Below are 121,896 nucleotides of genomic sequence, written 5' to 3'. Positions count from 1 at the left end.
CCCGGGACATTCAAACCGAGCTCATCGCCCCCACCCAGGGCCCTGCCTTCTCACATTCCCAGGGGCAACAGGGATGGGGGTGCTCAGAGAGGACGGACTTGGCCCTCTCTGTGCCCAGCATGGTGGTTGCTGAGCTGGGACCCCAGCCCAGCGGTCTTCCCGCCCGTGCGGCCCCCATGCTCTGCTCAGGGCTCAGCCAACTGGGGTCAGTCCTGGAGCTGCCTGCGGTTCTGAGTGTTAGATCCTCCCCTGTGAGAGGCAAGACGTGGACGGGATGACGACACGCATCCGCGTTCCTACCCGTGCAGACTTCAGGGCAACAGGACACCGCAGAGCCTTCCCCCTTCCTCCCAACCAGATCCTCAGCCGCCTCAGGGCGGGGCCCCGGCTGGGGCACACTGCTTCTCTTTGCTTTTCAGAGTGCCGGCCTGGCTTTGCCACTGGCCCCGGGGCCTCGTCAACGCTCCTAAAGGCGTGAGTGTTGGAGGTCGTTTCAGAAACGGGGGCTGAAGTCTGAGAAGTGGACCCACCTGGGTTGCCAAAGAACCTGGGCAGCTGACCAGGGGATGTGGGTGGAAGGATGGGAAACCCGAGGCTCAGAGCTCCCCCGCTGCAGTGCGGGCTGTCTCACGGGCTTTTACGGAGCAGCCTGGAGGGACGGACCTCCCCAACCCCTAGCAGCCAGTGGCGGGGCGTGCAGGTCCGGACTGCGTGCAGACTCAGACTGGGGCACTGTGGCCCCACTAACCGCCGGGAGCAGTCTGCACCAAGGTCCTTGCTGCCAGGGGACAGGAATGAACCCCCCCATCCTCCTGCCTATGGAGCAGGGGTGGTCTGAGGGGTTGGAAGGGAGCAGGGAGCAGGCAGGAGAGCTGGGTTGGAGAGTGAGGCGACGTCCTGGCCAGAGCTGACTGTGGTCTGTGGTGTCCGGTGACAGCTCAGTGGTGGTGGGAGGGACAGGTGCGCGAGGGTGAAGCCAGCTAAGAGGAAGGCACACTGGCAAACGGGGGCCCACCCGGGGCGGATGCCTCTTCCGGGGGTCGTTTCCTTCGCTTTCGGAAGGGGGGCCCCCCTCCCCAGCCAACCCCACTGGGGTGAGCAGCGTCGGAGCCCCAGGATCCGAGCCTCGGCAGCGCGCAGTCCCAGAGGGCAGGGCGCTCAGGTGGCCCCAGGTGCCGCGGGGGGCGCATCGCCCAGGCCGGGCGCGGGGGGGGGGGGGGCAGGATCGGCGGGCTGGCACCTCGGCCCCGCCCGCCGCGTGCGCCGCCCCGCCCGCCGCCCCGCCGGCCGGCGCACGGCGCTCGCGGAGCTATTTTGAAAGTGACCCTGGGCTGGGCGGCCCGCGGGGCGGCGGGGAGAGGCGCGGCGGGGCGCGGGGACCATGACAGAAGATGACCGAGGCGGCGCTGGTGGAGGGCCAGGTCAAGCTGCGGGACGGCAAGAAGGTCGGGGCCGCGGCGGGCGCGGGGCGGGGCGGGCGCGGGCGGCGGCTCACGCTCCCTCTGTCCCCGCAGTGGAAGACTAGGTGGCTGGTGCTGCGCAAGCCTTCGCCGGTGGCAGGTGAGCGGGCGCGGGGCGCCGGCGCGGGGTCGGGGGGGGCCCGCGCGCGCGCGCGATCGGCCGCCGGCGGCCTCCTGCGTGCGCCCGGTAGGCCCGGAGCGCCGGCCAGCTCGCCCGAAATAGCCGGCGGCGGGCGCCCCGGGGCGAGGGCTGTAACCGGAGAGCGCCCCGGCCTCGGCCTGCGGGGACCCTCCCGGCGCCCCGACTCGGCCCGGAGCCCCGACGTCGTCTCAGACCCCAGATCCCTCGGCCGACCCCGCCTTGGCAGGAGGGCTGACCAGACCTCAGAGGGGCCTGGTGGAGTTGAGGGGGTTGGGAGACCGGAGGGCTGAAAGGGCCTGAGCCTGTTCTGGCCCCCTCCCCCATCGCGACGCAGGGAGCATCCCAGAAAGTCCCCGCCCAGTGGGGACTGAGCTGTGTCACTGACCCCAAATCCAGATGGGGTGTCCGGCCGGATTGACCCCAGGCGCCACCCCCTCCCCTTGCCCAGGTGGAGCTGAGGCCGGACCGCCCTGGAACAGAGAGAGGGGAAAGAGACCTCCTCTGGGGATGTGTCCTGGAAACCCCCCCAGTCCCAGCTCCCGCCCAGGGCCAGCGTGCCCCCTGGGAGGAGGCTGGACGGGCACGTGGAGCTGGGCATCTCCAGCCTCGGTCCTCAGCGAGCGGCGGCGACCCGGAGGCTCTGGGCCGGTTGGCTGCAGCTGTTCCCGGAGACAGGTGCCCTGGAGCTGGCCCAGGCCCCCAGGGGTCTGTGTGCACTGCTGGGGGTGTGCGTGCACGCTGCCTCACACGTGCGAGGCTGTCGGTCTTCCGGCACGCCTGGGGGTGTCTGGCAGTTCCCAAGGAGCTCCCCTCCTCATCCGTTGGCCAAGCCGGCTCTGGGAGCTGCACGGTTGCGGTTGCGGGGCAATGGCCTGTGTTTGGCCTTGGACACACTCTCCTCCTACCTGGAACTCAGCGACCCCGCCAAGGGGCCTGAGCCCTGCACCCGCTTCACTGAGCTCACCTGTCTCGCAGGCCCAGCCCCGTGCCTGGTGCTGGGGGACCCTAGTCCCAGGGAGCTCAGGGAGGCCTGGCGGGGCTAGGGACCAGGAGGCAGTGGGGTCCCCACACTGGCCAGGCTGTGGATGGTCAAGGTGGGGCGCAGGTGGTGTTGACGGAGCGGGCAGGGGCTGGCTGGGGCCCGGGGCGGGGGCTGCTTGCATGGAGGCTGATGAGCTAGGGCCTGTGCGGGCCTCTGGGGAAGGTGACCCACCGGAGCACAGCCCCAGGCAGGCCTCGTCCCCCTTGCTGGGGCGGGTGGTGATGTGCAGCCCCTGGTGGTGGGTGTCGTGTCTGTATCCTAGAGAGCTGGGTGAGGGCTGTGCCCTGGCCGGGCCCGGCAGACACACCTGTACGCCGGGGCCCTCTGGCACCGGCTCCTCACCACCACAGATTTTGAGTCTATAAGTGGACTTGTGGCTGTCGAGCCTTTCTTGGGTCTTTCCACACGCAGCCCTGTGGGAGGGGAGCTTGCCACGGGCCTAAGCGGAGGGAAGAGCCGCCTCTCCAGGGCGCTAGGGCGGCGGGGCTGGAGGGGATGTGCCCAGAGAAGAGGGTTAGGCGCTCCAGGCAGGACCTGGCCTGGGGACTGGGCGGGAGGGGACTGGGCTGGAGGAGGGTCCATGTGCCCCTCTGGGTTGCTGTCCGTCGTGAGCCCTGCGCCCCACGTCCTGGTCCCCAGAGTCTCGGGACCCCCACTGTGGTCCCCCATCTGGTCCAAGGATCTGTCCCCACTCCCCTGTCTCTCCTCCCGTCCCTTAGCCGATGAGCCGGCCCCTCTCCGGCTCGCTGGGGGCCTGGCTGTGAGGGGTGCAGCTGCCTGGTCCCCCTTATCCTGAAGACCGGCTCCCTCGGTGGACCTGGGTGGGGGGCAGGCCCGTGCATATGGGGGTCTCATCGCGGAGACTCCGTAGATCCCAGCTGCAGCAGAGGGGAGCTTGGGAATGAGAGGAGGGGCCGCCCTGCCTGCTGTTCGTGAAGACCCCAGGGCTCTTGCTTTTAGAAATCATTTCCCTCCCAGGTGGGCCCAAGGGGAGCAGTAGAGGGTATTGGAGACTCTGGGCGGGTGGGGGACACGGAGTGCCCCTCTCCACTTGGCCCCTTCTCTGCTGCTCACACTTGGTTTTAATCAAGACCACGTATGCTCGTAATAAAGTTCAGGTAGTCAGAGGGAGGGAAACTACTCTGGGCAGAGGGGGCGGTCTTCACTGAAGCTTCAGTGAGAACTGCCCCCAGGGGTCCCCACCTCTGTCCTGGCCCGAGGATTCCTGTCCGGTCCTTTCCCCGGGCCAGGCCCCCGTGAGAGGAGGGTGGTGTGGCCCACCCCGGCTGACCCTGGGCAGCCTCTCTCTGCACCTCCCTGGGTCGAGGCTCAGGATGCTGGGAGATGCTCTCCTGTGGTTGAGCTCTGGAGGGTGGCCCACCCACGGGCGAGGCGTGCAAAGGGTTTCGAGCAGCAAGGCAGCTCCCCGGGCACTGGCTCCGAGGGCCCTGCTGCAGGGACTCCCGTGTGCACTGCCGGGGCCGCGTTATTCTGCCCAGAAAAGCCGGCAGGAGGGACCCTGAGTCCTGGAGCGGGCAGGGCCTTATAGACAGCGGGGCTGAGAGCTGGTGACCCAAGGGCTCTGGCCCTAGCTGAGTGGGTGTGGTCTCCTGACCCCTCCCCCTGCTCCCCACTGTGTGCTCCGCCCTTCGGCCAGCAGGGTGTCCACGCCGCTCCTGTCCTGGGGAGGACTGCTATCTACGCTCCCTCCTGGTGCTGAGTTCCTGGAGGGCAGGGGCCCTGACTCAGTCTCACAGGTGATGCTGGGGCTGGGGCCTGCCAGAGGACACAGGCTGGGAGCCCAGTTGCTCTCAGCAACACCTGGGTCCTGCGGACAAGCCCAGGAACGGGGTCCTTGGGGCACGTGCTCCCTAAGCCCCCTGAGCTTCCATCCCACCAGCCTCCACCCCACCCCATGCAGTGGCAGCCCCGCTGAGGCGGGCACATTTCAAGAGAGGGGGGTCGGGGGGTGAGGGGGGGTGGGGGAGGGAGGGAGAGGGTGCTCCCAGGTGGTGACGCCCAGGAGGGTCCTGCTCTGGTCCCACCTTCTGGCCTGGGACCAGCCATGTCCCCCGGAAATGGGTGTCCTATCTCAGTCCTGGGGTTGGGCCAGTCCCCAAGCATGGGCTGAGAGTAGAGACCAGCCCTCTGGTCCCCATGGACCCTTGACACAGAGGACCAGGCTTCCTGCAGCCCCTGGGTCCACCCAGGAGTCAGAGTACCCCGGGTCAGGTCTGGCTTCTGCTCTGACCAATTGCATGACGAGAGTGAGTCCTCACTGGGCTTGCAAGGTAATCCCTGCAGAGGGTGGGTGGGCAGCGGGTTTGCAGGGGGCCCAGGGCCCTGACCGCTCCTGCTGCTGCCTGTATGCTGAGCCCGCGAAGCCCCCTGGAGCCCACGAAGCCCCTTTGCACCCCACGAAGCCCCCTGGAGCCCCGTGAAGCCCCCTTGCACCCCACGAAGACCCCTGGAGCACTCGAAGCCCCCTGGAGCCCCTTGAAGCCCCCTGGAGCCCTGCGAAGCTCCCTGGAGCCCACGAAGTCCCCCAGAGTCCACAAAGCCCCCCAGAGCCTGCAAAGCCCCCTGAGCCCACAAAGTCCCCTGGAGCCCACGAAGCCCCCTGGAGCCCCGTGAAGCCCCTTTGCACTCTGTGAAGCCCCCTGGAGCCCCGTGAAGCCCCCTGGAGCCCCACAAAGCCCCTGGAGCCCCGTGAAGCCCTCTGATGCCCTGTGAAGCCCCCTGGAGCCCCCCCCCCCCCGGAGCCCCGCAAAGCCCCGTGGCACCCTGCACATGCACACGGTGGGCGCACTCTCCCCTGAATTGAATCAGCAGCAGGCCTGGGCCTGTATGTCCGGAGGCCCATGGGTCAGGCGGCCTGGGGCCCTGGCAGGCAGGCCTGGTCAGCAGCCCCCAGCCCCAGCCCTCGGGCGGCCCCTGGGTCTGTTGCCCAGCGGCTCTGCGGAAGGCACAGCCCAAGGTCACCATGACCGGCGAGGACTGAACCCCACAGCACTGCTCTGCCGTGTCCCCGTGGGTGGGCGCCCGCCTGTCTCCCCTGCCGGTTCCGTCCTCCCTGCAGGCCCCCCGCCCCCTCGAGGCCCGCAGCTTCCCGGCTGCCCCCCCAGGCGCTCAGCCCCGGGCCGTAAACGCCTCCGGGGGCCCATGACTCCCGTGGTTATTTTTACATCTTCAGGCGCCTGTGTCCAGCTGCCTGCATGCAGGCCGCCTGGCGTCCCTTGGGCCTCTTGGGCTCGTGTGTCTGCGACAGAAACCCCACCCGCCTTGCTGCCCCCTCTTCTCCCCAGGTACCCCCCTGCCCCCATCCAGAATCAGCCTCTTCTTTCCTTTCCCTCAACCCTGCCTCTGCCCACAAGGGGTCCCGTGAGCTGGCCAGCCTCTGGCAGGGGGAAGGCCCTGCCCACTGTCACCGTGGTTACTGCAGAGCCTGGGCCCCTTTCCTCTGCCCAGCCTAGCCGGCAGCTCCCCTGGCCGGGACAGCTTTGCTGTTGCACTGTGCCCATTCTCCGCACGCAGCCAGCCTGGACCTGTTTGGTGACAGCTCTCAGGCCCCCGTGAGCTGGGATGAGGCCTCGGCCTGGCTCAGCAGGCCCACCGGCTGGACCTCACCTGCGCCTCGGATGGCTCTTCCCCACCTGCATGCTGGCCTCGGGGCTTCTGCACTAGCTGTTCCCTCTGGCGCAATGCTGTTCCCTGCGTGCTGCCGGGCTGGCGCCTTCCGTCACTCGGGAGTCTGTGTCCCGTCCGGGAGGCCCCGTGAACAGCTGCTGGCATCAGGTGCCCGCTACGGGCCCCTGAACAGCACGTCCTCAGGGTTTGCTTTTTTGTCCACCTTTTCCATGCTCTGCCCATCTCCCCTCTTGGGTTTCGGCTGCACAGAAGCCAGGCCGTGTCCCCAGGTCCCTGGGCCACTCATGAGCAGAGTGAACCGGACTTAGTGCTGCGAGGGAGGCCACCGCAGGGGATGGAAAAGGAGGTGGGGTGGGCTCTGAGGGGCCCCAGTGGGCATCTTTCAGCGGCCCTTTCGGTGAGCAGGGCCGCTGGGCCTTTGCCTTTTCTGCACCAGGAACCTGCCTCCTGCCCCTGGCCGGGCTCAGCGCAGGCGGGTGTAGGAGGCCAGGGTGGGCTCGCATGGGCCACAGGCAGACCCTCCCCAGTGTTTTGCGGTGATGGGACGGTGCCTGGCTCCCAGCCGAGGTCCCTGCTGGCTGGCCTGTGGCTGAGGGCCTCTGCATGCCCAGCCGAGGCTGTGTTCGTGCCTCGACTCTGTGGAGTTCTCATTTGAAAGTAGAGGCTCTATGAGCTGGGGAGAGGGGGTTATCTCTGGTTACAGGCGAGGGGCTTGGACTGGTCAGGCAGTCCCCACCGTGGTGCCCACGCACAGAGTGTGTGTGCATGCGAGCAAGCAGGGGTGCGTGTGTGAGCACGCAGGTGCACGCGACCGAGTGTGTGTGTCTGTGTGTGGACCACCTCGTTTCATCTTCCCACTCTGGTGGCGGCCCCTCTCTGCCTCCCTTTAGCACCGCCACCCCGGCCCACTCCACCCCTGCCTGAGCCTCCCCTTCCAGGCCCTGTGGGCGGCTTCAGCTCCCGCCCCCAGGGTCCTGGTGGCTCCAGGCCCGGTGGCCGCCTGGCTGAGGCTGGCTGCTGTGAGCGGGGTCCTCGGGCCCACGGGGCCTGGCATGGAGATGAAGTGGGCACCTCGGGTGCAGGGTGGGAAGGCTGGCGGCACTCCCTCACTGGTGACCGGGAGACCTCGCTCGCTGGCCTGGTGTGAGGGGTGCGGCCCTGGGTGCTCATGGCGGGGGGCCCCGGCCGGGCTGGGCAGCCTGTGTGGGCCCCTGCACCCTCCACGCGTGTGTCCCGGGCCGTCGGGCCACTGCCCCCTGGAGGCTCGGGCGCTCTCGCCCGGGTGCAGAGCAGCTGAGACCCGCTTTGTCTCAGGTCCCAGACCTGAGAATTGCTGTTTCCCTGGCGCCTGTTCCTCCAGCAGCTTCTCACTAAGCAGCACTCTCTATAGGATGGGTTTTAAAGATAGGATCCCTTTATGGCTGGAGCGATGGGGGGGAGGAGGCGGGGCAGCTGCTGGGCCGGGGTCCCTCCCGGCCCCAAGCTTGCCGCCCTTCCCCTGGGCCGCGTCCTGCCCCAGCTCGTGGGAGACCACGGCGGGGTCCGGGGGTGACTCCTCTGCCGCCACCGTCACCAGGCTGTGACTTCGGGCGGCTTCCACTGGGGAGAAGGTGGGGCTCGGCACACAGCCATGTCCGCTCCCCCGCTGTTTACGTTCATATTGAAAAAGGATACGAGTGACCTGCCTGGTGTCTCAGCTTCCTGGGGCTGCGGTAACAAAGTGTCGCAAACCCAGGGGCTCGAAACAAGAGAGATGTGCTCTCTCCCTGTCCTGGAGCCTGGAAGCCCACACTCAGGTGTCGGCAGGGCCACGTGCTTCTGCAAAGGCGCTGGGGCGCGCTCTCCCGCCTGCTCGGGCTCCTGGGCTCATGGGCACGTCGCTCCGTGACTTGTCTTCTCGTGGCCTCTCCTCTGTGTCGGTGTCTCCCCTCCCGTCTCTTACGAGGACACTCATCTTTAGATTCGGGGCCCCCTTGGACAATCCATCAAGATCCTTAACCTGACTACATCTGCACAGACCCTTTCTCCAAACGAGGGCGTGTCTGCAGGTTCTGGGAGTCAGGACATGGACACGTTTTTTTGAGGGCGTCCCCATTTACCCCGCCGCAGACAGGTGAGGGCACGAGTCTATGCTCAAATCTCTGTAAGGAGTCTATTCTCAAATCTCTGTGAGCTGATTTTAGGCAGAGCCAGGATCCAGGGAGACTGGATAGGCCGGGGGAAAATGGTCTCGGGGACACATGTTGGCTCTGGCACACAGGTCCCCAAACCAGCCTTGCAAGGGCAGGCGACCTCCCCCTGTGACAGCAGGAGGCATCAGGGAGCCGTGGGGCAACCCAGGGGCCCTTGTGGCAAGCTGGACTCCAGACTGCGAATTGGCAAATCCGGGGCCTGAGCCAGATCCGCCCCGTCTCTTGCTTCTGTGATGAAGTGTTTTCAGAACACAGTCATACCCGTGCATGTGGTTTCTGGCTGCTTTTGCAGTTAAGAAGCTGTGACAGGGACCTCCAGGGGGGCCGAGCAGTGAAGACTCCACACTCCCAGCGCAGGAGGGGCAGGTTTGATCCCTGATGGGGGAGCTAGCTCCCACAGGCCGCAGTGAAAGATCCCGAAGATCCTGCCTGCCACTGCAAAGATCAGAAACCCCAGGGCTGCAGCTAAGACCCGGCACAGCCAAATAAATAACGAACAGAAAAAACTGTGACAGAGACTGCGTGGGCCACACAGCGGAATATGGTTACTGTCTGACCCCTCCCAGGAAGGTTTACGGACCCTGCTCTTGGCTACATCATAGGGAGCATAACTCCTGAAACAAAGGAGGTGACAGTCTTGCCCTGCCTTTGCTGGTCAGGCCACGACCGAAGCAAACAGTCTTTCCTGGGATAGAAGGGCCTCACCCTCATCGGTGCTGGGTGGCCGGACTGTCGCAGCAGAAGAGGACCGCCTTCGTGAGCTCGCCTTCCAGGGTGGGGAGCGTGATGGGAGACGGGACAGCCAGCCGCACGGCGACACCACCGGGAGAGGCCGGCCTTGCCAGGGGGGAGCAGCAGGAGGTGCTGGGCGTGTCTGGGGAGCAGCCTGGTGAGGGTGGCAGGGCTGTGCTCATGCTGGGCTCCTGTCCGCGGCTGCCCCGGTGTCCACGCTCTTCTTTTCTGGGAGTCTCTCTGTGCTCACGGCCTCCCCAGGCTTTCTCCTCTTGAGCCTCTGGTGACACTTGGGGGGCATTTCCATAACAACACGTGCCCTTTATGCCTCCCGAGTAACTCATTTCTCTCTGGGCTGGGCCACGTGTTTCCAGGGAAGCTTTGTTCTGGAGAGAACATGCCCGAACCCTCAGGTGGCAGGTGGGTTTCCGTGGGCTCTGGGGTTCTGTGTATTCTCCTGAGAATGAAAACAGCCTTGCTTTTTTTTTTTTTTTCCCCTCACATAAGCATTTCAAACGCTAGGGACAGGGTCACAGATAGGAAGCGGAGCCCCCATCCCAGGCCTTGGAGGTTTGTAAACAGGAGTTTGCCGGAGCCAGCCCGTCCCGCAGGCTGGTGTCCAGTCTGCCTGTGGCTGCGCCCCCACCTGACCGCAGCAGTGTGTGTCCAGGACACGCCGTCCGCCCTCTGTCTTCACGGGGCAGGGGTTGACGGCAGGCTCTCCGTCTGCTGGCCTAGCTGAGTGTGGAGTCAGGCTCTGGGGTCCGGGTGTCCCTCGGGTCTGCAGGGAGGCGTTTCCAGTGTTGGGCGGGGCAGGGAAGTGCTCCAACCCGAGAGGTCCTCCAGTGCCTGCCCCCAGCCCTCTCCTGCCCCGACGAGGGGGCTCGTTCACTGAGCTCGGGGCCACCTCACACTCTAGCGTCTAGGTGTTCACATCAGGCCCAGGACCCTCACCCTCAGCAGAAACCGGACCGTGGCCGGGCGGGGCGCGCCTGTGCTCAGGAGGGATGCAGGGGCCCTGGGCCGGGTGGCCGGGTCCCCGCCAGGGAGTGTCCTGAGCCCACTTCTGCCTGCGTGGCCCGTGGCCATGTGGGGTAGGGGTACCTTTTGCGCATGAGGGGCTGGAGGCTCAGGGTGCCCGGAGCTTGCTGGGGGCAGGCCGTGCCTGGAGCCTGGGTCTCTGGGGTGTGGCAGGGGTGGTGCCGGGCACTCAGGGTCGAGGCCGCACTGACCCCCACCCCTGCGCCCCCTGCAGACTGCCTGCTGATGCTGGCCTACAAGGACAAGTCAGAGCGTGCCAAGGGGCTTCGGGAGCGTAGCAGCCTGACACTGGAAGACATCTGCGGGCTGGAGCCCGGCCTGCCCTACGAGGGCCTGGCCCACACACTGGCCATCGTCTGTCTGTCGCAGGCCGTCATGCTGGGCTTCGACAGCCGCGAGGCCATGTGCGCCTGGGACGCCCGGATCCGCTACGCGCTGGGTGAGGGTGAGTGCACCCAGGGCCCACGGGGATGGCCTCTGCCTGCCTTCAGGGGTCCCAGGGGGTCTCACTGCTGGGCTGCAGAGGCCAGGTCACAACTCCCAGTGCCTGCTGAGCGCCCTCTGGTCGGCCGTGATTGGGACAATGGTAGGTTCATGGGGGAGATGCCTCTTGAGCTCCCGAACTTGGCCACATCCGTGTGACCTGGGGGCCTTTAGCCCTAGCGGGTGGCTGCCTGACCCCAGAGCCCCAGGGAGGAGGAGCCAGCCCCCCTGAGCCCCACAAGGGGAGTGCGGGGTGCAGGATAGGGTGCTCTCGGGAGAAGGGCAAGACCCAGCCCCCCCAGCTGCCCACTGGGGTGGTCGAGCAGAGGCGGGCCGGCCCCCAGCTGAGTCATCAGAACCCACGGCTGGCATCTTCTATCGAAGTGCAGCTAGCTCACAGGGCTGCGTCAGCTCCGGGCAGGCGGCAGGGTGGCTCGACTGTGTGCGTGTGTGCGTGTGTGCGTGTGTGCACACGTGTGTGTGCTTTCAGGTCCTCGTGCAGCACAGGCTACTGCAAGACCCCGAGCGTAGCTCCCTGTGCGTGTCCAGGTCCAGTAGGACCATGTTGCTTGCCTAACGCACACGTAGCGGTGTGCACGGTTTAATCCCAAAGCCCCGCGTTATCTCAAAAGCCACGATGTTTTAACACACTATTAAACAGTTAAAAATGAAAGCTCGAAGCCCATGATGAACAGAAATGTCAAAATCTTAAAGCGAAGCTGGTCTGTGAGCCGTCTTTAAACCTTCCCGTCCGCATCTGCCCCAATGCCACAGCCAGCCTGGGCTTTGTTTAAGCTGTTTCACTCACCATGGACTTTTTGCACTGATTTTGTTGTTGTTTAAATCATCGTTAAAATATCACTGATCTTGGCTCCTGTTTTGCACCCTGAGTAAGGGGCCTCGCTCACCTCAGCCCAGCCCAGCTAGGGGTCAGCGGCTTGTCCCTCCTCTGGGAGCCCCCGGACCAGGCATCTAGGGTGGGGGATGCGTGTGGACAGCCCAGTGAGGGGGACGCAGGGGCAGGAGGTAAGAGCCCTTTCCAGAAAGTTCTCCCGTTGGGGTTCCCGCCAGTTCAGCCTGGCTCAGCGCGTGACTCCTCTTCTGTGAGGGTTGGGGGTGGGGGAGTGGCCAGGGGCCTGGTGCAGAGGCAGCCGCTGCCCTGTCCTGGCACCTTAAATAGAAATCACCAGGACGCGGTGATGGGTTGTGGACCCCCAGCCCCCTGGGGCCAGGCTGTGAGGGTCCTTGCCCAGGGCCTGCTGCCCACCACGGGGGCTTGGGTGGGCTCAGGGAGGGAGGAGGAGGCGGGGCTGGGGCTGGCCCCTCGGCTTCAGGTGGACGCGAGTCTGGTGGGCACAGGCCGGGAGGCCGCCCTCCGCTCCTAGGCCTGGATGTTCTGGGATGCACCCCTCTTCCAAGGTCCTTCCAAGGCTGGGGCGGGGCTTGTGAGGCGAGAAGAGCTCACCACCGCCCTCCTGAGGGGCTTCAGGGGCAAAGGGCTGAGCTGAGGCAGAGAGGAGGTCTCGGGGAGCTAACTGTCATGCTCAGCGCCAGGGAGACCCTCTCACTGGAGCGGGGAGGGCCTGGGGTTTCCCGCGTGTCCCTGCAGCCGGGCTGGGACTCTCCAGAAGGGGCCGGAAGCTGGGCCTCCTAGGCCTCCGTGTTCCCATCTTTGGAATGGGGCCACAGCAGCTGCACTGGGTGGAGGTTTCTCAGAGGAGGCGCCCAAGGCCTCGGACTTGCCAGCCGGAGCCCGTGTGCTTCTCCCGGAGCTCGCTGGGGTTGGTCCAGCCTTGTTAGGGTGGGAGGTGGGGGCACTCAGGGCGGGCCCCCTTAGGACGGGACAGGGCGGGGCTCTGGCGACGGGTGGCCCTGCCCTCGGGAGCTGACACCTGGGCTCCTGCTTCCTGGCTGCCGTCTGCTCCCAGCAACACTCTGTCGCCCCCGCCCTGCCCCAGTGCACAGGTTCCCCGTGATCGTGGCTCCGGGCACCAAGCTGGAGAGCGGCCCTGCCACCCTGCACCTCTGCAACGACATCCTCGTGGTGGCCAGGGACGTCCCCCCAGCCGTGGCGGGGCAGTGGAAGCTGTCAGACCTCCGGCGCTACGGGGCCGTGCCCAACGGGTTCATCTTTGAAGGCGGGACCAGGTGTGGATTCTGTAAGTACGTGGGCCGCGGGCTTGCTGGCCAGGCTGTGGCCCCAGAGCCGGGCATCCCGCTTGCCCTGGCCTCTCTTGGGCCCACAGCTGCAGTCTCAAAGAGGCCGGCACTTAGCCCCCAGCCCTGGCCGGAGGCAGGGCCTTGGGGCTGCGAGCGTGCACCCTCCCACACGAAGTCAGTGCAGGGCCACCCGGGGGGCAGTTCAGGGCCCGGTCACAGGGATTCAGAGCTGCTCAGCTGGGAAAAAAAGAGAACAGATGTGTCCCCTGAGTCTATGCTTAGTGGACACTTCGGCTCCCTGAGCCCTGAGCCCCCCACCCAGGCCGACGTCAGCAATGAGGGCTGAATGCGGGGGCCCAGCAGTGAGCGGGGTGATGCCCAGGGCTGAGGTGGTGTCTGAGGCCGGGTGAACGCTGCAGGGAGCTAGCCTCCAGCTGGGAGAGGCTCGGCGGGGGGAATGCACAGGCCCTCGGGTGGAGAGTTCGGGGTGCAGGGCGGCGGGGCATATGTTCCAGTGCCCCAGCCCGCTGTTCTCCCAGTGAAGGGGGCCGCTGTGGGCCTGCACTTGCTGCTGGGGGCGGGGATAGTCCCTCCCTTCCTTTGTCCGGAGGGCCCGAGCCCGTCTGCAGCCCCAGGCTGTTTTCCGGCCGAGCGCCTGCTGCTGGGCCCTCTCATGACGAAGGTGCTGGGCTGGAGGGTGCGGCCTGGGTGGGGGCTGTGCATCCCAAATCTGGTCAGCCCGAGACCCCAGACGCAGGTGGGGGGTCACGGATCCCTCCCTCGTGTGAAGGGTGATCGGGGCTCAGAGCTGGAGGCTACCTCCCCATCCTCTTAGAGGAACACAGATCGCTCCCCAACCCACAGCCCCTGGAGAGGACAGAGCCAGCCAGGGGCGCCCACAGGGCCCAGCGCATCCCGCCCCCCTGCACTCCGGAGCTTGATCGCGCCTGGATTTCTCTGGGCACAGGGAACGCACTTGAGGACATGGTCATACTGGAGGCTGGGCCTGAGGCCCTCATTCCTCAAGGGGCGGGGGTGGTGCGAGGCAGGACAGGTCCGCGGGCCCTGGCTTTGACGGGACGAGACACAAACTGCTGAGGAGCTGGGCAGACAGGTGAACAAGCAGGTTGGGGCTGCAGCTGAGACAGCAGGCCGACTGCAGCCCCTGGATTTCATGGTGATGGCTCGTCCTGGGCGCCAGGGAGGTTAGAAGCTCTGAGATGCTGCAGAGAGAGGCGGGCAGGGGTGACGTAGCGGAGGTGCAGGCGGGCTGGGAGAGCGGGCGCTTCGGCCCCGGGGCTGGCAGGGGCGCCACAGCCGGAGTTTGCGCGAGGCTTGGCCTGTGCGTTTTCCTGCCCGGGGGGTTTCGAGCAGGAAGGAGAGGTGAGCGCAGGTGTTGGCCCGTCCGCCTGGGGCTGGCGGGGAAGGCCTGCCCGGGACGCCTTCCAGAGTCCTCTCCGCTGGACCTTAGAGGTGCCAGCAGCAGGTGGGTGGGGGGCCCCGGCCCTGCTCCGACCCGCTCCCTTGCATGGACGGTGGGGGGCAGCAGGCTGCAGCGTGCTTGGTATGTGTGGCCGCCCTTCCTTCCTGAGAACGGAGGGGCCCTGGAGCTGCTGGGGCGCTGGCGGGACAGAGACCAGCATCATGGATGGACTGGTGGGACTCCTGGGGCCGAGACTCGGGCAGGGTGGCCTGTGGCTGCCATGAGGACTGGGACGCAGGCCGCGGCTGGCACTGGTGTGTGCCCTCGAGCGGGGGCGGCCGGGAGGACCGGTTCCTTGGAGACTGTTCTATTTGCCCGGACGTAATGTAATAGAGTCCGCTGGATGTTTTCCCCCGGAGACCTCAGAGTTTAAAATTCCAGCTCTTGGTGTGGGTGGGCTCCTTCTCTGACCGTCAATGATTCCAGGCATCAGAAGTCGCATGGCTTCCTGGGAGGGCGAAAGCTGCAACTCAAGCTGCTGAGTCCTGTCCCGGGCAGGCAGGCCAACAGTGTGAACTGTGGCCGGCCGTGCTGGGGCTTCTGTGCAAGGCCCAAGTTTGGGCCTTGGGCTCTGGGTGGGCCTGGCGGGTCTGCCTGGACCCGAGGGCTCCAGGGCGGGTTCTCCCTCCCACAGAAAGTCCCTCTTGGGGGTCCTCCTCTCCCCTGCAGACTGTCTGGAGGCCCCTGGCCAGCACCAGCCGGTCAGCGGTGGCCAGAGAACTCGGTGGGCGCGGCGGGTGGCTGGGCCAGCCTTTCCCAACACCCTGCCACCCGGCGGGTCCCACGGGGCGCCGTTCTCCTCCAGGCCCTGGCAGGGGCCGCGGCTCTGCCGGTTTGTAGACTGTCACCAGCTCGGGTGACGCAGGGCGGGGTGAGCAGGGACCATGCAGCCCTGTGTGTGTGGTCAGAGCCAGCAGGCCACTCAGGACGCAGGCCTCCTAGGCGGAGGGTGGTTTGTTCAGCCCCGGGGCCACGCAGCGAATGAGCGCATCCCTGCCTGAGAACAGCAGCCTGCCTCTTCGCCGTTCTGCCCAAATCAAGGTCGGGCTGGGGCTGGGCGGGTCCTCCCCGCCTCTTCCAGTCCCCAGGGGTCCCAGGTGTTCCCAGGCTTGTGGCCACATCCCTGCTGTCGGTTCTGGCTTCACGAGGTCCCACTTCACGTGGGACACAGGTCAGTGGAGTCAAGGCCCCTCGGACTCAGGAGGGTCTGAGAGCCTTCACTTGGGCCCACCTGCAGAGAGCCTTTTCCAGATAAGGGCCCAGTCGCAGGCTCCAGGGTGTGAGCCTATCTTCTGGGGCCACCATCCAGCCCATGACAAGGTCATCCCAACTCTGAAGGTGTCAGAATTCAGATCTCAGGGAGTCTGTGGGCCCTGAGTTGGAGCAGAGGTTAGAGTCACCAGAAGGCTCTGGAAGGTTCTGGATGAAGGAATTAACATCTCCTGCCCAGGGCAGGCCCCAGCCTGGCCCCTGGGCCCTAGAGCCACACCCCCAGACCACTCCAGAGAGCAGCAACAGGACACTGGCCCCTTCACCCACACTGAGACACCAGCGACCGGCTGCCGAGAGGGCCCTGGGGAGTGTGGGGGCGGGGTCAGCGCCGTCTGGGTGTCAGGGAGGGGCTAGGGGAGGGGGCTCCGTGTGGCTCTGGGCACCCTATGGGTGGACATGTGCTCTCTGTGGCCTCCACATGGACGGCCAAGATCTCTGTCTCTGGGGTGATCGCAGCGGCATGTTTAGGGCTCCCGGGCAGGGGCAGGGCACGCAATTGGGGGTGGCGCAGAGATTTGGGGCACCCTTCACCCAGGACAGGCTCAGCCGCAGGGAGAGTGGTGGACCTGGGGCAGGGGGCGGGCGTCCTGCCGCAGCCGGGAAGGCTTTGGGGAGGTCCGGGGAGGCATTTGCACAGGGCCTAAGGGGGAATGGAAGCTTCTCGGACAGGGGCCAGGGGAAGTCCCCGTCTCTCACGTCGGCAGGTCCTGTCAAGGACACTTCCAAGGCGTTCCCCCGTGAGCCGGCTGCGGCCCCAAGGGTCAGGGTCCTTGACTGCGGAGGGACTCCACGGGTGGTGGACGGCGGAGTCCAAGGCTGGTGCCCACTGCGGCTCCGCCTCTCCTCCTCCCCAGCTCCTGGGGTCCAGCCCATCTCGTCAGCCCCTTGGGGAGCAGCGAGCATTGTAAGTCATTTTCACAAAGTGAGTGTTCAGTTCAGTTCAGTTCAGTCGTTCAGTCGTGTCCGATTTTTTGCGACCCCATGAACCGCAGCACGCCAGGCCTCCCTGTCCATCTCCAACTCCTGGAGCTTACTCAAACTCATGTCCATTGAGGTGGTGAAGCCATCCAACCATCTCATCCTCTATCGTCCCCTTCTCCTCCCGCCCTCAATCCTTCCCAGCATCAGGGCCTTTTCTAATGAGTCAGTTCTCCGCATCAGGTGGCCAAAGTATTGGAGTTTCAGCTTCAGCATCAGTCCTTCCAGTGAATATTCAGGACTGATCTCCTTTAGGATGGACTGGTTGGATCTCCTTGCAGTTCAAGGGACTCTCAAGAGTTTTCTCCAAAACCACAGCTCAAAAGCATCCATTCTTCACGGGTATATAAGTGAGTACAGTGAATATATATGTGTAACTGAGTATAGTGAAGCTCCAATACTCTGGCCCCTGATGTGAAGAGCTGACTCATTGGAAAAGACCCTGATGCTGGGAAAGATTGAAAGCAGGAGGAGAAGGGGACGACAGAGGATGAGATGGTTGGATGGCATCACCGACTCAATGGACATAAGTTTGGGTAAAGATGAAATGGTTGGATGGCATCTCTGACTCGATGGACATGAGTCTGAGCAAACTCCGGGAGATGGTGGAGGACAGTTTCATGGGGTCACAAACAGCTGAGCGTGACTTGGCCACTGAACCACAAGAACAAACAATTGAGCAAAGGGTGGTGCTCCGGAGCAGGAGAGACCACCGTGCCCACATGTCCAGCACTGAGAAGCCCTCGCCCGCCTCTTGTGGGCATTGTGGTCCAGATGCTGGTCTTGCTGGAGCTGCTAGAGCTGCTGGAGCCGTGGTCTCCAGCCCGGGAGTCTGGAGGAGGGGGGAATGTATTCAGGGGATTCTCCGTGTGCCGCCCTGGGCGCAGGGTTGGAGTGGAGAGCCCATGCTGCGCCGGGAAGACTCAGGCTCTGTGAGAAGACAAGGATGTTCAGAGTCCTCAGGGGTGTGAGGGAAGCCTGGAAGGGCCACAGGCTGGGGAGGCTGGGGAGGCCCTTGCAGGCTGAGCTTGAGTGGGGCCTCTGCAGGTTGAATAGGAGTTCAACTGAGCCTGGCTGCTGAAGGTAGGGTATAGTGGAGGGAAGAGAAAAGGGGTTCCAGACAGACATTAGCGTGGCTGGTGGCAGGAACAGTGTGTGTGGGGACCCGGTAGAGTGGCCGAGGTGAGGTCAAAGGCGGAAGCCGTGTCCCGGTTCCGGGAGGCCCCGGAGGCTGGACCAGAGCTGGGCTGTGTTCCCAGGGTAGCAGGGAGCCCTGGAAAGTGCTGGAGCGGGACGGTGCCACCAGCAGGCCTGTCGAGGGTGGTGGCTTTGGCCCCAGAGTGCGGGGGTAGGGGGGGTGGAGGTGGGGCGTGAGGAGGCTGGGGGCGGGGCCTGCAGGTTCCGGAGCGTTAGGAAGGGGGGTGGGGGGAGGGCCAGCTAGGGTGGGTGACGAGGACACCGAGCGGAGGGTCTGCGGAGGGCGGCGTGGGCTGAGCTCCCCACCTTGGTGGGGAAGGCCCCCAGGCAGGGTTCAGAGCCCGTCTAGAGCCGGATCAGGTTTACCCCTGGAGGTCTAGAGCCCCTGTCACACTTTGGACAGACTTGCGGTCGATTTCAGCCTTCTGCCCAGAGGTCTGTGCTCTCCCGGCCAGAGGCGGGGCGGGATCTGTCACCTTTCTGCAGCCCACGATGGCATGTGTAGGCAGGGATGGTTCTGGAGCCTCTGCGTGTCCAGGGAGGCCGAGGTCACTCAGGGTCAGGGAGAGAGGGCCCAAGGGTGGTAGTCAGCCTGTGAGGCCCCTGCAGGACACCCTACCTAGTGGGGGGGGCCAGATCCACACACCAACCCTCAGTGGTGTGTGCACACGCCCATTTACAGATGGGGACACCGAGGCACAGAGCAGCCCAAGACTTGCCCTAGTCTGTCTGTCTGAGCGAGGTGGCCCCCCTCGGTGCCCAGCCCAGCACCTCTTGGCACCAGGACTGAGTGGGGCGGGGCCCCTTCTGGCTCTCAGCGGCCTCCAGGACTCCTTCTTGGGGCATTTGGCTTCAGTCTGTCTCCTCCCAGGCCAAAAAGCGGGCCCACTGTGTCCTCGGGGATGGGCAGGGTGGCCTCGCGGGACCATCTAGACACGATGGCACGCGAGCCGCGTCCCACATCTTCACGTGGGAGAAAGGTGGTCCGTGGGCAGGAAGTGCGGCTCGCCCGAGGCTCCCAGGGACACGTCTGACTCATCTCAGCCTCTCCGAGCCTCAGGCCCCCATCTACACTGCCCCAGCTTCCTGTGCCCCTGCCTGGGAGGCGTGTGCCACGTGGTGACCTGGACCCCAGCTTCGCAGCCTCTGTGGGTCGGAACTGACCGCACCAGCGGGTCTCTGGCCGAGGAGTGTCCGCTGCTGGTGCAGCCAGGCGCCTGGGCAGTGGGTGACAGCATCCTCTAGAGAAGACCCCAAGTCTCACCCTCCCAGGGAGAGACTCTTCTGCTGGCCAGACTGCCCTGCAGGGACTGGGCGGGTGGCACCAGCCCCCACTCCCGTGATGGCTCCGGGCTGGCAGGCGTGCTTGGCAGAATTCTCCCAGTGGTGGGCACTCTGTCTGAGCAGTGTCCTTCCTACCTGGGCCTCCGAGTCTCACCATGGCAGGCCCCAGGGGGCGGCAGGCACCGTGCGGTGAGTGGGGCCTGGGTTTGGGTCTCCACCCGCTGTTTCCCAGCCTGCACCTCAGCTCCCTGTCCCCGTGCAGGGCTAGGGGCACCAGCTGACCCAGTCCGCTGCCCTCTTGCTCCGCTGGGGGGCAGGGTGGAGGTGGGGAGGGGCAGGCCTTCTCCGTGGCTGAGTCATTCAGGATGCCGTTTCAGAGCAGGACCCTCAGCCAGCACTTGGGGAGGCGCAGAGGAAAGCAAGGCCCTAGGCTTGCCCTGAGGGGCCCCTCGCCTGGGCAGGTGTCCAGTGCAGCCCTGTGGGGGCGGTGGGGGGAGCACTGGAGGGAGGTGGGTCACCAGCGAGTGGCCTTGGCTGGAGCAGGGTGTCAGTGGGTGACTGGGAGCTGGAGGCCAGCATCCAGCCAGGGACGGAGTCCAGGGTCAAGGCTGACGCCCCTGCTGTCTGCTCAGGGTGGGGTTGGGCGTCCCCCTTCCCATGTGCAGGGGGCATTGTCAGGGTGATTACGATGAGTTCCTGGCATTTAGCGGGAGCTGCTCCAAGGATGTGAGGGGCCTGGACCTCGTGGCTGCATCCTGCTGGGTGGTGGCAGGGTGGGGGTGGGCAGGTGGCTCGCTGGAGAGTGGGACAGAGCCGACTCTCCCGAGCGCTTGTTTGGTACCTGTCCTTGGTTTTGGTTCACTGTGGCCAAGCCCACATGATGCTCACTGCACTGTTTAAGCCACTTTTGTAGTTCAGCGGCAGTGAGCACGTTCGTTCACATGGTTGTGCTCCCATCACCACCGACGTCCCCAGAACCTCTTCATCGTCCTGAACTCTGTCCCCATCAAACACCAGCTCCATGCTCCCCTCCCCGCCCAGCCCCCACCCCTCATTCTGCTTTCTGCCTCTGATTTTGACAACTCTGGGGACCTCATCTGAGTGGAATCACTCAGGGTCTGTCCTTTTGTGGCTGGCCTGTCTCACTTGGCTCAGCAGGTGTTAGACGTTCCTTCCTTTTCCAGGCTGAATCAGATTCCGCTGTATGGATGGATTACGTTGTGGTCATCCATCCATCTGTCAATGGACACTTGGACTGCGTCCACATTTAGCTATTGTGAATGATGTCACAGGCAAATATCTCTTGGAGACCTTACTTTTAATTCTTCTGGGTGCATGCCCAGAAATACACTTGCTGGATCAGATGGTGGTTCTCGGCTGAATGATCTGCGGAACTGCCACGCTGCTTTCCACACGACTGTCCGATGTTGTGTTCCTACCAACAGTGTGCGAGGGTCCCATTTTCTCCAGACCCTCGCCAGCACTTGCTTTCTGTTTTGTTTCTGCGTGTTGTTTAAATAGCACCCCTGTTATTTTAAATACGTTTAAATACCCACCACTCCAGTACTCTTGCCTGAAAAATCCCATGGACGGAGGAGCCTGGAAGGCTGCAGTCCATGGGGTCGCTGAGGGTCGGACACGACTGAGCGACTTCACTTTCACTTTTCACTTTCATGCATTGGAGAAAGAAATGGCAACCCACTCCAGTGTTCTTGCCTGGAGAATCCCAGGGACGGGGGAGCCTCGTAGGCTGCCGTCTATGGGGTCTCACAGAGTCGGACACGACTGAAGCGACTTAGCAGCAGCAGCAGCAGCAGCAGTGGGTATGAAATGATCAGGTGAGATTTAAACTTCATTTCACATGAACTTATTTCATCACACTTTGCTTCTTTTTCCCAAAATAGAGGCAGAGACAAATGAAACTTTAATCAGTAGATGCTCCACTCTATTAGGAAACTGCAAAATAACATCCCAAGGCTCAGTTAGCTCTGCCAGCTTTCTGATTGATAGCCAGTGCTGTGTGGACGGAGCTTTCTAGAAACTTCTCAGCAGCAAAGTCCTTCAGAGTCTCTGTCCCTGACTGGCGTTTGCTGTGTGGTCTTTGCCAGCAGAGAGTGGAATTCTCTGAGGAGCTGGGGGTACCGAGATCCAGGGACAAAGGTCTGGACACTGGAGATTAAAGAAAGGGATCAGCCTGGATCTAACCGGGCTCATCGGACGTTTGAAGGAAGGCTTTTCTTTCTCACGGCTAGCGAATCTTCGAGTTGAACATGATGCTTCTCCCCTGGAGATATTCTTCCCCGGGAGCAATGGCATTTATAACAGGAGTGAGGTTTGCTGCACCCCTGGGACCCACAGCGTCTGTCTCCAGAGTGAAAGGCGGCCGTGAACCTGCAGGTAGCTGCTTCCTGCTGGCAGGACACTCTCCTCCAGATCTTCAGTTTCCATGTTACTTATTGCTGTGAGACAGATACCCCCAAACCTTAGCGACGTTTCCTGGCTGCGACTCTGTGGGTCGGCGGTCTGCACGGCTCCCTCTGCTCCGCGCGGTGGGCCAGAGTCACTTGGGCAGTGGCATTTGGTGGATGGCCTCAGGCATGGCCTGGGGCTCTGATGCTGGCTACTGGCTGGGACACCTCAGCTCTCCTCTGGGCCTTACCTTCCAACAGGACAACCCGGGTGCCTGGTTCCAAGACAGGGAACCTGAGGTTTGCCAGCCCCTCGTGCCTGGGCCCCAAACCCTGTAGAGTGTCCCTTCTGCCACTTCCTGTGGTCCAGAGCCCAGGAGAGGGGACTGGACCCGCTTCGGGGTGGAGTGGAGGCTTCAGGGACATGGATGAGAGGAGGCGGGTGGGAGAGGCATGGTGTCAGTGACCACACCTGCTCAGTTCAGCTCAGTCGCTCAGCTGTGTCTGACTCTTTGCAACCTCATGGACCGCAGCACACCAGGCCTCCCTGTGCATCACCAACTTCCGGAGTTTACCCAAACTTATGTCCATCCAGTCAGTGATGCCATCCAACCATCTCATCCTCTGTCGTCCCCTTCTCCTCCTGCCTTCAATCTTTCCCAGCATCAGGGTCTTTTCCAATGAGTCAGCTCTTCCCATCAGGTGGCCAAAGTACTGGAGCTTCAGCTTCAACATCAGTCCTTCCAATGAACATTCAGGACTGATCTCCTTTAGGATGGACTGGTTGGATCTCCTTGCAGTCCAAGGGACTCTCAAGAGTCTTCTCCAACACCATGGTTCAAAAGCATCAATTCTTCAGCGCTCAGCTTTCTTTATGGTCCAATTCTCACATCCATATATGACCACTGGAAAAACCACAGCCTTGACTAGATGGACCTTAGTTGGCAGAGTCAGGTCTCTGCTTTCTAATGTGCTGTCCAGGTTGGTCATGACCTTCCTTCCCAGGAGCAGGCGTCTTTCGGTCTCATGGCCGCGGTCGCCGTCCGCAGTGACTTTGGAGCCCAACCTGCACAACAAGGCAAGACAGGGCCAGGCTCTAGCTTTGTGCCCCTCCTCGCAGACAGGCAAGCAAACAGGAAGCGTGGAGACCCTTTCTTGGGGAGGGGCGTCTAAAGGCAGGGGCCTGGCTGCCTCTGCACCCCCCTCTTTCCATCCACGCTCAGTGGGGGCCCCTCCTGGGGCTTGGCCCTGAGTTAGATACTGGAATCCACAGAAGGTCCAGAAGTGGTCCTGCCTCGAGGTGCTGGGCCTGGCGGCCTGGACAGCATCCACACAAGGGAGGGAAAGGGTCCTGGGTCTGCCCCAGAGGAGGGGTCCCATGAAAGTGTCTCCAGGAGCACAGGGGTCGGGGCCAGGAAAGGCCATGTCACAAGGGCAGAGTCTCAACAGGAGAAGGGTGGTTACATGTGGCTGAGGGGTGTCCTAGGCAGAGGGGGCAGGGAGGGGGCTTGCGGATGTGGCCACCCCCGGGGAGTTGTGCCAGGGAGGCCAGGTGTGTTTGCTCCTCACAGCCTGGGATGGAGAGGGGAGCCCGGGTCAGTGAGCGGTCGGTGCTGGGTCTGGGCGGCCTCGTCTCTTGGTTGTGAGGCTTGGGTGGGCCCTCAGAGACTCACATCCCCTGCGGGAGGCCCTGGGGCCGTCAAGGAGGTGGGGTGGCGGCTGGTGCGGGAGCAGGAGCCCGCAGACGCCCGCGGAATGCCGCCGGCTCCGCTCCCTCCTGTAATGCAGTTTTTTATAGTCGGGGGACTGGCTGTGCCACAGCCGCTGCCAGCTGACCGTAAGCTCGGGATTAGAGGCCTGGCCCCAGCTGAGCGGGGCGGCTGGGACAGGGCCTCCTCCCTGTCCGCCCGCTGTCGGCCAAGGTCCCAGCTTGAGTTCTTGGTCAGCACCACCCCCCCTCCCCCGGGCCAGGAGAGAGAGACACCGCCCAGCCCTGCGGGCAGGGAGCCTCAGGGGGCCCTAGAGGGGGCCGGCGGGCGGGAGGGGGTGTCCTCACTCTGCTTAAGGTCGGGGTTCCTGGTGCCCAGGCGTGCCCCCCCCCCGCCCCGTCTCTGTTTCCTGTCTCTCAGGTGGGCATGTCACCAGCTAGGGCCCTGGGGGCCGCCCTGGGGCACAGCAGCACCGCCACGTGTGGGGCTGGCCCGGGGCCATGGAATCCGTCCTTCAGGGCAGGCGAGTGTGACTGCCGCTTCCCCACTTCCCTGGCCGCCCGCCCCACCCCGAGCGCCCTCCTCCTCCATGGGGGCCGGCCTTTCTTTGGGCAGAGGCCGAGAGGCACGAGGGATTCTTGGGCGGTGACAGCACGCTGGGCGCGCGGCCGCAGGACCCGGCGTCCCCATTCACGCGGCCGCGGGACTCCATTCACCCTGGCGGGCTCCCCCCGCTGCCGCTCTCCACCCAGGTCCCTGCGCCCAGGCGCCCCGTCCTCCTCCCTCGCCCCCCTCCCCGGGGCTAGGACCCTAGCCGGCCTCCCGCTCCAGTCAACAACAGTGATCGACAAAACTTCAGTCACAGGAGAAAGAAGACTTTTGTTTGAGCCCCACCCGAGGACTGACTTGTAAGCCTGCTGGCCAAACGGCTCTGCAGAAGCAGAGGTTTTCAGCGGCTTTATCAGAGTTCATCTCGTCAGAACAAAGAAGTCAGGGTTACCTGTTCTCATGGTTCTGCTTCCCACCCCAAAAGAACGGACCGGCCCGTGCCCCGTGAGTCAGCGTGGCCTTGGCACCTGGGGAGGGGTCTCACCCTGGACGGAGGGCCAGCACTGTCCTCTTTGACACCGACGTTCTTTACATCTGGTCAGGGTGCCCTTTTTTATGGTCGAAGCAGATGTACAGTGTCTGTTTGACAGGCTGCAAACGGGCGGCTTCAGTTAGCGTCAAATTCAAGTTAAGTCCTGTGTGAGCCACCGTGACCTTCCTGCATCTCAGGATGCGAGCGTTTCCTGGACCCTCTGTGGGTGGGAGTGCCGGGGTGGGGGTGCTCCAGGGGCCCCCACCTTGAGAACACGCCCGGGAAGAGGAGAGGCCGCTCAGCACGGCCCCAGATGAGGAAGCCGGGCCCCACAGCCGCCTCCTGGGGGGTGCACCCGCCCCCCCCAACGCCACCCCAGATGAGGAGCGCGGGCCGTGGGGAGGGGCTACTAGGCACTCTGTGCAGGCAGGACGCCCCTCAGCCTCCGGCCACCCTCCGCCGTGGCCCTCGTCCTTCAGAAGTCACCCGGCTCCTCACGCTGGCCTGGGAGATGGCTGACGGCCGGGGACCAGCGGGCAGGACTCCCTCCCCAACCCGGCCCAGGCTGCTCAGCCCGGCCTGGTGCCCGCAGGCCTGGGAGAGCTGCGTGTGCCGCAGCCTCCTGGGCGAGTTGTGCGTTTCCCTCAGGTGGGGAAGAGGCTCGCGTCGCCCTGGTGCAGGGGCTGGGGGGCCTCGCGGGTTTCCTTGCTTCTGTGGCAGCCTCCACCTGGCGACCCGCGCCCACCTCGCACGGGTCCCACACCACCGAAGCCCTGGGCGAGGCTGACAGCGGGGTCCATCCTCCCTGCGCAGGGGCTGGGGTCTTCTTCCTGTCTTCTGCCGAGGGAGACCAGATCAGCTTCCTGTTCGACTGCATCGTCCGAGGCATCTCCCCCACCAAGGGCCCCTTCGGGCTGCGGCCAGTTCTCCCAGGTGAGTGCGTGGTGGGCAGAGGGGGCGCCTTGCCTGGCCAGAGGGTTAGGGGGGCTGCTGCTGCGACCCCCCGCTGGGCTCCCGGGGTGGGGAGCGCTCACACCTGCACAGCCCCTCCTTCACAAGACGCTCAGAGGCTGCGGCTTCGAGGACCGCCCCCTCTGAGACCTGAGCGGGGCCTGCCTCCCAGACCTGGCTGGGAGCCTTGCCCCAGGTCGCTGGGGTCAGGTCTCTGGCCCCGATTGGGCTGGTGTTTGGGCTGGAGGCCGCCTTGTGAGGTGGGGTCTTGGTGTCCACACGTTGTGGTGGTGGGGCCGGGGGGCCACTGCATTGAGCTGGCCTGGCCTTCTCCCCGCTTCCCTGGCGTGGGCGGGGCGCCCCTCTTATTCAAGAGTCCTGGGCCGGGAATGCTGCCGGCCCCCGGATGGCATGCTAGCCAGACACTTCCTTGCACTGGGTGAGCTCTGTCCCCCCTGCTTGGGGACAGCCACCCTGGGAGGGACAAAGGTGGGCCCTGGGCATCGCCGCTCCCCGGGACCGAGGCCCTCTGGGCGCTGGTACCCGGGACTGCTGCTGCTGCCCTGGCCCCCGTGAGGTGGCACTCGTCCCCTGGTCCAGGTGGGAGAGCAAGGCCTGTGTCAGGCAGCAGCTGGTCACTGAGCTCCCAGCTGTGGCCTCCTTGCCTGAGCCCAGCAGCTGGACGGGGGTCAGGTGGGCCTTCTAGGGAGGCTGGGGCTGTGCTAGGTACCCCCTTTCCCTGCCTCGGCCCCTGGGCCCCCAACCCCTGCCGTGAGCCGGGGGGAGGTGGGGAGATGAGCTGCAGGGACAGGGCTCCTGGGACCAGAGCCCCGCTGCCCAGGCTCTGCTGGGTGGCATGGCTGTGCCCTCTGCTGGCACCTTCCTGCATTGCAGCCACAGGTGGGTGTGGGTGGCGTGGGTGGGGAGGGTGTGGGCAGGGCATGGGTGGACACGTGGGGTGTGGACGGAGCTGGTGGGGCTCTGCCCTCGGAGCCTGGCTTCCGTCCCACCAAGGCCCGTGATCGTCAGCGACTCTTGAGATGTGGGCTTCACTGGGTGTGCAGCCTTAACCCTCGGGGGTCTTGGACTGTCTCCTCCAGCTGACCGCGGCTCGGCTGGGGCCCACGCAGACACCAAGGCCTGGAGGCAGGGGCTGCCTCAGACAAACAGAGTTAGGAGGAGGAAGGGAGGAATTAGAGTTCCGAGATTCCCCCTGCCCTGAGCATGTGTCTTGTGCGTTCCCACCTGGGCCCCATTGTGACTGGGGTGCAGACCGGGACGCCAGGCTCAGGGAGGGCGAGGGGTGGGGCCTCGAGTTGTCCAGCACTAGCGTCTTGCAGACCCGCCAGCCGCGGGAGGGTGTCCTGGCGTCCTGACCACCCCCCTGCAGGGACTATCTGCTTCGGGCCAGGGCCATCGGCTGGTGGTTGAGGAGCTGGCCTTTCTTTGGGCCCAGGACATGGTGGCCGGGGGACCTGCATGGGGATGTTTGGGGTTCCCTGAGCTCGGGCTCCAGTGGCTTGTGTGCAGGCACGGTGGGGGTTCCCCTAGGGTCTCCGTCCTAACGTTGGGGCTGGACCAGGGTCCACGGGGCTTCGACAGCATTGGGGTCACAGGGAGGACGCTGCCAGTACAGGCCTGGGGCCACGTCCTCACTGACACCCCGCTCTGCTGCAGACCCGAGCCCCGGGGGCCCCGCCCTGGAGGAAAGGGTGGCGCAGGAGGCCCTGGAAGCCCTGCAGCTGGAGAAGCGGCTCAGCCTTCTCTCGCACTCCGGCCGCCCAGGCAGCGGAGGTAGGGCTGGGACCCGGCTGAGGTGGGGGGAGGTCCGGCGGCCCTGGGGCTGGGGCCGCTCCTTTAAGCCGCCCTCCCCGCCCCTCCGCCCCCGCCCCAGCTCCTGTCCACCCCTCTGCTCCTCTCACACAAGGGGCCACACTCACCCAGCTCCAGCCTGGATGCTGACCAGGGCGTGGTGCTGCCGCGGAGTCGGCTGGCGGGCTGGGCTTGAATTCTTTCCCGCCCGCACCCCGCCGCGAAATGGCCGGGAGAAGCGTGGCTGCACCATCTGCCCAGAGCAGGGGCCCGAGGTGTCAGCCCCCCTGCTGTGGTTCATGGGGACAGGGACAGAAGGGGCTGAGGGCCCTTGCAGGGTCCTTGCAGCTCGCTGGGGGGGGCGGCACCGGGGGCTCCTGGGCCAGAGCAGAGGAGCCCTGCAGGTCCTCCCGTCCTCTGGGGTGGTCGACAGCCCTACGGGTGTACGCTGGGGACGGCGGCCCGTCCAGGCCCCTTAGCAGGGGTCTCAGGTGTGCCCGGGGCTGCCATCTCCTTGGAGAAGGGGCTCACGTCTGGTTCCCAGGGCGACAGTCCGGAGGGCGTTGACGTGGGGAGGGGGCCGTCCTGGGGGGCGGGCCCTGGGGGCGGGGTCTGGGGAGGGGCTGTGTGAGCGGTCCCGGCGTGATGAGCGCGAGGCCTCCGCAGGCCGGGGGCCCCAGGGGCCAGGCGTCAGCCCCCCACCCAGGTTCCCCCGCCCCCCGCCCACCCGAGTGGCCGAGCCCCTCTGCAGCCTCAGCCCCGGGCTCTCCCACCCAGGAGACGACCGTAGCGTATCCAGCTCGTCGTCAGAGGCCAGCCACTCGGACGTCAGCGCCAGCAGCCGGCTCACGCCGTGGCCAGAGCCGTCCTCGTCCTCGGCCAGCACGTCGCAGGAGGGCCCCGGGCTGGCTGCCGCCCAGGCCCCTGGGGAAGCCGCGCCGGGCGCCGCCAGGCCCACCCCGAAGCCGCTGCGGCCACGGCAGCTGCAGGAGGTCGGCCGCCAGAGCTCCTCGGACAGCGGCATCGCCACAGGCAGCCACTCCTCCTACTCGGGCAGCTTCTCGTCGTGCGCGGGCAGCAGCCTGGACGTGTGGCGGGCTGGCGACGAGCTTGGCTCCCTGCTCAGCCTGCCGGCGGCCGGGGCCCCGGAGCCCAGCCTGTGCGCCTGCCCGCCGGGGGCGGCGGAGTACCAGGTGCCCGCCGCCCCGCGGCCGCACTACGACACGCCCCGCAGCCTGCGCCAGGCGCCCGGGGACCAGCCCCCGATCGCGCCGGGCTGGCCTGGCGAGAGACGGCGGGGACCGGCGCCAGAGGCGGCGGCAGGGGCCGGCGAGTCCTGGGAAGCGGGTGCCCCCCACGCCGGGCCCCCTCCCGCGCTCTTTTCCGCGTGTCCCGTCTGCGGAGGACTGAAGGTAAAGCCCCCTCCCTGAGGGTGGCGGTGGCCTGGGGTGGGGGTAGGGGCCCAGCCTGCAGGGAGGGCTGCGTCCTGGGCAGGTTCAGGGAGGCAGAACCTGAGGACCTCCCCGTGGCCCGTCGACGTGCGTGCCAGGGGCCTCCACCTGCCTGGCCCCTGCGCCTCCTGCTGAAGTTGCGCCCACAGGTGGCCCATCCTTTGAACAGGACCCCGAGGCTCAGGGGGCCTGCTGGCTGGCGGGGGTCTGCTCTCGGGACCGTGGCACTTCCGTGGCTCACTCACAGCGGCCTCTTGTGGGCGGGGAGCAGGGCAGGGTCAGGCTCACGTGTCAGGAGCCCCAGGACCACCCCCCGACCAGCTCCCAATCCTGGCCGAGCTGAAAAGGTCGGTGGTCAGGACCACAAGGTGCAGGGTGGGGACGTCCATTCCTGTTCTGGGGCCCCAGGCACCGCGTGCGCCCTCGGGGGTGGCCTGCTCACCTGCATGGACTTTGGCTGCGTGGCCTGCTGTGTCCCTTGGCGCCGCGGTTGGTTCCGGACGCCCCCGTGGAAGGCGAGGCCCGTGGCTGCCCATCTGGGCTCCGGCCGGCGGGGTCCTGCGCTCAGCTCACCTGTAAATGTTCCGCTTTGTGCCTTCCCTGTCGGCTGAAGACCTTTCGTTGCTCTTTTCACATTTTTAAAACCTGACACTGTTTGTAAGACCTTCTTAGACTGGAAATAAAATTGTTTTTTCTTACCGTCTTGTCCTTTTCCGTGTGGCCGGCTCTCTCCGCCTCCTGCCCCGGCCCTGCCGCTTGGGGCCTTCTGCTGTCTCTGAAATCCGGGGGCCTCCTTTGGCCCACGGGTCACAGCTGCACAAGGCCCTGCCTGTCTGGTTGGCCTTAAGCCTGAACACGCCGGAAGCATGAACCAGGAAAGTGGCCTCGGACAGCCCCCAGGGCCCGCGCATGCGTGTGTGGTATGTGTCCACGTGTGATGTGTGCATGCATGTGCACTGTGTGAGGCGTGTGCGCTCGTGTGGTGTGCGCGTGTGTGTACACACGTGCATGCACTTGCATGTGGCACGTGCGTGTCTTGTGCACGCGTGTTGCATGTCCGGTATGATGTATGTGTGATGCTTGTGTGCCAGGTGTGCGTGTGTGTGCCCATGTCTGCACGCGTTCACTGGAGACCACAGCGCAGTGCTCAGTGGTCCGCTTGGGCTCAGGCAGGTGGTTCCCTGTGTCCAGAGCGGGTGGACCCCCCGCCACCTTCTGGGTCAGCGAGAGTCCTGGCTCTGAGCCTGAAGCACCCCCGTCCCCAGTCTCCCCTGTGCGGGCGGCAGAGCTGCCGGGATGCCCCCATCACAGGCTCCCTGCACGTCCTGGGGGGCCACGTCTCACCCTTGTTCACTGCCTGGTGGGGACCCGGGTCTCAGGTTTCCTGGGGGTGCTGAGAGCAGCCTCTGACCCGGCCCCTGCAGCGCTGCAGTGCGAAAGGCAGGCTGGGGGGGTCTCTCCCATCGGAGCCCCCGCCCCATACATGGGACAGCAGTGCTGCCGGCCCGGGGGGCCAGGGACTGGCGAGACGACGCATCTAGTGGAAGCTTTTCCGCAGGAGTCGTCACCACGCACGCTGCTGCCGTTTCCCCCCAGAGGGCCTGCTGGCCTTGCTGCCAAAGAGCAAGGGGCTGGGAACGGCCAGAGCTGCGGGCGGGAGGTTTCCAGCCTTGGTCCCGCGGGGCCGCCCCTACAGCAGAGCCGGCGGAGGCCCTGGCGGCCCAGGGAACTGCCCCCAGGTGAAGCTGGGAGGGCTGGAAGCTGGGCCTCCCTTCTGCCGGCACCCCCCACCCCCACCCAGTGAGGGCGTCCTGGCTGTGAGCTCTGGCCTCCTCGTCTGAGGCTGATGGCTGGGACTTCAGGGAAGGGCCGTCTGGGGGCGAGGCAGGCGGGGTGGACTGTGGGCAGCGCTAGGCGGGGGGACCCGGGCCGGGGTGGAGCGGGCGGCCCAGGCCTTCTAGTGGGGGCCCTGGGCTGGGGGAGGCAGGGCCCTTTGTGGCAGTGGCCCCTGACTGCAGAGGCCCTTTGGGGAGGCTCCAGAGGAGGCTCGGCCCCCATGGCGGCTGCATCTCAGTCTCTCCTGAGCCCAGCGTGGCCCAGGGGACCGGTGATGGCGGGGGGCGTCTCACCTGGTGGGGCTGGGTGGGCCCTAGGACAGCGCCTCCCCACCACGAGGCCTCCCCCTTCCCAGAGGGGTCCAGCGTAAGGCCGTAGGGTGGGCCTGGGTCCCTGGGCCTCATGCTCCCCACCAGCGAGCCCTCCGCACCCCACGGGCCGCATGTGCCCGCCTGCCCTCACCTGGTCCCAGCCCCCAGGGAGGGCGGATGGGAGGGGCTGCGTTCGCTCCCCCCCAGCCCCTGGCTGCATCGTTGGGGCTGCAGGCCATGCCTGCAGGACAGGCCCCTGGAGTGGGCACTGCTGTGGGTGGGACTCCCGGTGACGGGGGCCCCCGAGGGCAGCCAGCTCTCGTCCCAGGTCTCAGGGGTCACACACACCCTCCCTGAGTCCCGGAGCCTGCCTGGGGGCCTCTTCACAGGTGACGGGTCGGGGCTCCCAACAGGAGCTGGGCTGGGGGCCTCTTCACAGGTGACGGGTCAGGGCTCCCAACAGGAGCTGGCCTGGGGCCGGGGCTGGGGTGCTGTGTCCTGAGTGTGGGCAGCACCTGTGCCCCCCTGAATAGTGGGTCAGCTTCTGCACCCGTTCCAGCTCACGGCCCCCCAGGAGGCCCCACTGCTAGGCTGCGCCCTCAGCCGCGCCGGGGTGCTGGGTCTAGCTCTGCCGGAGCCCGTCTCCTCCTGGGTGTGTGAAGCGGAGCCCCAGGCAGTGGTGACTGTGCCCATGGCGGGGTGCCCTCCCCCCGCCCGCTCAGCCCCCAGCTCTGAGGTCTCCAAACCGCCTTCCTCCTCCAGGCCCATCTGCACCTCCAATCAGATGTCCCAGAGTGGCTACCCTGCAGTCTGGGGGCCTTGACTTATCTCACGGGGCCCCCAGGAGTGGCTCACCCAGGGTGCCCTGCTGAGAGCAGGTGGGCAGTGCCCAGGGGTGGCTGACAAGCCCTTGAGCACCTCAGCTGGCTACAAACCTGCTGTGAACGTGTGGCACGTCTGGGGCCCCGAGGTGCCTCCGCCTCGCCCCACATGGGCTGTGTGCCTGTCAGGGTGGGCGGGGCCCTGAGAGGGGGCAGACCCAAGGAGCCCGACCTCTGCCCTTGGTGGGGCTGGGCGGACCACTGACATGTGTCTCCTCGGTCTAGGCAGCTGCTGCCGCGCCCCTGGGGCTCCTGGTGATGCACCCAGGTAGGCGTCAGCCTGGGCACCGGTGCCCACCAGCCTGGGGGAGGGGCATGTGGTCAGTGACCGTGGTCACGGCCCAGCCAGAGTGTCTGCCAGATGGGACATTGGGGGATAGCGGGAGAGGGGACGGCGGGAGAGGGGACGGCGGACAGTGAGGGGGACGGCGGGAGAGGGGACGGTGGACAGTGAGGGGGACGGCGGGAGAGGGGACGGTGGACAGTGGAGGTGGGTGGTGGACAGCCTGACAGCAGCCCATGGCTGGTTGGGCCCTGCTGGAGTTGGGGGGCGCCAGGCAGCGGTTGGGGTCAAGGTGGCCAAGTGTGTCCAGCCTGCCACGGAGGGTGTGTGGGCAGGTCCAGGGCTGGCCTGGAGCCCCAACCTTAAGGAGGGAGCCTGTCCCCTGGGGGATAGAGAATGGAGGTGATGATGGCCCAGGGGAGTGTGGTGGGAGGGGCCCAGGCAGGGAGTTAGGGGGACGCCCCAGGACACAGGGACAGCTGGGCAGAGCTGGCTCTGGGCTGGGAAGGCCTGGGCAGGCAGGAGGGGTGTGGGTGGGGGCGGTTGGCCTGGCATGGCAGTGGGGGGTCCACTCTTCACTTGGCCTTCTCGGTGCACAGAGGCCACCTCCAGCCTGGGGGTCCTTACAAGCTTAGGTCTTTCCCTCTCCTCTTCAGGGGGGCGTGCCCCCTATTTGGGGTTGGCCCCTGTGGGCCAAGCAGGGTGCAGGCCTGCCCACAGTGGAGGGGGCAGGAGGGGAGGGTCAAGGTCGTGGAGATGCAGGGTCAGACAGCGGCCATGGGGGAGCCCCATGCGGGGCGGCGTGGGGGTCCCCTGGTCGGGTGGGGCTCTCGGGACCATCCTCCAGTGACACGGGCAGGGTTCTGCATGCCGCCCCCCGCCCCTTACCCCCGGCACAGCGTGTGCTCCTGGGAGCGGCATCAGGATCTGCTGGGGGACAAGGAAGCTCTCCTCTGGGCAGGGGGCTGGGGGAGCAGGGGCTCTGGGTCTGGGGGGCAGCAGAGGAGAATCGGACCCAGGCCGGGGAGGAGACGCCAAGGGTGGTCTGGCCGGGCCTGCCGCGCGCCCAGGGAGAGGCCAGGGAAGCCCCGCTCCATCTCTGCTTGGCCCAGAGAGGACATGGAGCAGCCTCGGAGATGCTGGCGAGACGCTCGGAGGGAAGGCTCAGGGAGGGAGACAGGAGGCCAAGGGCAGTCTGGCAGAGCCAGGGCAGGGGGCGGCCTCCGGGGGGCACCCCCACCCCATGCAGGCGGCTGGGGAGAGGCAGACTGGCCTCTGGGCTGCCACAGCCCTCCCTTCCCACTCCCGCTCCCACTGTGGACCCAGCCCTAAGGCCAGCTGCTGAGTCACAGGGAGCTCATCCCCCAGGTCTCAGGTCAAACCCCAGCCCTCCCCTCGGCTTTCAGGAGCTGGGCCTCCTTCCCAGACTCCCCTCAGACCCCCGTCTCAGCCCCCAAGGGCTCTCCTCGCTCTAGCCAGGCCTTTGCCCCCGCCGCCCCCTGCAACTTCATCCCTTGGCACATGCCCCCTTCTCCAGGCAGCCTGCCCAGATTTCCCTTGGGCCCCTTGGTCTAAGAGCTTCCCCGCGGCGCCTCTGCCTGTTATCTCGGGTTACATGGCGAGGTTCTGCGCCTACCCCTCTGTGGGTCAGTGCCCACCCAAGCGTGGCCAGAGTGGGGTCCTGCCTTGCTGTTTGGGTGTATTGGATGCGAGCTTGGAGCCAGCGTGAACTTGGTGAGGCCAGGCTCTTCCTTGCCGCCCTGGGCGGGGGGGTTGCAGAGGGCCCTGCCCAGTGCCACCCACCAAGGCTCTTCCTCTGCCCGCTGGGCCTCGGGGAGGAGGTCTCCTTCTCAGGGGTGATGGGGTGATGGGCTCTGTGCTACAGACACAGTGAATTTACAGAGCCCTGAGCTCTGAGCCCTGCCTGAGAGCTGAGATGTCTGGGGCTTGGACTCACTCCCATCCTCTGCCTGACGAAGGCGCTCAGCCAGCTGCCCCGCAGAGCAGGGCCATCCCCTGACCTGGCCATGTCCCTGGTGGACGCCGCAGACAGCCAGGACCCGAACCCCAATGAGGGCCAGCTGGGAGCAGTTTCTGTGATGGGGGAAGGGACTTGAAGTGCCCGGGGGCCATCCTGGAGGAGGTGTCACTGTGACTGAAAGTGTGGGTGGGCCTGTGCTCAGGGAAGGACTCACTGGCCCAGAGAGGGTCCCTGACACAGGTGGGGTGACCCAGGAGGACAGCTGAGAGGAGGAGGGCTGGGGGTTGTCAGCAGGGCAAGGCGGTGGCCTGGGAGGGGACTGGGCACTGGGGAGCCCGGAAGGAAGTGGCGGGGAGAGACGCTGGTCGGTTGGGTGGCCAGGGGGTAAAGACAGAAGTGTGGTCGCTTGGGCCCAGTGGGGCCATCTGGGCCACCCCTGGGCAGCCCGCTGTGTGTGTGTAGGGGGGGAAGGTAGGCACCTGGGTGGGGTGGGCAAAGGTGGTCGGAAAGATGCAGGGAGTCGGAGAAGCCCTGGAGAGGTGGAGGTGAGGCGCCAGAGGGGTGGGCAGCGGTGGGGAGCTCTTTTCTGGACCGTCTAGGGAGTCACTGCCTGGGGACTGATGGCTGCTGTCCCTGCAGGAGCGCCGGGTCCTGGGAGGCCGCGTGGGGAGGCGCCCACCTACGTGAACGTGCCCACCAGCCCCTGCCCTGCCAAGCAGCTGCACTATCTGGGCCTGCAGCTGCCAGAGGCGGGTGCGGGCGTGCGAGGTGGGTGTGCAGGAGAGGGGCTGAGGCCCGGGGATCCAGGGGGTCCGGGGGGCAGGGGGTCTGAGGGGCCAGGGGCTCTGGGGGGCCGGTGATCCAGGGCTTTGGAGGTCTGGGGGGCCAGGGGTCCAGGAGTCCGGAGGTTCTGGGGTACCAGGGGTCTGGGGTTTGCGAGGCCTGGGGGTCCAGGGGTTCTGGGCGTCCAGGGGTCTGGGGGTCCGGGGTTTGGGAGGCCTGAGGGTCCAGGGGTCCAGAGATTCTGGGGTACCGGGGGTCTGGGGGTCCGGGGTTCGGGAGGCGTGGGGGTCCGGGGGTTCTGAGGGTCCGGGGTTCTGGAGGCTGGGGGCCAGGCGTCCAGGGTCTGGGACCTGGGGTCTAGGACGTCTGGGGTCTGCTCACCGCGCGTTACTTACAGGGGCCGGAGCCTCCCGCTACGCGCTGATTGACGTCGCGGCCACCGAGGCGGCGCACAGGGCGGGGGCCCAGCACGCGCAGGCCCGGGAGGAGCGGCTGCCCGCGCCCGAGCAGAGGCCAAAGGCGGCCCCGCGGTGAGGCGGCCGGACCACAGCGACGCGCCTGGACGGCGGAGGGAGCGGCCCCTGCGCCATCGCGGCGGTTGGGCTCGGAACCGAGGGTGGGCGCGCTTCCCCGGGCCCGGGGCGGGGGCGGCGGGTGGACGGACGGCTCCGGTTGCCCCTCTGACGCCTGCTCTGGCCCCCAGGCCGGCGGGAGGTGCCGCCTGGACAGGTGTCCGCAGCCGCTCTGGTGGACCCGAGGCAGCGTCTGGCCAGCAGTTTCCGGCCCTGGGATGTGACCTGCCCGCAACCTTCCCTGGAGGCGGCGGCCCAGTGATGAGGACCCTCGTCTCCAACCACGACGGGGTGGGGGGCGTCCATCTGCAGGGCGCCACCGTCCCGTCCCTGTCAGCACTGCCTTGCACCCAGAGGGCGTGGCCCTTGGGCCCTGCAGCGGACTGTCGGCCTCCTGGGACCCACTGAGTTAGTCCTGTAAACGGTTTCGATCTTTAAAATCACTTATGTTCCGTTGTCAACACGGCCAGTTATTCCCTGAGCGCTGGGGATCCTGCTTGTCCCTCTGGGGGCACAGGACGGAACCCTGGCCGGTGGGCGGGGTTTCCGGTGGCCTAGGGGGTTGACGGGCGTGTCCATGACTCAGTGGGCAGGAGGGGTGGTCCTGGCTCCCCTGGCCGGTGGGGGTGGTCTGGGTGCCGGAAAGTTCCTGGAGTTGGTGGTGGGCCTTTTGTCCTCCTTGCTGGGCTAGACCCGCCCACCCTGGTCTCAGAGGTGTGATGGGGCTCTTTTGCCTGGTGGGGGCTCCACCCTGGCCCCCCACCACTGCCCCCCTCAGACCCATGCCTACTGCTTCCTGCTGTGAACCCACCCAGGACCCAGCAAGCCTCGGTTAGTCTGACCATGGGAAGCCTGTGGGACACCCCACACGTCCTCTGCCTCTTGGGGGAGGGTCCCTCGGGTTGATGTGGCCAGGGTTGATGTAGCTCCTCTCCCCCACCAAGCCTGAGCCAGCAGACGAAGGCCCCAGGCCGCTCCACTCGCAGCCCGGAGTCTCACAGACCATGGACGGGACGCCAAGGGAAGCCAGCTCCTGCCTTTGCATGTGGGGGCAAAGTGTGGCCAGAGCAGCCCAGTCCAGAGCTCCTGCTGAGTTGGGGTCCCTCAGCTGAGGATCTGGGGTCTGGGCAGGCCGCACGCTGCAGCGCGGGGACAGGCAGTCGGGGTCCCAGGCGTTACCCGTGACCTCGGGTGGCTGGCGTCTGGGTTCTCCTGTTGTTGGCACAAGAGAAGCCCGCTGTGTCTTCGCGAGGCTGACCCAGGATGTGGGGGCACCCAGGAAGGGCTCCTGCACCCCCTTGGCCCTCTGCCCGTGGGTGGCCGGGGGTCTCCTGGGCAGCGCCTGCCTGGAGGCATGTGGCCATGGGAAGCTGAGCAGTTCCCTGCGGGGGTCTTCCAGGCCTGGCCAAGGGCACCTCGGAGGAGCAGTTGAAGAGCCAGGAATCAGAATACCAGGGGCAGGGGTTTGTCCTGACACGAGATGGCTGCCCTCTGGCCAGCGAGGCTCTGGGACGCGGGGGCTAAGCCACACGGAACCAAGAGGGGACCGGACAAACGCCTGCGCTTCCTGCAGAGCCGTGAAGGGTGGCTGGTGGTGGCCAAGTCCATTGGGGTCCCCTCGGCAAAACCGTAGCAGCCACCAGGGTTGAGGCACGTGGGCCACTGTGTGGTTGTGAAAGGTCTCGGGAACCCTGGACCCGAATGAGGCCTGAGAAAGGCGCCTCGACTTTGCTGAGAGAGGAGCACGGGCTTGGGCCCCCGGTGACGCCCCCATCACTGCCCGCCCCACTCCTGTCCTGTCGCGCCCCTGGCCCTCAGGTAGACCCCGCAGGGCGCTGGACACAGACCCGGCAGAAGGGTGCCCTGCAGTCTGGGGGCCTCCCGTGCCGGGTAGGGTTTAGCACACTAATTCTGGATTATCAGTGTCAGACCGGAAGGCTTATTTATTTTTTATTGAGGTATAATTGACAAATTATATTAGTTTTAGGTATACAGCATTATGATTCTATATTTGTATATATTGTCAAGTGACCACCACAATAAGTCTAGTTAACATCTGTCACCTTACAGAGTTGCAGGATTATTTTTTCTCGTGATGAGAACTCTGAAGACAGACTCTCCACCCGCTGTCATACACAGCACAGCATCACTGCCTAGAGTCCTGTGCTGGGCGCCGCCCCCGCGGCCTCGTTTGTAACCGGGAGCCTGTCCTTGACTCCCTCTGTGACATCGTCCACTTCCCGTCCTCCACCTCTGGCAACCAGGTTCATCTGTTCCACACGTTCAATTTTTTTTTTAAGATTGAACATATATATGAGACCATATGGCTTTCTCTCTGTCCTAATGCCCTCTTAGGTAGTCCAAGTTGTCACAAATGGCAGGGTTTCATTTCTTAATGGCAGAGTAATATTCCACTTAGGACTAAGCTTCCCTGGCGGCTCTGGTGAAGAATCCGCCTGCAATGCACGAAACCTGGGTTGGGCAGATCCCCTGGAGAAGGGAAAGGCTACCGGCTCCAGTGTTCTGGCCTGGAGAATCCCCTGGACTGCATAGTTGCAAGAGTCGGCCATGACTGAGCAACTTTCACTTAGGAGGCTGCACCCATTTACAGCAGTGCACAAGGGTGGTCTTTCTCCACACCCTTGCTGGCCTTTGGTATCTGTTGTCTTTTATACGATTTTATTTTTAAATTTTTGGCTGCGCGGGTCTTCTCTGCTACAGGGACTTCTCCCTGGAGGGGCTGCCCTCAGCTTCTGGTGCCTGGACTTCTCATTGCAGTGGCTTCCCTGTTGCTTAGCACGTCTCCTGGGAGCGCAGGTTTCCGTAGTTGCGGGGCTCAGGCGTTGTGGCCGCCGGGCTTAGTTGCTGCGTGGCACGTGGGATCTTCCCAGACCAGGGATGGAACCCGTCTCCTGCATTGGCAGGCCGATTCTTTGCCCCTGAGCTGGCAGGGAAACCCTGTCGTTTTTTTTTAGTAATAGTGCTTGTGATATGCGCCAGGTGACGTCTCATGGTCTTGTCTCGTTGCCTTTGGAGAAGGCAATGGCACCCCACTCCAGTACTCTTGCCTGGCAAATCCCATGGACGGAGGAGCCTGGTAAGCTGCAGTCCATGGGGTCGCTAGGAGTCAGACACGACTGAGCGACTTCACTTTCACTTTTCACTTTCATGCACTGGAGAAGGAAATGGCAACCCAGTCCAGTGTTCTTGCTTGGAGAATCCCAGGGACGGGGGAGCCTGGTGGGCTGCTGTCTCTGGGGTCGCAGAGTTGGACACGACTGAAGTGACTTAGCAGCAGCAGCAACGGTTAGCCTTAAATTGAAGAAAGTAGGGAAAACCACTAGACCATTCAGGTATAACCTAAGTCAAATCCCTTATGATTATACAGTGGAAGTGAGAAATAGATTTAAGGGCCTAGATCTGATAGACAGAGTGCCTGATGAATTATGGACGGAGGTTCGTGACATTGTACAGGAGACAGGGATCAAGACCATCCCCATGGAAAAGAAATGCAAAAAAGCAAAATGGCTGTCTGGGGAGGCCTTACAAATAGCTGTAAAAAGAAGAGAGGCAAAAAGCAAAGGAGAAAAGGAAAGATATAAGCATTTGAATACAGAGTTCCAGGGAATAGCAAGAAGAGATAAGAAAGCCTTCTTCAGCGACCAATGCAAAGAAATAGAGGAAAACAACAGAATGGGAAAGACTAGAGATCCCTTCAAGAAAATTAGAGATACCAAGGGAACATTTCATGCAAAGATGGGCTCGATAGAGGACAGAAATGCTATGGACCTAACAGAAGCAGAAGATATTAAGAAGAGGTGGCAAGAATACACAGGAGAACTATACAAAAAAGATCTTCATGACCAAGATAATCACGATGGTGTGATCACTCACCTAGAGCCAGACAACCTGGAATGTGAAGTGAGGTCGGCCTCAGAAAGCATCACTACAAACAAAGCTAGTGGCGGTGATGGAATTCCAGTTGAGCTGTTTCAAATCTTGAAAGATGATGCTGTGAGAGTGCTGCACTCAATATGCCAGCAAATTTGGAAAACTCAGCAGTGGCCACAGGACTGGAAAAGGTCAGTTTTCATCTCAATCCCAAAGAAAGGCAATGCCAAAGAATGCTCAAACTACCGCACAATTGCACTCATCTCAAACGCTAGTAAAGTAATGCTCAAAATTCTCCAAGCCAGGCTTCGGCAATATGTGAACTGTGAACTTCCAGATGTTCAAGCTGGTTTTAGAAAAGGCAGAGGAACCAGAGATCAAATTGCCAACATCCACTGGATCATCGAAAAAGCAAGAGAGTTCCAGAAAAATATCTATTTCTGCTTTATTGACTATGCCAAAGCCTTTGACTGTGTGGATCACAATAAACGGCAAAATTCTGAAAGAGATGGGAATACCAGACCACCTAACCTGCCTCTTGAGAAACCTGTATGCAGGTCAGGAAGCAACAGTTAAAACTGGACATGGAACAACAGACTGGTTCCAAATAGGAAAAGGAGTGCGTCAAGGCTGTATATTGTCACCCTGCTTATTTAACTTATATGCAGGGTATATCATGAGAAACGCTGGGCTGGAAGAAGCACAAGCTGGAATCAAGACTGCTGAGAGAAAATATCAATAACCTCAGATATGCAGATGACACCACTCTTATGGCAGAAAGTGAAGAGGAACTCAAAAGCCTCTTGATGAAAGTGAAAGAGGAGAGTGAAAAAGTTGGCTTAAAGCTCAACATTCAGAAAACGAAGATCATGGCATCTGGTCCCATCACTTCATGGCAAATAGATGGGGAAACAGTGGCTGACTTTATTTTTCTGGGCTCCAAAAATCACTGGATGGTGATTGCAGCCATGAAATTAAAAGATGCTTACTCCTTGGAAGGAAAGTTATGACCAACCTAGATAGTATATCGAAAAGCAGAGACATTACTTTGCCGACAAAGGTCCATCTAGTCAAGGTTATGGTTTTTCCAGTGGTCATGTATGGATGTGAGAGTTGGACTGTGAAGAAGGCTGAGCGCCGAAGAATTGATGCTTTCGAACTGTGGTGTTGGAGAAGACTTTTGAGAGTCCCTTGGACTGCAAGGAGATCCAATCAGTCCGTTCTAAAGGAGATCAGTCCTGGGTGTTCTTTGGAAGGAATGATGCTAAAGCTGAAACTCCAATACTTTGGCCACCTCATGTGAAGAGCTGACTCATTGGAAAAGACTCTGATGCTGGGAGGGATTGGGGGCAGGAGGAGAAGGGGATGACAGAGGATGAGATGGTTGGATGGCATCACCGACTCGATGGACATGAGTTTGAGTAAACTCCGGGAGTTGGTGATGGACGGGGAGGCCTGGCGTGCTGCAGTCCATGGGGTCGCAGAGAGTCGGACACGACTGAGCGACCGAACTGAACTGAATGGTTAGTGATGTTGAGCATCTTGTTGCTTTGTTTCACTGCTGAGTAACACGAGTTCTCACATTTTGGACATTAACCCCTTCTCAGGTGCGTGGCTCGCGCTCTCTCCTCCCATCCACAGGCTGTCTTTCCACTGTTAGTGGCCCCCTTGCTGTGCAGCAGCGTTTTGGTTTGGCGTAGTCCCACTTATTTACTGTTGCTTTTGGCGTCAGGTCCAAAAAATTATCACCAAGACCGACGTCAGGGAGCTTACTGGCTGGGTTTTCTTTTAGGAGCTTTATGGTTTCTAGTCTGGCATTCTTTAATGCATTTTGAGTTGATTTTTGTACCTGGTGTAAGGCGCGTGCTGACTCGCTTCATTTGCGTCCAACTCTGTGACCCCGTGGCCTGTGCCCACCGGGCTCCTCTTGTCTCCAGGCAAGAATACTGGAGTGGCTTGCCATGCTCTCCCCCGGGGAATCTTCCCGACTCAGGGATCAAACCCACGTCTCTCACCACTTGTGGCCCTGGTGTAGGATCGTGGCCCAACTTCCCCAACGCCATTTATCGAAGGGGTGATCCTTGCCCTATTGTGCATTCTTGGCTCCTTTGTCACAAATTGACTGACCACCTAAGTGGGGTCTGTTTCTGACCTCTGTTCTGTTCCACTGATCTGTGTGTCTGTTTTACACCAGGCTTCCTGGTGGCTCAGAGGTTAAAGCGTCTGCCTCCAATGTCAGGAAGATCCCCTGGAGAAGGAAATGGCAACCCACTCCAGTATTCTTGTTCGGAGAATCCCACGGACGGACGAGCCTGGTGGGCTACAGTCCACAGGGTCGCAAAGAGTGAGATGCCACTCCAACCATCTCATCCTTTGTTGTCCCCTTCTCCTCCCGCCTTCAATCTTAACCCAGCATCAGGGTCTTTTCCAGTGAGTCAGCTCTTTGCATCAGGTGTCCAAAGTACTGGAGCTTCAGCTTCAGCATCAGTCCTTCCAATGAATATTCAGGACTGATTTCCTTTAGGACGGACTGGTTGGATCTCCTTGCAGTCCAAGGGACTCTCAAGAGTCTTCTCCAACACCACAGTTCAAAAGCATCAATTCTTCAGCGCTCAGCTTTCTTCACAGTCCAACTCTCACATCCATACATGACCACTGGAAAAACCATAGCCTTGACTAGATGGACCTTTGTCAGAAAAATGATAACTCTGCTTTTCGATATGCTGTCTAGGTTGGTCATAACTTTCCTTCCAAGGAGTAAGCGTCTTAATTTCATGGCTGCAATCACCATCCAGTGATTTTTGGAGCCCAGAAAAATAAAGTCAGCCACTGTTTCCCCATCTATTTGCCATGAAATGATGGGACCAGATGCCATGATCTTGGTTTTTTGAATGTTGAGTTTTAAACCAGCTTTTTCACTCTCCTCTTTCACTTTCATCAAGAGGCTCTTTAGTTCCTCTTCCCTTTCTGCCATAAGGGTGGTGCCATCTGCATATCTGAGGTTATTGATACCTCTCCCAGCAACCTTGATTCCAGCTTCTGCTTCATCCAGCCCAGCATTTTGCATGATGTACTTGGCATGTAAGTTAATAAACGGGTCTTGTCATACTCCTTTCCCAGTTTGGAACCAGTCCGTTGTTCACGTCTGGTTCTAAGTATCCATTGGCAGGAACCTGTGTAAGGCACCTGAGAAAAGCCCGAGAGAGGCAAGTAAGGAGCTGGGCGTGGGGATGGGCCCGGCCTGGCAGCCTTCTGTGGGCTCACACGCGAGCACCCTTGGCCAGGGCCCGGGTCCGAGAGCTGGGTGTCGGGAGGAGGGAAGTGTCACCGTGATGCAGGCCCACTGTAGCAGAAAAACCCCGTGGGGAGAGAGGGGGCGGGGCGGGGCTTAAACAGTGTTTACTTCCGGTTCTGGAGATTGGAAGGAGAGGTCAGCTGGGGGAGGTCTGGTGGGGCCAGCCTCCTCTTCCTCACTGTGTTCTCACGTTGGAGGAGACCAGGGTGCTCCCTGGGGTCTCTCCTGTAAAGGCACTGACGCCCTTCAGAAGGACCCCACCTCGTGACCTGATCACCTCCCCAAGGCCCCGCCTCCGGGTACCATCACCTTGGGGGTTAGGTTCCAACATGGAGGTTTTGGGGACACCCTAAGTGGCTTGCTTTAGGAAAGGAGTGCTGGCGGGCCCTGCACTTGGTGAGCTGGCACAGGTCCCCCGCACTCGTGGGGAGCCCGCTGAGCCGCAGGCACGTTCTTTGCCCGGTGTGAACACCGTCTGCCCCAAATGGTCATCGCGAAGCCACGGTTGCACAGAGCAGCCGCTGCCGGACCAGGGCCTTCGCCTCACCCACGCCCTCCAGGGCGACGACGACGCGAGAGGGCCCGGCGCTCCTCCGGCACGTCTGAGCCCAGGAGCAGCCTCCAGGCTCTCGGCTCCTCTGATGGTACACTGAGTCCCCGTAGCGCCCATGTCCTGGGCGGACCCTGCACCATCCCCAACTGCGAGCCCACGAGGGCCAGGATGTTCCTGCAGAGGGGGTCTCAGTCCCTGAGTGTGTGGCTGGGGGCTCTGACCCCCCTCAGCCCCCGAGCACCCTGGATGCCTGGGCTCCACCCTGGAAGCCAAAGGTCCTCCTTTGTCCTCAGTTGGCTGTCCCAATGCAGCGGCCACGGCCCTGCCCTCAGCCTGGCTACGGCTGGGAGGGACACGGCAGTGGGCAAAGTGGGGGGCAGATGTGATGTGAGGGCCCGGGTGGGTCTCTGGGGCTGGACAGGTGCCAGGCCCAGCGACCTGTGAGGGGGGAGAACCTCCTGCCACGGGGCCCCCTCCCTGCTCTTCCTGGCGCCTTGACGGTCTGGGATGGCTGGCTTGGCCTTCCTTCTAAGACCAGCTAACAGGGCGTCTGCCCCTGGGGTGCCAGTGATGACAGCGAGTCAGACGTGGCCGAGAGCAGGACATGGCACCCAGCAGAGTGTCTGGGGCCCTGGGCCCTTGGCAGAGGAGCCAGGGAACAGTCTGGAGCGCTCGGTGAGCCGGGTAGGCTGTTGGGCTCCCTTACAACCCCGACCCGCAGGGGTAGGACCTCATGACAGAGGCCAAGGTGCTGCTCCACCACTCTGGGAATTCAGCGCCAAGCCAGAGAGGCCGCGCCAAGCCCACCAGCCCTCCTGTATCTCCCACCACAGAGACTGGGGACGTGGGGATGGGGCAGGAGAGGGGCCTGGAGTCTCCAGGCCCAGCAGACGGAGTGAGGCGGGGCCAGTGACAGCTGTGACCGCGAGGTTTAATTAAATACTGTCACATATTTGTAAGGACCCCTGTACACAGCATTTCCAGTGGCAGAGTCATAGGATTTCGATGCAAACCGTGGCCTTGTAGCACAGCGGCCGCCACTCCACGGGCAGCTGGGAATTGCGTTCTGGACACAGCAGGCAGCTGGCTGTCAGGCAGGGGGCGCGGGCTCGTGGAGCTCCTCCTCCTGGCCCCGGGGCACCCGCGGCAGTTCGTCCGCCCTTCCAGCTATGGCCCCTCCTGGCCAGTCCCCTCCGCACCTTCCCTGAGCTTCTGCTGGCAGACAAGTGACTCCTGAGCCCGGGCCCCTCTTCGGGAAGCCCAGGCCACCGCCGACTCCTCTGTGCGGCTGGCTGCGCTGCGGGGCCTGGGAGCTCGCCGTGGCCTCAGAGCTCGTTGTGACGGGCCCTGGAGATGCGGCTGGACAGGTCCTGCGTGTGCTTCTTAACCTGCAGGAACAGCGCAGGCCGGTCACACGGGAGAACTGCGCACGGCCCGAGACTCGGCCTACCGCTGCAGTCGGAGCTTGGCGGTTTGCTTTCCAAGCGCCTCCTCCCCCGGCCCCCATCCATAACTCATCAGATAAACTATCAGAGCAGCTCATTAACCAGAAACAGCCTCTGGGGAACCCCATGAGTGGCCTCTCTCTCCACCCCAGAATCCTCACTTCTTGTTTTCTTATGAGTTTGGCTAAAGGTTTATCAATTCTGTTTGAAAGTAAGGTCCCTCGGTTGTGTCTGACTCTTTGCGACCCCATGGACTGTAGCCCATCAGGCTCCTCCGTCCATGGGATTCTCCAGGCAAGAGTACTGGAGTGGCTTGCCGTTTCCTTCTCTGGGGATCTTCCTGACCCAGGGATCGCACCCGGGTCTCCTGCACTGCGGGCACACGCCCGAGCCCCCAGAGAATTCTGTTTATCTTTTCGGAAAAACCAGCTCTTTGTTTCATTGACCCTTCCTAATTTTTTTAGTCGCCTTTCTCCCCTTCACCTGCACCTGCTCTGGCCTTCACTCCCGCCCTCTGCTGACTCTGGGTCTGTCTGTTCTTTCTCTGGTTCAAGTGTAAGGCCAAGTTGCTTGTTCCGCCCCCGAGGTGGGCTTGTGTGGCTGCAAGCCGCCCTCCTGGAGCCATTTCTGGGCGTCCCCTAGGTTTGGGCTTTGGGAAGGTCTTCCGTCTCCAGGCCACTTCTGATTTCTCCCTCCATTTCTTCAGTGATCCACCAATTGCTTAGGAGCCTCCTGTGTAGCCTCTGTGTCTTATGGCTTTTGCAATTTCTCCCCCCTGTAGTTTAACCCGGGTTTCAAGCTCTGTGGTCTCAGGGTGCAGCAAAAAACCACGGCGACGACGACAGGCAGTGAATGAAGACCCAGCCCGACCCTGGCTCCTCGGGCTCTGTCCTCATCACAGCGGCAGGGGCCTCAGCGGCCTCCCGGGGCCTGGCTCTGCCCTGCTCCCCGGGCACACAGAGCCTGCGGGTAGGAGCCCCCTGGGCTGGCGGGGCCCTGGAGCAGGGCAGCAGCTGGGGCTTCCACGGAGCACCGTTGCGGAAGCTTCCCTCTTCTTCCTCGCGTCACAGCGGGGTCTGGCTTCTCCCCGGTCGTCCCCTCCATTCTGGTATTTTCCTTTCCTCCCCCTCCAACTTACCCTGAACAGGGAGGGCGCCCTGTACAGGAGGCACAGAGGAGTCCCTGCAGATCCCGCTGCGGGCCTGGGCTCCCCGGTGCACCCATAGTGATGCCCACGCCTGTGCTGCTGGCTCTGCGGAGGGTCCACGCCGCCTGCCCCTCGCTCCCTCACTGAGCCTGAACCCCAGCCCCCTCCGGAGACGGGCCCTTCACGTCTCGGTGCCTGGGCGGTGCCCTGAACTGTAGGACCACCACCGATGACCAGCGGGAGGCCCTGCCGGGTCAGGTGCCCCAGCGAGGGGACTTCGGTCTCTATGTCCTGTACGTCCTCTGGGATTCTCAGGTCACTCCACCGAGGGCATCCGCAAAACCTGCGGGGCCGCATACGGGGAGTGACCCTGTGCAGGCCGCCTGCTGCGGTCCGTTTCCCGTGGCACCGAGTGTAGAACCCACATGTCCCAGGCCCGAAGCCCCTCCGCCAGCTCCTGTGGCCACTCAAGAGCCCCCAGGGCCACCGGGCAGCTCTCGGGGGTGAAGGTCACTCAGGACCAAGGGCGGGACACATGTCCCAGCTGTGCGGCTGGAAGAGCCCGGCTCTGTTCTGCCTGCCGCCCCTGTGGGTGCAGCCGCACCAAACCTCTTGCTGGTCACCTGGTGGGGGACCTGGAGGCGGGGTCGGGGGGGCGGTGGGAAGGCCTGGGAGGCCCCTGTCCCACAGCCCAGCCCCCACCAGCTCCATGGGTGCGGATGAGCCCCGGGGGGCCGGCCGGCGGCCACACACCCACCTTGTAGCCCAGCTCCTTGGTCTTCTCCTCCAGCATGGCGTACCGCTCCTTGTTGCGGGCGATGTGCTCCTGGTCCCCAAAGCTCTCCACGTGCTTCAGCTTCTGGTGAGAAATTTCTAGCTGCTTCTGGTAATGGTTGTGCTTTTCAATTTTAACTTCAAAGTGCTTGAGTTCCTCCTAGGATGAAATTGAAACCACTGAACCTCCCCGACACGCCCCCACCGCCTCCAGGCCCGCGACAGACGCCTCCCCCACACTCCACCATCCTCGGCTCTGCAGGCCCCCAGAGCGCAGCGCCCACCCCGCCCTGCGCTCCCATCCAGGGAAACAGCAGCCTCACACCCCCAGGGCCCGTGCCCTTCCCTGACCCCTGACCTGTGGTGCCTCTGCCACGACAGGACCACGTGGAGGCGAGTGACCCCCAGACCCTCCCTTCCTCTGGGCTCAGCACGGGCCCTGCAGGGCCTCAGGAGCGCCTCCATAACCTTCTCAATCCACTTGTCCTAAGAGCCCACTCCTCACACCCGGTGAGCCCCAGACTCAGCAGACAGCCTAGAAACAGTGTCCGCCGCTGGAGGCCGGCTTTGTCCCACACGGGCCATCGACCAGGACTCGGGGCCGCGGGGGGCGACTGGAGACGGTGCTGTGCACAGGCTGGTCTGTTCTGGTTGGAGAAGAGGGCCTTCCCCGCGTCTTTAGTGCATTCACCAAGGAGATGCTGCCACCCCACGGGGCTGGGGCACCACCCTTACCCGGAAGGACTCCAGTTCTTTCTCGGTGAAGTTGGCTGACTTGGCCATGTCCCAGAGGTCCAGCACCCGGGGCTCCATGAACTCTGCATGAGAGTGAAGACGGGCTGTGATGCCTGCCTGGGACGCCCGGTGGCCCACATGCCACCTGTGCAGGGCACAGGGCGTGTGCCAGCCTCCTCGAGAAGCATTCCTTGCTCCCGCGCTTAACCGGCAGCTCCCAGGTCAGGCCGCCGCTCCCTAGGGCGCAGGAGCCGCTGCTCGAGTGAGCAGGGGGTGCACTCCAGGGCTTGGGGATGCCTCTGACTCTGCGGGGTCCCCCGCCCCCCCGCAGCTCTAGGCTGAGGCTCAGGCTGCTACCTGTCTTCACAACTCTGAAGCAATGGAAACCAAACAGAGGAGACCCTTTAGTCAGCGCTCGTCAGCCACCTCCCTCCAGCCCTGGAGAAGGCTGGGAGCACATGGGCCACGCGGCTGGCAAACCCCCCACACCCCCCGCAGACCTCTCCTGTAGCCCGGGGCTGCAAGAAGGACTCCAGCAGGAGGAGCCTCGGTCTAGGTGTGCGGCCCCCGGAGGGCAGGGGCTGAGGCACTGAGGCCAGCCTCGGCCCCACTCCTCCACACGGCCAGGCCCGCGGGGGTCCCTGGTCCCCGGAAAGTCAGCAGGTCGGCACAATGGGCCTGCGTCGTGGTCCAGGCGCCCCACCACGGCGGGCTGAGCGAGCCCAGGGCGCCCGGGTTGGGCTGAGGAGCAGGGAGCCCGTCTCGCGGCCTCGACGTGCCCCTGGGAGAACAGCAGTGGCCACCCCGCGGTCAGCGCTCGGGGAACGGAGGGGGAGCCAGGACAGGCGTCACAGCTGGGTGGTGGCTCACCAGTCTCGGCGCCGTAGCCCTGGTGGCTGACCCTGCGCAGCCGGTCGAAGCCCTGGCCGATGCTCCGCAGCCGGTCCTTCAGCTCCGCGTGCCTGCTCGCCAGCGCCTCCGCCTGCACGCCACTCAGGTCCACCGGCCCGATGGCATTCTCGTGGCTTTCTGCTGGAGCCAGGCCGGGGAGCCTGTGAGGGACCGGCCTGGGACTCTGCGCCCCGCCCTGCTGACTCCAAGGTGGGCCCCGAGACCACCACCCCTTGGGGGCCACCCCCGAGGCGACAGGAGAGGCGGCCGGCATCAAAGCACCGGTCCGTCTGAGCACCTGATGGGGCCCGAGACGCTGATGTTCCTGCTCGGAAACCGGGAGGCCTGAGGGTGTGCCGCCCCGCCCCGCCCCCTGTTCTGGAACATTCTGGGCCCAGGACGGCCGCAGGGAGCACCTCCGGTCCCGCCCCTGAGGGCGTGGCGTCCCCTGCCGCCCCTCCGACCCCCCCCCACCGCGCCCTCTTCTGGAAGGCTCTGGGCCTGGGCCGCCGCACGCAGGGAGCACCTCTGGTCCCGCCCCTGAGGGCGTGGCGTCCCCCCACCCCGCCCTGTTCTGGAAGGCTCTGGGCCCGGCCGCCACAGGGAGCACCTCCGGGCCCGCGCAGGGTCTCCAGCAGCGCGTGGTACTCCTGCACCTTCTCCTTGTGGTGCTGCAGCTCCCGCCACAGCTTGTCCAGCTCTTCGCTGGAGAACTTCCCGGAGGTCTTCGCCTGGAAGGGCAGGGCCTCCGGTGAGCGCCCCGGGGTGCGCGATCACCCGAGCCAGCGGGACCCGGGCACAGGCCCGGTGTTCAGCCTTTACCCACGTTATTGCGGGGCAGAGCAGGAGCCCAGACCTGACCGCCTCCAGGGCGGATGGCGGGGAGATCACCCAGTGAGCCGGGCATGAGGATGGACCCCAGCAGGATGCTGGGCCGGGGTGGGGGCCAGGGGCAGTCCTGGCCACTCCCCAGGGCATCGCCCCACCTGCCCAGGGGTGGGGGTGCAGGGTGCAGACACATGAGGGAAGAACGGATCCTGAGCTCAGCCCCGAGGAAGCCTCCCCCCTCCCCACCCCCACCCCTGAAGACCAAGGATGGCGGGTCCCAGAGAGGAGCCAGCAAACGAGAAAAGCCCCCCCCACGGCCCCCCACCCCGGCCAAGCTCACAGAAACCATCCACAGAATCCAATCGCAGATCACACACAGATGACCCCGAACACAGGTCTGACCCGCGGGGGCCCATTTACGTGCAGGTTATTTTCAAAAAAACACCGCACCACTACGCGATCGGCAGTTGGCTGACTCTGCAGAGGGCTGACTCCCAGTTACACGTGGGTGCTCCCTGGGCAGGGAACGGTCAGTGGCCCCGTCGCCCGCCTTATTCACAGGTCGACAGTCCAGGCACCAAGGGAAAAGAGCCACTCGTGATACCCCGAGCCTGCATTTCTGACCACAGGTTCACGAGCACGCTTGGTAACGCGGGCGGCTCAGGCCCGCACATGCCACGAGGCACTCCGTGCAAACACGCGTTGCGAGCTCCTGTTCACAGTAGCAAGCATTCCAGGTGGAGCAGACACGACACTACATACAGGCCAGCGGGGCCGGGGAGGAGCGCCTGTGGGGTGAGGCCGGCCGCCCCGGGCAGGACGCCAGGGCCGAGGGTGGCTCTCGAGGCAGAGGGTACCTTGTGCCACAGCTTCTCCAGCCGGGGGTCCTCCAGGCTCTCGTCGTCGGGGCCGTGGTCGACGAAGTTGCTGCTCACGACTCGCGAGTCCTTCCTGCCGTCCAGACCGTACTTAGCCAGGATGACTAGAAGGGAGCAGGGCGGGGTCAGGGTGGTGGTCTGGGGGCTGCACCCTCCTCCACCTGCCCAGGACCTGGGGAAAGAGCGGGGACCCGGGGCTCCCCGCAACCCCCGCGTGGCTTTCGGCCGACCCTCCACCCCCTGCTCTGTGTGGAGAGCCGCGCACAGGCCTGGCACCCGTGGGACCGCCTTCGGGACCAGCTGCACAGGTTCGCCTGTCGAGGGGCAAGCTCCAGCTGGGGTGGAAGTGGACAGGCCGCATGGGCAGGGGCAGACCCCCCCACCACCCATGTCTTTATCTGGAGATTTCTAAAGGCGGGATCTTGCTGTCAACAGCTTCCAAGGTAAAGTTACTAATGGCAGTGGAGCCGGGGGACACTGGCTCAGCCTCTGCTGGCTGGTCACTGCAGGCCAGCGACCGGCTGACGTTTCTCCAGAGCTCCCAGAACGCAGCGCCCACCAACAGCCTCCTCACCACACAGGGACCTGCGTCTCTGAGGCGCCGTTTCCACACAGCGCAGGAGGGTGCCTGGGGAGGTCTGGAGGCAGCTCTCTCCAAAGCGGGGCTGGGCTGCTGGGTCCGCCCTCGACCCCTGGACGCCCCTCCCAGCGTCTCCGCTCACTCCCATCAACCATCTCCCCGCCCGCCCCGCCCCTGCTGCTCAGAGGGATGGGGCGCCCAGGCTGTAGACAGGACCCGCCCTCCAGGCTTCACCCCAGGGCTTCCCAGGGGCCTGGGCTTCCTCTCCCCTGCCTTCCATTCCTGGCGTCCTCGTTGAAGCCGAGGCTACCTGGCTTCTGACCCCCAGCCCCTCCTCTGGGCCTGACCCCACGAGCACTGGATACGCATGGTCCCCAAGGGGCCCGCAGCCCCCTGTGCAGCCCCCGAACCCAGCTACTGGCCCTGGGCGCCCGCCTGCTGCTGGAGGCACCTTGGGCCCCATGCAGCCTGAGCTCACCACGTGGGGCTAAACTGCCCTGTCTACCCTGCCTGGGGGCTCAGCCCACAGCAGCCTTGAGTGAGCCGTGGAGAGGCTATGCTCCTTGTGTCCAGCCTGTGGTTTTTGAAGCATTAAGAACCCGTGTGTGACCCTCTCCCTAAACTACAGAAGCCCTTCACCCAGCGACGGGAGCCAGACACGGGAGGTGCAGCCTGTTTGGGGGGCAGGTCTGCCGCCAGCCCAGCCGCCAGGCCAGGCCTCCACGTCAGCTCCCCGAGACGCCAGACACGGGTGACCACCATCTGCAGGGTGCAGGGCAGACCTGGCCACCACCACTGGGTCCTGGTCTGGATGCCACACTACGTGGACACCCAGGTGTGGCATCTGCCTTGTAAAGGGGCTGGGTCGGCTGGGGGGTGGGTGGAATGTGGGGTTTTGGGGCCACACCCAGAACATGGCCGGCGGCTCAGGGAACACCACCCCCAGATCGGCGGGCCCAACTCAGGCCCCAGCTCTCCAGGCCGGCTAGGTCTCCTGCCAGGTCACCTGGGCGCCCAGAGAGACCAGTGTCACCCAGACAAACAGGCCGGCCTGCCTGGGCACGGCCGTGCACCCTGAGGGCTCTGCTCTTCCCGGGGGGAACAGACCCCGGGAAACCCCTCCTCCTCGTCCAGGTGACTCCAGGCCGCCCCGTCGTCTTCCCGGACCAGACAGACCCGGGGCTTTGGCCACCGGGAGCTCGCTTGGCCGGATGCCCTCGCCCTGGACCCCCTCCCGCCGGCCAAGGCCCATTGAGGGCAGCCTGACAGCGGCACCCGCCTGGAGCCGAGGGCCGCCCTGCAGGGCTCAGGCTCACGGGAGCGGTCCTGACGCTCGTCCTGCCTGCAGACCAAGTCGGAGCAACAAGCTGGAGCCTAAGCCAGGGAGACTGCTGCCCTTGGCCAGAGGAGAGAGGAGCGAGAAGAGAGGTACCGCTGAGGCTGCGGACCAGCTTCGCCTCTTCCTCCCCATCCTCATCCAGGCCCTCAGCCTTCAGCTTCTTCCACTTGAATTCATCCCGTTCTTGAATCTTCAGATCGGTGTGGAGGTCGGAGAGCTTCAAAGGAGGAAGATTCAGCTGCGGGAGGAGAAGAGAGGACGCCTGACCCCCAGCTGCATTGTGACCAATGACAGCCCGGAAGAAACTGACCTCAGAGAGGAGATGCCAGGAGGAGGAGCTGGGATCCTGGGCGCTCAAGATCCCGCTTGCGCTCCCGCATGAGAATGTCAAAGGGGCCTCTCTGCGCAGCGTGGAGCCCACCGGCCCTTAGGCCCCAGACCCACCCTCCAGCCTTGGCGGACACCGCGTCCCCAGGGAGCCCTGGGGTGTTGGCAGCCTGAGCGTGGGCGCTGGGGAAAGAGACCGGCCCACCCTCCAGCCTCGGGGGACACCGCATCCTCAGGGAGCCCCGGGGCATCAGCGGCCTGAGAGCATAGGTGCTGGGCAGACAGGCCGGCTCGCTCTCCAGCCTCGGGGGACACGCGTCCTCAGGGAGCCCTGGGGCATCAGCCGCCTGCACACGGGCGCTGGGGAGATATATCGGCTCACCCTCCAGCCTTGGCGGACACCGTGTCCCCAGGGAGCCCCGGGGCGGTGGTGGTCTCCGGGGCATCAGCCGCCTGCACACGGGCGCTGGGGAGATAGGTCGGCTCACCCTCCAGCCTCGGGGGACACCGCGTCCTCAGGGAGCCCTGGGGCGTCAGCGGCCTGAGAGCATAGGTGCTGGGCAGACAGGCCGGCTCACCCTCCAGCCTTGGCAGACACCGGGTCCCCAGGGAGCCCCGGGGCGGTGGTGGTCTCTGGGGCGTTGGTGGTCTGCGCACAGGCGCTGGGGAGACAGGCCAGCTCGCCCTCCGGCCTGGACCCCGGGCACCTGTGCACACCTGGGCGCGGGGACGCAGGCGCACAGACACTGGGCTCGCCGGAGAAACTTCTCCCTGCGTGTGTAACTCGGATGAAAGGCAAACCGCAAGGACTGGAGAGCAGGTCGTATTTACGGAAGACTTCCGGTTAGAAAACAAGACACAGCTATGGCTCCCCAGGGTCGCTGCCCGTGCTGGGGGCTGACGGAGGGGCGCTGGGCCTCCCTGGATACGAGCTGCAGGGCTAAGAAGGGCCCTCCGGCTCCTGGCAGAGGCAGCTCTGGCTCAGCCGAGGGCGCCTCCTCGCTTCTGAGCCAGAACCAGCATGTGAAGGCTGTGGTCAGGCCCGTTAAACGTGCAACTTTAAAAAACAAGTTAGCACGCCTGGCAGACACCTGCAGCCTCGAAGGGTGGGCGGGGTGACATGGTGAAGACCGAGGGCTGCAGTGTGGGCTCCCCTAGGCAGCCCTTCTGCGTTCCGCCCCCCCCCCGTTGGCTCCCTGGGGGGCCCCGCTACCCCAGGTAGGCACGGGCGCTGGAACCTGACCCCATACAGCCTGCCCGTCCTGCAGGAAGGGGACCCTTGCGAGGTCGGGCTTGGAGGCACACATGTATGCGTGCCTACGCATACACAGGAGCAGGAAGGCAGAGGGAAGCCTCTTGGGGCTAGAACCTTCAGTGGGGGCAGGAAGACGGTGTGGAGAGGAAATCGAAGCTGCCAGGCAGGGTGAGGACTCGCGGCAGAGGCTCCGGGGCCCCACTCGCCCCGACTTCCCAGGCTGTCCGCCTGCCCGGCTGGGCAGACACTGGGCAGCGTCCTGGCTGCCTCCCTGGAGGTGCTCTCAGTCGGGCCCCCTCGAGCCCAGGGCCCTCTCCTCCGCTCCCGTCAGAGGCCCCAGGAGGGCAAGAACCTGCCTGGAGGACACGGCTGCAGGTCCCTGGGTATTGGACCCTTTCTGCTGCTCCTGGAAGGGGGGCGGACTTAATTTCCTTCTCAGAGAGTTGGATGCTGGTGACGGAAGCGCCAGCAAGGCCTGCGCGTCGCTTCTGCGCCCTGTAACTGTGGCAAGGTTGCTGAGCAGATCTAGTGACTGGGCAGCGCTCAGGTTTTCTACAAATGAAAATCACATCATCTGCAAACAGAGCCTTTCACCTCTTCCTTTCTGATCGGGATGCTTGCTTTTTTTTTTTTCTTTTTCTTGCCCGGCTGTTCTGCCTGGAGCTTCCACTCCTTGTTGAATAGAATAACCTAATTCTTAAACAGGCGAAGGACTTGAGGAATGGAAGCCCCACGGGAGACACCGCCTCACCGCGGTTACGGGTCGGTCCCTCTGGAGAATGGAAAGCAGCCCCTGCTGGGGGGTGACAAAGGGAGCCGCCACGGGCGACTGATGGGATGCAAACGGGCATAGCTGCCCAGGCAAACAGCGAGGAGGCGCCTCAGAAACGGAGACGAGAGCTGCGGTGCGACCCAGCAACCCCCGCCGGGCACTGACCCAGAGGGCCTGAAGCCAGAATCTCCAAGAAAGACCTGTGCTCCCACGCTTCCTGCAGCACCAGTCGCAACGCCACGACACGGAACAACTCAACCAAGATGTCCATCGAGGTAAGGAAAATCCGGGACAGACACACAGCGGACTACGAGCCTCAAAACAGAAGGGGAACTGGCCCTCTGTGAAGACACAGGCGCTGGGTGAGATAAGCCAGATGTATCTGCAAACACTTCTCCACAACAGTGCTTAACACGAGGGGCGGAGAGTGGACAAGAGGCAGACGAGAGCGAATGAAGGGCTGGTCAAAGGGCGCAGAGTCAGCCGTGCGGCTCCAGCGAGTCCCAGAGACTCGCTGCTCAGCGTGACCCTGGCAACCAGACTGTACCTATCTGCTGTTTAGTCACTCAGTTGTGTACAACTCCTTGTGACTCCGTGGACTGTAGCCCTCCAGGCTCCTCTGTCCATGGGATTCTCCAGGTTAGAATTCTGGACTGGGTTGCCATGCCCTTCTCCAGGGATCTTCCCAACCCAGGGATTGAACCTGGGTCTCCTGCAAGGCAGGCGACTCTAAACCACTCAGCCACCTGGGAATCCCATTTAAAAATTTGCTAAGCGGGGTAGGGTGGGGGGGTGTCGATCTTAGGTTCTTACCACAAATAATAACAAACAAGAGCTCAGGAGAATATTTGGGAGGTGGTGGGTGTGTTTGTGGGCCTGTACACTTATCTCCAAACTAATTAACGACATAGAACTTTTCAGAGGTCAATCATACCTCAAAAATGGTAAAACAAAACAACAAAAAGCCAAAACCAACAACCAACCAAAAAAAAAAAACTCCTGGGACCCAGTGTCCACACACAGTCAGCTCCAGCCACAGCCCTGCACACTGACCCTGGACCGAGGTAGGAGCCACACCCCGGCCCACAGAAGGACTGGCGAGAGACAACAGTGGACGCCTTCTCCCACCCTGAGCACACGCCATGCAAGACATACCTCACGTTTAGAAAAAAAGAAACGTGATGTTTTCAGTCAGTTCAGTCGCTCAGTCATGTCCGACTCTTTGCGACCCCATGGACTGCAGCACGCCAGGCCTCCCTGTCCATCACCAACTTCCGGAGTTGACTCAAACTCATGTCCATAGAGTCGGTGATGCCATCCAACTCTCTCATCCTCTATCGTCCCCTTCTCCCGCCTTCAGTCTTTCCCAGCATCAGGGTCTTTTCTAAGGAGTCAGTCCTTCGCGTCAGGTGGCCAAAGTCTTGATGTTTTCGGAGACCAAATTATCCCAAGAACAAAACCAAAAGGCTAAGAATCAAAAGTGCCTCGTGCTGGCCCTGCCTCCTGTCTGGGCTCGGCTCTGGGCGGGGAGTGCTGACCCTGGGAAATGGGCCCCCTTGCCGGCTCCTGCCACCACCCGAGGAGCTTCTGGAAGCTTCACTGGCTAGGAAGGCTGGGACAGGCCAGCTTGTATTCCACAGGTCTGCTCAGGGAGCCAAAACATGATGCCACCGGGCATGAACCCCACCCTGAAGACCTGTGTGCTTCATTCAGCAGAAAACACTTGTACATGCAGTTCGAGAATTTCAGGGCCGAGAGGCCCAGAAAAGACATCTAGCGCAAGGCCGGCCCGCAGTGCTGGGGTTTCCAGAGAACAGAGGAGGCCCTCTCAGACAGCTGTGACCTGAGACTGACCAGGTCAGCCGTGGACTGCACATGGGGGCGGGGAGGGTCATTGAGCCGCAGCTGGAGGACGGGCGACGGCCAGGAGGCGTGAGGAGGCTGGCAGATGCAAAGTGGCGTCTGGACAGACAAGACGGGGCTGACCAGCACGGCCCTGTGGGCAGGAGGGCTCCGGGCAGGTTCGCGGGCACAAGCGCCCCTTCTTCCAGGAAGCCCTCCAGCCTCTCCAACCCAGAGTGCTCTCTCACCAGGCAGGCTGCGCAGACAGTGGCCCTGACAGCTAGGGACCCCGAGCTGAATCCTCAAGGGCACTGGCCTAGGAACAGTGCGGGGCCTGGAAGCTAGGGGCCTGGGGGTATCTACTGGGCCCTGACGGCCCCGCAGGCGGCTCTGTCCCATTCCTCCCCCACCTTCCTCCCCCTCAGTTTCTTCTCTTTTCCAAAACTTAGCCCTCACTTGGCTCTCTTTCAAGGACTCAGGAATGCTTAAAACTGGAAGACTGGAGCCGATGAGACCCCATTTGAGAGATGAAGACAGGAGGCCCAGAGGCTGGGGGAAACTTGTAAATACCCATTTCTCTAAAAACACCCCGCCTGAAACAGCAGGGACTGTTATGTTAATGAGGAAGCTGCTGGCAAGCTGCCTCCAGGCGGAGTGACCTTAGGGGTGTCCTTTGCCCTCTGGGCTTCAAGGAAGGTCGCGTTCAGTTCACTTGAGTCTTAAGTTTCAGGTGTTATCCTCCCACCACATGTGAAAGTGAGTCGCTCAGTCGTGTCCCATTCTTTGCAAATGCTCCAGGCCAGAATACCGGAGTGGGTAGCCGTTCCCTTCTCACCATATCCTCTCAGCCAATTTATCAAGAACCTGTCTGCTTCCAGGATTTCTGTATCCCTGACTTGTCCTCATGACCAGCATCACCCGTTTTCTTGTTTCTCCATATAGGGAAACAGAATGTAGAAAAGGCAAAAACCTGCAAGGCAGGAGACCTGGGCCCGCCCGCTGGGAGGGAATCTCGGCCTCAAACTGACCGGGCAGCCCCTCTGCCCAGGCCAAGGCCTCCTCTCTTCACCTGTTATCACCAGGCCAGGGTCCCTGTTCCCTGATGAAGAGTACAGGCAACGTAGTAAGAGGAACTCACACCTGTATGTGCGGGCGAGTCTGAGGCTGTCAAAGGCTCGAGGCCCCGGCCAGCAGACCCCCGAGACGGAAGAGACCCCGGCCCGGGCTCTGCGGACCCCAGGATCAGAGGACGCCCTGCCGACCCCCGAGAGAGAAGAGACCCGGGCCTGCGCCCCGCGGACCCCAGGATCAGAGGACACCCCGCGGACCCTCGAGACTGGAGACCCGGGCCTGCGCCCCGCGGACCCCACGGTCAGAGGACGCCCCGGCCCGCGGAGCCCCGAGGTGGAGGGAGCTGCCGCCGCTTACCCGCTGGGCCTTCTCCCACAGCTGGTTCAGCTTCTCCATGCGGAACTCCGCCGCGGGCTCGCGCTTCGAGGGCGGCGCGGGCTCGTTCTTCTCCCGCGAGTACTTCCCGGCATGGCCTGCAACAGCCCACGGCCCGAGGAGCAGCAGCAGCAGCAGCGGCGGCAGCGGCTGCCGGACCGCGCGCAGCCCAGACAAGACCCTCCGCGACGCCATCTTCCGCCTCTAGACGCGGAGCCCCGGGAGCTGCGGGAAGGAAAAGGTCGCGCCCCGCCCACCGCGCTCGCCCCGCCCACCAGGCCCCGCCGCGCTGCCTCGTGGGAGTTGTAGTCCCTCCCCGGGCGGCCGGTCCAAAAGGAGGCAGCGGGCGGACTACAAGGCCCGGGGCGCCCTGCGGAGGCACGGCGCGGGGGCGTTTCCTAGGCAACCTGACCACGGCCTGGAGTCTCCGGGCGCCTCTGGGTGTGGCTCAGTTCAGTTCAGTGGCTTAGTCCTGTCCGACTCTTTGCCAACCCACGGACTGCAGCACGCCAGGCCTCCCTGTCCATCACCAACTCCCGGAGCTTACTAAAACTCATGTCCATTGAGTCAGTGATGCCATCCAACCATCTCATCCTCTTTTGTCCCCTTCTCCTCCCGCCTTCAATCTTCCCCAGCATCAGGATCTTTTCCAGTGAGTCAGCTCTTTGCATCAGGTGGCCAAAGTATTGGAGCTTCAACGTCAGCATCAGCCCTTCCAGTGAATATTCCTTCAGAATGGACTGGTTGGATCTCCTTGCAGTCCAAGGGACTCTCAAGAGTCTTCTCCAACAGCACAGTTCAAAAGCATCAGTTCTTTAGCGCTCAGCCTTCTCCATAGTCCACCTGTCTCATCCATACATGACCACTGGAAAAGCCATAGCTTTGACTAGACAGACCTTTGTTGGCAAAGTAATGTCTCTGCTTTTAATATGCTGTCTAGGTTGGTCATAGCTTTTCTTCCAAGGAGCAGGCATCTTTTAATTTCATGGCTGCATTGACCATCTGCAGTGATTTTGGAGCCGAAGAAAATAAAGTCTCTCACTGTTTCCATTGTTTCCACTGTTTCCCAACATCAGGGTCTTTTCATCAGGTGGACAAAGCACTGAAGTTTCAGCTTCAGCATCAGTGCAGCTAGGGCGGCCCTAGCAGGGACGGGAGACTGCCGGGGACTATAGATGGGTCAGAGATCTGATCTCCCATCTTGGATTGACCCCCACAAGGGCGTTTTCCCCTCAGCTTCACGGAAAGAGGAAACAGTTCAAAACTCGAGACTGTGTCTGGCTGACACCTTAGCTTGTTTCTGTGTCACCTGCCTCGGTGTTGAGCCTTCACTGTCGTTATGAACTCTGGAAATTGGCCTTGGCTGGCACCCCACCATACATGTCTCTGTCAGGAAGCCTAGATACCCCCTCCCAAGCCCACTCCTTCCCAGGGAGCCACAGGTGTTCCCGCCTCCCCAAAGCTTCCCCCCGCCATCTAGCGAGTGCCTGCACCTCACCACCAACTTTAAATTGCACCCACTTCTCCCCCCTGCACTGGTTCTGCTATTAGAGATGTCTGTGTACCTGTTCTCTCTCCCCACCTGCTGTATTCTAGTAAACAAGCAAACCTGAATACAGCCACCGTGCTAGGGCCGCTCTCCCAGCGGGGAGACTGGGGACAGGCAAAGAGTGGGAACCAGACGGCGGCCTCGAGCAGCTTCTGGGGTCAGGTAGAGGCACCCACGGGGGTGCTTTGGTGCTTCGAGGCGGAGCCGCGCAAGCCACATCTGGTGAGGATGGTGGACCGTGCCTGAGAGGCAGTGCCCCAGGGAAGAGAGCCAAGCGTAGCTTTCTTGACATGAGAGAAGCCGCTGTAGGCCTAGGCCGTGTTGCCATCTCAGCCTGGCCACAGCGCTGGCCTGTGAGGAAGAGCAGGCCTCGGCAGTGAATGACTTTAAGGAAACAAAAGCACGTGAGAGCAAACAGCTATTACCAGGCCAGGGAAGTAATTTAACAATTTAACCGGAGATAATGCGTCAGTCCTGGCAGTTTAGTCTGTACGTCGTGTCTGACTCTGCGACCCCATGGGCTGTAGCGCGCCAGGCTCCTCTGTCCATGGGATTTCCCAGGCAAGAATCCTGGAGTGGGTGGCCACTTCCTTCTCCAGAGAACCTTCCTAACCTAGGGAATGAATCCTGACCTCCTGCATAGCAGGCAGTCTTCAACACATCAGGCAGATTCTGTACTGCTGAGCCTCCAGGGAAGCCTCACATCAGTCATAGAGACTGCCAGTTCTGTTTCCGAGATAAAGAATAGTCTCACACATACTCTCTGAGCTGTCGAACAGGGTCCAAACCCCCTTGGACAACTGGCCCCCAGACTAACTGGCCGCCAGACCACTGACGATGTGGATCTTTGCTGGCTTCAGTCAACCAAGACCCTGGCCTCTGTCGGCCTGGGATGACGCCTGCCCCACTGCTATGCTTCATTCCTCTTTGCACAAGCCCTTTCACAAGGGTGTGTGCTCCCGCAGCTTGAAACTCCCCCCATTTTGCTGTCCTGGGATACACTGCTTTGGGAAGTACCCCCAAAGTTCTCCTTACTTGCGCCAGATAATAAATCACTCTCCCACTTTTTGATTTGATTGGTTTGGCTCGATACCCACTAAGAGGTGAACCCACTTTCTGGGGGTAACAGGAGGGCATTCCAAGTGGAGGGTCCATGAAAGAAAGGGAGTGGAGAAAACCTGGGCATCTTGGGAGGACCTGGAATTTAATTACTTAAAAAAAAAAGAATTGAGGCTCTTCCGCTGCCATTTTAAATCCAGCTCCATACAATGCTCCGCCGCCGCTGCCGCTGGACGCAGACTGGGCGCCAGCACCCTCTGCCGACAACTCCGCCGCTATGGAAGTCGTGAACAGTGCAGCAACAGAGAGGAATTCGCAGAGGGCTCCAAGGCCGACGCGGGCAGGGACCAGCAGGATGCCGGCAAGATGTTTACTGGAGGCTGGAGCTGGGATACAAGCAGGAAAGATCTGACTGAGTATTTGTCTCGATTTGGGGACGTGGTGGACTGCACGGTTAAAACAGATCCTGTTACTAGAAGATCATGAGGATTTGGATTTGTTCTTTTCAGGGATGCTGCTAGTGTTGATAAGGTTTGGAAACTGAAATAACACAAACTGGATGGCAAATTGATAGACCCTAGATGACCAACCTGGATAGCATATTCAAAAGCAGAGACATTACTTTGCCGACTAAGGTCCGTCTAGTCAAGGCTATGGTGTTTCTGGTGGTCATGTATGGATGTGAGAGTTGGACTGTGAAGAAGGCTGAGCACCAAAGACTTGATGCTTTTGAACTGTGGTGTTGGAGAAGACTCTTGAGAGTCCCTTGGACTGCAAGGAGATCCAACCAGTCCATTCTAAACAAGATAAGTCCTAGGTGTTTATCGGAAGGACTGATGCTAAAGCTGAAGCTCCAGTACTTTGGCCACCTCATGCAAAGAGTTGACTCATTGGAAAAGACCCTGATGCTAGAAGGGATTGGGGGCAGGAGGAGAAGGGGACGACAGAGGATGAGATGGCTGGATGGCATCACCGACTCGATGGACGTGAGTCTGGGTGAACTCCAGGAGTTGGTGATGGACAGGGAGGCCTGGTGTGCTGCGATTCATGGGGTCGCAAAGAGTCAGACACGGCTGAGTGACTGAACTGAACTGAACTGAACTGAAAAGGTCCAAAGCTTTAAAGGGGAAGGAACCCCCCCCCCCTAAAAAAAAGGTTTTTGGGGGTGGATTGAGCCCAGATACTTCGGAGGAACAAACAAAAGAATATTTTAGAGACTTTGGAGAGATTGAAAATATTGAACATCCTGTGGATACAAAAACAAATGAAACAAGATTTTGCTTTATCACATATACAGATGAGGAGCAAGTAAAGGAAAAGTGAGCTGGACTTTGTCTCTTGGCTCTCTGTGTTACGACTCAGTGCGGATTTGTGTTTATACAAACTTTATTTGTATGATTATATGTTAAACCTCAAATAAATGCTTTTTTATGTGATTGTTTAAAAAAAAAAAGAATTGAGGCACAGTTGATTTACAATGCTGTGTTAGTTTCAGGTCCACAGCAAAGTATTTTAGTTAGATAAACATATATGTATGTGTGTGTGTATGTGTGTGTGTGTGTGTGTGTGTATATACTTTTTCAAATTTTTCCATAATAGGTTACTACAAGATATTGAATATGGTTCCCCGTGCTATACAGTAGGTCTTTGTTGCTTATCTATTTATGTATTATTGTGTATAACTAATAATCCTGAGCTTCCAGTTTATCCCTCCCCGCCTTTTCCCTCTTGGTAACCATAAGTTCCATTTTCCATGTCTGTAAGTCTATTTCTGTTTTGTAAATAAGTTCATTAGTATCATTTTTTAAAGATTTCACATATAAGCGATATTATGTGATACTTGTGTTTGTCTGACTTACTTAGCACGATAATTTCTAGGTCCATCCATCTCGCTGCAAGAGGCATCGTTTCATTCTTTTTTATGGATGAGTACAGCACCTCCAGAGACAGAGGATGAGATGGCTGGATGGCATCACCGACTCAAGGGACATGAGCTTGAGCGAGCTCCGGGAGTTGGTGATGGACAGGGAAGCCTGGCGTGCTGCAGTCCACGGGGTCACAGAGTCAGACGCGACTGAGCCGCTGAACTGAACTGAACAGCGCCTCCTGTGGCTCCAGGTAAAGCGTCTGCCTGCAGTGCGGGAGACCAGGGTTCCATCCCTGGGTCGGGAAGATCTCCTGGAGAAGGGAATGGCAACCCATTCCAGTATTCTTCCCTGGAGCATCCCATGGATAGAGGAGCCTGGTGGGCTACAGTCCATGGGGTTGTGGACAGGACTGAGCGGCTAACACGTGGCATTTAGCTGTTCCAGAAAGGGCTTGAGGTGCCTGGAATCAAGCTATGATTTGCTGGGTGATGGACGAATGGATGGATGGAGGGATGTGTAATGAATTCTTCCTTTGTTCCCAGCCTGGTCCTAGAATATGCTGTCTTTTTTCAGCCACAAGATGCCACAAAGCCCTTGATGGTGATGGGCAGAGGGAAAGATGGTGAGCATCTCATATGGACTTCAGGTCCACAGCGGGCCTGGGAGCGACATCAGCCATCAGGGCCTGCTGAAGGGGGCTGGGGAGGGGGTGGGGTAGAGAAGCGGCTCTACCCTCCTTTTCCAGGCTCCAGACAGCTCCGTCCCCGCGGTGCCTGCTGCTACAACGTTTCTTCAGGCTGCAGCTTCCTGGTCCAGGGCTTGGGGGCTGGCCTGGAGCCTCTCCAGCCCAGATGTGCCCTGCGATGGGGCCGCAGGGCCCCCTCCCCTGCTTCCCCCCGCCCCCCCCCGTTCCTGTACCCTTTGCTCTGCCCGTGGCCTCCTGCCCTGGCAGCCCCGGGGAAGCACCTCACCTGGTCCCTGGATCATCGCTCAGCACCACATCGCTGCACGAGGACGATTAACCTGTCTGTTATCACCTCCTACTCAGTGACTCCAACACGGAACTCCTACCAGGCCGAGCTTGGCACAGAACAGCAATTACTGAAAATGCATTTTTAAAAGTTGACGTTTTTGTAAGAGTTCATCCTCCCCACCTCCATCCTTCCCCAGAGAGACCTGCACACAGGCACTTTCCGTGTGACTCCCACTTCGCGATGATGCCTGCTGAGGTGCAGGGAAATTGGCTCTGGGCCCAGCGCACGCACCCCCTGAGCTGACCGGGACTCTGGCATGAGCCCTTCCAGTGTTCTTTGTGAAGTCCTCAAAGCTCTTTGTGTAACCCAGACACTCATGCTTCATCAGTTTTGTGTGTTGTGACTATCTCCTCCCATCCTTGGGCTTGCTTTCACTCTTTTGATGGCCTCTTTTGATGTACAGGCAGCTTAATATACCTGTAACGATCAATATTTTCCTTTGCTTGTTACTGCTTTCATGTAAAGCCTTTCCAGCGTCAAGGAGATGAGTACCTTCCACATTAGCTTCTAAAGACCCTGTGGCTTTGCCTTTCACGTTGGAGTCTCTGCTCCACCTGGGATTGATTCCTGAGGATGGCTTTAGGAGGCTTCCCTGGTAGCTCAGACGGTCAAGAACCTCCCTGCCAATGCAGGAGACATAAGAGACGCGGGGGCCATCCCTGGGTTGGGAAGGTCCCCTAGAGTGGGAAACGGCAACCCAGTCCAATATTCTTGCTTGGGAAATCCCATAGCCAGGGGAACCTGGTGGGCTACAATCCAGGGGTTGCAAAGAGTCGGACACGCCTGAGCAACTTAGCATGGCACACAGCACTGGGCCTCAGGGCGGGCAGTTTTCAGAGCGGAAATGTGTCGACCGTGTTGTTTGCAATGGTAAGCGGGCACCATGAGTTGCTTCCTTTTCAGAAATGGGAATCTTAGGAAACGGACTTGGCCAGAACTGCTGTTTAGGGCACAAGAAACTAGCTGTGCCCTAGGACAGTGCCCTAAGGTACAGGCCCTCAAATACAAATATCCGGTAATCCAAACTACATAGATAGGGTTGTTGTTGTTGTTCAGTTGCCAAGTCATGTCTGACCCTTTGAGACCCCATGGACTGCGGCACACCAGGCTTCCTTGTCCTTCACCATCTCCCAGAGTTTGCCCAAGTTCGTGTCCATTGAATCGGTGGTGCCATCCAACTAGTGACTCCCAAAAATTCTTTTTAAACCAGATTCATCCTTTCCTCCATGTTGAAATGGTTCTTTGATGAGATTAAATTCTCAAGTCATCAAGCACCCCATGGACAGAGGAGGCTGGCAGTCCATGAGGTTGCAAAGAGTCGAACATGACTGAGCAACTAAGCACAGAATGTATGCACATAGAGAAGAGAAGAAAGTGCTAGTCACTCAGTCGTGTCCGGCTCTTTGCGACCCCGTGGACTGCAGCCAGCCAGGCTCCTCTGTCCATGGGATTCTCCAGGCAAGAATACTGGAGTGGGTTGCCATTCCCTCCTCCGAGGGATCTTCCCGGCCCAAGGATCGAACCCGGGTCTCCTGCGTTGCAGGCAGATCCATTACTGTCTGAGCCACTGAGGGGAAGCTATCTATACACACTGCGTGGGATAGGGGACCACGTTCTCTGTGTCCTAAATCTCAATAAGAGAAAATGCATTTCAGGCAGCCCTGCTGGGAGAACGGCAACAGCATTTCTATTCCTTCTCTCAGACGTGACATCACATCGCCATATGCCGAGATAACTGACAAAGATGTGACCAAGTCATACCCAGAAGAGTATGATGGAGATGAACCAGGCAGCCAGTTAATAAAAACATCTTGTTTTTTCAGATTGTGTGTGTTTGTCGGAGTTTAAAGTTGTCTTCATTTTTTCTCACTCTAAATGAGTGTCCCTTTCACACCTCATCTTGTCTCTGTAACTTTGCATTCTCTTCTGTAGAGAGAGCCCCAAGCCGTGTGAGCTTCAGGCCCCATGAAGCTCCCTGGATCCCACTTGCCACCTGCCTCCTGCCCGCTGGGCCGGGGTGGAGGAAGGACCCGGCAGAGGCTGGGGGGTGTGGGGGTCGTGAGGCCTGGCGTTATCGCTGGACGGGGACTTGTGCACTGCAGGGGCAAGACAGAACCTCCTAGAATCCTGCTTGAGGGTGGCCGCCTGCAGCGCTCCATGTGGCACCTGGTGCAGGTGGGCCTCGACAAACCAGAGCTCCCATGTGGTCACCCCATAATGTGCCGCTCTCTCTCACACCCTGCCCTTGCTTCCTTCCCCCCTTCCCCAGGGTGGGGCCCGGTGCTGGGTGTGGGCTTAGTTTATAAAAACCTGAGCTGGATGAGGCCTGCGCCTGAAGGAGAAGGAATCAGACTCCCTGTCTGGAGAAGGAGTCAGGGATGGTAAAAAGGATGCTCTCCAGATCGTTAGTTCTCGACCTGGGAAAGTTTCCGCATTCCCCTGGGGACAGTTGGCAAGGCGGTCGTCACCAGCCAGTAGAAAGAGGGAAACCAGCCTCTCCGGGCTGGAGGCCAGGGATGCTAGGGGCAGCCCCACCCTACTATCCAGTCCCACCTGTAGAGCCGGCGGTGGGAGGGGGGCCTGGTATTGAGCAGAGGTGCTGACTTGTCCCAGGGCTGGGGCGATCTCGGGGATCTACAGGTTTCTGCCGTCTGGTGGTCAGGGAAGCAGCTGGGAGTTGGGGTGGGCGCAAGGACTTCTATTCCCGTTTCACAGAAAGACAGGGTCCTGGAGGGCTGGGTGCCCCTCTGTGCCAGTCCCACAGCTCAGGGTTTGCACCCCCGTTACTCTGCATCAGAAAACACCTCGTATGCGGAGAAATTCAGCCTTCCAGGTCGCGTCCTTATTTCGTCCTCCCGTGCTTCCAAGCATCTAGAAGGAAGGGCTTTTGTCCCCATTTTGCAGATGCAGCTGGTGAGGCCGGGCCAGGAGCAGAGAGCCCAGAACTGCCCCCACCTCCTGCCGCCGCCCACCGCAGGACTCCCCCCACCTGCATCTCCAGACCCGGGCCCACCCGAGCGAGTCCGGAATCTGTAACCGCAGGTCCTGGAGGCCTTCTAAGCTTGTCCGGCGAGATTCCACGTTGGGATCGCTAAGGTTACCTGTTTGGGAAGATAGTCACCTTACTGAGGCCTGAAGGACCTCTTGGCATTTCTGAGGGGTGGTCACGGCCGGGCTCCCGAGGAGCTCTGAGCTGCCTGCTGCCGTGTGTGTGAGGAGGGAGCGGAACGTGGGGAGCAGCAGGAGTCCCCCAGCGCGCCTGCAGGCCCAGGCTCTGCACACTCGAGCGCGACACCCCTTGTGTGGATGAAAGAGCTACGGCTCAGAAAGGAGCCCCGGCCCCTGGCTCCCTGGCTGGCCAGAGGCAGGGCTGAGCGGCCCCTGGCTTGGCTGTTTGCTGGGGTGGGTGTCGGCCTGTCCACCGGGACAGGACGCTCCCTGGGGGCTGGGCGTTCGTGAGCAGAGGACTCGTGGCTGCTGTCTGCCTCCTGACTGTGCGGCGGCAGTTCTGACCTGGCCTCTTGGCGCCTCCACCATTTGCTTGTTGTGTGAGGGGCTGGGCTCTGTCCCCGTCCGGCCGGTCCTCTCCCACAGTGGGGGGCTCCGGTGAGAATGGTGCGTGGGGTTCCAAGTGGAGGGGGGTCTGAGCCGGCCTCTGGACCCAGCCAGAGTCGCTCCAGGATAGGGAGGGCCTGGAGACAGGAATGTGTAGCCCCCAGGTGGGGCAGCGCGGAGCCCCCTGGGGTGGGTGGGGATCCCGACTCCCGCAGGCTGTTCAGTGACCTGTGAGTCAGGCCCAGGGCCAGAGGGGAGGGGTTTGGAGAGGGAGGGGCTTGGCCTGGTTGGGAGTGGGACAGCGGTGTCCTTTGGTTACTGGCTGAGTTCTCTCTCTAGGAGGGTATTCCAGCCTCCTCTGAGTGGAGGATGGGGTGTTGGGGATGGGCGACTGGCTCTGGAATGTGGTGCCTGGGCCAGACAAGGTAGGCAAATATGGGTCCTGAGATAGGGACAAATACCATATAGTTCCAGTAGTCATGTACAGATTGAGGGTTGGGCCGTAAAGAGAAAGATCGTCCGGTGGCTCAGACGGTAAAGCGTCTCCCTACAATGCAGGAGACCTGGGTTCGATCCCTGTGATGGGAAGATCCCCTGGAGAAGGAAATGGCAAACCACTCCAGAACTCTTGCCTGGAAAACCCCATTGACAGAGGAGCTTGGTAGGCTACAGTCCATGAGGTCACAGAGTCAGACATGATGGAGGGTTGGGCCATAAAGAAAGCTGAGCACCAAAGAAACGATGCTTTCCAACTGTGGTGCTGGAGAAGGCTCTCGTGAGTCCTTTGGACAGCAAGGAGATCCAACCTGTCTATCCTAAAGGAAAGCAGTCCTGAATGTTCATTGGAAGGACTGAAGTTCCAATGTTTTGGCCACCTGATGTGAAGAGCCAACTCACTGGAGAAGACCCTGATCATGGGAAAGAAAGGGTTGACAGAGGATGAGATGGTTAGATGGCATCATCAACTCAGTTCAGTTCAGTCACTCAGTCGTGTCAGACTCTTTGCAACCCCATGAATCGCAGCACGCCAGGCCTCCTTGTCCATCACCATCTCCCGGAGTTCACCCAGACTCACATCCGTCGAGTCCGTGATGCCATCCAGGCATCTCATCCTCTGTCGTCCCCTTCTCCTCTTGCCCCCAATCCCTCCCAGCATCAGAGTCTTTTCCAATGAGTCAACTCTTCGCACGAGGTGGCCAAAGTACTGGAGCTTCAGCTTTAGCATCATTCCTTCCAAAGAAATCCCAGGGCTGATCTCCTTCAGAATGGACTGGTTGGATCTCCTTGCAGTCCGAGGGACTCTCAAGAGTCTTCTCCAACACTACAGTTCAAAACCATCAATTCTTTGGCACTCAGCCTTCTTCACAGTCCAACTCTCACATCCATACATGACCACTGGAAAAACCATAGCCTTGACTAGACGGACCTTAGTCGGCAAAGTAATGTCTCTGCTTTTGAATATGCTATCTAGGTTGGTCATAACTTTCCTTCCAAGGAGTAAGCGTCTTTGAATTTCATGGCTGCAATCACCATCTGCAGTGATTTTGAAGCCCAAAAAGATAAAGTCTGGCACTGTTTTCACTGTTTCCCCGTCTATTTCCCATGAAGTGATGGGACCAGATGCCATGATCTTCGTTTTCTGAATGTTGAGCTTTAAGCCAACTTTTTCGCTCTCCTCTTTCACTTTCATCAAGAGGCTTTTTAGCTCCTCTTCACTTTCTGCCATAAGGGTGGTGTCATCTGCATATCTGAGGTGATTGATATTTCTCCCGGCAATCTTGATTCCAGCTTGTGTTTCTTCCAGTCCAGCGTTTCTAATGATGTACTCATGAATCTGAGCAATCTGCAGGAGATAGTGAAGGACGGGAAGCTAGGCATGCTGGAGTCCACGGGGTCGCAAAGAATCGAACATGACTGGGTGAGCAACAACTGTTAGAGGGGTCTTTCCTCCCAACTTTTCCCATGCAAGTTTCAGACTGAAACTCCAGGCTGATTCTACAGTGAGAGCTGGTGGGGCGTGGTGTCACTTTGTAGCTGTACGTCAGCCGCAGCGGGCATCTCTGCAAACACTGCACAGCAGGCTTTCCTGAGAGCCGGGTGTGAACAGTCACACACGATGAGTCCTGGGGGGTACCTGCACCCCAGCTGCCGCCTCCTCGACGGGGACGCCCACAAAGGCCGGCGGAGGAAGGCGTCTGGGTGGCTGTCGAGTGGGAAAGGAAGCTCATCCAGACATTCCCCCCACAGCCTCTGCTCACAGCCCCTCCTGGTGTCCTGGAGGACAAGGCAGCCCTGTTGCCAAGGGCTCCCCAGCGGCAGCTATGGCAACCCGCTTGGGAGCCAGCCTTGTTCCTGGAGGAGCCTCAGGTTGGGCCTGCCCCATCCCTGGCCTGGCATCTTCTCCTCACCAGCCTGGTAAGTGCACGGCCCCCTCTGCCCTGGGAGGGAAGGGGGTCCCCACTGCTCACCCATGCCAGAAACCCCCATGGCCACCTGAGTCCCTGGGCCCTTGCCAGACCCCCGGGAGGAGGCAGAGTCTGCAGGGGTTACCACCCACCTGGTCCATGAGAGCCAGACTAACCCCTGGCACTCTCTCCCTTGGCCCTGACCTGCCTGGGGCAGGGGATCTTAGCCTGGTGGGGCCCTTCCACACTGGGGGTCCTGGGTGTGTGGGAGGGTCTGGGGTTCTACAGGGGAGACACAGCAGGCCCTTTGTCTGGGACATCGCACAGCAGAGGGAATGGGGTAGAGCCCAGGATTAAAATGGGGAGACATTGCTGGGCTGGAAAGCGGGGAATCACGCAGGATCTGAACGTGCAGCTCCAGGATCGACACCCGCCGCTGGGCCGGTCCTGCTGAGTGTCTGCTCTTGGGGCCGCCTCTGGATGTGTGTCTGTGTTGGGGGTGTCCGGCTCGTGCCTCCCAGCCCGTCTCCATCGCCCTCCACTCCCCACCTGGTCAGTAACGCTCTCCGTGTGTTCGTTCTGTGCTGCTGAGTGCACCCGGCCGCCAGCTTTGCCGTTTCCTGCCTTCCAGCGCTTACACAGCCGAGCAGGGAGCCAGCCTGTCTCCCCGGCTTGTGGGCTTATTCGCTCTGTGTCATTGTCTGACGACACATTTGCACTCCTTTTCTGTTGGGCCAGGCTCATTCCCGCTCTTGATAAGTTTTCAGTTAGTTGCACTGGCTGCTCTCCGCCCCTCTCTTTCTGCGGGTGAAGCCAGCACAGTTCCGCCAGGAAACCACGTGTGCCCCCCGCTTTGTGTACTCTCAGCATCTGGGGTTGCTGGCGATCCTCGAAGGCCCGAGCTCGTGGCCAAAACACGCCAATCTCTGCGTCCCCTTCACATGGCCTCCTCCCCGTACCTGTGTCTTTTTTTCCCTTCTTATAAGGACACCAGTCACCTTGGATCAGGGCCCACCTGAATGGAGTACGGTCTCATTGTAACGTGAGCGCACCTACCGAGACCCTACTTCCACAGCAGGTCACGTTCACAAGTGCAGGGCTCAGGGCTTCAGCCTAGATTTTGGAAGGGGGAACACTTTCAACCCACAGGTATCTTTTAGAGGTGACAGAGGATGAGATGGTTGGAAGGCATCATCGACTCAAGGGACATGAGTTCGAGCAAGCTCCGGGAGATGGTGAAGGACAGGGAGGCCTGACGTGCTGCGGTCCACGGGGTCGCAAAGAGCCGGACACGACCGAGCGACTGAACAGCAACGCGCTTCTAGACCTTGTTCTGACTCTTCTGACGTTCGATGGTCCTGTTGAGACTCTACTGGCAGCCTGGTTCTCCTCCCCTGATAAGATGCTTGTTCTTTCTGTCCAGTTGCCCAGAAGATGTTTTCTCTACTTTCCAAGCCAGGTTATTTACCAGGCTGCGTCCTGCTGCTGACTGTTCCGTGGTCAGTATACCCCTGCACACAGCATGTACTTTGGTACACAGACGCGCAACCTCAAGAAAGCGTTCCAAGGTATTTCAAGAAAGCCTTCTTGAGCAATTGTTCTAATACTCTGATTATTTTTGGTGGTCACCTTGCAGGACTCCAATTATGAGCGTGTTTTAACTCTTTCCCTGCCTTTTATGGTTGCCATTTTCTCTCGAATCCTGTTTAATCTCTTCCTTATTTCTTCTCATCTGTTCACCTGTCCCCTTACTGTGATTTCCATCTCTCTTCTCACCTCTTCTGGAGAAGGTGATGGCACCCACTCCAGTGCTCTTGCCTGGAAAATCCCATGAACGAAGGAGCCTGGTGGGCTGCAGTGCATGGGGTCGCTGAGAGTCAGATACGACTGAGCGACTTCACTTTCACTTTTCACTTTCATGCACTGGAGAAGGAAATGGCAACCCACTCCAGTGTTCTTGCCTGGAGAATCCCAGGGACGGGGGAGCCAGGTGGGCTGCCTTCTATGGGGTCGCACAGAGTTGGACACGACTGAAGTAACTTAGCAGTCTCACCTCCTCGTGAAGTCATCGCTTTGTTTCTGAAATGGTTTTGCCTTTCCCTCCATTTCTTCCCTGAATTACGTCGGTTCCCATGTCAGACTCCATGCTGTTTGCCCACCTGCCCTGGATTGCCGCAGTCTTCCTTCAGAGCAGAAGTTCGTGTTGGAGATTCAGGTGCCGGGGTTGCTGGTTCTGACGGCAGTCATCTGCTGAGACTTCACCTGTGGGGCCGCAGTGCGGTCCTGTCACTCGCCTTCACGCGGCGTGCTTTTCCCTGGACGTGCAGATGGTTCCTGCCCTCAGCGCAGTGTGCTCCCGCCTGGTATGTGGACGGGCTCCGCCTCAAGGTCCTGCTGCCCCGCTGAGGGTGGTGGTGGTGCTGACAGCGGCCCTACGCCCACGCCCGCCAGCTCAGCCCGACTCATCTGTAGAAGTTCGAAAGCAGTCCGCCCGACCTGTGGGGAGAAGGCAGGACGGGGCTGCCTCTGCAGGGGTGGCCACACCAGACGGTGGGTGGGCTTCGGGTGACGGGCACGCTTGGTCGCTTGATGGGGTTTGCATCTGCCGAGCTCTGTGGGTGACCCAGTGGAGGTTTGTATATCTCACTGCTACGGGGTGAGTCGTGTCCCCCTGCCCCCCCAGATTCATACGTGAAGCTCCCAGCTCCTCAGAATGCGACCTTATCTGGACACAGGTCCCTGCAGATGGAATTAGTTAAGATGACGTCATACTTGAGCAGGGTACATCCCGAATCCACTTCTGACAGGCATCCTTATGCAGAGGGGACCTGGGGACCCTCCTGTAGACTCGACTACAGGGGGAGGCCGTGTACAGAGGCCCCCTCACCATCTCAGAAGGAACCTGCCCTGCTGACACCGTGACCGGGCATGTCTGGTCTCCAGAACTGAGACGATAACCTCCTGGTTCCAGTCGCCCAGCCCGCGGGACTGTTTATGGCAGCCCCGGGACTCTGCCATCGTCTCTGGAGACCCTGCTTAGAACTCTTAAGTGTGAATTCTAGCTCACGGTCCGGACGTGGAGCTGTCTAGATGTGGCGTTTCCTGACGTCTCCATCAGGAATGTGGACAGGGAAACCAGGAGAGTTTGTGGCCGGAAAGTGGGAATGTGGCAGGAAACCTAGGGGACAGAGGGAGGCTGGTGCCTGCCCGGAGCAGGGCAGAGTGAGTTTAAACAGCGATGACGGGGCTTCCCAGGTGGTCCAATCCGCCGGCCTGTGCAGGAGACATGGATTCGGCCCCTGCCTCGGGGAGACTCCACGCACTGCAGAGGAATGAAGCCCAGGAGTCACGACCACTGATGCCCGAGCGCCTAGAGCCCTAGGTTAGCTGAGCTAGCCCAGATTAGGCTAACCCAGAGAGCTGAGCGCCCGTGGTCCACAGCGAGAGAAGCCCCTGCCGTGAGAAGCTCACTGTCCGAAACCGGAGAAGAGCTCGCTCAGCAGGGAAGACCCAGCACAGACAAAAATAAACAATTAAAAAACCCAAAGCATATCTACAAAAAAATAAAAAGCAGTGACAAGGATGTCCAGCGGCTAAGACTCCGTGCTTCCACAGCAGGGGCGTGGGTTTGGTCCCTGGTTGGGGAGCTAAGATCCTGCAAACTGGAAACAAAACAGAACGAAAGGGCAGTGACTTTGTGTGTTGGAAGATTTTTGTGATAAAATGTTGATTAAAAAGGTTTCACTAGATACGCCGGGTGTCTGAATAATCAAGTGTAAAGAAACCTTCAGGAGAGCGCGGGCTCTCAGTCGGCGCTCAGCTCCAGGTCCCACGAGAGCACGCGCCCGCCCCTGGCCCGGCATCCACCTGCAGAGGCCCTGGGACAGAGGTTGCCAGCCCGGCGGCTCACCTCCCAGCCAGCACCCACTTTGGGCCCCAAAGGGTCCATGTGAGGGGCACCTAGCTCAGGCCTGTCCGCGAGCCTCAGCGGGGGTCCGTCCCACCCTGGCTGTCACAGCCTCCTACCTCACAGGGAGCCGGGGTGTGTGTCCCCCCGGGCAGGTTGAGGCTGCCGTAAACAGAACATCACAGACGGACCTTAAACAGACGTTCACCCCTCAGTCTCCCAGAGGGACTGCAGGGTCAGGCTCGGTTCTGGGGAGGCCCCTGCCTGGTTCGTCCTCACAGCCTTTCTGGGGGTGCACACGGTGAGCGGGGCTGACAGATCGCCCCTCTGATCCCAATCAGATGAGGAAGCTAATCCCTTACAGGGCCCCATCCTTGTGACCTCATCTGACCGCCGTCACTCCACAAGCCATCACACCGGGGGTTAGGGTTCCAGCGCATGAACTTGGGGGGATACAATAAAAAGTCCACAGCAAGGGGGTGAGGGGAGAGGAGGGGGCAGGAAAGGGGCAGAGGGAGAGAGCCCCCCCCAGAACTTCCCTTCCCTGGGTGGCCTCTGCCTCAGCTCCCTCTCTGATGCGGTTTTGTCCCCTTGCACCCTGGTCCCCTCCCGGCTGCAGGAGGAACTGCCTGGGCTGAACACTGGTGAAGGGGGTGTGACTTCAGGAAAGGCAGAGTTGTGGGCGGTCCCCAGGGATGCTGGCAACGTCAGCAAGAGCAGTGGGTCCGTTCGTTATGGGTCAGCCTCGTGCTGGGACCATGTCTTCCTGGACATTCCTGCTCCCTGTCCTCTGTGGGGACAGACCCCAAGTTTTACCTGGCAGGGCAGTTGGTTTGGATAAAAGGTACAACTCCTAACCTCCCTCCCTGGCAGCTAAACGGGGCCAAGCAACTGTATTCTGGCTAATGAAACAAAAGAGGAAGTTCTCTGTGAGACTTCCAGAATGACGGCTTGGAAAATGAGCCGACTCAAGTGGGACTCCTGGGAGGGGCCCTTCCTGCCCTGTACTTCCTCAGCTTTCTTCTTCCTGTCCTGTGGTCTTGATGGCCGGAGCTTCAGCGGCCATGTTGGACTATGAGGTGGGTTGGGCATGGAGGCCATGCCCTGAGGATGGGGAAGAGCAGACAGCGAGAGTCTGGGTCCCTGAGGACACCGCAGAGCTGCCATGCGTCCCTGGACTTGTCAACCTGAGACTTTTTTTACCTAGGAAGGAAGCCTCTATCTTGTTTATGCCTCTTTTGTTCGGATTGCTTACGTGCCGCCAAGCCAAACCATGATGGATATATTATCGCCAGTATTCATCATAACCCTGACCACTTGTCTACCAAATGACAAATGGAGGCTCAGAGAAGTGAAGACACTTGCTCAGGGCCACACAGCTGGAAGTGCTAGGTAAGCCTTGAGTAGAGAGAGGGCATCACCCAAAGACACTGTCATGGAAGACAGGTGGGTGCAGCCTCTGAACGTGCCCCTCCTTCTGGCTGGCAATGTCTGCATTCCGGCATCAACATGACTCTGACCCCGGAAGCCTGGGGTGCAAACAACATCCTCCTGGCAAAGCTTCCCCATGTGTGGCGTGCATGGGAGCAGAGCCACAGCGGCCCGCCCTGGGGGCTCCTGCAGCTCGGGATGTGCTCCTGGAGACAAGAGAACCGTAACCATGGAGTCACTTTCCAGCCTCGATGTGGGGAGGGGCACGTTTAGAGGCGCCTGCTCTGTTGCTCGGAAGGGAAGGACTTGCTCTGCCTGCGCTTCCTGCGCAGACCTGGTGCGCGCGCGTGTGTCTGTGTGTGTGCGTGCGTGCATGCCTGTGTGTGGATCGGTTCTGCCCTGGAGCACCTGCTTCTTCCCACGTCCTCCTGGACTGCAGCCCTGCATCAGGAGCGGTGCTATCGCTGTGCGAAGCCCTCGGATTCTTGCATCATTCATTCGTTCAGCAGCATTGGGCACTCACCTCGTACCAGGCCCCTCGCTTAGTGCCAGGAGGAGGCTGGGTGGACGGCGGCTGGGCTCTCGCACAGCCCAACAGTTTTGTGAGGGACGTGGGAGGGGCTGACTGACGCGTTTGAACTGTGGTGTTGGAGAAGACTCTTGAGAGTCCCGTGGACTATAAGGAGATCCAACCAGTCCATCCTAAAGGAGATCAGTCCTGCATATTCACTGGAAGGACTGATGCTGAAGTTGAAGCTCCAACACTTTGGCCACCTGATGCAAAGAGCTGACTCATTAGAAAAGACCCTGATGCTGGCAAAGATTGAAGGGCAGGAGGAGAAGGGGAAGACAGAGGATGAGATGGTTGGATGGCATCACTGACTCGATGGACATGAGTTTGAGTAAACTCTGGGAGTTGGTGATGGACAAGGAAGCCTGGGTGCTGCAGTCCATGGGGTCGCAAAGCGTTGGACAGCAGATGCAGGAGGGTTCTCTTGGGGGAGGGGTGCAGTGCAAGACCCCCTCCAGCTTCCCAGGGGAACAGCTGTATTCCAATTGGCTTTGTAAATGGCTGCACAGAATCGAGCCTGTTCAATGCCACCATGAACTGTGTGTTGGTCCTCGTGGCCAGAAACAGGAGCCGATAGGAGAGAGAAGCTGTGAAGTTTGCCCAGGAGGAGCCTGGAGGCAGCGCCCAGGCCTGGGCTGTGCTGTAGACTCCAGAGTGGCTGGAGGTGGGGACAGGGGGCTTGTGGGGGGTCTTGGTCTGGGGGATAGGACTGGGGGCCATCTCAGTCCCTGTGACGATATCTTGACTGGGTCTAGAATACCACTCAGCCCCTCTGTCTGTGCCCTGCCCAGGGCTGGTGATGCAGGGACAGAGCACAGTGCTGAAGCTGCTCTGCGATCCACCCATCCTTGTATCCACCCACCTACCTCTCCGTCTTCCATCCATCTACCACCCAGCTTCCCCCTCACTCCCTCCCTTCTCGCCTTCCTTCCTTCCTTCTTTTACCCACCTCCGTTCTGCTTCCGTTCTTCCATCTGCTCATACCACATCCATTCGTCCATCTGCCCATCTATCCATCTCCCATTCGCGTGCCACCCCCCACCTAGCCCTCTATCCCTCCTTCTTGTCTTCCTTCCACCCTTTCCCCATCCTGCATCCATTACCAAACGTCCATCCGTCCATCCAGCAGAGGTCGACAGACCACCCGCGAAGCCAAGGTGCTGGGGGTCAACCACGGGCCTGCTCTGTGCACTGGGCTTCCTGGCGGGGAGGCAGACGCTTCAGAGGTTTCGATGGTGCTAAGTGCTGCAGAGGAAATAAGACAGAGCCATGGGGTAGAGAGTCGCCGGGATCTCCGAGGGGACCAGTGATCGCTCACGCTTCCATTGTGAGTCCTGAGCCCATGAGAAATGAGGCAGGAGCGGGGCACCTGAGCCACTCTTACCAGGGCCACCTCCTCCCAGGGCACTGCTGCTGCTAAGTCACTCAGTCGTGTCCGACTCTGTGCGACCCCATAGACGGCAGCCCACCAGGCTCCCCCGTCCCTGGGATTCTCCAGGCAAGAACACTGGAGTGGGTTGCCATTTCCTTCTCCAGTGCATGAAAGTGAAAAGTGAAAGTGAAGTCGCTCAGTCGTGTCCGAGCCTCAGCGACCCCATGGGCTGCAGCCTTCCAGGCTCCTCCATACATGGGACTTTCCAGGCAGGAGTACTGGAGTGGGGTGCCATTGCCTTCTCTGCCTCCCCAGGCACGGCAGGGAATTATTCTGGGTTGTGTGTGTGCTCAGTTGCTAAGTCATGTTTGACTCTGTGACCCCACAGACTGTAGCCCGCCAGGCTCCTCTGCCCATGGGATTCTCCAGGCAAGAATACTGGAGTAGGGTACCATTTCCTCCTCCATCTAAATGCAATCACAAGGGTCCTTAGAAGAGGGAGAGAGACCAGTCAGAGGAAAAGGTGATGTGATCAGGGAGGCAGAGGCTGGAGGTGGAGGAGGGCCACGTGGGAGCCGAGGAGTGCAGGCGCCTCGGGAAGCTGGGGAGGACGCGCTTCTCCCCTGAAGCCTCTGGAAGGAACCACCCTGGGACACAGTGACCTCAGCCCAGTGAGACCCCTTCGGACTCCTGATCCATGGACCATAAGAGAATAATTTCGTGTTGTTTAGAGCACTGAGTTTGTGGTCGCTTGTTTCAGCAGCAAGAGGAGAAGGACTCAGCTGCCGAGACCTTTGAGTTAAAGGCTGTTGGGGACAGGAAATTCACACTCAGAGGAACACCCCAATGCTGACTCACTGATAAAGGAAAAGGGGAACTATAGGGTGGGGGTGTCGGGGGCCTGAACCCAAGTGACGCAACCTAGCATCACCTGCAAAAGGACAGGCAGACGCCACATGTCCCCGTGGGGTGTCCCAGCATCCCTTAGAGTGTTGGTGCTCCAGCTGAACTGGCCCGTGGCCAGCCCAGATAGTGCTGTGTGCTACAGAAACCAGCCTGACTCTTTCAAGGCTGTCAAGGTCATTAAAGGAAAAAGCAGACATAGGAACCCAAACTCCACGGATCTTCCTTGTTGGATCCTGGGTCAAAAAATGTGGCCGGAGAGGACACTGGGAGAAGTTTGAGTACTGACTGTGTATTAGGGGGTTCTCGTGTCGGTGCTAACTGGTCTCACGGGCGCACGTGTGTGTGCGCGTGCCTATGATGAGGGAGTGTACGGGTATCACTGCTATTCTTGCGTCTCTTTTCTAGGTGGTTAATGCTCCTAGTTAAAGCCTTAGGAAGTCCCTCCCCCAGCTCTAGGCCCAGGGGCTGGTGCTGACCGGGAGGTGGGGGATGGTGGTGGGAAGGGGGAGGGGGGTGGGGACGCTGCTCCAGGGTTCCTGGTCCCTGTGGATCAGCTTTTCTTCCGGGAAGGCTCCCTGGTTCTCAGGACAGCTCAGCGCCCTGAACCCTGCTGTTCCTCCTCCATCCTCCCCGGCCTGTGGCCTTTAGGTTCCAGTTTACTTTTGTGACCTGGGAGGGTCAATGGCTGTCGTGGGGGTTCCCCGGGGGCCAGGACACGCACAGGGAGGAGGATCAGGGTCGAGACAGACCAGTCAGAGGCGGCCCCTGTGTTCTGGGGTGAGAATGGGGAGCCACGCCTCCTCGGGGAGGGGATTGGGGAACCACGCCCCATCTGGGCAGGGATTGGGGAGCCACGCCTCCTTGGGGAGGGGATTGGGGAAGCCACGCCTCCTCATCGGCTGAGGACCCGGGACGCTGTTAGTGTTGGGTGGGCGGGGCCATCCGCCTCTACCTCCCCCCACGCTGAGTCCTCCCGAAGCCGCAGCACCAGCTCGGCTGAGCGGTGTGAGCCTCTCCACCTGCTGACTCCAGGGCCAGGGTTCTTTCTCCTCAGCGCCGCCACTGAGAACTGGGGCCTTGAACATGCCCGCACTGTTTTCTAGTTTAGAAATCTCGGTGACAAATGGCACGTTGTTACAATGTGGAATTCCTCATTCCAGCAAATTCGACCCAGTGAACTTAGGAGCTTGATGAAGGAGGGAGCTTGAAGCCCAGCACTCTGCTAGGGAGGCGAGGAGGCAGTGTCCACACTGCCTGATGGACCAGGGTCTTGTGTTCAAGCTCATCCTCCAGTGCAGGCAGACGCTGAGGAAGAGGAGGCTGTTGCCAGGGGAGCCTTGGCTGCTTAAAAACCCTCAAAACTTGTGACTTAAAACACCAGCAACCCGACATCCCTGATGGTCCAGTGGTTAGGACACCATTCTGAGGACTTCCTGGCGGTCCAGTGGATAAAGAATCCGGCCGCCAATGCAGGGGACATGGGTTCGCTCCCTGGCCTGGGAAGATTTCCACACCCAGTGGAGCGATTGAGCCCGTGCACCACACCTACTGAACCCACGCTCCGCAACAGGAGAAGCACCGCGACGGAGAGCAGCCCCTGCTCATGCTGCTAGAAATAGCCCAAGCACAGCAACGAAGACCCAGGGCTGTCAGAAGTAAGCAAATTAAAAAAAAAAGCCTTCGCTCTTCCAATGCAGGGGGCATGGGTCTGACCCCTGTTTGGCAGCTAAGATGCCACACGCCACCCAGCAAGGCCACAGTCAAATGCACCAGCGACCTCATTCAGCTCAAGACTCCTGGGCTAAGTGCACAGCTCCTCTGCTCCCAGAGGGCTGCGCTGGGCTCTGCCCTCAGCCGGTGGCACAGCCGGATCTGGGTCAGGTACGTGGCCTCTCTCCTGTGTCCGGAGTTGGGCTGCGAGTGCAAACCCCAGGCTCTGGAGCTTTCCAAGCCTCCTCTGGCATCACAGGTGCTGATCCCCTTTGGCGAAAGGGGCATGTGGCCCAGCAAGCCAACAGGGATCAGAGAAGCCGCCCACTCAGTGGCCGCCCTCACCAGGCCCTGCCCACATCACTCCGGCCATAGACACTTCCTTGTGCTGAGCCACCTCCCAGACCACACTCTCTGCAGGGACAATAACCTCCCCCGCCCCTCCACTGCCTGGCCCCCCTCCCGCTCCCTCCCTCTCCTTCCTTCCCCTCCCCTCACCAAGTTCCCCACTGTCCCTCTGGGTTGGGAAGCCCAGCGCCTGCCCTGGGGTGGTTAGTGTGGAAGGACTGCCCCACAGAGCTGGCTTCCCAAGGTCAAGCATGCCCATGCTCTGGGCATTGGGAAGTTCGACACAGCCGCACACAGCCCAACTGTGAGGGGGACACTCGCTGAGTCACAGTTGTCAAGCGTGGGTCCCGGGGGTATCTCAGGTGGGAACCCCCCTCCTTACCTCCTGCCCTGGCACAAATAGCCCCCTTCTTCCTTCCAGGCACTGCGACGTGGACGGGGGTGGCCGGGTCAGCCTGGTCTGGCCATCACACTGCTCCGAAGCACCATCCGGGGCCAGGCTGGCCCAGTGTCTCTAAATGCACCCCTGGCCCGGTGCCGTCTGCTCCAGAATGCTTGCTTGAAGACCAGTGGCCCTATGTGGGCATGGAGGCCAGCATTGATCAGATTGACTGCCCAGGTAGGGGGCTGGGGCCCCAGATTGGGGAGGGTCTCTGGAGGGTGGGACCCTGGAGGGACCTGGGGTCGCTCGAGACCCCAAGATGTGTGTGGCTCTGGGTCTCAACTTCCCCATCAATAAAACCAGGGAACTGGGCCCAGTGGCCCGAAGCCCCCCTCCCAGTTTGAGGCTGTGCGTTCAGCTGTGTTTGTGTCTGGAGGAAGCAAACCCAGAGGGGGCTCCATTGGCCTGGGCCCCTCTGTCCACGAGCTGGTCACTCATCAACCTCTCCAACCCTGTCCCAGCTCCTCGTGGGGCATCTCCTGGCCTCCAAAGTGGGAGAATAAGCCTCAAAACCACATCCCCCACCCCAGGCAGGGGTGCAGCGTGGACAGGACACAGGCCGGGTGGGGCCCCGGGTGGGCCTGACTGTGGTCTCAGCTCGACCTTGTCCTGGCTGTGGGACCAGGCAGGCCTCTCCCTTGGCTTCCTGGTCTGCAGGTGAGGTTTCAAGCCACCCACGAGGCGTGATGCCGGCTCGCTGACCCCCCTCCAGGCCTTCCAGGGCAAGCGGCCTTCTGCTGGGGCTCAGACCAGCCTCAGATCCTGTGGGCAAGCTGCTCTGTCTCGGGAGCAGCTCACTGGCTAATGCTTGATTTACAGTCGGAAGCACGGAAGTGTCTAACAGCCACCTCGGGCCCCTCCCGAGTCTCTCCAGCCAGGCCGTGCCCAGCGCCCATGGACAGCTCCCTGGTTGGCCTGCAGGTCAGTGAGGGTCAGTCTGGAGGCAGAGCCAGCTCCCCGCAGCTGCCAGCCACCCCCAGACCCAGACGTGCAGGACCCTGTCTCACCAGCCTTGCTCTGCCAGAGGCAGGCTCGTGGGCCCTGCACCCGGGAACCCCCCCAGCCCTGCTTCTGAGGCCCCCAAGTCATAGCAGAGGCCACCGAGGGGTCGCCCTGGGCCATGAGTCCCCTGACTGGCTCCTTGCGGGGCGAGGGGGGTCCCACAGCCCCACTGGGCTGTGCAGGAGGGGGCACTGCCTCTCCTACCACAGGGGCACCTGGCCCCCAGAAGCCTGGTTGGGGAGATTCTGCCATGAGGGCTCCGTGGATGCTGGGCCCAGAGCCCACTCCTGGGGCCTTCAGATTTGAAAGAGGGGCTGCCAGCGGCTCAGCCCCACCCAAACTCATGGTCAGAAAGGCAGAGCCCTGGGGAAAGTGAAGTGAAGTCGCTCAGTTGTATCTGACTCTTTGGGATCTTCCCAACCCAGGGGTCGAACCCGAGTCTCCTGCATTGCAGACAGATGCTTTCCCATCTGAGCCACCAGGGAAGCCCAGGAGCCCTGGGGAAGGAGGCGCCCACCCTGCCGCTGGGGCTCAGGGAGGCAGCGAGGAGAGGGGCTCCCCCCGGCACCTCCCACTTGACCCCCTGCAGCTGCCCAGGCCTCCGTGCTCAGACCGTGGCCCTGAGCCCAGGCTGGAGCCGGGCCCTCACAGGCCCCTCGTGCCTTTACCATCTGGGCGCCAAACTTACCCACCCTGAGGCCCGGTGCTGTGTGCTGGGCTAAGTTGCTCAGTCATGTCCGACTCTTTGTGACCCCACGGACTGTAGCCCACCAGGCTCCTCTGCCCATGGGATTCTCCAGACGAGAGTCTAGAGTGGGTTGCCTTTTCTTCCTCCAGGGCCTTGACCACTAGTGCCACCTGGGAAGCTGTTCCCTACGACGGCAGCACCCTTCCCCCAGCTCTTGGCTTGATGGCACCTCCTTCAGGTTGCCCTCCCTGACCACTGCAGCCAAACTGGCCTTATCCCTTGACCAGACAGTGGCTGCCTAATTGATTCCTTGCAGAAAGACCCAGAATCCTGGAATCCTGTGAGAGCATCAGACTCACAGAAATGCAGGGGTGGCTGGGAATTCATAGACCTCACTGACCCCCGGACTCTTCAACCTGCCTGCCAGGTGGTCGAGTGGCTTCAACTCGCACACTTCCAAGGACGGGGAGCTCACCATCTCTGGGGCCATGGGTGCCCATGGCCACCTGCCCCACTGGGAGTCTGTCTTCCTGCAGCCCCACGGCCCTACTGTGCCCACCACCCACCTCTGCACGCACGGGTCCTGCAGATCCGCCCGCCCTCTTGCCTGGTCTTTATCATCATCTGACTCCCTTTCCTGCCCCTGGGTCCCCAACTCCCCTGAGACTGGACCCTGCCAGGCCAAGTCGCCTCCAGGGAGCTCCGTTAGCCTTATTTGTGGCAGAAAAGGTCAGCTGGCTCTTGGGAAATGTCAGAGGACGGGTCAGAGCTGGCCGGAGGCAAGGATCCGTGAGGCGCTGTCACTTTACGCGTCTCTTTCCTTAATCAGTCGAGGAGAAAAACAAGCAGCGAGGGGTTTCCTATAGCAACCACTGGTGACAGAGCGGCTTCTCCCAGTCCAGCTGGCCCCCAGGGGGCGAGCTTGGCCAGTGGCTGCTGACCCTGGCCCCAGGGGCAAGTGCCGTGTCCTGGGGTGTCACTCCTAGGCACCCGGGCTTGGCTTGGGAGGCTGGATGGCTGTGGCAGGCACAGCCCATCGGCTCCATCTGCGCCAAGACGCTCGCGGAGCAGATGGGGAAACAGCCTGGCAGAGGGGCAGACGCTCAGAGAGGGTTCTGGGAGGGGTGCTGGCCCCCTTTATTCGTCTATTTTTGTGGGATCTTGGCTCCCCGACCAGGGATCAGACCCTTGGCAGTGAAAGCAAGGTAACTTCCAACAAGTCATCTGAGCTCCAAGCTTCTGTGTTTACTGCGTCCACCAGCCTCCCATCCCGCCTCTGTCCCTTCACCCAGCCCCTGCCCCTCCACCCACTCAGGCCCTGCTCATTTATCCAACCCCCCACAAACCAGCTGAACATGATTTTCCCCACATTTCCCCCAGTTGATCTACCTGCCCCTCCATCCACCTCCCGGTGGCCTCATCCAGCCATGCGCCCCTCAATCTGCCCACCACCGTTGACCTGGCACACACCCACCTCCTCCACCGGCTCCCTGCAGGGCCACACACCCAGCTGCCCCTCCTCCATCCGCAGCCCCCCTCCCCGTCACGCACCCACTCGCTCACCTCCTACACACCTGCCCTACTGCCCACTCACCCCCACACTCGTGAAACTTGCGTCCACCCACATACACCCCTGCTCTGATATCCGCTTGCCAAGCCGTCTCTGCACCACATCACAGTCCCTCACCCACCAAGTTATCCGAACATCACACAGCAGTGGTGGGATCTTAGAAGGCTTGTCTGCAGACTCCAATCCAGTTTTGAGATTGTTGTCATCCGATTGGCATCTTCTGAGTACCTGGGATGTGTGGTCTTACCAGCAAGGCTATGGTCCTCGTGGAGGGTTTGATAAATGCAAAATCCAGTAGAGCTTCTGGACTGGAGTGTGTGGGTGTGCATCAGAGGATGGGGATGGGAATGTATGGGGTCAAGGGCTGAAGACTGGACTCAGTTCTGAAGTCCTTGTACATAATAAAGCATGAACTCTGGAAGTTCCCTCTGTGCCGGTGGAAGGGTCATCAAAGCACCAAAGCAACCTAGAGATGGAGGGGCTGGTATCTTGCAACCTCAGATCAGCAGGATAATGGCCTCCGAAACTCTCGGTTGTTTGCTTAGTCAATAAGGAATTTAAACTCAAAAGTGTATTAAGAATTAAGTATCAGTTCAGTTCAGTCACTCAGTCGTGTCCAGCTCTCTGCAGCCCCATGGATTGCAGCACGCCAGGCCTTCCTGTTCATCACCAACTCCTGGAGTTTACTCAAACTCATGTCCATTAAGTCGGTGATGCCATCCAACCATCTCATCCTCTGTTGTCCCCTTCTCCTGCCTCAATCTTTCCCAGAATCAGGGTCTTTTCCAACAAGTCAGCTCTTCACATCAGGTGGCCAAAGTATTGGAGTTTCGGCTTCAACATCAGTCCTTCCAATGGATATTCAGGACTGATTTCCTTTCGGATGGACTGGTTGGATTTCCTTGCAGTCCAAGTGACTCTCAAGAGTCTTCTCCAACACCACAGTTCAAAAGCATCAATTCCTCAGCGCTCAGCTTTCTTTATGGTCCAACTCTTACATCCATACATGACTACTGGGAAAACCATAGCCTTGACTAGATGGACCTTTGTTGGCAAAGTAATGTCTCTGCTTTTTAACATGACAAATTAATGTCTCTGCTGCCCAGGTTGGTCATAACTTTTCTTCCAAGGAGTAAGCGTCTTTTTATTTCATGGCTGCAGTCACCATCTGCACTGATTTTGGAGCCCAAGGAAAGAATGTGTGTCACTGTTTCCATTGTTTCTCCATCTATTTGCCATGAAGTGATGAGACTGGATGCCATGATCTTTGTTTCTGAATGTTGAGTTTTAAGCCAACTTTTTCACTCTCCTCTTTCACTTTCATCAGGAGGCTCTTTAGTTCTTCTTCACTTTCTGCCATAAGGGTGGTGTCATCTGCATATCTGAGGTTATTGATATTTCTCCGGGCACTCTTGATTCCAGCTTGTGTTTCTTCCAGTCCAGCGTTTCTCATGATGTCCTCTGCACAGAAGTTAAATAAGCAGGGTGACAATATACAGCCTTGACATACTCCTTTTCCTATTTGGAACCAGTCTGTTGTTCCATGTCCAGTTCTAACTGTTGCTTCCTGAACTGCATACAGATTTCTCAAGAGGCAGGTCAGGTGGTCTGGTATTCCCATCTCTTTCAGAATTTTCCACAGTTTATTGTGATCCACACAGTCAAAGGCTTTGGCATAGTCACTAAAGCAGAAATAGATGTTTTTCTGGAACTCTCTTGCTTTTTCGATGATCCAGTGGATGTTGGCAATTTGATCTCTGGTTCCTCTGCCTTTTCTAAAACCAGCTTGAACATCTGGAAGTTCACAGTTCACGTATTGCTGAAGCCTTGCTTGGAGAATTTTGAGCATTACTTTGCTAGCATGTGAGATGAGTGCAATTGTTCGGTAGTTTGAGCATTCTTTGGAATTGCCTTTCTTTGGGATTGGAATGAAAGCTGACCTTTTCCAGTCCTGTGGCCGCTGCTGAGTTTTCCAAATTTGCTGGCATCTTGAGTATAGCACTTTCACAGCATCATCTTTTAGGATCTGAAATAGCTCAACTGGAATTCCATCACCTCCACTAGCTTTGTTCATAGTGATGCTTCCTGAGACCCACTTGACTTCACATTCCAGGATGTCTGGCTCTAGGAGAGTGATCACACCATCCTGGTTATCTGGGTCATGAAGATCTTTTTTGTACAGTTGTCCTATGTATTCTTGCCACCTCTTCTTAATATCTTCTGCTTCTGTTAGGTCCATACCATTTCTGTCCTTTATCGAGCCCATCTTTGCATGAAATGTTCCCTTGGTATCTCTAATTTTCTTGAAGAAATCTCTAGTCTTTCCCATTCTATTGTTTTCCTCTATTTCTTTGCACTGATCACTGAGGAAGGCTTTCTTATCTCTCCTTGCTATTCTTTGGAACTCTGCATTCAACTGGGTGTATTTTTCCTTTTCTCCATTGCTTTTGGTTTCTCTTTTCACAGCTATTTGTAAGGCCTCCTCAGACAGCCATTTTGCTTTTTTGCATTTCTTTTTTCATGGGGATGGTCTTGATCCCTGTCTCCTGTACAATGTCACGAATGTCTGACCATAGTTCATCAGGCACTCTGCCTATCAGATCTAGTCCCTTAAATCTATTTCTCGCTTCCACTGTACAGAATTGTGTAATGATATCCGCTCCACAGTACTGATATTTTTGTAGGAAGGAATCTAGGTGTCTGATATTGTAAGCGTTTGTGATGTTCGAGGGAATTTGAACAATCAGGAGAACACGTCAACTTTTAAACTCAGAGTTAAAATGTATACTTAGTTGTTTAACTTACACTTATGATCTCAGACCTCCACTGTGGCACGTAGAGTTTAGTTTCTAGACCGGGGATTGAACCTGGTTCCCCTGCAGTGGGAGCAGAGTCTTAGCCACCAGACCACCAGGGAAGTCCCAAGAAGTTATCTTTTTAGATTTATAAGAGTTACCTAATATATTGGGAAGATTCATCAGATAAAATAAAGTACATGAAGTTTATGAATGTAATTATATTTCTGAAGATGTTTTCTTAAGTAAGTTTGATCATGGGACATAATGTTAATTAAAGAACCCTTAAAAAGCATTTTGAAATTTGTTAGACTTAAAAGGATTATGAGATTGAATTGAGTTTAAGGGAAGAAAAAAATCTAGGTTTCTGGTTTTGTAACATTAATAAATGAAAATTTAATGAAGAAAATGGATTTCTGGATAGTTTTCCTAAGTAAAGAAAGCCAGCTCGCAGACCTAGAAGCAAAGTCACGTTAACACCATCACCCACTCCTCCTCCTCTTCAGCCGTCTACCCCGTCACCCTCCATCCTACACACCCTAGCCTCTTGTCCAACAGCCCTACAAACCTCCCACCTGCTCATTCACGTACTCACCCGCCCACCCATCCATCTGTCCATCAGCCCACCCTCCCGTCCAGCCACCCACCCGTTCATTCATCTACCCGTTCATCCAGCCAGCCAACAAACGCTGCCTAAAGCACCTAGTAGGTGGCAGATGCTAGAAAAAGTACCCACAGCTAAAGGGAGGCCCCTTCTGGACCACAGGACTTGTTGATACCTGGGAGGCCCTGCCCCGCCTCCTTCTGCCCTTTTCCCTTCCTTGTCCTGTCTTGTCCCCACTGTCTGGGATCACGGTGCAGACGTAGGTGTGTGTGGCCCAGATTCAACCCCCAGTTCCTCCTTCTGTGTGATGTTGGCAGTGGAGCTCACTGAAAGAAGCCTCGACACCTAAGGTTCATAGTGAGGGCTGCAGGGGTCCGGGGCTCCTGCCAGCCCTTGGTCAGAGCTGCCCCTGTTGGATCTGTGGCTAGGAGCCCTGCTGGACACCCCCTGACCAGTGTGTGTGTGTGTGTGTGTGTGCACGCGCACGCGCTCAGGGGCTGGGTTCACGGCAGTGATGGGCACAGACAAATGGACAGTTGCAGCCTCATAGGAGCGACAAGGCCGTGAGCTTGGTCTGTAAAAGGACGGAAAGGAGACAGCTCTCCATGAGGGACAGTGTCTTCGGCATCAAGGGGAAGCTGACCAAGCCTCCTCACAGCCCCTGCCCGGCAGCCCCCTGCCCAGCACCGCCCTGCCGGGCTTGGACTGAAGGACGGCCCTGTAGCCTCCCGGGAGCATGGCGTGCAGGGAAGGAGCAGCCCGGCGCTCACGTCTGGGATGTCGGTCCTCTTGCTCTGTCTGGTGTTGCGGTGAGGGCTCTGCCCTGTCCCAGGAGTTCAGCATCTCCCCAGACGTGTGTGACCTGGCTGCTTGAGTCCCCAGGGCCCCGTGACCCTTGGCATCACGTGGAATGCTGTCTCCTCCATGTTTACAGTGACGCCCCATACAAGGTCACAGGTGTGGAGCCCTTTATCAAGATCACAGGACAAAATTTTTCTAAATGTCCTGTGGACATCTAATAACAATGTATGAGATCAAAATTTTAAATATGTTTGTGTAGGACATAGGATTAATATAAACTAATACAAATAGAGGTCTGTTATATTTAAATTATTAATGATATCATTCAAGATACTCCTATTCTTATTTTTTCTGCACTTGATAAAATATTCTCAGAGAAATGTTAAAAAAAACAGATCATAGAACAAAAATCTAGAACGGGCCAAGCCCCATACCAGCTACTGCCATGAGCCTCCAGACCTAACCCAGCCAGTTCCCTGACCCCATATTAATTAGGTAAAACACCTACCCTATTACCCACCCCAGAGCATCGTAACCAGTCACCTAATACCACCCTTCCAGTGGGAATTTTCTCTGTCTTGAGGATATAAAATTGGCTGCAAGTCTGCGAAAGTGTTCGGCTCTCCCTGAGCCAGCCTGCTGTTCTAACACTGTCTCCCACTCTAATAAACTTCGTTCTCCTCTCACTTGGTCTCATGTCTGGAAATTCCTTTCCAGTCCACACGCGGACATGTACCTGAAATCCTCTGTCCAGCCCGGCCCCCCGGCAGATCCCACCGGACACGGAGGCCTCAGGGCTCCAGCTGTTCCCTGTCCACGGCCGTCCCCGGGGCCACAGAAGGTCCCCTGCCCGTGGCCACCTGGCCCCTCCGCCCACCCTCCTGCTTGGGACGGTCCCCGGGGGGGTGGTGGCCCCTGGGTCCTTAGAGTCTACACTTGCTGGGTGCACGTGAGTGTGTGCAGAGCAAACGCACTGGCTGCAGGGAGAAGGCACTGCTTGAGCTCCTACTGTATGCCAGGCTCCAGCTTGTGTGGGTGGTAGGGTCCGGGGAGGTGGGTTTTCAGAAAAAAGGGGGGAGTTGGGAGACAGGGAGGGAGCACCCCCTGGGGCCGAGTGAAGCAAGGAAGAAAAGTGATGTAAGGACAGTAGTGTTGGAGGAGACCCTTGAGAGTCCCTTGGACGGCAAGGAGATCCACCCAGTCCATCCTAAAGGAGACCAATCCTGGGTGTTCACTGGAAGGACTGATGCTGAAGCTGAAACTCCAATAATTTGGCCACCTGATGCGAAGAGCTGCGTCACTGGAAAAGACCCTGATGCTGGGAAAGATTGAAGGCAGGAGGAAAAGGGGAAGACAGGATGAGACGGTTGGATGGCATCACCGACTCAATGGACATGGGTTTGAGCAAGGTCCAGGAGTTGGTGATGGACAGGGAGGCCTGGCGTGCTGCAGTCTGTGGGGTCGCAGAGAGTCGGACACACCTGAGTGACTCAGAAAGTTGTGCAGCCCGGAGGCCTGGGGACTGGAGGAGGACAGGGTTAGTGGGTAGGCTGGGGAGGGGGTTTCTGGGGCGGGAGAGGCAGCAGGATTCCTGGACTTGGACATGTGGCTGCCAAGGGAGGTGAGATCTGGAGGGTTCGATGAGACTTTCTCCCTTTAAGAGGGACTGAAGGTGTCCAGTGAGTGCTGCGGGCAGGGTGGTGGGGGCGGGGTCTGCAGAGGAGGAGGGCGGGGCGGGGGAGGAGGGCGGGGCGGGGGAGGAGGGGCGGGGCTAGTCACTCACTGGCTCCTTCACTCATTTCTAGGCCCTCCTGCCCCCTCCTGGGGAAACTGAGGCCGTGAGGGGCTGGGAGTGGTGGCCCTGGGTCACCCGACCAAAGCGTGCACACCCAGCGCTGGACCTGGGACCCACGGCCCCCTCCCACACAGGCAGGCCCCTCCCGGCCAGGCAGCTAGGTCCCTGGCGCTGCGACCCCGCAGGCCTCGGGGGGACAGGCCAGGAGGAGGCCCTTCTGCAGGCGACTGGACGTTAACTGGGGGGTGGCGGGGGCAGGGGAAAGGAGGAGGGGTCACGTCAGCTCAGCTTGGAGGGGGGTGGGGGTGAGCCCTGTCTGGCTGTAGTTCCTTCGGTGGGGGCAGACGGAGCCCCCTCACTCTTTTGGAAGCCCTGATGCTACTTCTGGGGCAGCCGGTTCTGGCTTCCGCGACAGTGTCTCCACCGCAGGGATGTCCCTGGGCCCGTGCGGCTCGCTCGTCTGTGTCTGAATTTGCCGTAAACGGGGCCACGCGGTCGGATCCCTTCGGTGCCTCGCTGCAGTGAGGCTGGGCGTCGGCTGAGGGTCACTGGCGTCGCCGCGTGAGCCCTGTGATCACAGGGGCCACCCTGCCGCACGCTGGGAGCACCGCATTCTGGCGCCTGGGTTCCGAAATCTCACTTACTGAAACGCCCAGAAGGGACCTGCTGTGTCCACGGTCCTCACCCCTTCAGCTTCCCTGGACTCCTGGGCGGGTGGCCGAGGGGCTGGTGCCCAGGTGCCCTCTGAGCCTGACCCACGCACACTCTGTGTCCCACCAACCCTGGGGTCTGTCCGATTTCAACACTTTGACAATGTCCACGAGGCCTGCCTGTGGTCTATTTGCATTTCCTTAAATATTCGTGATGCTTCCCTGATAGCTCAGCTGGTAAAGAATCTGCCTATAATGCAGGAGACCCTGGTTTGACTCCTGGGTCAGGAAGATCCCCTGGAGAAGGGATAGGCTACCCACTCCAGTATTCTTGGGCTTCCCTTGTGGCTCAGCTGGTAAAGAATCCACCCGCAATGCGGGAGACTTGGGTTCGATCCCTGAGTTGGGAAGATCCCCTGGAGAAGGGAAAGGTTACCCACTCCGGTATTCTGGCCTGGAGAATTCCATGGACTGTACAGTCCATGGGGTCGCAAAGCGTCGGACACGACTGAGTGACTCTTACTTTTGTTTCCACGGACTTCCCTGGTGGCTCGATGGTAAAGAATCCACCTGCCAGTGCAAGAGACACGGGTTCAAACCCTGATCTGGGAAGATTCCCTGGAGAAGGAAATGGCAACCCGCTCCAGTATTCTGGCCTGGGGAAGGGCATGGACCATATAGTTCACGGGGTCGTGAAGAGTCAGACACGAACTGAGTGACTTTCACTTTCCCTTCAAGTATTCGTGAGGGCAGCATCTTTGCTTGTGTTCATTTGCCATTTGAATCTTTTTTTTCCCTGAAGCACCTGTTCAAGGCTTTACTCCATTAAAAATATTTTTTTGGAATTTTCCTTAGGGGATAGTCAAGTTCTCCATATCTTTCCTAATGAATCTTTGCCGGTTGTCTGTGCTGCAAATGTGTCCTCCCAGCGTGGCTTATCTCTTCATTTTCTGTGTGGTGTCTGGTGACCTGAAGGGACTACATTTTAATGCTGCCCAATTAATTCTCCCTTCTCTTTATAGTTTGTGCCCTTTGTGTTCTGCATAAGAAATCCCTCCCTACCCTGAAATCATCGCATTTTCCCTCTCTGCCTTTCTGAAAGATCTGTGGATTTGCCGTTCATAGTTCAGTCTTTAATCCACCTGGTATTGCTTTTAATTTAGTACCTTTTTCCCCGCTCTGGCATTGAATTTTTGTGGACAGTGTGAAACAGGAGTCTCATGAATACTTTTTCCTCTCTGGATAATCAGGTCTATAAACTGGCTGTAAGGAAAGGCCTGCCCTTTGTCCACTGGTCCCTGGGACCAGCAAACAGGGGAGGTTGTATTTTCCCAGGGTAGGCGGTGCGCACGCTCTGGTTCCTCAGCGGTGGCTTTATTGTAGCTTTAAAGGAGAGCTTGGTATCTGGTAGGGCGGGCAGGCAGGCCCTCCTACCTTGTTATTCTTTTTTTTTTTTGCCGTTTCCTGTGGCATGCCAGCTCTTAGGTTCCTGCCCAGGGATTGACCCTCTGCCCCCTGCATTGGAAGCATGGAGTACTAACCGTTGGAACATCAGGGATGTCCCCTACCTTGTTATTCTTCAAGAGTATCTTGGCTAATCTCGGTAATTTGTGAATCAGATTGTCAAGTGCTACACACACACAGAGGAGATTGTGATCGGCATTGAATTGACCCTACAAGTCGTTTGGGGACTTCTAATTCACATACATGTTTAGTTTTTTATTTTTGCAGTAGGATGTCTTAACTTTTCCTGTTATTAACATTTGTTATCTGCTTAATTTTGGCCGGGCCGGGTCTTTGTCGCTGTGCATGGGCTTTCTCTAGTTACGGCCACTGGGGACGACTCTGTGGCGGCGTGCAGGTCTCTCTGTTGTGGACGCGGGCTCTGGGGCCTGAGGACTCCGGGAGCTGCCACACTCGGGCTTAGTGGCTGTGGCACTCGGACTTAGCTGCCCCGTGGCTTATGAAGCCCTCCTGGACCAGGGGTGAACCCATGTCCCCTGACCTGGCAGGTGGATTCTCAGCCCCTGGGCCGCCAAGCAAGTCCACATGTTTGATTTTTAAACAGATCTGTTTTTCCTTCTTTGCTAATTTCCTTTAAGGACATGCAAAAAAATTGTCTGTTTCTTTTCTGTTTATACTAGCACATATTTTGTGTTATTCCCAGGATTTCCTGTTACCAGTAATACTAAAGATGGTATCCGTGAAGGATAATCTTCTGTGCCAGCATGGCACCCAGATAACCTGGTCAGGATGTTTTGCTGCTGGAGCATCTTTGGGGTGACATTAGTGTCCACACTCCTGGGTTTGAGGGGGTCTCCTCCAGTCTGTTAGGCCTTGATAGAACAAAGAGTGCCCTCCCCCAGGAAGAAGGGCTTCTGAGCCTGCCTTTGGACCTGAACTCAACCCTTCCCCAAGTTTCCAGCCTGCTGCGCATCCTGCAATCCTGGACCCACAAACCTCCACCCCCGTGTGAGCCAACTCCTTGAGACAGACCCCTCCCGGTGAATGCAGGTGGTGCCTGACTGATGATGGCGTGACTGACAGCTTTTCTACCTTCAGTTGCACCTTCTCTCGAGAGGCTGGGCCATGGCCAAAGCTCCTGGTCAGCCTGAGATCAAAAGGTTGACAACCGACACACTCACAACCCCCCTGGGCCCAGAGGACCGGTCTGGTTTTCACTTTGGGTCGAGTATCCAGTGAAGTCCACGAGACGGCCAACACTTCCTTATGAAACAGGCCCCGGGGACTTCGAGGGGTGCAGACGTGTGTGTCCGCTGTAGGGACACACGCTCCCTCCCTGGCCGGGGAACTAAGATCCTGCAGGCTGAGCGGCGCGGCCAAAAGAGAGACAAAAAAAAGAAAGAAAGAAAGACAACTGTAGGGTCACGTCAGCTCCTGAGCACGTTTAGGAAGACGAGATGAAGCGAGGATGCTCTGCAGGTGAGGAGGGGAGGAGGGGCTGCGTGACCTTGACCTTGAAGAGGAGCCGAGTCTCCTTCCGGAAGGCCTGCCCAGGCTCAGGATGGCCGGAGCCAGGACAAGGGAAGGTTCCTGTTGCCCCCGGGGGGTGGGGTTTGGAGGTGGGCCCCTGGCCGCCGCCTGCCTTTCCCAGGGGGCAGCTTCCGGCCTGGCTCCAGCTCCCGGGATGTCTCCTGACCCTTTGCCGCCCATGCGGCTTGTCCACAGCGGGAGGTGAGGGGGGTCCCTTGGCCAGCCAGGGGACGGGTGGGTCAGGCCAGCTGGACGGCCCTTTGCTTAGCCAGTGCAGGGCATCTGACCAGGCACTGCATCCCTGGGTGTCGGGAGCGGTGGGGGCTCCCTCTCCTTGAAGCAGACCAGGGCGCTCGTGTGGGTCTGGGTGCATCAGGGTGGTGGTACCTGGGGTGAGGGGGCCGGCAGCACCACCCGGGGGCCCGGTCGGGCCAGGCCTCGGCTGCTCTGTGCTGTGGGGTGTCTTCCGTGAACGCCTCCCATGAGGGAGGGCTCCGGCTTTGTTGTTTCAGCCGTTTTGGAGAAAACTCTCCTGAGATACACCGCACACAGTCTTCTGGGTATTCAGTTCAGTTCAGGGGCGCGGTCGGGTCCGACTCTCTGTGACCCCACAGACGGCAGCATGCCAGGCCTCTGCATGTCGGCTCACCCCTTTCTGACGCCTCCAGCCGCCTTCTTCACTCCTCGAAGTCCCTAGACCCTGTTTCATAAGGAAGTGTTGGCCGTCTCATGGACTTCACTGGATACTCAGTGTTCCGTGGAATACACGGCTGGATTTCCTCTAGAGCTCCTGGTCCATTTATATTCCATGCATTTCTGATACACTGAAGTCCACAATTTCTATTTCGTGCTTCTTATTTGTCCACTGATTCTGTGTATATTTTCTTCCCTTTCTGGCCTTCTTTTACTTTAGTTCTCCTGAGCTTATTTTAGAGAATTTTCAAGCAAACAGGAAAGTCGAAAGAACAAGCCAGTGACCACCTGGATGCCCTCCAATTAGATTTGCTAGTCGTTACTATTTTGCCATGTAAGTATCAACATGTAGATACACGTAGACCTACACACACAGGCATACATACAAGGCAAGTGGCAGACACAAGTATATGTGTGTATGTACATGCATATGTGTGCTAAGTTGCTTTCTTTTAGAAATTTAAAATTAAAAAAATTTTTTATTTGAAAAATTTTTTCTTTAAATTGAAGTACAGTTGCTTTCACTGTTGTGTTGGTCTTGGGTATGGTAATTGCTTTCTGAAGAATGCTGCACGAATTGACGCTCCCACGGAAAGGCTGCTGCAGAGAGCTGTGTGTCATGCTGGGATTCGTGACCTCCAGAGGAGAGGGTTTTGATCTGGGGCCAGAGATGAGGCTTGACTACCTGGAACATTTTGTGTAGCGGAGTTTTATTCAAGTATAATAGAGACAGGGAAAGCTTTTGACACAGACATCAGAAGGGACGGAAAGAGTGCCCCCTGCTAGCTTGTCCCAAGGTATTTTAGTTCAGTTCAGTCACTCAGTCGTGTCCGACTCTTTGCGACCCCATGAATCGCAGCATGCCAGGCCTCCCTGTCCATCACCATCTCCCGGAGTTCACCCAAACTCACGTCCATCGAGTCCGTGATGCCATCCAGCCATCTCATCCTCTGTCGTCCCCTTCTCCTCCTGCCCCCAATCCCTCCCAGCATCAGAGTCTTTTCCAATGAGTCAACTCTTCGCATGAGGTGGCCAAAGTACTGGAGTTTCAGCTTTAGCATCATTCCTTCCAAAGAAATCCCAAGGCTGATCTCCTTCAGAATGGACTGGTTGGATCTCCTTGCAGTCCAAGGGACTCTCAAGAGTCTTCTCCAACACCACAGTTCAAAAGCATCAGTTCTTCAGTGCTCAGCTTTCTCACAGTCAGTCCAACTTTCACATCCATACATGACCACTGGAAAAACCATAGCCTTGACTAGATGGACTTTTGTTGGCAAAATAATGTCTCTGCTTTTCAATATGCTATCTAGGTTGGTCATAACTTTCCTTCCAAGGAGTAAGCGTCTTTTAATTTCATGGCTGCAGTCACCATCTGCAGTGATTTTGGAGCCCCTCAAAATAAAGTCTGACACTGTTTCCACTGTTTCCCCATCTATTTCTCATGAAGTGATGGGACCGGATGCCATGATCTTCGTTTTCTGAATGTTGAACTTTAAGCCAACTTTTTCACTCTCCTCTTTCACTTTCATCAAGAGGCTTTTGAGTTCCTCTTCACTTTCTACCATAAGGGTGGTGTCATCTGCATATCTGAGGTTATTGATATTTCTCCCGGCAATCTTAGATTCCAGCTTGTGTTTCTTCCAGTCCAGCATTTTTCATGATGTACTCTGCATAGAAGTTAAATAAGCAGGGTGACAGTACACAGCCTTGACATACTCCTTTTCCTATTTGGAACCAGTCTGTTGTTCCATGTCCAGTTCTAACTGTTGCTTCCTGACCTGCATACAGGTTTCTCAAGAGGCAGGTTAGGTGGTCTGGTATTCCCATCTCTTTCAGAATTTTCCACAGTTTATTGTGATCCACACAGTCAAAGGCTTTGGCATAGTCACTAAAGCAGAAATAGATGTTTTTCTGGAACTCTCTTGCTTTTTCCATGATCCAGTGGATGTTGGCAATTTGATCTCTGGTTCCTCTGCCTTTTCTAAAACCAGCTTGAACATCTGGAATTTCACAGTTCACGTATTGCTGAAGCCTTGCTTGGAGAATTATGAGCATTACTTTGCTAGCATGTGAGATGAGTGCAATTGTTCGGTAGTTTGAGCATTCTTTGGAATTGCCTTTCTTTGGGATTGGAATGAAAGCTGACCTTTTCCAGTCCTGTGGCCGCTGCTGAGTTTTCCAAATTTGCTGGCATCTTGAGTATAGCACTTTCACAGCATCATCTTTTAGGATCTGAAATAGCTCAACTGGAATTCCATCACCTCCACTAGCTTTGTTCACAGTGATGCTTCCTGAGACCCACTTGACTTCACATTCCAGGATGTCTGGCTCTAGGAGAGTGATCACACCATCCTGGTTATCTGGGTCATGAAGATCTTTTTTGTACAGTTGTCCTATGTATTCTTGCCACCTCTTCTTAATATCTTCTGCTTCTGTTAGGTCCATACCATTTCTGTCCTTTATCGAGCCCATCTTTGTATGAAATGTTCCCTTGGTATCTCTAATTTTCTTGAAGAAATCTCTAGTCTTTCCCATTCTATTGTTTTCCTCTATTTCTTTGCACTGATCACTGAGGAAGGCTTTCTTATCTCTCCTTGCTATTCTTTGGAACTCTGCATTCAACTGGGTGTATTTTTCCTTTTCTCCATTGCTTTTGGTTTCTCTTTTCACAGCTATTTGTAAGGCCTCCTCAGACAGCCATTTTGCTTTTTTGCATTTCTTTTTTCATGGGGATGGTCTTGATCCCTGTCTCCTGTACAATGTCACGAATGTCTGACCATAGTTCATCAGGCACTCTGTCTATCAGATCTAGTCCCTTAAATCTATTTCTCACTTCCATTGTACAGAATTGTGTAATGATATCCGCTCCACAGTACTGATATTTTTGTAGGAAGGAATCTAGGTGTCTGATATTGTAAGCGTTTGTGATGTTCGAGGGAATTTGAACAATCAGGAGAACACGTCAACTTTTAAACTCAGAGTTAAAATGTGTACTTAGTTGTTTAACTTACACTTATGATCTCAGACCTCCACTGTGGCACGTAGAGTTTAGTTTCTAGACCGGGGATTGAACCTGGTTCCCCTGCAGTGGGAGCAGAGTCTTAGCCACCAGACCACCAGGGAAGTCCCAAGAAGTTATCTTTTTAGATTTATAAGAGTTACCTAACATATTGGGAAGATTCATCAGATAAAATAAAGTACATGAAGTTTATGAATGTAATTATATTTCTGAAGATGTTTTCTTAAGTAAGTTTGATCATGGGACATAATGTTAATCAAAGAACCCTTAAAAAGCATTTTGAAATTTGTTAGACTTAAAAGGATTATGAGATTGAATTGAGTTTAAGGGAAGAAAAAAATTTAGGTTTCTGGTTTTGTAACATTAATAAATGAAAATTTAATGAAGAAAATGGATTTCTGGATAGTTTTCCTAAGTAAAGAAAGCCAGCTCGCAGACCTAGAAGCAAAGTCACGTTAACACCACCACCCACTCCTCCTCCTCTTCAGCCGTCTGCCCCGTCACCCTCCATCCTACACACCCTAGCCTCTTGTCCAACAGCCCTACAAACCTCTCACCTGCTCATTCACGTACTCACCCGCCCACCCATCCATCTGTCCATCAGCCCACCCTCCCGTCCAGCCACCCACCCGTTCATTCATCTACCCGTTCATCCAGCCAGCCAACAAACGCTGCCTAAAGCACCTAGTAGGTGGCAGACGCTAGAAAAGGTACCCACAGCTAAAGGGAGGCCCCTTCTGGACCACAGGACTTGTTGATGCCTGGGAGGCCCTGCCCCGCCTCCTTCTGCCCTTTCCCCTTCCTTGTCCTGTCTTGTCCCCACTGTCTGGGATCATGGTGGAGACGTAGGTGTGTGTGCCCAGATTCAACCCCCAGTTCCTCCTTCTGTGTGATGTTGGCAGTGGAGCTCACTGAAAGAAGCCTCGACACCTAAGGTTCATAGTGAGGGCTCCAGGGGTCCGGGGCTCCTGCCAGCCCTTGGTCAGAGCTGCCCCTGTTGGATCTGTGGCTAGGAGCCCTGCTGGACACCCCCTGACCAGTGTGTGTGTGTGTGTGTGTGTGTGTGTATGTGTGTGTGCACGCGCACGCGCTCAGGGGCTGGGTTCACGGCAGGGATGCGCACAGACAAATGGACAATTGCAGCCTCATAGGAGCGACAAGGCCGTGAACTTGTGCTGGGGTCCAGCCCCAGTGGATCCAGGGTGATTTGAAGGTGGGGACGGAGTCGGCGTCCTGGAAAAAAGCTTATTTAATTGCAGATACAGAGGGAGATTAGAAACAGATCGTGTAGGAGGAGAATTAGTGGAGAAAAGAGGCTGAATAACTGATTTACACGGAATACCAATCACCACCTACGTAGGCCACAGGCGTCTTTCCATTCTCCCAAAGGAGAGGAGGCACTGAGGCCTTCCCCGTCCGACCTCAGAAGCCCAGGCAGAAAGCAGGCTTGGTGAGTACCCACATTTCAGATGGTAATTCAGCCAGGAAAACGGGGAGTGAGAAAGAAACGACACGGGGGAATCAGTCTTTCCAGAAACTGATCCGATTTCTTTATTTTTCAGGTTTGTTTATATACCTTTTTGTTATACATAGGGATGAATACAGAGTCACGTGGGGGTCAGCAGACCTGACCCTTGTCACAATCAGGTGCTTCATATAAAATTATACACAGGTCTTATGAGTTTCATCATCTTCTAGCCATGATGAGGTCTGCTGACATTTTATGGCCCTTTCTGATACCGGTCAGTTAACCAGAAAACTTATTTTTCCAGGGGTGATTTTTTCTTAAATCAGGCGCCACCCTCCAAATAAAGTTGCATTCCTATAGGGTGAGGGTGTAGTGAGTTACAATCAAGAAAGGAATTTACTTAACCTAAGGTTTAACATGATTAATCTTAAAGGTTAATACTTATTTCTCCTATATGCTAGTTATATTCATTATAAGGGCAGGAATATGGAGATTTAGCAGCAAATATTGGCTCAACAAATGTAAACCCTTCACCAATGTTCCCCTTAAGATCTATTTTGTCTTAAGACAGTGATAAAGTTACATTTTTGCATAGCAAGGACACAGTGATTTATAACAAAGTACAGTGGTCTATAATAAAAAAGAAAATTCATTAACTCAAAAGTCTAGTATTGCTAACATCAAAAACTACTATATTTCCTTTTCTATATTCCAAATACATTGATTAATATATTCCCAGGTGCCTAAGGATATGGAGGCCTGATGGCAATCATTGACTCATCAATGAGAAAAGCCCTATGCTAATACTCCAAACTCTCTGTGCTGTTTATGGCTGAGAGGCTGTCACACAAGCTAGTCTGTCAGCAGAGAGGTTTGACCTGAGACATCCTTGTCACACCCAGGGCAGGGAATTAGCAGTAACTATTGGCAGGACAAATGAAAAAACCCTTCACCAGTATAATTCCTAATCAGCCTACTAATACTATACTAATGATCTTCTAACTTCTCAAAAGAGTCTGTTTTTAGAAAGTTTTAAAACATCCCGTGCCTCTCACAGTTGGGAGGCTGTAAACAATCACATGCGGCCGGACGAGCCCGATCAGGCAGGCCAGAGAACCTCCAGAGTTCGTTGAAACACTCTTGTCACGCCCAGGAACTTTTATTAACTGGAGCTGCAAGTTAACCCCTTCTCTGAGAGAAATGGTTATGGGGGAGAGCTCCCCGTAAAGTACTCTGGTTTTGGGGGTAGATGCTCGGGAACAGGGGGTTTCCTGAGGCTTGATCACGCCTTTGCGTATGCCAAGCTTCCTTCCTCGTGACCTTTGCCATGGGCGGAGTTCCTCACGCTGGCTCCCAACAAACTTGGTCTGTAAAAGGACGGAAAGGAGACAGCTCTCCATGAGGGACAGTGTCTTTGGCATCAAGGGGAAGCTGACCAAGCCTCCTCACAGCCCCTGCCCGGCAGCCCCCTGCCCAGCACTGCCCTGCCGGGCCTGGACTGAAGGACGGCCCTGTAGCCTCCCGGGAGCACGGCATGCAGGGAAGGAGCAGCCCGGCGCTCACGTCTGGGATGTCGGTCCTCTTGCTCTGTCTGGTGTTGCGGTGAGGGCTCTGCCCTGTCCCAGGAGTTCAGCATCTCCCCAGACGTGTGTGACCTGGCTGCTTGAGTCCCCAGGGCCCTGTGACCCTTGGCATCACGTTGAATGCTGTCTCCTCCGTGTTTACAGTGAAGCCCCATACAAGGTCACAGGTGTGGAGCCCTTTATCAAGATCACAGGACAAAAGTTTTCTCAATGTCCTGTGGACATCTAATAACAATGTATGAGATCAAAATTTTAAATATGTTTGTGTAGGACATAGGAATAATATAAACTAATACAAATAGAGGTCTGTTATATTTAAATTATTAATGATATCATTCAAGATACTCCTATTCTTATTTTTTCTGCACTTGATAAAATATTCTCAGAGAAACGTTAAAAAAAAAGATCACAAGACAAAAATCTAGAACGGGCCAAGCCCCATACCAGCTACTGCCATGAGCCTCCAGACCTAACCCAGCCAGTTCCCTGACCCCATATTAATTAGGTAAAACACCTACCCTATTACCCACCCCAGAGCATCGTAACCAGTCACCTAATACCACCCTTCCAGTGGGAATTTTCTCTGTCTTGAGGATATAAAAATTGGCTGCAAGTCTGCGAAAGTGTTCGGCTCTCCCTGAGCCAGCCTGCTGTTCTAACAGTGTCTCCCACTCTAATAAACTTCGTTCTCCTCTCACTTGGTCTCATGTCTGGAAATTCCTTTCCAGTCCACACGCGGACATGTACCTGAAATCCTCTGTCCAGCCCGGCCCCCCGGCAGATCCCACCGGACACGGAGGCCTCAGGGCTCCAGCTGTTCCCCGTCCACGGCCGTCCCCGGGGCCACAGAAGGTCCCCTGCCCGTGGCCACCCGGCCCTGCGGCCCACCCTCCTGCTTGGGACGGTCCCCGGGGGGGTGGTGGCCCCTGGGTCCTTAGAGTCTACACTTGCTGGGTGCACGTGAGTGTGTGCAGAGCAAACGCACTGGCTGCAGGGAGAAGGCACTGCTTGAGCTCCTACTGTATGCCAGGCTCCAGCTTGTGTGGGTGGTAGGGTCCGGGGAGGTGGGTTTTCAGAAAAAGGGGGGAGTTGGGAGACAGGGAGGGAGCACCCCCTGGGGCCGAGTGAAGCAAGGAAGAAAAGTGGTGTAAGGACAGTGGTGTTGGAGGAGACCCTTGAGAGTCCCTTGGACGGCAAGGAGATCCACCCAGTCCATCCTAAAGGAGACCAATCTTGGGTGTTCACTGGAAGGACTGATGCTGAAGCTGAAACTCCAATAATTTGGCCACCTGATGCGAAGAGCTGCGTCACTGGAAAAGACCCTGATGCTGGGAAAGATTGAAGGCAGGAGGAAAAGGGGAAGACAGGATGAGACGGTTGGATGGCATCACCGACTCAATGGACATGGGTTTGAGCAAGGTCCAGGAGTTGGTGATGGACAGGGAGGCCTGGCGTGCTGCAGTCTGTGGGGTCGCAGAGAGTCGGACACACCTGAGTGACTCAGAAAGTTGTGCAGCCCGGAGGCCTGGGGACTGGAGGAGGACAGGGTTAGTGGGTAGGCTGGGAGGGGGTTTCTGGGGCGGGAGAGGCAGCAGGATTCCTGGACTTGGACATGTGGCTGCCAAGGGAGGTGAGATCTGGAGGGTTCGATGAGACTTTCTCCCTTTAAGAGGGACTGAAGGTGTCCAGTGAGTGCTGCGGGCAGGGTGGTGGGGGCGGGGTCTGCAGAGGAGGAGGGCGGGGCGGGGGAGGAGGGCGGGGCGGGGGAGGAGGGCGGGGCTAGTCACTCACTGGCTCCTTCACTCATTTCTAGGCCCTCCTGCCCCCTCCTGGGGAAACTGAGGCCGTGAGGGGCTGGGAGTGGTGGCCCTGGGTCACCCGACCAAAGCGTGCACACCCAGCGCTGGACCCGGGACCCACGGCCCCCTCCCACACAGGCAGGCCCCTCCCGGCCAGGCAGCTAGGTCCCTGGCGCTGCGACCCCGCAGGCCTCGGGGGGACAGGCCAGGAGGAGGCCCTTCTGCAGGCGACTGGACGTTAACTGGGGGGTGGCGGGGGCAGGGGAAAGGAGGAGGGGTCACGTCAGCTCAGCTTGGAGGGGGGTGGGGGTGGGCCCTGTCTGGCTGTAGTTCCTTCGGTGGGGGCAGACGGAGCCCCCTCACTCTTTTGGAAGCTCTGATGCTACTTCTGGGGCAGCCGGTTCTGGCTTCCGCGACAGTGTCTCCACCGCAGGGATGTCCCTGGGCCCGTGCGGCTCGCTCGTCTGTGTCTGAATTTGCCGTAAACGGGGCCACGCGGTCGGATCCCTTCGGTGCCTCGCTGCAGTGAGGCTGGCGTCGGCTGAGGGTCACTGGCGTCGCCGCGTGCGCCCTGTGATCACAGGGGCCACCCTGCCGCACGCTGGGAGCACCGCATTCTGGCGCCTGGGTTCCGAAATCTCACTTACTGAAACGCCCAGAAGGGACCTGCTGTGTCCACGGTCCTCACCCCTTCAGCTTCCCTGGACTCCTGGGCGGGTGGCCGAGGGGCTGGTGCCCAGGTGCCCTCTGAGCCTGACCCACGCACACTCTGTGTCCCACCAACCCTGGGGTCTGTCCGATTTCAACACTTTGACAATGTCCACGAGGCCTGCCTGTGGTCTATTTGCATTTCCTTAAATATTCGTGATACTTCCCTGATAGCTCAGCTGGTAAAGAATCTGCCTATAATGCAGGAGACCCTGGTTTGACTCCTGGGTCAGGAAGATCCCCTGGAGAAGGGATAGGCTACCCACTCCAGTATTCTTGGGCTTCCCTTGTGGCTCAGCTGGTAAAGAATCCACCCGCAATGCGGGAGACTTGGGTTCGATCCCTGAGTTGGGAAGATCCCCTGGAGAAGGGAAAGGTTACCCACTCCGGTATTCTGGCCTGGAGAATTCCATGGACTGTACAGTCCATGGGGGTCACAAAGCGTCGGACACGACTGAGCGACTCTTACTTTTGTTTCCACAGACTTCCCTGGTGGCTCGATGGTAAAGAATCCACCTGCCAGTGCAAGAGACACGGGTTCAAACCCTGATCTGGGAAGATTCCCTGGAGAAGGAAATGGCAACCCGCTCCAGTATTCTGGCCTGGGGAAGGGCATGGACCATATAGTTCACGGGGTCGTGAAGAGTCAGACACGAACTGAGTGACTTTCACTTTCCCTTCAAGTATTCGTGAGGGCAGCATCTTTGCTTGTGTTCATTTGCCATTTGAATCTTTTTTTTTTCCTGAAGCACCTGTTCAAGGCTTTACTCCATTAAAAATATTTTTTTGGACTTTTCCTTAGGGGATAGTCAAGTTCTCCATATCTTTCCTAATTTGCCGGTTGTCTGTGCTGCAAATGTGTCCTCCCAGCGTGGCTTATCTCTTCATTTTCTGTGTGGTGTCTGGTGACCTGAAGGGACTACATTTTAATGCTGCCCAAATAATTCTCCCTTCTCTTTATAGTTTGTGCCCTTTGTGTTCTGCATAAGAAATCCCTCCCTACCCTGAAATCATCGCATTTTCCCTCTCTGCCTTTCTGAAAGATCTGTGGATTTGCCGTTCATAGTTCAGTCTTTAATCCACCTGGTATTGCTTTTAATTTAGTACCTTTTTCCCCGCTCTGGCATTGAATTTTTGTGGACAGTGTGAAACAGGAGTCTCATGAATACTTTTTCCTCTCTGGATAATCAGGTCTATAAACTGGCTGTAAGGAAAGGCCTGCCCTTTGTCCACTGGTCCCTGGGACCAGCAAACAGGGGAGGTTGTATTTTCCCAGGGTAGGCGGTGCGCACGCTCTGGTTCCTCAGTGGTGGCTTTATTGTAGCTTTAAAGGAGAGCTTGGTATCTGGTAGGGTGGGCAGGCAGGCCCTCCTACCTTGTTATTCTTTTTTTTTTTTTTGCTGTTTCCTGTGGCATGCCAGCTCTTAGGTTCCTGCCCAGGGATTGACCCTCTGCCCCCTGCATTGGAAGCATGGAGTACTAACCGTTGGAACATCAGGGATGTCCCCTACCTTGTTATTCTTCAAGAGTATCTTGGCTAATCTCGGTAATTTGTGAATCAGATTGTCAAGTGCTACACACACACAGAGGAGATTGTGATCGGCATTGAATTGACCCTACAAGTCGTTTGGGGACTTCTAATTCACATACATGTTTAGTTTTTTATTTTTGCAGTAGGACGTCTTAACTTTTCCTGTTATTAACATTTGTTATCTGTTTAATTTTGGCCGGGCCGGGTCTTTGTCGCTGTGCATGGGCTTTCTCTAGTTACGGCGACTGGGGACGACTCTGTGGCGGCGCGCAGGTCTCTCTGTTGTGGACGCGGGCTCTGGGGCCTGAGGACTCCGGGAGCTGCCACACTCGGGCTTATTGGCTGTGGCACTCGGGCTTAGCTGCCCCGTGGCTTACGCAGCCCTCCCGGACCAGGGGTGAACCCATGTCCCCTGACCTGGCAGGTGGATTCTCAGCCCCTGGGCCGCCAAGCAAGTCCACATGTTTGATTTTTAAACAGATCTGTTTTTCCTTCTTTGCTAATTTCCTTTAAGGACATGCATAAAAATTGTCTGTTTCTTTTCTGTTTATACTAGCACATATTTTGTGTTATTCCCAGGATTTCCTGTTACCAGTAATACTAAAGATGGTATCCGTGAAGGATAATCTTCTGTGCCAGCATGGCACCCAGATAACCTGGTCAGGATGTTTTGCTGCTGGAGCATCTTTGGGGTGACATTAGTGTCCACACTCCTGGGTTTGGGGGGGTCTCCTCCAGTATGTTAGGCATTGATAGAACAAAGAGTGCCCTCCCCCAGGAAGAAGGGCTTCTGAGCCTGCCTTTGGACCTGAACTCAACCCTTCCCCAAGTTTCCAGCCTGCTGCGCATCCTGCAATCCTGGACCCACAAATCTCCACCCCCGTGTGAGCCAACTCCTTGAGACAGACCCCTCCCGGTGAATGCAGGTGGTGCCTGACTGATGATGGCGTGACTGACAGCTTTTCTACCTTCAGTTGCACCTTCTCTCGAGAGGCTGGGCCATGGCCAAAGCTCCTGGTCAGCCTGAGATCAAAAGGTTGACAACCGACACACTCACAACCCCCTTGGGCCCAGAGGACCGGTCTGGTTTTCACTTTGGGTCGAGTATCCAGTGAAGTCCACGAGACGGCCAACACTTCTTTATGAAACAGGCCCCGGGGACTTCGAGGGGTGCAGACGTGTGTGTCCGCTGTAGGGACACACGCTCCCTCCCTGGCCGGGGAACTAAGATCCTGCAGGCTGAGCGGCGCGGCCAAAAGAGAGACAAAAAAAGAAAGAAAGAAAGAAAGACAACTGTAGGGTCACGTCAGCTCCTGAGCACGTTTAGGAAGACGAGATGAAGCGAGGATGCTCTGCAGGTGAGGAGGGGAGGAGGGGCCGCGTGACCTTGACCTTGAAGAGGAGCTGAGTCTCCTTCCGGAAGGCCTGCCCAGGCCTGCTCAGGATGGCCGGAGCCAGGACAAGGGAAGGTTCCTGTTGCCCCCGGGGGGTGGGGTTTGGAGGTGGGCCCCTGGCCGCCGCCTGCCTTTCCCAGGGGGCAGCTTCCGGCCTGGCTCCAGCTCCCGGGATGTCTCCTGACCCTTTGCTGCCCATGCGGCTTGTCCACAGCGGGAGGTGAGGGGATTCCCTGGGCCAGCCAGGGGACGGGTGGGTCAGGCCAGCTGGACGGCCCTTTGCTTAGCCAGTGCAGGGCATCTGACCAGGCACTGCATCCCTGGGTGTCGGGAGCGGTGGGGGCTCCCTCTCCTTGAAGCAGACCAGGGCGCTCGTGTGGGTCTGGGTGCATCAGGGTGGTGGTACCTGGGTGAGGGGGCCAGCAGCACCACCCGGGGGCCCGGTCGGGCCAGGCCTCGGCTGCTCTGTGCTGTGGGGTGTCTTCCGTGAACGCCTCCCATGAGGGAGGGCTCCGGCTTTGTTGTTTCAGCCGTTTTGGAGAAAACTCTCCTGAGATACACCGCACACAGTCTTCTGGGTATTCAGTTTGGTTCAGGGGCGCGGTTGGGTCCGACTCTCTGTGACCCCACAGATGGCAGCATGCCAGGCCTCTGCATGTCGGCTCACCCCTTTCTGACGCCTCCAGCCGCCTTCTTCACTCCTTGAAGTCCCTAGACCCTGTTTCATAAGGAAGTGTTGGCCGTCTCATGGACTTCACTGGATACTCAGTGTTCCGTGGAATACACGGCTGGATTTCCCCTAGAGCTCCTGGTCCATTTATATTCCATGCATTTCTGATACACTGAAGTCCACAATTTCTATTTCGTGCTTCTTATTTGTCCACTGATTCTGTGTATATTTTCTTCCCTTTCTGGCCTTCTTTTACTTTAGTTCTCCTGAGCTTATTTTAGAGAATTTTCAAGCAAACAGGAAAGTCGAAAGAACAAGCCAGTGACCACCTGGATGCCCTCCAATTAGATTTGCTAGTCGTTACTATTTTGCCATGTAAGTATCAACATGTAGATACACGTAGACCTACACACACAGGCATACATACAAGGCAAGTGGCAGACACAAGTATATGTGTGTATGTACATGCATATGTGTGCTAAGTTGCTTTCTTTTAGAAATTTAAAATTAAAAAAATTTTTTATTTGAAAAATCTTTACTTTAAATTGAAGTACAGTTGCTTTCACTGTTGCGTTGGTCTTGGCTGTGCTAATTGCTTTCTGAAGAATGCTGCACGAATTGACGCTCCCATGGAAAGGCTGCTGCGGAGAGCTGTGCGTCATGCTGGGATTCGTGACCTCCAGAGGAGAGGGTTTTGATCTGGGGCCAGAGATGAGGCTTGACTACCTAGAACATTTTGTGTAGCGGAGTTTTATTCAAGTATAATAGAGACAGGGAAAGCTTTTGACACAGACATCAGAAGGGACGGAAAGAGTGCCCCCTGCTAGCTTGTCCCAAGGTGTTTTAGTTCAGTTCAGTCACTCAGTCGTGTCCGACTCTTTGTGACCCCATGAATTGCAGCACGCCAGGCCTCCCTGTCCATCACCATCTCCCGGAGTTCACCCAAACTCACGTCCATCGAGTCCGTGATGCCATCCAGCCATCTCATCCTCTGTCGTCCCCTTCTCCTCCTGCCCCCAATCCCTCCCAGCATCAGAGTCTTTTCCAATGAGTCAACTCTTCGCATGAGGTGGCCAAAGTACTGGAGTTTCAGCTTTAGCATCATTCCTTCCAAAGAAATCCCAAGGCTGATCTCCTTCAGAATGGACTGGTTGGATCTCCTTGCAGTCCAAGGGACTCTCAAGAGTCTTCTCCAACACCACAGTTCAAAAGCATCAATTCTTCAGTGCTCAGCTTTCTCACAGTCAGTCCAACTTTCACATCCATACATGACCACTGGAAAAACCATAGCCTTGACTAGACGGACCTTTGTTGGCAAAATAATGTCTCTGCTTTTGAATATGCTATCTAGGTTGGTCATAACTTTCCTTCCAAGGAGTAAGCGTCTTTTAATTGCATGGCTGCAGTCACCATCTGCAGTGATTTTGGAGCCCCTCAAAATAAAGTCTGACACTGTTTCCACTGTTTCCCCATCTATTTCTCATGAAGTGATGGGACTGGATGCCATGATCTTCGTTTCTGAATGTTGAGCTTTAAGCCAACTTTTTCACTCTCCTCTTTCACTTTCATCAAGAGGCTTTTGAGTTCCTCTTCACTTTCTGCCATAAGGGTGGTGTCATCTGCACATCTGAGGTTATTGATATTTCTCCCGGCAATCTTAGATTCCAGCTTGTGTTTCTTCCAGTCCAGCATTTCTCATGATGTACTCTGCATAGAAGTTAAATAAGCAGGGTGACAATATACAGCCTTGACGTACTCCTTTTCCTATTTGGAACCAGTCTGTTGTTCCATGTCCAGTTCTAACTGTTGCTTCCTGACCTGCATACAGGTTTCTCAAGAGGCAGGTTAGGTGGTCTGCTAGTCCCATCTCTTCCAGAATTTTCCACAGTTTATTGTGATCCACACAGTCAAAGGCTTTGGCATAGTCACTAAAGCAGAAATAGATGTTTTTCTGGAACTCTCTTGCTTTTTCGGTGATCCAGCGGATGTTGGCAATTTGATCTCTGGTTCCTCTGCCTTTTCTCAAACCAGCTTGAACATCAGGAATTTCACGGTTCATGTATTGCTGAAGCCTGGCTTGGAGAATTTTGAGCATGACTTTACTAGCGTGTGAGGTGCGTGTAATTGTGTGGTAGTTTGAACATTCTTTTGCATTGCCTTTCTTTGGGATTCATGTCTGTTAGAAAGCTATTAATCAGATAAGAGAGACACCTCAAGGCTGAGGGAGCCTCACCAGGCCCCTCTCCCACAATATGCATTTTTGAGATAGGATGGAATGAGGTGTGTCATCCCCCAGCCATGAAACAATTGATACGAATACTGGTTTGTTGAGCTATTATCAGCCCAAGGTTTGAGAAAAAGAAAAAAGCTAGTCTTAGGTGGAATCATTTTGAAGAAAGACAGATTCCAAAGCAAATACATAGTTTCATTAGCATAGTTTAAGAAAAACATTTCCATAAGAAAAACGCATTGTTAGCTCAAGGCAGAAGCAGGTGTCTTCAACACAGAATTAAAACAAGCCTGTTTTAACTTTGTGTGCGTGTTCTTAGTCACTTAGTCGTGTGTGACTCTGAGACCCCCATGGACTGTAGCCCACCAGGCTCCTCTGTCCATGGGGATTCTCCAGGCAAGAACACTGGAGTGAGTTGCCATGCCCTCCTCCAGGGGATCTTCCCAAGCCAGGGATGGAACCCAGGTCTCCCGCACTGAAGGCAGATTCTTTACCAGCTGAGCCACCAAAAAGCGTCTGCCACCTGCAGTTAATTTCCTCCTGCTGCTTGGGGACCTCTGGCCTTCCTACCAGCCACCCTTTCATCACCAGTGGTGTGTGAACAGTCAGGTCATTACACATCCCTGCCAGCATTTGATATTACCCTGGTTTTGCTGGGTTTGCCAGCCTGGTGGGTGTGAAGCGCTCTCTTATTGTGGGTTTAAAAAAATGTATTTGTCTGTACCGGGCCTTAGTTGCAGCATGTGAACTCTTAGCTGAGGCATGTGGGATCTAGTCCCCTGACCAGGGGTCGAACCCGGGCCTCCCGCATCGGGAGCTCGAAGTCTTAGCCACAGGACCCCCAGGGAAGCCCTTCACTGTGGCTTTACTATGCATTTCTCAGGTCATGCACAAGGGTGAGCCTCTCGTTTCCTCTTTGGTGAAGAGCCCATGTGTTCACACGGTGCTGGTGTGCCTGCCTGCAGCTGCCCCTCTCTCTCCTAATTTTTAGGGTCTATGAAGGAGGAAACAGACAGAAGAGGCTCAGTCTTGAAAGCAGGACTCCATCGTGGGCCAGACTGTGGACTTTGAGCTCTATGCCCTGTATCTGTGGAAACGACATACCAGCTGGAAAACCAGACCCGCCAGATGGAAGAGCCCCAGGGCTTGTACCTAGACTCTCTGTCGCCTAAAAAAATACCCTAATTATCTGTGTAACCAAATAGAACCATACATTCTATTATGCTTATTGGGGTATGACCACAGGCCTATTGATAACTGTCCACTGTTAACTACCTAGGCTTAAGGCATACGAATCATGGGTTTAAGGCATATGAATCACGGGTTAACTTTGATTGTATCTTTCTTTTCCTTTGTTCAGACTAGTTTCAGGGAATTTGGGGAGGTGGGTTTGGGCACATACACTTATGGTATGTAAGGTTTTCACAAAAACTGGTCTGGGTCCTTGGCTAAGAGGAGACTCTGCCCTGGGCCCGCCGGTGTAGTGAACTGCACGCCACTGTCTGCATTGTCCTTCTGAGGGAGTTTGCTTCCCGGAACGCGTGGCTACAATTACACTCCTGAGTTCTGGGAAATAAGATACTGGATCTTTTGGTGGTTTAAGGCTGCAGTCGAGGGCCTGAAGGTCTCCCCTGTAAAGCGGTATAGCATTAAAAGATGCTTTAGTTTGCAAGCAACAGAAATGCTACCTAAGTGAACCCGTCAGCTCCTACAGCAGACCAACCCAGTGGGACTGGCAGCTTCAGGTGAGGCATGCTCCAGCAGCTAGAGTCGCCCGGGACCCAGGCCTTAGCCTCTGCAGGCAGCTTCTGCAGGGTTGGCTTGCCCCAGGGCTGCCTCCCATTTCTGTTCTCGAGCTGTCTGCCAGCAACTCCTGAGGCGATGGCTCTTCATCCACACCCACCCCGAACTGGCTGGGCTGATTTAGATCACCTGAGCATCCTGGAACCAGTCTCTCTGGCTGGAGGCTGGGACGTTCAGATTAGGGTAGAGCCAGCTTCCTGCAAACCACGCGGGTCCCCAGATGGAAATCAGGGCAGATGGGCGGGGTGGGGTAGACGCTGGGGCTCGACCGGTCAACTCCCACGTGGCAGATGTGGCCTGGAGTGCCTGGTGCTGGCTGCGGTGGCCGCTGAGCATCCCTTCTTGCTCACGCTTGGGTGTGTGCCCGTGTGCCAGATGGTTGAACCTCCTGGAAACCTGAACTGTGCGTAACTATGAGATTTTTTCTTACAAATATTTTCACAATGGAAGGACAATATGGAAGAGGAACACAATGAACGCCTGTATCCCCCACCTGGTCCAACGGTTACCAGCATCTTGACATATATGTTCTTTCTCTCTGTGACTCTTTCAATATTTTGCTGAACATTTCAAGTAAATTACAGACACAGGAATACTTAATCCTAAATACAGATCCATCATGCCACCGTCACGCCTAAGGAAACTAACCATCAGTTCTTAAATATCACCTAATATCCTGTGCAGATAGAAAGTGCGCCCCCAAGTCCGTTTCGTAGCTGTTAGTGTGAACCAAGACCCAGCCGGGTTTCCTGCCCGGCCTCACTGGCTTGCCTCTTTGGCATCTTTTCATCTGCAAGAGTCTTTCTAGATTCAAAGTTTGGGGTTAGAACTGGAGATTCTCCACACGTTTTCTCGTGACGTTCATCCCAACCAGCTGGTCAGGCGTGGACGGCGTCCCCACCCCGGCACGGTCACGCATCCCCGTGTCTCGGTTTTCTCCCTGAATGGGCAGTCAGGCGCGAGTCCTTTGTAAGCGGAGCCTCCCTTTCATTTTCCCCCAGTGGGCTGTGTTCTACTGCTGTTCTCCAGACGCAGAGATGGGAGGACGTTGACTGTCTTTGCTTTTAGTCTCTTTTCCTGCCGTCTCTGTTTTGATAGAACATTTAAAAGTTCTGTTCATTTCCTTTTTGACTTACTAGGCCTCTTTAAAAAATGTTTTAGCCATTTTCCCGAGGTTGACAATAAACCTTTTCAGATGATCCGCGCGGTTGGGTCTGGACTGTTGAATCGTGCCCCAGGTGGCAGTTATTTGACTGGTGGGTCAGCTGCAGGGGAGCGTGGTTTTTTTCCCCATGAAACATGGTCAAGGCCCAACTCACCTGGTCTTTCTAGCCCCCAGTCAGGGGCGGGTGCACACCGGCCAGCAGGTGGTTTAAAACCTTACCCACCTAAGTGAGAGGCTGAATATACGAGTGAACACCGGCCAGAACGTGTGTGAAGGCAGAGCTCTGACCCCCGGTCTGCAGCCGCCTACCCAGGGAGCCAGCCTGCTGTGAGCCTGAGCTGCAGGACAGACAGTCTCCAGCGACAACCCAGAAGCTGGACAACGACCCCGGTGACAGTCAGCCAGGACCCGATCAATGACGGCCGGCCTCCTTAACTGTTGTCCTGCTTCTGACTCAGGACCAACCTACCTGGCCCTGAGCCGTCATCTGGGACGCCCCCCTCTAGAGCGTCCCCCGCCCCCCGGCTCCACCAGGCACCCTGAGCCCCCCTGTTTCTCCACTGGGAAGCTCACCCAGTCATCTGCCCGCCTCTGGGTCTCTGCTGAGTGATGAGGCCTTCCCCTGGCCCAGCCAGCTCCCACCAGACAGCCTTGCTTTCTGGGTGGGGGTCTCCGCTTGGCTCCACACCCCTGTCTCAGAGACCCCTGGGTCTCCCGGAGGCCGGGTCTCTCCAGGGCCCTTCAGCAGGAGGGAGCGGCGCTGCAAGGGACACCCACGTGGTGGTCCATCGCCAGCCTGAGGGAGGTGGCCGAGGGCTCAGGGGCCAGTCTGAGGGTGGCCTGACTGTCTCCTGAACACGGAGCCGAGGTGGCCACACAGGCTCAGGCGGCCCTGAGGAAACTTAACACCGACGGCCTCTCCGCTCTGGAGCCTCGAGTCCGGGATCGAGGGGAGCAGGCCAGCTCTGTCTGAGCCCGGGAGTGGGGGGCACTCTGCTCCAGGCCCCTCTCCCAGCTCAGGGGGTCCGGGGCCCCTCTCCCAGCTCCAGGGGACCCTCTCCCAGCTCAGGGGGCCCCTCTCTCAGCTCCAGGGGTCCGGGGCCCCTCTCTCAGCTCCAGGGGTCCGGGGCCCCTCTCCCAGCTCAGGGGGTCCGGGGCCCCTCTCCCAGCTCAGGGGGTCCGGGGGCCCCTCTCCCAGCCCCGGGGGTCCAAGGCCCCTCTCCCAGCTCCAGGGGCCCCTCTCCCAGCTCAGGGGGTCCCTCTCTCAGCTCCAGGGGTCTGGGGCCCCTCTCCCAGCTCAGGGGGCCCGGGGTCCCTCTCCCAGCTCCGGGGGCCCCTCTCCCAGCTCAGGGCCGTGACTCTGCCCGGCATGTCGCATTCTCAGGGCCTGCGGATTAGGACCTCCCTCTCTAGAGTGACCCAGCCCATGACCACACACCCGCTCCTTCTAAGCCCCTCTCGTAGAGCTCAGCCGCATGGCCAGACTTGGCTGGAAGGGGGTCACGGTGCATGGTCCAGCTGGGACTGCCCCAAGGCAGCCCCAAAGCAGAGCCTTCTGTAGGCAGGGGGTGGACGCTGCTGGAGAGGGCTTCCTCGGAACTGACCAAGCTTCCAGCCCTGTCCTTGGGCCTCACACACACTGTATCCTCTGTTCCCTCAGCCCCAGGCAATGGGCGAGTGAGTGAGTGAAAGTCGTTCAGTTGTGTCCGACTCTTTGCGACCCCACGAGGTTCTCCAGGCAAGAACACTGGAGTGGGTTGCCATTTCCTTCTCCAGGGGATCTTCCTGACCCAGGGATTGAACCCAGGTCTTCAGCACTCCAGGCAGATTCTTTACCGTCTGAGCCACCAGGGAAGGCCCAGGCAATGTAAACCTGTCCTGTTTTACAGAGGAGGAGACAGAGGGTCAGAGAGGTCCACGCCCAAGCCGCCCAGCTCAAACATGGGGGGGATGGGAACCCCGGGGAGCCCCCCACCCCACCAATGCCTCCTTCACAGGCTCCCTGGCGCGGCCGAGCCAGCGCCCAGGACCCCCGCGGGGGGAGCGGCTTCCTCGCTTCTCATTTGCGTGCGCGGCTGGGAGCTGGGGCTGGACGCCCACTGCCGGTGCCAAGAGGGGCGTCTCGCATCCGTGTGCACCCCTGGCACTTGGCCTTTTCCCTTGAGCTCTCAGGTGACTGTCACGGAGCGAGGGTGCTGGGTCGCCCCCGGGCAGGGCTGCTGTGACTCCCAGGAGGAGGCCCTGGGCGGGGAGGGTCCGGGCCTGGCCGCATCCTCAAGGTGTGTCCCCGAGGGCAGAGGGGTGGCCCGCCCGGACCCTGGGCCTGCGTCCTGGCTTGCCCTGTGGGCTCGTCCTCTCAGCCCATTTATCCGCATGGTTTTGAGGGTCTGAGAAGGTAGCCACTGGGACAGGATTTGACCTGGGTCTCTATCTGTCCCTGGTGGCTCAGAGGGTAAAGAGTCTCCCCATAATACAGGAGACCCAGGTTCGATCTCTGGGTCGGGAAGATCCCCTGGAGAAGGAAACGGCAACCTACTCCAGTATTCTTGCCTGGAGAATGCCATGGACAGAGAAGCCTGGTGGGCTACGGTCCATGGGGTCGCAAAGGGTCAGACACGACTGAGCGGCTGACCCTTTATCTGCCCTTGAGCGGCTGCTCGTGGGGACAGCACGGAGGCCAGAAGCCGGGACCAGCCCGTGGGGAGCTTGCTGAGAGGCATTGAGACAGAGAAGGGGGGCCGTGCAGTCCCTGGATTGGCCAGGGTGGGCGTACGGCACGTGGGCCCTGCAGGAAGGGACACTGCCCTGTGGGGTCAGGGGGAAGTGCCAGGCGGGACTTCTGTGCCCTTTCCAAGGGGGCTGTGGGGCTGCCATGCCCTCCAGCAGCCCACCCTGGTGCCCCTGCCGGGCGGACGTACAGAGCAGCCCCTCCTCCAGGGCCCCCACCTGGGACACCCAGACCCAGAAAGGGACAGCCCCTAACTAGGGGGTCAGCACCCTCAGCCCACAGACTGCGGCCTCCGCTCCACTGGCCCCGAGAAGCTGAGGTTCGGCAAGGCCATGGCTTCCAGAAGGCCCAGCATCACCTTGAGGATAGGGTAGGGGCCGTTCTGGCACTTTGCCGCCGCCTCCGGCTGCGAGGGCAGGAGCCGATGACCGAGTGCTGAGCCGTCCGGCCTTGACAGGTCTTCTCTGAGAGGCAGTAGAAGGCGGGGAGAGCTGTGCTTGCCAGGACCAAACCCAAGACCAAACCCAGGGAGCGCGGGGAGGTTGCCATGGCAACTGCGGAGCTGCAGGCCCTGAGACTGACTCCTGCCAGGTTCCACGAGACCGTGACGTGGAGCTTTGGTGAGTGTGTGTGTGCACGGGTAGGTGCCTGCGTGTGTGTCGGTGAGCGCCCTGTGTGTGCCCGTGTGCAGGCATGCGTGCTCTCAAGTGGGTGTGGGCACAGCTCTCCCAACCCCATGTGTGGATGGGGGATTGGGCAGGTTTTCTGGGCAACTTGTCTCCTCCCGGCAGGTTGAGGCTGCTCAACCTTGACCATTTTCTATCTCCTTGGCTGGAACCTGGGGAGGTGGGAAGGTGAGTCAAAACGGTGAAGGGGGTGCTGTGCTCTGCTTAACCGCTCAGCCGTGTCCGCTCTTTGCGACCCCGTGGACTGTAGCCCGCCAGGCTCCTCTGTCCATGGATTCTCCAGGCAAGAATACTGGAGTGGGTTGCCATTCCCTTCTCCAGAGGATCTTCCCAACCCAGGGATTGAAGTCATGTCTCCCGCCTTGCAGGCAGATTCTTTACTAGCATAGCCTCCACGGAAGCCCGTCTTTAGGCATAGGAGGAGTTATTCCCTTTAGGGCAAGAATTCTAAAGGAGAATTTTCTTCAAGCTTTCTCTGGAGTCTAAAGAATACTGTGACCACACTGTCAAAAATCATGTTTTTCCGTGGTCGTAGTTTTATAGCCAAAATTTAGACCAGATAGTGCTCAGTTGGCCCTGATAACCAAGCGCAGATTGGGTAAGTGGGGGGTCTTGGTCAGCCCCAGGCTGCTGATTACAGGAGAAAGTCCTGGGCCTAAAGGGACGTTAGTCCATTTTCCTATCCTATGTCAATAAAGGTCTAATATTTTTAGGCCAGTTTTTCTGATCCCTGGATCATACTTATAGGTTGACCAGTCATTTAAAGTGTTTTCCGAGGAGTTTCCAGGTGGGGCGTGGAGACTTACAGGAAGCGCTTCCCATATTAGCTCGAGCAGCTTGAACCAGATATCTGCACACTCAAGCCAACCAAACCAAACCAAACCAGAACCTTGCCATCTGGGAGTCACACTCCAAATAAAACAAAAGGCACAGAGATGCCCAGAAATCAAAAGCCAAGTGGCAAGAGTGCCCCAAAAGAGGTGGGGCCAAAGGACAGGAGCTCCTCGGAAACTGGAGGCCGCTGGCAGAAGGGAGAAAGGAATAGATGGGTGGACCACACGGGGAGTCCCTGGACAGCCTGCTGGGTGGACATTTAGTCAGTTCAGTTCAGTCACTCAGGCGTGTCTGACTGTTTGCAACCCCACGGACTGCAGCACGCCAGGCCTCCCGTCCATCATCAGCTCCCGGAGCTTGCTCAGACTCATGTCCGTTTTGTTGGTGATGTCATCCAACCATCTCATCCTCTATCATCCCCTTCTCCTGCCTTCAATCTTTCCCAGTGTCAGTGGGAAAGAGTTTGCAATGAGTCCGTTCTTCACATCAGGTAACCAAAGTATTGGAGTTTCAGCTTCAGCATCCAGTCCTTCCAATGAACACCCAGGACTGATTTCCTTTAGAATGGACTGGTTGGATCTCTTTGAAAACCAAGGGACTCTCAAGAGTCTTCTCCAACACCACGTTTCAAAGCATCAATTCTTCGGCGCTCAGCTTTCTTTATACTCCAACTCTCACATCCATACATGACTACTGGAAAAACCATAGCCTTGACTAGATGGACCTTTGTTGGCAAAGTAATGTCTCTGCTTTTTAACATGCTGTCTAAGTTGGTCACAGCTTTTCTTCTAAGGGGCAAGCATCTTTTGATTTCATGGCTGCAGTCACCATCTGCACTGATTTTGGAGCCCAAGAAAAGAAAGTCTGTCACTGTTTCCACTGTTTCCCCATCAATTTGCCATAAAATGATGGGACCAGAAGCCATGATCTTAGTTTTCTGAATGTTGAGTTTTAAGCCAACTTTTTCACTCTCCTCTTTCACTTTCAGCAAGAGACTCTTTAATTCTTCCCCTTCTGCCATAAGGGTGGTGTCATCTGCATATCTGAGGTTACTGATATTTCTCCCGGCAATCTTGATTCCAGCTTGTGCTTCATCCAGTCCAGCGTTTCTCATGATGTACTCTGCATAGAAGTTAAACAAGCAGGGTGACAATATACCTTGACGTACTCCTTTCCCAATTTGGAACCCGTCTGTTGTTCCATGTCCAGTTCCAACTGTTGCTTCTTGACCTGCATACAGATTTCTCTGGCAGCAGGTCAGATGGTCTGGTATTCCCCTGTCTTGAAGAGTTTTCCATAGCTTGTCGTGATCTACACAGTCAAAGGCTTTGGCGTAGTCAGTAGAGCAGAAGGAAATGGTTTTCTGGGCCTCTCTTGGTTTTCGATGATCCCGTGGAGGACGTTGCTGGCCACGCCAGTCTCCAGGCCCTCGGGGGCTGGCGTGTTCCTGCAGCGTCCTTCCTGTGCCTGCCCATCTGCTGAGCTCCTGCTCATCCTTCAGGCTCAGCTCAGGAGCCAGCTCCTCCCAGAGGCCCGCCAGGCTCCTCTTTGCAACCCCATCCCCTTCCTTTGCTGCAGCGCTCACGCCTTTCATTCCGTCTCCCTCTCTGCTCAGCGCGCTTCCAGAGGGTAGGGGGCGGGGTCAGGGCTGTCTCCCCAGGCTCCAGCTGCCAGCCAGGATGGATGGCCCGTGGGCTCCCAGGAGTGATAGGAGGCTCTAACTGTCCATATCCGACCCCGTTTCTCTGAAGCCCAAAGACGCCTTCTTCCTGGTGGGGAGGGGCCCTTGGGCCTTCCTCTGCCTCTCTGTTTTGTCCCCCAGAAGCAATCTCCGTGTCTCCTGCCCTCCCAGCCCAGAGCGCCTCCCCTCTGAACATCCAGGGGAACCACTGGCTTGGGGCCCAGACAGAGCCTCGGGGTGTCTGTGAGGAGGACTGCTCACAGACAGGCTGAGATAAGAAAAGAAACAGTCCTTTTTTGGCACCTTCTTTAAAAGAAAACAACAGCATCAATATGTTAAAAATAAACTATTTTTACTTTAAAAGGGCAAAAACAACCCAAACGAACATGGAGCTAATGAAAAGGGCTTGGCTGAAAGTGCTGGAGGCTTACTCAGCTGTCCGCGGATGGAAATGATACAGACTGGGGCGGATCCGGTAGGGCTGGGTCCTTGCTGTGCGCCAGGGACACGGTTCTCCCCTGGACACATCACGTGCGCTAACGACAGGCTGTCTGCCACGGGAGAGGGGTTCTGCACAAGCTGGCTGTGGTGGGGAGAAGTCAGGGATGGCTTCCTGGAGGAGGTGACCTGTCTGCCCAGAACTTTGAGGGGCATTCCAAGTAGAGGAAACGCCTTGGAGAACGACCCAGGGAGTGTGTGTGTGGGATCCATGGGTAAAAGGGACAACCATAAATCAAAGACCGCTGGGTTCAAATTTCACTTCTTTCCTTGGGAGATGTGAGCGCAGGCAAGCTGCAACCTTTCTGGGCCCAGTCTCCTCATCGACAAGTGAGCAGTAAGAAAGCATGGGAGGCCAAGCTGTAGCACAGGGGGGGCTCCTTCCCTGCCCCGAGACCAGCAGCAGGGTGGGCCCCGAAGTCACACGCGTGGGGGCAGCCCAGGCTCTGGCCCAGCCACGCCCCGGTCCCTCCCAGGATGAAGATCGACTTGCAAATGCGTATTCTGCGGGAGCCCCGAGCTTCATCGCTCATCAGCCGCCATCCCTGGCGGGGCTGTCCTCAAGCCCTGTCTTTCCGTAAGCCTAGGGGCGGGAGGACCCGGCAGGGCTGGCCTCCTGGGCACTCTGAGCTTCAGGCTCCACCAGCCAGACAGAGACTGGGCTCCAGGCTCCCCAGAGTGAAACGGTGGGTCCCGGGCCCCCTGCTCCCGACTGCCTGCCGAACACTCACCTGTACCCCAGGAGGGGCCAGTGTGTTCGGGAGTCTGGAGGAGTCTTGGCTCCCCACCCCCTCACCACTGGCCACCCTGAGCCTGTTACTGGGAGCAAACTGCAGAGACTGTACCCATTGCTTTTTCTTTTTTCCCCAAACTTTAACCTTTTTATTTTGTATTGGGGTATAGCCGATTAATAGTGTTGTGATCGTTTCAGGAGACCAGCAAAGAGACTCAGGCATACATTTACAAGGATCCATTCTCCCCAACCCCCCGTCCCTTCCAGCCTGGCGCATAACACTGAGCAGATTCCGTGCGCTGTGCCGTAGGCCCTTGGTGGTTATCCCTTTTTAATAGAGCAGCGTGTACGCGACCTCCCTGCAGTCCCTAGTTATCCCCGCCCCCGGCAACCGTAAGTCCGTCTCTGTCTGCGCGTCTTCCTTCCATTTCGTAAGTTCATTTGTATCATTTCTTTTTGGAGAGGACATCACACAGCATTTCTCCTTCTCTGTCTGGCTTACTCACGCACTGTGACACTCTCCAGGTCCGTCCATGTTGCCGCAAATGGCACGGTTTCATTTTTTTTAATGGCCGAGTAATATTCCATTGTATATACGGCGCTCATTGTTGCGAGGCGCTGGACAGAGCCAAAGGATGACGTGCTGGGCGTGGCTGTGGGGCTCAGTAACTGTGGCAACCGCTCCCAGGTGGCACCGCCCCTGACCCACGCAGCTGGGAGGCCACGGGGCTGGGTGGAACCAAACTCAGACACAGGCCACCCTCGCTGGGAGCCGTGTTAGTCTGCCCTGGGCACGGTAACCAAGAGCCACAGACGGGGTGATTTCAACCACAGACATTGATTTCTCACGGTCCTGAATGCTGGGGATCTGAGGTCAGGGTGTGGACAGCTCGGTTCCTCCCGAGGCTTCCCTGCTAGGCGTGTAGATGGCCATCTTCTCTGGCCTGTTCCTCCACGTGTGTCTAGGTCCTGATCTCTTCCCAGAAGGACGTTGGTCATGTTGGGTTAGGGCCACCCTGATCACCCCCAAACACAGTCACACACTAAGCACTGGAGGCTGACATGTCAGCGCGTGAACCTGGGGACGCGATTCAACACAGAGCAGCTCTTCTGCGGGAGGGAAGGGGGCTCTCTTTCACTTCGGCGTCTACTGCTTCTGGAGTCGGGGCCTGTCTCACACCTCTCGGTTGCTCTTGTCCGCTCAGCTGGGCCAAGGCCAGGACGTGTCACTTCCCCTCCTGCCCTCAATCTACTTTGGCTCGTGGGACCCCAGACTCCAGTCTCCTGCCTGAGGTCTGGCCTGAGCAACTCCACTGGCCTCTGTGCACCAGAGGGCCTGGCAGGCTCAGGCTGCCCCTGCCTCGTGCCCGTCTGCCAGCCTCTTGAAGCTCAGTGGTCGGCAGAGCATCTGGACCAGCCTGGATGGTAGGCTGGCTCCGTGCCATCCCTGTAGGCCACTGGCAGGCGGCACCTTCTCTTCCTGGCCCGGGACACGGGGTGGTGTGGGGCGGCAGGAAACCTCGGGGTCTTATGTCCCTGAGGATCCCAGCAGGAGTGGACAGTGCGGCCCTAAGGCCGGGAGCAAGTGGCCACCCCCCAATGATGGAAGGTCTTCTAGCTGCTCCCCAGGAAAGGGTCTCCTCACCCTCGGCCATCCGTGCACGTTCCTCACGGTGGCTCTTGTCTGCATCCATGGACCCTCCAGCCCTGGGTGGGCTTGTGCCCTCAGTGTGGGCTTGAGGAGCTGGTCAGGCTTAGTGGGATTCGTTGAATAAATGAGTGAATGAATGAGTGAGCAAATGAATGAGTGAGTGAATGAATGAATGAATGTGTGAGTGAGTGAATGAGTGAGTGAATGAACGTGTGAATGGATGAGAGTGAATGAATGAATGAGTGAATAAATGAGTGAATGAATGTGTGAGTGAGTGAATGAGTGAGTGAATGAATGTGTGAAGTGAATGACTGAGCAAGTGAATTAATCAATGTGTGAAGTGAATGAGAGAGTGAATGAATGAGTGAGTGAATTAATGAATGAGTTAATGAGTGAACAAATGAATGAGTGAGTGACTGAGTGAGCAAATGAATGAATGAATGAGAGAGTGAGTGAAGTGAATGAGTGAGCAAATGAATAGGTGAATGGATGAGAGTGAATGAATGAATGAGTGAGTGACTGAGTGAGTGAATGAATGAGTGAATGAATGCATGAGGAATGAATGACTGCTGAGTGAGTGACTGAGTGAGTGAGTGAATGAGTGAGTGGGTGGGAGTGAGTGGACGTTTGCGTTTAATGATCTGAGGGGATTGGAAGCCTGCAGCTCCTCCGTTTTGTTAGTTCCAGGAGGGCCACTGACACCCCAAGTTCTGTGCACCAGTCCACGGCCCCGGCCAGACGGGACTAGCCTGGGGTGGGGGGCGGGGAGAAGAGTCACCGTCCACAGGACACAAACCCCGGTGTGGGGGGCACAGGTGTGAACTTACCCGCTGTGTGGCCCTGGTCGGCCACGGCCCCTCTCTGTGCTTATTTACCTGCAGAGCGGCATCTTGACAGGGTTGTTGTGAGGGTTAAATTACTGCACGGGCACGCATGTGTGCCCAGGACGGTGCCTGGCACAGGGAAGGTCCACCAGGGGCCCTGGTTGTCACTCTCGGCCAGGCACTCTGTGGGCTGCCTCCCGCGTCTCCAGCTCTGGATCTTCTCGACGGCCGGTCGGCTGCTCACCACTTTCTGCCCATGGCCTCTCTGCTCATCCTTCCAACTCCCCAGGGCGCTCCTGCCTCACGGCTCCCAGTGTCCACTCGGCTCACTGCTTCAGCCCTGGGGTCTCTGCCCACAGGGCCCCTCCTTCTGTAAAATGTGTCATCTAGAGGGAGTCGAGGTGGTGGCGGGGGAGTTTCTCTTCTTGAAGGCCCTGGAAGGAAGGTCCCAGGCAGATGGGGGACGTCCAGAGGGCAGAGGGCACCCGGGAGTGTCTCCAGAGCCTGAGTCATGAATGCATAAAGATCTTCATGACCCGGATAATCAGGATGTTGTGACCACTTATCTACAGCCAGACATCCCGGAATGTGAAGCCAAGTGGGCCTCAGGAAGCATCACTACGAACAAAGCTAGTGGAGGTGACGGAATTCCAGCTGAGCTGTTTCAAATCCTAAAAGATGATGCTATGAAAGTGCTGTACTCAATATGCCAGCAAATTTGGAAAACTCAGCAGTGGCCACAGGGCTGGAAAAAGTCAGTTCTCATGCCAATTTCAAAGAAAGGCAATGCCAAAGAATGCTCAAACTACTGCACAATTGCACTCATCTCACACACTAGTAAAGTAATGCTCAAAATTCTCCAAGCAGTATGTGAACCGTGAACTTCCAGATGTTCAAGCTGGCTTTACAAAAGGCAGAGGAACCAGAGATCAAATTGCCAACATCCGCTGGATCATGGAAAAAGCAAGAGAGTTCCAGAAAACATCTGCTTTACTGACTATGCCAAAGCCTTTGACTGTATGGATCACAACAAACTGTGGAAAATTCTGAAAGAGATGGGAATACCAGACCACCTGACCTGCCTCTTGAGAAACCTGTATGCAGGTCAGGAAGCAACAGTTAGAACTGGACACGGAACAACAGACTGGTTCCAAATAGGAAAAGGAGTACGTCAAGGCTGTATATTGTCACCTTGCTTATTTAACTTATATGCAGAGTACATCATGAGAAATGCTGGACTGGAAGAAGCACAAGCTGGAATCAAGATTGCCTGGAGAAATATCAATAACCTCAGATATGCAGATGACACCACCTTTACGGCATAAAGAGAAGAAGAGCTAAAGAACCTCTTGATGAAAGTGAAAGAGGAGAGTGAAAAAGTTGGCTTAAAACTCAACATTCAGAAAACTAAGATCATGGCATCTGGTCCCATCACTTCATGGAAAATAAATGGGGAAACAATGGAGACGGTGGCTGACTTTATTTTTCTGGGCTCCAAAATCACTGCGGATGATTGCAGCCATGAAATTAAAAGATGCTTACTCCTTGGAAGGAAAGTTATGACCAGCCTGCTGCTGCTAAGTTGCTTCAGTCATGTCTGACTCTGTGCAACCCCATAGACGGCAGCCCATCAGGCTCCTCCATCCCTGGGATTCTCCAGGCAAGAACACTGGAGTGGGTTGCCATGTCCTTCTCCAGTGCATGAGAGTGAAAAGTGAAAGGGAAGTCGCCTAGTCGTGTCCGACTCTTAGTAACCCCATGGACTGCAGCCTACCAGGCTCCTCCATCCTTGGGATTTTCCAGGCAACAGTACTGGAGTGGGGTGCTATTGCGTCCTCTGAGACAGCATATTAAAAAGCAGAGACATTACTTTGCCAACAAAGGTCCATCTAGTCAAGGCTATGATTTTTCCAGTAGTCATGTATGGATGTGAGAGTTGGACCATAAAGAAAGCTGAGTGCCGATGAATTG

At 58.5% G+C, this 121,896-nt stretch overlaps 2 protein-coding genes across 4 annotated transcripts; one reads left to right on the top strand and one right to left on the bottom strand.

The window, feature by feature from the left end:
- Nucleotides 1-1,391: 1,391 nt before the first annotated feature.
- On the top strand, nt 1,392-28,505 carry DOK7 (docking protein 7). Of its 2 annotated transcripts, XM_068975515.1 has the most exons (7): nt 1,392-1,445; nt 1,515-1,560; nt 10,472-10,702; nt 12,699-12,899; nt 25,126-25,245; nt 26,941-27,057; nt 27,853-28,505. In XM_068975515.1, exons 1-7 carry the CDS (start codon nt 1,392-1,394, stop codon nt 28,503-28,505), a joined length of 1,422 nt encoding a protein of 473 aa, XP_068831616.1. The 2 variants fall into 2 exon arrangements, with proteins under 2 accessions (XP_068831616.1, XP_068831617.1); XM_068975516.1 differs by lacking the exons at nt 10,472-10,702; nt 12,699-12,899.
- A 15,346-nt stretch (nt 28,506-43,851) lies between these two features.
- On the bottom strand, nt 43,852-57,380 carry LRPAP1 (LDL receptor related protein associated protein 1). 2 transcript variants are annotated; one of them, XM_068975340.1, is made up of 8 exons: nt 57,154-57,380; nt 51,623-51,767; nt 49,590-49,714; nt 48,515-48,635; nt 47,884-48,045; nt 47,014-47,096; nt 46,262-46,438; nt 43,852-44,300 (listed from the first exon to the last, which is right to left on the bottom strand). In XM_068975340.1, the coding sequence occupies exons 1-8, from the start codon at nt 57,364-57,366 to the stop codon at nt 44,238-44,240; spliced, it is 1,089 nt and encodes a 362-aa protein (XP_068831441.1). In that variant the 5' UTR covers nt 57,367-57,380; the 3' UTR covers nt 43,852-44,237. The 2 variants fall into 2 exon arrangements, with proteins under 2 accessions (XP_068831441.1, XP_068831442.1); XM_068975341.1 differs by having other exon boundaries at nt 47,884-48,042.
- Nucleotides 57,381-121,896: the final 64,516 nt, after the last annotated feature.

The sequence above is a fragment of the Capricornis sumatraensis genome, chromosome 7 (genome assembly GCF_032405125.1).
Source record: "Capricornis sumatraensis isolate serow.1 chromosome 7, serow.2, whole genome shotgun sequence".
NCBI classification, from domain to species: domain Eukaryota; kingdom Metazoa; phylum Chordata; class Mammalia; order Artiodactyla; family Bovidae; genus Capricornis; species Capricornis sumatraensis.
Note: the sequence above shows the minus strand (reverse complement) of the source record. Positions and strands in the feature narration are given on the sequence as shown.

Coding starts and splice junctions, on each gene's coding strand:
- LRPAP1 (XM_068975340.1), bottom strand. CDS start 57,366: ATGGCGTCGCGGAGGGTCTTGTCTGGGCTGCGCGCGGTCCGGCAGCCG. Junction 47,097..47,883: donor GGGCTACGGCGCCGAGACTG/GTGAGCCACCAC, acceptor ACTCTCATGCAG/AGTTCATGGAGCCCCGGGTG. Junction 46,439..47,013: donor AAGAACTGGAGTCCTTCCGG/GTAAGGGTGGTG, acceptor ATTTCATCCTAG/GAGGAACTCAAGCACTTTGA.
- DOK7 (XM_068975515.1), top strand. CDS start 1,392: ATGACCGAGGCGGCGCTGGTGGAGGGCCAGGTCAAGCTGCGGGACGGC. Junction 1,561..10,471: donor CAAGCCTTCGCCGGTGGCAG/GTGAGCGGGCGC, acceptor CGCCCCCTGCAG/ACTGCCTGCTGATGCTGGCC. Junction 25,246..26,940: donor GCTGCGGCCAGTTCTCCCAG/GTGAGTGCGTGG, acceptor GCTCTGCTGCAG/ACCCGAGCCCCGGGGGCCCC.